This window comes from Somniosus microcephalus, chromosome 2 (genome assembly GCF_052327205.1).
Source record: "Somniosus microcephalus isolate GS21.2 chromosome 2, FLI_Smic_1.0, whole genome shotgun sequence".
Lineage (NCBI taxonomy): Eukaryota > Metazoa > Chordata > Chondrichthyes > Squaliformes > Somniosidae > Somniosus > Somniosus microcephalus.
In genome coordinates, this window is record NC_140988.1 from 109,261,792 (window position 1) to 109,405,970 (window position 144,179).

The 144,179-nt window shown below is 43.8% G+C and overlaps 3 protein-coding genes across 4 annotated transcripts; all 3 read right to left on the reverse strand.

Annotated features, from left to right (window-relative positions):
• Nucleotides 1–15,321: 15,321 nt before the first annotated feature.
• drd5a (dopamine receptor D5a) lies at nucleotides 15,322–20,262 on the reverse strand. The gene has a single exon (XM_085961696.1). The coding sequence runs from the start codon at nucleotides 19,647–19,649 to the stop codon at nucleotides 18,333–18,335; it is 1,317 nt and encodes a 438-aa protein (XP_085817822.1). The 5' UTR covers nucleotides 19,650–20,262; the 3' UTR covers nucleotides 15,322–18,332.
• Nucleotides 20,263–46,120: 25,858 nt separating this feature from the next.
• On the reverse strand, nucleotides 46,121–87,526 carry otop1 (otopetrin 1). The gene is made up of 6 exons (XM_085961711.1): nucleotides 86,971–87,526; nucleotides 86,159–86,295; nucleotides 86,012–86,070; nucleotides 82,214–82,344; nucleotides 51,662–52,632; nucleotides 46,121–47,098 (listed from the first exon to the last, which is right to left on the reverse strand). Exons 1-6 carry the CDS (start codon nucleotides 87,326–87,328, stop codon nucleotides 46,928–46,930), a joined length of 1,827 nt encoding a protein of 608 aa, XP_085817837.1. The 5' UTR covers nucleotides 87,329–87,526; the 3' UTR covers nucleotides 46,121–46,927.
• A 4,393-nt stretch (nucleotides 87,527–91,919) lies between these two features.
• Nucleotides 91,920–111,601, reverse strand: tmem128 (transmembrane protein 128). Of its 2 annotated transcripts, none has more exons than XM_085961734.1 (5): nucleotides 111,448–111,601; nucleotides 107,454–107,598; nucleotides 101,445–101,606; nucleotides 94,778–94,887; nucleotides 91,920–93,283 (listed from the first exon to the last, which is right to left on the reverse strand). In XM_085961734.1, exons 1-4 carry the CDS (start codon nucleotides 111,545–111,547, stop codon nucleotides 94,788–94,790), a joined length of 507 nt encoding a protein of 168 aa, XP_085817860.1. In that variant the 5' UTR covers nucleotides 111,548–111,601; the 3' UTR covers nucleotides 91,920–93,283; nucleotides 94,778–94,787. The 2 variants fall into 2 exon arrangements, with proteins under 2 accessions (XP_085817860.1, XP_085817851.1); XM_085961725.1 differs by having other exon boundaries at nucleotides 91,920–93,625.
• Nucleotides 111,602–144,179: the final 32,578 nt, after the last annotated feature.

Consider the following 144,179-nt stretch of genomic DNA (forward strand, 5'->3'; position numbering starts at 1 on the left):
CCCTGAATCATCCTCACACACACACACACCCTGAATCATCCTCACACACACACACACCCTGAATCATCCTCACACACACACACCCTGAATCATCTCACACACACACACCCTGAATCATCCTCACACACACACACACACCCTGAATCATCCTCACACACACACACACCCTGAATCATCCTCACACACACACACACCCTGAATCATCCTCACACACACACACACACACCCTGAATCATCCTCACACACACACACCCTGAATCATCCTCACACACACACACACCCTGAATCTTCCTCCCACACACACACCCTGAATCATCCTCACACACACACACACCCTGAATCACCTCACACACACACACACACCCTGAATCATCCTCACACACACACACACCCTGAATCTTCCTCACACACACACACACCCTGAATCATCCTCATACACACACACACCCTGAATCATCCTCACACACACACACACCCTGAATCTTCCTCACACACACACACACCCTGAATCTTCCTCACACACACACACCCTGAATCATCCTCATACACACACACACCCTGAATCACCCTCACACACACACACCCTGAATCATCCTCACACACACACACACCCTGAATCTTCCTCACACACACACACACCCTGAATCATCCTCATACACACACACACCCTGAATCATCCTCACACACACACACACCCTGAATCATCCTCACACACACACACACCCTGAATCTTCCTCACACACACACACACCCTGAATCATCCTCATACACACACACACCCTGAATCATCCTCATACACACACACACCCTGAATCTTCCTCACACACACACACACCCTGAATCATCCTCACACACACACACACCCTGAATCTTCCTCACACACACACACACCCTGAATCATCCTCACACACACACACCCTGAATCATCCTCATACACACACACCCTGAATCGTCCTCACACACACACACCCTGAATCATCCTCACACACACACACCCTGAATCATCCTCACACACACACACACCCTGAATCATCCTCACACACACACACACCCTGAATCATCCTCACACACACACACACCCTGAATCATCCTCACACACACACACCCTGAATCATCCTCACACACACACACACCCTGAATCATCCTCACACACACACACACACCCTGAATCGTCCTCACACACACACACACACCCTGAATCATCCTCACACACACACACACCCTGAATCATCCCCACACACACACACACCCTGAATCATCCTCACACACACACACACCCCTGAATCGTCCTCACACACACACACACCCTGAATCATCCTCACACACACACACACCCTGAATCATCCCCACACACACACACACCCTGAATCATCCCCACACACACACACACCCTGAATCATCCTCACACACACACACACCCTGAATCCTCCTCACACACACACACCCTGAATCATCCTCACACACACACACACCCTGAATCATCCTCACACACACACACACCCTGAATCATCCTCACACACACACACACCCTGAATCATCCTCACACACACACACACTCCCTGAATCATCCTCACACACACACACCCTGAATCATCCTCACACACACACGCACCCTGAATCATCCCCACACACACACACACACCTGAATCATCCTCGCACACACACACACCCTGAATCATCCTCACACACACACACCCTGAATCATCCTCACACACACACCCTGAATCATCCTCACACACACACACACCCTGAATCATCCCCACACACACACACACACCCTGAATCATCCTCACACACACACACACCCTGAATCATCCTCACACACACACACACACCCTGAATCATCCTCACACACACACACCCTGAATCATCCTCACACACACACACACACCCTGAATCATCCTCACACACACACACCCTGAATCATCCTCACACACACACACACCCTGAATCATCCTCACACACACACACACACCCTGAATCATCCTCACACACACACACATACCCTGAATCATCCACACACACACACACACCCTGAATCATCCTCACACACACACACACTCTGAATCATCCTCACACACACACACACCCTGAATCATCCTCACACACACACACACCCTGAATCATCCTCACACACACACACACCCTGAATCATCCTCACATACACACACCCTGAATCATCCTCACACACACACACACACCCTGAATCATCCTCACACACACACACACCCTGAATCATCCTCACACACACACACACCCTGAATCATCCTCACACACACACACACCCTGAATCATCCTCACACACACACACACACCCTGAATCATCCTCACACACACACCCTGAATCATCCTCACACACACACACCCTGAATCATCCTCACACACACACACACCCTGAATCATCCTCACACACACACACACCCTGAATCATCCTCACACACACACCTGAATCATCCTCACACACACACACACACCCTGAATCATCCTCACACACACACACCCTGAATCATCCTCACACACACACACCCTGAATCATCCTCACACACACACACACCCTGAATCATCCTCACTCACACACACCCTGAATCATCCTCACACACACACACACCCTGAATCATCCTCACACACACACACACACCCTGAATCATCCTCACACACACACACACCCTGAATCATCCTCACACACACACACACCCTGAATCATCCTCACACACACACACACCTGAATCATCCTCACACACACACACACCCTGAATCATCCTCACACACACACACACACACCCTGAATCATCCTCACACACACACACACACACCCTGAATCATCCTCACACACACACACACCCTGAATCATCCTCACACACACACACCCTGAATCATCCTCACACACACACACACCCTGAATCATCCTCACACACACACACACCCTGAATCACCCTCACACACACACACACACCCTGAATCACCCTCACACACACACACACACCCTGAATCATCCTCACACACACACACACCCTGAATCATCCCCACACACACACACACCCTGAATCATCCTCACACACACACACACCCTGAATCATCCTCACACACACACACACCCTGAATCATCCTCACACACACACACACCCTGAATCATCCCACACACACACACACAGCCTGAATCATCCTCACACACACACACACACCCTGAATCATCCCCACACACACACACACCCTGAATCATCCACACACACACACACACACACCCTGAATCATCCCCCCACACACACACACCCTGAATCATCCACACACACACACACACCCTGAATCATCCCCACACACACACACACCCTGAATCATCCTCACACACATACACACACCCTGAATCATCCTCACACACACACACACACCCTGAATCATCCTCACACACACACACACCCTGAATCATCCTCACACACACACACACCCTGAATCATCCTCACACACACACACACACCCTGTATCATTCTCACATACACACACACCCTGAATCATCCCCACACACACACACACCCTGAATCATCCTCACATACACACACACACCCTGAATCATCCTCACACACACACACAACCTGAATCATCCCCACACACACACACACCCTGAATCATCCTCACACACACACACACCCTGAATCATCCCCCCACACACACACACAGCCTGAATCATCCTCACACACACACACACACCCTGAATCATCCCCACACACACACACACAGCCTGAATCATCCACACACACACACACACACCCTGAATCATCCCCACACACACACACACCCTGAATCATCCACACACACACACACACCCTGAATCATCCCCACACACACACACACCCTGAATCATCCTCACATACACACACACACCCTGAATCATCCTCACACACACACACCCTGAATCATCCTCACACACACACACACCCTGTATCATTCTCACATACACACACACCCTGAATCATCCTCACACACACACACACACACACACACACACACACACACACACACACACACACACACCCTGAATCATCCTCTCACACACACCCACACACACACCCTGAATCATCCTCACACACACACACCCACACACATACCCTGAATCATCCTCACACACACACACCCACACACACACCCTGAATCATCCTCACACACACACACCCTGAATCATCCTCACACACACACACCCACACACATACCCTGAATCATCCTCACACACACACACACCCTGAATCATCCTCACACACACACACCCTGAATCATCCTCACACACACACACATCCTGAATCATCCTCTCACACACACACACCCTGAATCATCCTCACACACACACATACCCTGAATCATCCTCACACACACACATACCCTGAATCATCCTCACACACACACACACCCTGAATCATCCTCACACACACACACACCCTGAATCATCCTCACACACACACGCACCCTGAATCATCCTCACACACACACATACCCTGAATCATCCCCACACACACACACACCCTGAATCATCCTCACACACACACACACCCTGAATCATCCTCACACACACACACACCCTGAATCATCCTCACACACACACACACCCTGAATCATCCTCACACACACACACACCCTGAATCATCCTCACACACACACACACCCTGAATCATCCTCACACACACACACACCCTGAATCATCCTCACACACACACACACCCTGAATCATCCTCACACACACACACACCCTGAATCATCCTCACACACACACACACCCTGAATCATCCTCTCACACACACACACCGAATCATCCTCACACACACACACACCCTGAATCATCCTCACACACACACACACCCACACACATACCCTGAATCATCCTCACACACACACACACCCACACACATACCCTGAATCATCCTCACACACACACACACCCTGAATCATCCTCACACACACACACACCCTGAATCATCCTCTCACACACACACACCGAATCATCCACCTTGGACACCGTATATCCAATGGGCATAACCCAGCTGATGAACAAGAAGAACTAAAGGAAAGAGCAACAAAAAACATTGGGAAAACTCAGCAGGCCAGGCAACATCCGTGGAGAGAAACAGAGTTATTGGCCCAGTAATTCCTCTCTGAACGTGTGAGTACGGCCGGGGTACTCACGCGTCTGGCCAGAGGAAATGCCGGCGTTCAGCATGCACAGCGCATGCGGAGAAAACCGGCATTTCCAGTCCTCTGAACGAAGGGGTTCAGAGGCACAGCGCGTGCGACTACACAGGCAGCGCGTGCGCAGTGAACTTCATCGATTTCATTCATGGATTCAGTGAGGGTAAGTCCTTACAAGTTACACTTGAAAAAAGCATGTGTAAAGTTGCTCCAAGGCTGCGGAGGAAGATATATTTTATCGTGGAGCTTCTGAAAGGCAATATTTTTGTTTGGGAAAGGGAGGAAAGTTATTTTAAGAAATGCTGAGGTAAGTTTTAAAGTTTAAATTTTTTTTTTAAACGGATTTTCAGTACGGTAGGTAGAAGGAGCAATTGTGGCTGTGTGAATTGAATGTGAAAATGAGTGTTCTAAAATGAGTAATGTAACATTTCCAACACTTTTAAGAAAGAAACTTTTCATCAGTAATAAGTAATATGTATGTATGTCCGCATATATTCCTTTACGTATATGTATGTATGTTTTATATTCCTTTACTTATGTGTATGAATGTATGTTTTTAATTATGATTTTCCAATAAGTTACTTTCTCTGAAAGTCATAATTAAATACATACATTCATACACATAAGTAAAGGAATATATACATACACGCAAAGGAATATATACAGACATACATACATAATTACTTAAAAGAATATATTACTGATGAAAAGTTTCTTTCTTAAAAATGTTGGGGTCATTTTTACATTTAATAAACACAGCAAATTCAATTCACATAGCCACAATTGATCCTTCTACCTACAGTACTGAAAACCCGTTTTAAAAAACAAAAATAAACTTTAAAACTTACCTCAGCATTTCTTAAAATAACTTTCCTCCCTTTCCCAAACAAAAATATTGCCTTTCAGAAGCTCCACGATAAGAAATATCTTCCTCCGCAGCCTCTGGAGCAACTGTACTCATGCTTTTTTCATGTGTAAGTTGTAAGGACTTGACCTCACTGAAAGCATGAATGAAAGCGGCGAATTTTACTACGCACGCGCTGCCTGTACAGTCGCACACGTTCTGCCTCTGAACCCCTTCGTTCAGAGGACAGGAAATGCCGGTTTTCCCCGCATGCGCTGTGCATGCTGAAAACCGGCATTTCCTCCGGCCAGACGCGTAAGTACCCCGACCGTACTCGCTCGTTTGGAAGGGAATTACTGGGCCAACATTTTACAGGTCAATAAAATGAAAAATTTAACAATTGCACGATTTGCCCCCTCGCATTTGCGACTGAGGGTCCAAGGAGGTGCATTGCGCAAGAGGTCATCGTCGTACGTATCCTCACACTGTTCCCTTTCGGGAACTGTATGAAGTGGTGGAAGGATTTCTGGCCACGTTAACACTCCTTCCATGACCATAACCATCTTCATACCAGCCATTAGGGTGGTTAGTCCTATGGCGTGAGGGTTTTACGGGCTCCCACAAGCCATCTGAGGTGGGGGGGCCACCCACACCCGCGGACGCAAGTATCCCGCTGGATGTCCACCCAGAATTTATAGTTGGAGCTCCGACTCCACTTGCCGGGACTGTCTGGAGCGGGGTTCGAAACCCTACTCCTTCTGGCCCAGCGGCGGGGATGCTTACCGCTACGCAAAAGGCCCACTCTGCGCAAAAGGTGACACCCATACATTTCCTGCGCCTTTTCCCTCCCCGTGACTGGAGCCCTATGCTGCCACTTGAAAGACCAAGCTATCATCTGTCCTTTTTGCGGCGCCTTTGACTTCTCATTACCAATGATGAGCAGGCGCTGCGCCTCCACCTCGTTGAGGAGATTGCTGAGGTCATCATCAGTTCAATTGTGAGTTCTTTTAATGCCGTGAATTGTGCTCATTCCAGCCATTTCACGTTGCTAATCGGATTGGGCCTTTGGCGTAGCGGTAGGATCCCCGCCGCTGGGCCAGACGGGGTAGGGTTTCGAACCCCACTCCAGACATTCCCGGCAAGTGGAGTCGGAGCTCCGGCTCTAAATTCTGGGTTGACATCCAGTGGGATATTTGCGTCCGTGGGTGTGGGTGGCCCCCCCTCCTTGTATAGCTTGTGGGAGCCCGTAAAACCCTCCCGCCATAGGACTAACCACCCTAATGGCTGGTTCAAAGATGGTTACGGTCACGGATTGAGCGTTAATCACGGCCATAAATCCTTCCACCACTTCATACAGTTCCCCAAAGGGAACAGTGTGAAGACACGTATGACGACGACATTGCTAAATAAATAAATGGAATTTAAAAAATTCTTTTAGGGCTTTTAAAAGTCTTTAAATTGCTTTAATTCTGTTTAAAACTACTTCAGATTCTTCAAAATAATGTAAACGTTTTTAAAAGTTTATAAAAGTTACCAAAAGCTTCATAAAAGTACCAAAAACCTATTTAAAATGCTGCTTTGCATGTAAAAATGCTTAGCAGCTTGTGAGAAACATTGGGGGCGTGTCCTATTAAACTGAGACCTCAAGGGGCGTGTCTCAGTTGCACAGCGCGCTACAGGCTTCGCGCTGGCTTCACTCCTGGGTGTCGTGACGTCAAACGCTGCCCAGGATTCTTCAGTTTAAAAAAGGAATTCCAGGCGTCCCTGGAGGTGAACGGCAGGCGCGTCGGGTAAGTGCAGATCGGCGGCTTGCACGCGCGGCAAGCCACCGACCTGAATTACTGCCCCAATGTTTCAGGTTGAAGACCCTTCGTCAGAACTGAGAAAAAAACAGGAAATTAAACAGATTAAAAGCAAGTTTGGGGGCTGGGAAATGGGGGAGGGGATGAAAGAACAAAAGGGAAGGCCTGTGGGGGATGAAGAGACATTAAGAGATATTCAAGGCGAGACGAGATGGTAATAGGACAGGTAAAGACACAAAAGATGGCTCTAGATGAAGTGTGAAATACGCTGGCAGAATGAAAGACAGCTGCCATGTGGGAGAGAAAAAAAGGGAAAAGGCACAAACCAAAAGTGTGGATAAAAAATATATAAAAATATGATAGGGGCCGAGGTTATGATCTGAAACTGTTGAACTCGATATTGAGTCCGGAAGGCTGTAAAGTGCCTAATCGGCAGATGAGGTGCTGTTCCTCGAGCTTACGCTGAGCTTCCATGGAACAATGCAAAAGGCCGAGGACGGTGAGGTCTGAGTGGGAGTGGATCAGTGAATTAAAGTGACAGGCGACTGGAAGCTCGGGGTCACCCTTACGGACTGAACGGAGGTGTTCCGCAAAGCAGTTACCCAATCTGCGTTTGGTCTCCCCAATGTAGAGGAGACCACATCGTGAGCAGTGAATACAGTATACTAGATTGCAAGAAGTACAAGTAAATCGCTGTTTCACCTGGAAGGGGTGTTTGGGGCCCTGGACAGTGGGAAGGGGGGAGGTATAAGGGCAGGTGTTGCATCTCCTGCACTTGCACAGGAAGGTGCCTGGCAAAGGGGAAAGGGTGCTGGGGGTGATAGAGGAGTGGACTAGGGTCTCTCGGAGGTAGCGGTCCCTACGGAATGCTGAAAGGGGAGGGGAAGATGTGTTTGGTGGTGGGATCACGTTGGAGGTGGCGGAAATGGCGGAGGATGATCCATTGAATGTGGAGGCTGGTGGGGTGAAAGGTGAGGACAAGGGGAACCCTATCATGGTTCCGGGAATGAGGGGCAGGGGTGAGGGCAGAAGTGTGGGAGATAGAATGGACACAGTCAAGGGCAGTGTCAACCATGGTAGAGGGGAATCCTCGGTTGAGGAAAAAGGAAGACATGTCGGAAGCACTGGTGTGGAAGGTGGCATCGTCGGAGCAGATGTGGCGGAGATGGAGAAACTGGGAGAATGGAATAGAGTCCTTACAGGAGGCGGGGTGGGAGGAAGTGTAGTCCAGGTAGCTGTGAGAGTCAGTGGGCTTGGAGTGAATGTTGGTCAATAACCTATCCCCAGAGATGGAGACGGAGAAGTCGAGGAAGGGAAGGGAAGAGTCAGAGATGGACCATGTGAAGGCGAGAGAGGGGTGGAAATTGGAGTCAAAATTAATGAAATTGTCTAGTTCAGGGTTAGAGCAGGAAACGGCACCGATACAGTCATCAATGTACCGGAAAAAGAGGTAAGGGAGGGGACCCGAGTAGGACTGGAACAGAGAGTGTTCCACATAGCCCACGAAAAGGCAGGCATAGCTAGGGCCCATGCGGGTACCCATAGCAACACCTTTAATTTGGAGGAAATGAGTGGAGTTAAAGGAGAAGTTGTTCAATGTGAGAAAAAGTTCAGCCAGGCGGAGGAGGGTGGTGGTGGATGGGGACTGGTTGGGCCTCTGTTCAAGGAAGAAGCGGAGCGCCCTCAGGCCATCCTGGTGGGGGATGGAGGTGTAGAGGGATTGTACGTCCATGGTGAAAAGGAGGCGGTTGGGGCCAGGAAACTGGAAACTGTTAAAGTGGCGGAGGGTGTCGGAAGAGTCGCAGATGTAGGTGGGAAGAGACTGGGGGAGAAAAGATAGAGTCGAGATAGGAAGAGATAAGTTCGGTGGGGCAAGAACAGGCTGAAACGATGGGTCTACCAGGGCAGTCCTGTTTGTGGATCTTGGGAAGGAGGTAGAAGCGGGCTGTGCTGGGTTGGGGAACTATGAGGTTGGCGACCGAGGGGGGAAGATCTCCAGAGGAGATGAGGTCAGTGACAGTCTTGGAAATGGTGGTTTGATGTTCGGTACTGGGGTCATGCTCCAGGCGGAGGTAGGAGGAAGTGTCGGAGAGTTGGCATTCAGCTTCCGCTAGGTAGAGGTCAGTTCGCCAAACAACAACAGCACCACCCTTGTCAGCAGGCTTAATGACAAAATGTCATGGACATACAATCCCTCTACACCTCCATCCCCCACCAGGATGGCCTGAGGGTGCTCCGCTTCTTCCTTGAATAGAGGCCCAACCAGTCCCTATCCACCACCACCCTCCTCCACCTGGCTGAACTTGTTCTCATATTGAACAACTTCTCCTTTGATTCCACTCATTTCCTCCAAATTAAAGGTGTTGCTATGGGTACCCGCTTGGGTCCTAGCTATGCCTGCCTTTTTGTGAGATATGTGGAACACTCTCTGTTCCAGTCCTACTCAGGTCCCCTTCCTCACCTCTTTTTCCGGTACATTGATGACTGTATCGGTGGCGTTTCCTGCTCTCACCCTGAACTAGACAATTGCATTCATTTTGCCTCCAATTTTCACCCTTCCCTCACCTTCACATAGTCCATCTCCGACTCTTCCCTTCCCTTCCTCGACTTCTCCGTCTCCATCTCTGGGGATAGGTTATTGACCAACATTCACTACAAGCCCACTGACTCCCACAGCTACCTGGACAACACTTCCTCCCACCTCGCCTCCTGTAAGGACTCTATTCCATTCTCCCAGTTTCTCTGTCTCTGCCACATCTGCTCCGATGATGCCACCTTCCACATCAGTGCTTCTGACATGTCTTCCTTTTTCCTCAACCGAGAATTCCCCTCTACCGTGGTTGACACAGCCCTCGACCGTGTCCATTCTATCTCCCGCACTTCTGCCCTCACCCCTGCCCCTCCCTCCCAGAACCACGATAGGGTTCCCCTTGTCCTCACCTTTCACCCCACCAGCCTCCACATTCAATGGATCATCCTCCGCCATTTCCGCCACCTCCAACGTGATCCCACCACCAAACGCATCTTCCCCTCCCCTCCCCTTTCAGCATTCCGTAGGGACCGCTCCCTCCGAGATACCCTAGTCCACTCCTCTATCACCCCCCAGAACCCCTTCCCCTTCGTCCGGCACCTTCCCGTGCAAGCGCAGGAGATGCAACACCTGCCCTTATACCTCCCCCCTTCCCAATATCTAGGGCCCCAAACACCCCTTCCAGGCGAAACAGCGATTTACTTGTACTTCTTGCAATCTAGTATACTGTATTCGCTGCTCACGATGTTGTCTCCTCTACATTGGGGAGACCAAACGCAGATTGGGTGACCGCTTTGCAGAACACCTCCGTTCAGTCCGTAAGGGTGACCCCGAGCTTCCGGTCGCCTGTCATTTTAATTCACCGCCCCATTCCCACTCAGACCTCACCGTCCTCGGCCTCTTGCATTGTTCCACGGAAGCTCAGCGTAAACTCGAAGAACAGCACCTCATCTTCTGATTAGGCACTTTACAGCCTTCCGGACTCAATATTGAGTTCAACAATTTCAGATCATAACCTCGGCCCCTATCATTTTTATATATTTTTTATCCACACTTTTGGTTTGTGCCTTTTCCTTTTTTTCTCTCCCACATGGCAGCTGTCTTTCACTCTGCCAGCGTATTTCACACTTCATCTAGAGCCATCCTTTGTCTCTTTACCTGTCCTATTACCATCTCGTCTTGCCTTGAATATCTCTTAATGTCTCTTCACCTCCCACAGACCTTCCCTTTTGTTCTTTCATCCCCTCCCCCATTTCCCAGCCCCCAAACTTGCTTTTTAATCTGTTTCATTTCCTGCTTTTTTCTCAGTTCTGACGAAGGGTCTTCGACCTGAAACGTTAACTTTGTTTCTCTCCACGGATGTTGCCTGGCCTGCTGAATTTTTGCAGCGTTTTCTGTTGTTATTTTGGATTTCCAGCATCCGCAGTATTTTGCTATCGTAAAGGGAAGAGCACTTCTGCAACTGATAGGTTTGCAAACTGGGATTCCCAGACATTAGGGAATCCACAAGGAGATTGTGGTGGGTCCCAGAGATCAATAAATATCTAAACTTTTCTATATTTGTTGACTTACTAGCATGTTGCAGTGGCAGAAGGGTCAGTAACCAGAGGACACAGATTTAAGGTGATTGGCAAAAGAACCAGAGGCAACATAAGGAAACATATTTTTACACAGAGAGTTGTTGCAATCTGGAATGCACAGCCTGAAACGGCAGTGGAAGCAGATTCAATAGTAACATTTAAAAGAGAATTGGATAAATATTTGAAGGGAAAAAATTTACAGGGCTATGGGAAAAGAGCAGGGGAGTAACTGGATGGCTCTTTCAAAGAGCCGGCATGGGCACGGTGGGCCGAATGGCCTCCTTCTGTGCTGTATCATTCTATGATAGGGAAGAAAGAAGGGAGGGTGGGCTAGCTGTGCTAATTAGAGATAACATAATGGCAGTAGAAAAAAAGGACGTAACTAACTTTGCAGTGACACCAAAGTGAAGCGTATAGTTAATACAGAGGAGGACTGCGACAAAATACAGGAAGATATTAATAAACTTGTAGAATGGGTGTGTAATTGACAAATGGATTTCAATATAGTTAAGTGCGAGTTGGTGCATTTTGGTAGGAGGAATAAGGAGGCCACATACTCCTTGTAAATAAGAGTCATTAAAAAAAGCCATAAAAAAAAGCGAACCAAACACTGGGGTTCATTTCCAGAGGGATAGAATTGAAAAACTGATAAGCTCTGTTAAACTTAAATAGAACCTTGATTAGACCACACTTAGAGTGCTGCACATAGTTCTGGTCTCCATATTACAAAAAGGATATAGAAGCTCTGGAGAAAATGCAAAAAGATATACCAGGATGATACCAGAACTGAGCGATACAAATATCGGGAAAGATTGAACAACTCTAGAAAAAAGGCTGAGAGGTGGCCTCATAGAGGTCTTTAAAATTATGAAGGGGTTCGATAGGGTAGAAGTAGCAAAGATGCTTCCAGTTGTGGGGGAGTCCAAAACTAGGGGCCATAAATACAAGATAGTCACTAATAAATCCAATAAGGAATTCAGGAGAAACATCTTTATTCAGAGTGGTGATAATCTGGAACATGCTACCACATGGAGTGGTTGAGGCAAATTGCATAATGCATTTAAGGGGGTGCTCGATAAGTACATGAGGGAGAAAGGAATAGAAGGATATATTAATAGAGTGAGATGTAGGCTTGTGTGGAGGATAATCACCAGCATAGACCTGTTGAGCCGAATGGCCTGTTCCTGTACTGTAAAATTCTATATAATTCCACGTAGCCTTGGTCAGACCCCGTCTGGAGTACTGTGTTCAGTTTTAGGCACTGAGCTCAAGAAAGATATAATGGGCTTAGAGGTTGTGCAGCGCAGATTCACCAGAATGATACCGGGACTTAAAGGGTTAAATTATGAGGACAGGTTATATAAACGTAGCTTGTATTTCCTTGAGTTGAGAGGGTTGAGAGATCATCTAATCGAGGTGTTTAAAATGATAAAAAGATTCGATAGGGTAGATACAAAATAACTCTTTCCTCTGGTGGAGGAATACAGACCCAGAGGGCATGATCTTAAGATTAAAGCTGGGCCATTTAGGAGTGAAATCAGGAAACACTTTTTCACACAAAGAGTAGTGGAACTCTGGAAATCGCTCCCCCAAAAGGCTGTGGATGCTGGATCAATTGAAATTTGTCAAGACTGAGATCCATAGAATTTTGTTCAGTACGTTTATGAAGGAAGATGGAACAAAGGCAGGTAAATGGAGTTGAGGTACAGATCAGCCATGATCTCAATGAGCTGAATGGCCTACTTCTGTTCCTATGTTCCTATGTTTTCATGTTATGTTCCGAGGATTATGAACTGGAACTAAGTGACGAATATGAACTATTTTAGTGTATTATGATTTTTATACATTACTGTAATGTATTCATTTGAAATGGGCTTGACACTATTTAAAATATTTTCACTTAAGACTTTTAACTATCTAAGAAAGGAAGTGGATTCAGATGCATGTCCAAGCACATAAATAATAGTGTTCAAAATCCACAGTGTGACAGATCTTTTATTATTCTTTATACACCAAGAAAATGTAAGTGCTGAATTGTATTAATGGACACATACAATAATGCTAAATGATACTATCAGTTACACCATTATTTTTGCAACAATTTTCATCTTATCATGTTCAAATTGATATTTACAATACCTAGACTATTACACGTTAATGCCCAGAAATTATATTGAGTGATATTTGTGTACAAACACTTAACGTGTTTATATGAAATTACTTTGTCGGCGAGGTGCTAGCCTGTAAAAGAAATGGATTAATGCTTCTGTTAAAATAGCAAAGTCATTTTATATGAATGAATTAAGCATTTTTATGCTAGTAATGTTCAGCATAATTTCTAGGCTTAACAGCCATATTTCCCAATTAGACAAAGGGTAAGGGAGAAATCACAAACTGATAATGACAGGCGTTGTAAACATTGCAACTGCCGTTAAATTTCAATTTAGTTTGCTGCACATGAATGTGGTAAGCTCTGTGTTTGAAAAGGTTCCAAGTAAGATAGAGCTTATTACTTTTGAAATGCTATTTCTGCTTTGTGGGTATTTAAGAATGTTGTTACCTATTTATTTATTATTGATGTGGAGGACACTTTAGGTGTTCCATTTCCCGCACTTCTGCTCTCACCCTTTCCCTCCCTCCCGGAACCACGATAGGGTTCCCCTTGTCCTCACCTTTCACCCCACCAGCCTCCACATTCAACGGATCATCCTCCACCATTTCTGCCACCACCTGCGTGATCCCACCACCAAGTGCATCTACCCCTCGCTTCCACTTTCAGCATTCCGAAGGGACAGGTCCCTCCACAACACCGTGGTCCACTCCTCAATCACCCCCAACAACCCCTCCCCTCCCCACGGCACCTTCCCGTACAAGCGCAGGAGATGAAACATCTGCCCTTTTACCTTCTCCCTTCCCACTGTCCAGGGCCCCAAACACCCCTTCCAGGTGAAACAGCGATTTACTTGTCTTGCAATTTATTATACTGTATTCACTGCTTACAATGCGGTCTCCTCTACATTGGGCAGATTGGGTGACCGCTTTGTGGAACACCTCCAGTAAGTCCGTAAGGGTGACCCCGAGCTTCCGGTCGCCTGTCACTTTAATTCTCCGCTCCACTCCCACTCTGGCCTCTCAGTCCTCGGCCTATTACACTGTTCCAATGAAGCTCAACGTAAGCTCGAGGAACAGCACCTCATCTTTCGATTAGGCACTTTACAGCCTTCTGGACTCAACATTGAGTTTAACAATTTCAGACTATAACCCCCCCCATTTTTTCAGGCAGCAGCTGTTTATGATTCTGCCATCCCCATTTGCAACATTTAACCACTCCTGCCTTGCATTTTAGCACAGACTGTCCCTTCAGTTCCTTCCGCCCCTGCTCACCCCACCCCCCCTTCCCTGTCTCTGCACCTGCTTAAAATCTGTTACATTTCCAACTTTTTTCAGTTCTGACGAAGGGTCACAGACCTGAAACGTTAACTCTGTTTCTCTCTCCATGGATGCTGCCTGGCCTGCTGAGTGTTTCCACAGTATTTTGCTATTGTATTAGGTGTTTCAATAGTTTGTTTGAGACACTAAAAGTACACCAGAAACAGAAATACCCTCATGTGGGTTTAGTGAATATTACTAAAACACTCAAAAAAGAACTATTTTATTCAAATACCAAAGTGAAGGGCAATGACCATAGTATGAGACAGCATCAAATTTGAAGAGGGTAAAAGAGAAGTTGGAGTAATCGGGAATTAGCAATTAGGTGACAAGTTTGCATTTCAAAAGCCTGTGGATTGTAGGTGGAAGGGAAGGCTGAAGAAAGTTAGGAGTTCCACAGTTTTGAAGTCCTGAGAAAATATTTGTTGGAGTAGGAAACTGCAATGAGTTTTAATTTCAACATAATGAGGATACTGGGAACAGGAAAAACATATACGGTAGTGTATCTGCAGCTTGGAAGAAACAAGAGGGGAATGTTTTTAGAAAAACACTAACAATAGTATTAATAACACAAAGAGAGACAAGAAAGATTGAAGTGAACAGAGAGAGGTTGGAGGCTAGAAGTAAGAGAGGGATCCCCTATCAAAGGAGAAGCCTTTACTTATATCCTGTCCAAAATTTGAGAGGTGCTTGAAGAGCCTCACATCCCCACCCAGTAAGGGAACAGCATTTATGTTTTTGATGGACTGGGGTGTGTTGGAAAGTTAAGGATTATTGAAGAGGAAAATGTTTGGCACTATTATAACTGATCATAAGAAAGAAGTATGATAAGAAGATAAGACATTTGTGAATGAATTCAATAGTTCTGTAAATTTCTGGAATGTCAAAATAATTTTTTTAAAGAAAAATGGAACTACTGACTTATATGCAAGTCAAGTGTTATTTTAAGCACATAATTTTTTTTAATTGCTGTCATTTTACTTTACAAGCTAAGAAATTACCATACTCCTTAACTTCTATTTCAAAAGAATATTTATAATTTAAAATAAATATTGTGGAGTGCCTTACAATGGCTTTGGTCATTAAGGCCAAAACCCTGACTTCTCCTTTCTCGGTCTTTGGGAGAAGACTTCAAGGGAACTCTGCACCTTTCTGGACAGAATAGTACAATAATTTGTTTGAAGAAGTGACTGAGTTGCTAACCAACATTTATGTTCTCTGTTTATATAAATAATATATTTATTATATTATAAAGAATTGTGCTTTTTTTCTCTTGATTGAGAAGTGAGCAAGCCATCTATCTTGTACAGGAGATCGATGGATGTTGAATGAGGAGTCTCGCCTCCTGTGCTGCAATTGTTTCACTAACAGACGAGAAAACCTTACTCTAATGGGGAAAGAGCAGGGGAGTGGGACTAATTGGATAGCTCTGCCAAAGAGCCAGCACAGGCACGATGGGCCGAATGGCCTCTTTCTGTGCTGTATGATTCTATGATTCGATGAACAGAGATTCTTTCTTGATGTAGCACACAATGGCAGATAAGGGGAAATGTGATGGTATTACTAACCATACTGAACTGTTGTTTTAAAAATGAAATCAATATTATTCCCAGCAAGTATGCAAAACAGTGTTCCAAACCTTAGAAAACACAGAGTAAAAATTCCCACTCCTGTCCCAGTGTCGCACACTCCCAGCCCACAGATTTCTGCCCATTAATTTTAAAGGGCACAAAATCATGAGCTGGGAATGTACAATGTTGTACTATGCACTCTTGGCATGCACCAGGAGTGGGTGCAGTGCATATCTGGAGCATGTAATTCCAAAATATTAGTTATTACCCCCCTGTGTACGGCTCCCTGGATGGTCCTGTTCATAAACTGTGCCTTAGGCAGTATGTAACTGTGCTAGACAGAACATGAGGTCTAAGATTCAATTCCTGATCTGTGCTGAGTTAGAGTGGCAGAAGAGATGATAGTCTCAGCACCCTAGACCTTTTTGCTCCCTCTCCTGGTTGATATTCAGTGACTCTTGATGGAAAGTGTGCATGTGGGAACATGGGGTGAGGATGGGATTAGGCTCCGACCTCCTCCTCCCCGTTGAATAGCCTGTGAACATTCACTGAATGGGCTCACACATGAAGAATGGTCACTTGGACAAGGTATTGATATGCATCAAACCATATCGACGGTCAAAGCCTTGAGGAGGAGGAGAAAAAAATACAAAAAGAAGCGTGTGTAGAAGATCATAAATCAAATTACATCTGATTTGGTCTAATGGATACTTTATTGGAATAAATTTGTGAACTGATGTTAAATCATTCAAAAATATTATTGTTACAAACTGGATCGCCATCTTGCTAGTGTCCAAAGGTATCTGCGATCACTAAGACATAAAAAATTAAATCCATGGGACATCATTCGGACCTGGAAGTGACGTTGATGTTTAATTAACAACTGAGTGGCACAAGTTTGAAGTTTTCCTTTATCTTGAGCAGCGGGTTTGGGTGCGGAGTGGGTCGGGATTGTTATGGGCAGTGTGCCGCTAGTAGAGGGAATCCTGTACTGGTGAAAGCTTTTGATGCGTCAAGCTCTGTGTAAAGAAATGGCCATGAGTGAAATGTAGGGAGCAACGAAAAGACAATAGACAATAAAAATCAATCACCCACGAGTCAGCTAACCCAAATTAATTGGTTGAAACGATTTGGTGAAAAACAATTTACTTTTTTTCTCGCAGTATTAAAAACTTCTCGCTTGTTTAGGGTTCGCAGTGATTTTTATATTTCCTTACAAATTGCAATCTGGCTGTCACTTGAATCTAGGGAATCTGTTCATTAAAGAGTCCACAGTCGAAGTTAACACAGTGATTTATTTTGTTGTGAGGCTGTTTGTTTTCCAATCCAATCTATAGATCGCAATTTATTTTGGGAGGGGTGGGGTGGGCATGGAGTCGTCTACACGGACTCGGTTTTCTCTTGTTATTAATACAAACCATTTGGGGTAAAGGGTGTGATTTTATCTAAAGACACGTCTGCGTCGCACTCCATCTCATAAACCGAATCTGTGGCTAGTTCATTGCTGGCCGAGATCTGGGACATTCTGTCGAAGATCTGGTTGTCCTCAATGCAGACCACCACGTTGGGAATCATGTTGACATAAGCGGTCACGATCTCCTTGTGGAAGACCGTGTCCTGGTTGTAGGACACCAGCTCGTTGCTTATGTTGACGGTCTCCACTTGGTTGCTGGAGCAAAAGTTGCGGCAGCCCAGCAGGCTGGAGAAAGCTTTGCGAAACTCCGCGTTGAAAGCGTAGACGACCGGGTTGAGGGTGGAGTTTGCCCAACCGAACCAGACAAAAATATCAAAGGTGGTCTTGCTGACACAGGGCAACCTGGAGACGGAGGCCTGGGAGCTCCGGTCGCAGAAAGGGACCATGCAGTTCAGGATGAAGAAGGGCAGCCAGCAGCATACGAAAACCCCCATGATGATGGAGAGGGTCTTTAGCACCTTGGTCTCCTTCTTGAAGGAGCTCTTCAAGGTGCTGTGGTGCTGAAGCTGTTGCCGAGAGTCCCGTTTCCTCCTGTGGCAGCTCTGTGCGTGCTCGGCGGCTCTCTCCAGGGAAGCGATCCGCCGGATCTGGACCTGAGCGATCCTGTAGATCCGGGTGTAAGTGACCAGCATGATGGCCACGGGGATGTAGAAACTGACCAGGGAGGACGAGATGGCGTAAGTCCTGTTCAGGCTGGAGTCGCAGTTCTGTGGCGGGGCGGCGGCGGTGCTGTTCGGCGGAGCAACCGCTTCGGGGTCGGCCGTGTGCCAGTTGAGTTGTACCGGTATGAAGGATATGAGGACGGACAGTGCCCAGGTCACCCCGATCATCACCAAAGCCAGCCGGCGGGTCATCTTGCGCTCGTAGCGGAAAGGGCTGGAGATTGCCCAGTACCTGTCCACGCTGATCACACACAGGTTCAGGATGGACGCCGTCGAGCACATAATATCGAAAGCCACCCAAACGTTGCAGAACGCCCCGAAAGGCCAGTAACCCGCCACCTCTGCCACCGCTTTCCACGGCATCACCAGGACGGCCACCAAGAGATCCGAGACCGCCAAGGAGACGATGAAAATATTGGTGACTTTAGTTCGAAGGTGGCGAAACCTGACGACGGCGGCACAGACCAGAGCATTCCCGAACAACGTGAAAAGGATTAATAAGGCAAGTAGGGACCCAGTAAGGACGCGAGTCACCAGCTCCTTCTTGGCACTTGTTGGCTCCTCATTGAGCGTCCTGTTCGGCATCATTCCTTCCAGGGAAGTGGCGTGGAGTTTACTCCTCGGCTGTTAAATCCGACCATCCATGCCTGACTCATGGTCCCCGCACAATCCAAAGAGCATCCTTTAAGGAAAGCCGTTTAAAGCCAGGAGTTTGACTGCACGCTGCCCACATCCTCAATCCGTGCCCTTGCTGACACATCACCCACAGACCGACGTATCAGACCAGATCCCACTGCTGGTTTTTTCTTCCTTTACAAAGCGCCACGTGAAATCTGCAATTCGAGCGTGCTTGAACATCGAAGGGAGCGAGGGAGCCAATATATTCAGTAAAATCTGGTGTACAGACGTGATGATTTTAGGGCTAGGTTCCCGAAGAGAATCTACCGCGGCGCAAACACAGATGCTTGCAATCTGCCTGACAGCGTAGCTCACCGGGAATATACGTAGCATTATCGTAGAGGCGAATAAAACATAAGGAGATCACTCATTTTCCATATCTCTCAGTCGATGCTCCATTTGGTCCTTGTAAATGGGAAAGGGGGAGAGCGGGAAAGCACCACCGTGGCAGCTTTTGGAACTAATTCACTTGATTGAAGTGTCTCTGAAAATATATTTACTAACAAATATAACACACGCAGAGTTAAAATCCAAAATCGTGCCAGAAATTACTCGCTGTTTAATTCAAATTCCTTCAAGGAAAACTGCTCCCCCCCCGCCACCCCGTCAACAGAAGAAGTGCCAATTTGTCTTTTTTAACAAAATTAAACCGATCGCATTCCCAATCCTAGACTCTCCTTGTGCGTCCGATTCCTTATCAGTGATTTCTGGACGCGCTCAGACAGGGCAAGGTCACGGTTCACATAAGGATCCAGTCAAATCTGTCAGAATTAAACAACACGCATCTAGCGCCCGAGCCAGTCGCGCCTGGTGCGGTATTTACCACAGCTTGCTATAAGGTTCTCTGCGGCGGGCATCTCTGCTCAACTACAGAGCGCCACGAGGAAGCTCAGGGCTGACATGCAGATAACCAAACAGCAGCACTGAAGAGTTGTCACACGTCCTGAATGGTTGAATATATTATGATGCCGTACATGATTCCCCCGCCCCCTCTCATTACTATGTTTTGTTTTCGGATCCGGTAAGGAAGGGGGGAAATGAGAACATGTAGCGGAATTGAGGTAATGCACAGCAACAGTGAGGTGTTACTATTGTAAATCCGAATCTAAGGACGCCGGCAGGAATTCTCTCGCCTGAGCTGTTGTCGCGAGTTTAATGAGAGAGCTGAAGCACTAATGAAAGGAAGGGATGGTTCCGCTCTTTAATGGCCCCATAAGTCTCGGGCACTTTAAACGATATTTCCAGTAAAACGAATTAAGGGCGAAAAATCGTCCTCGAAGTTACTATTTCGATGTTTGCAGCCTCTCAAAGCCGCGGTAGCTGTGATCAGTGCGCCGAGCTCTGGTATGTACAGTACTACACACTCCCATCGCACCCCAACATACAGAGAGGGAACCCTGCCTATCTTTGTTCCTGCTCACGTCCATCTCCTGGTAATGTCCCCATCTCAGTCTGGAAAGCATTGGTGACCGATATGTCACCGTGTACTGAGCCCGCTCTTTAGTGGGTTTCGCTGACATACAATAGACCCTATTTATTGTCACTTGTAATCTATCAGTATTTGATATAAATGACGATGGACATGAAAACAGGACTTCAGTCTGGCTGCACTTTTCCAATGTGAATTAGTCAAGATAACCCTCGTTGTAATAAAGGCTGACATTGAGTAAGTCGCTTTATGTAGTGACGACTCCTGCCAGTTTGTGGGGATTTAGACATTGCCGTTTTAGAAGCCTGAAGAAATGAATACTTACACAATGACAACTGAGCAGCTAAATATATAGAAACTTATATATAAATAGGTGCAAAGGAATAGGGAGACTATGATGTTGTATGGAATAGCTGAATTGTTTCAGTTTACGCTCTGAATGTCGTTGCTTTTCATCGCATTCCCTCAGGAGCTGTGTAGCTCTCAACACAATCAGTGACAAAATACAGATGGAGGTTATCTTAAAATGATAAGATTTGTCTTTTATATCGAATATAATCAGAACGTCTCACGTATATTCCATAGTATCACATGGTATTTACAGCACAGAAACAGACCATTCGACCCAAGAGGTCTATGCGGTGTTTATGCTCCACACGAGCCTCCTCCCATCCTTCTTCGTCTAACCCCATCGCCATATCCCTCGATTCCTCCTGTGTTTATCTAGCTCCCCCTTAAATGCATCTATGCTAAACGCCTCAACTATTACTTGTGATAGCGAGTTCCACATTCTAACCACTCGCTGGGTAAAGAAGTTTCTCCTGAATTCCCTATTGAATTTATTAGTGACTATCTTATATTTATAGCCCTTAGTTCAGGCATCCCCCACAAGTGGAAACATCTCAATGTCTACTCTATCAAACCCTTTCATCATCTTATGGACGTCTATCAGTTCACACCTCAGACTTCTCTTTTCTAGAGGAAAGAGCCTCAGCCTGACTTGTGCTTATTCTGGGAAATGAGGAAACGATAACAGTTTGTGGCTTTGTGGGTCGAAGTAACCTTGTCAGATTCTAAATTAAAGGGATCTCTTAGCAAAAATAACTATGTTAGGAGGAGTGATAATGGATGCTAAGGTGGTTTTCATAATATACTGTCTGTAGGCTCTTGCATAAGTAGCTCTGAACTGACCAGTGGGAGATAAGTGAGTGCTCTAGGTATGACTTCCACTGGCATTCCCTTGCACATTTTGGGAAGCCCCAAGTCTTTGGTGGCTGCATCCCTGAAATTATTTTTGAGGCCTGCAACTCAGGCTGGTGGAATATCATGGGTGCAAACCCACATCCCAATAGTCTGTGGTGTTCTGTGTTCGTTCCTGAAGTGTCAGGGTGGGAGGTTGATCAGTTTGAATGGTGTGAAGCTGCTTGACAGTTTACATAGGATTACTTAGGATATATGGCACAGAAACAGGCTATTTGGCCCAACCAGTCTATGCCGGCATTTATGCTCCACTGGAGCCTCCTCTGTCTTTCCTCATCTAACTCTATCAGCATAACCCTCTGCTCTCTTCTCCCTCATATGCTTATCTAGCCTCCCCTTAAATGCATCTATGCTATTTGCTTCAACCCCTCCCTGTGGTAGCGAGTTCCACATTCTCCCCACTCTCTGGGTAATAAAGTTTCTTCTGAATTCCCAATTTGATTTCTTGGTGACTATCTTATATTGATGGCTTATAGTTTTGCTCTTCCCCACAAATGGAAACACTTTCTGTATCTAATCTATCAAAATCTTTCATAATTTTAAAGACCTCTATTAGGTCACCCTTCAGCTTTCTCTTTTCAAGAGAAAAGAGACCCAGCCTGTTCATCCTTTCCAGATAGGTATAACCTCGCATTTCTGGTATCATCCTTGCAAATCTTTTCTGCACCCTCTCCAGTGCCTCTATATCCTTTTTTATAATATGGTGACCAGAATTGTACGCAGTACGCTAAGTGTGGTCTAACCAAGGTTCAATACAAGTTTAGCATAACATCTCTGCTTTTCAATTCTATCCCTCTAGAAATAAACCCTAGTGCTTGGTTTGATTTTTATGGCCTTATTAACCTGTGTTGCTACTTTTAATGATTTTTGTATTTGTACTCCAAGATCCCTTTGCTTTTCTATCCCATTTAGATTCTTATTTTCCAAGTAATATGTGACCTCTTCATTTTTCTTATCAAAATGTAATACCTCACATTTATCTGTGTTGAAATTCATTTGCCAATTATATGCCCTTTCTGCAAATTTATTAATGTCTTCTGTAATTTGGTGCAGTTCTCAATATTGACTATTCCCCACCAAATTTGATGTCATCCACAAATATAGAAATTGTGTTTTTGATTCCAAAGTCTAAATCATTAATATACATTGTGAACAACATTGGTCCCAGCACTGATTCTTGTGGGACCACACTTCCTACCTTCTGCCACTCTGAATAGCTACCCTTTACCCCTATTCTGCTTTCTGTCTTGAAGCCAGCTAGCTATCCATTCTACTACCTGTCCCCTGACTCCGCATTCTCTGACCTGTAATCGCGGCTGCACCATCCAGGCAAGTGGTAAATATTCCATAACACTCTTGCCTTGAGCCTTGTACATGGCGGAGAGGCGTTGATGCGGTCAGGAAGCGAGCCACTCATCATAGAGTACCCAGCCTCTACCCTGCTCTTGTAGCCACATTGTTGATATGGCTGATCCAGTTAAAATTCTGGTCAATAGTGACTTTTAGGAAATTGATGATGTGATACTCAGCTTCTTCATTCTCAGAGGAGTTCTGAGTGAAGTTGTATAGAATCAGCTAAAAGCCTCATTCCTGACTTTATGATGAAGGGAAGGTCCATTGATAAAGAAATTGAAGATGATTGGGCTGAGGATACTGCCCTCCAAAACTGCTGGAGTACCTGGGGCTGAATGATTAGCCTACAACAATCACAATCACAGATATGATACCAGCCACTGGAGGATTTCCCCCTTGACTGCCATTGACCTAGGGCTAGGGCTCCTTGGTTCCATACTCAGTCAGATGCTACTTAAAATGTCAAGAACCATTACTCTTCCCCTTCCCTGTGGCATTCAGCTCTTGCGGCCATGGCTGGATCAGGGCTAGGACAACATATGGAGGCGATAAGTGCTTCTGGTGGAACTTGAACTGAGCAACAACAAGCAGGCTATTGGTGAATAGGTGCCATTTGATGCCATTCGTTTGTTCATGATTGGGCCGACGCGGATATGACTGTAATTGGTCCGGTTAGGTTTGTCTAGCTTTTTGTGGATAGGACATACCTGGGTTTTTAATATTGTCAGGCAGAAGCCAGTTTCAGAGCTGCACCAGAACAGCTTGACACGGGGGAGCTAGCTTTGGTGTGTAAGTTTTCAGCAGTATTGCCAGGACCCATGGCCATTGCTATGTCAAGTACACACAACTACAAGAGGGAGTAACCTATTTGATCTAGTACTCAACAATTTACCTGTCACAGAAAAATATGTTCATGTTAGCATTGGTAGGAGTTACCACCGCACAGTCTTTGTGAAAACAAAGCCTTGTCTTCACAGTGAGGATATTATCCATCATGTAGTGTGACACTACCACCATAAGTAGGATAGACCTAACAGCCCAAAACTACTCAACAGCAGCAGCAGAATTGTACACAACCACATAAGAACATATAAGAACATATAAAATAGGAGCAGGAGTAGGCCATTTGGCCCCTCGAGCCTGCTCTGCCATTCAATAAGATCATGGCTGATCTGATCTTGGCCTCAACTCCACTTTCCTGCCCACTCCCCATAACCCTTGACTCCCCTATAGTTCAAAAATCTGTCTCTCTCCACCTTAAATATATTCAATGACCCAGCCTCCACAGCTCTCTGGGGTAGAGAATTCCAAAGATTCACAACCAGCTGAGAAGAAATTCCTCATCATCTCAGTTTTAAATGGACGACCCCTTATTCTGAAACCATGACCCGTAGTTCTAGATTCCCCCACGAGGGGAAACATCCTCTCTGCATTTACCTTGTCAAGCCCCCTCAGAATCTTATATGTTTCAATAAGATCCCCTCTCATTCTTCTAAACTCCAATGAGTATCGGCCCAACCTGCTCAACTTTTCTTCATAAGACAACCCTTCCATCCCAAGAATCAACCTGGTGAACCTTCTCCGAACTGCCTCCAATGCAAGTATATCCCTCCTTAATTAAGGAGGCCAAGACTGTACGCAGTACTCCAGGTGTTGTCTCACCAATGCCCTGTACAGTTGTAACAGGATTTCCTTACTTTTATACTCGATCCCCCTTTGCAATAAAGGTCAACATTCCATTTGCCTTCCTAATTACTTGCTGTACCTGCATGCTAACTTTGTGTTTCATGTACAAGGACCCCCAGATCCCTCTGTACCGCAGCATTTTGTAGTCTCTCTCCATTTAAATAAAATCGTTTTTTTATTCTTCCTACCAAAGTGGATAACCTCACATTTTCCCACATTATACTCCATCTGCCAATTTTTTGCCCACCCACTTAACCTATCTATATGCCTTTGCAGATTCTTTGTGTCCTCCTCACAACTTGCTTTCCCACCTATCTTTGTATCATCAGCAAATTTGTTACATTAACACTCAGTCCCTTCATCCAAGTCATTAATATAGATTGTAAATGTCTTGCTCATCATAAAGATGGGATACAAACCCTGGTTCAATGAGGAGCCTAAAATGTCATGCCAGGAACAGCACCAAACATACTGGCCCATTAATTCGGGTCCCAACGCGTGAGTACGGACGGGGTACTCACGCGTGGGCCCGTTGGAAGTGCCTGATTTCAGCATGCACAGCGCATGCGCGGAAAACCGTCATTTCCTCTCCTCTGAACCAAGGGGTTAAGAGGCGGTTCCCGTGCGACGTTTCAGGCAGCGCATACGCGTTGATCTTCATTTTTTTTTGACAGGTTTGTCCGTGCATGAAGGCCTCCACTTTTTACGAATGAAAAAAGCAGACGTAAGGACTTAGTTTTAAAAGGTAAGTGGTCTAATAATTAAAGTTAGAATTTTTTTTCCACAGGTTTATTATTTTTTAAGAATTTACAGTAAGGTAAGTGTATTTTTGGACCCGATTTCTTGAAAAAAAAATTTTTGCAGAAATTTGAATAATTGTTTAAAATAGTTTTTTTACAGTTATTAATAGTTCATTTAATATTAGTGGGATGTTTTTTTAACTTTTATTTGAAGTTTAAGTACTGTTTTGGGCACCCGGAGTTTTCATGAGTTTGACAGTTCTTATGTCTAACTCATGAATGGACTTTTGCAAACTCCCATTGGTTGCCCAGTGCTCACATGATCCCAGCTGGCTCATCGCACTAAGTACGCCACTGGATCAGCTGAACCGGGCCACAGACCGGAAATCCACGCAGGCCCAGTCTTCAAATGTCAGCGCGATATGTAAGTGTAGGTCGGGGGCTTGCACCCGCAGGAAGCCCCCGACCCGAATTTCTGGGCCACTATTGGGCCAAAAATTGTGATCGGCTGCATACCTCCGGAGTACACCGCCGACCTGCAAAAAGAATGGGCTGGATTTTGCGACCCCTACACGTGCGTACGAGGTGTGTATGCACCCGTAGGAGCCGCGCAAGTGCCGGTTTCAGGCATGCGTAGCGCATGCGCTGAAAACCGGCACTTGCGATCTGTCAAGAATTCTCTCGACAGATCATCCGCATGCCCAAGAAAAGTGCCTCTGCGGGTGGAGAGTTGCGCTTTTTGCACAACTTCCGCCCACTGAATGACTGTCAAATTCTTATGCCTGGTTAAAGCAGGCATAAGGCCTGCTTTTACCAGCTTAAGAGTTTTAAAAAATAGAAAAAAGAAATGTGATAACTCGTTTATAATTTAAAAATACTCTTCAAAAAGGTACGTTTATTTTTAGACCCGTAAAAACATTTAGGCCTAGAAATTCGGTGGGCTGCGCCACCAGTTAGCGCCCAAAGAGGGCACTTAATGGGTTTAGCACCACTGGCCACGCCTCCCATGAAATTTAGCAGGGCGCTAATGGCGGCGTTAGCCTGTAGCACTGCGCCGCCACCGATGTCTTCATCGGTGTGCGCAGCGCCCCGCTACCGCCCCGATCGCGAAATTTGGTAGCGCCCCCCACTGTAACGCCGGTCGCAATTTGCGACCGGTTCAGGGGGGCCTCCCTGCGGCGGTAGAGGCGCTAATTAAAGGAGGTGCGGGGTGGCCATTTTTTTTGCTGTCCGCCTGCCGGCACCTCTTTGCGCTGCAGTCCCCGGCCTCCTGAGCCCCCACCCCCCCGCGTTGTGCCGACAGTGTCCCAAGAGCCCGGCACTTCTCCTCGGTGCTGGGCTCTTTTGCCGGCACTCGTGATCTCCGATCGCGCTGCAGCAGGCCCCTCCCCTTTAAGAAGGGGAGGAAGGCCTGCAGTACCACAGCACGCCGTGCCGCAGCGTGTGGCGCTGCGGCACGTTGTGCTGCGATTTTCAGTTGCAGCGCCCCAAGAGGGATGCGGGGCACCTCGAGCAGCGCCCCGCTTCCGTTTGGGGCGCTGAAACTGAATTTCCGGCTGGCGCTCGCGGCTCCTTCTGGGGCGGTACTTTTGGCGCCCAGGGGCGCCACCGAATTTCTAGGCCTTAATCTTTTTTCAAAAAATTAAATTTTTGTTTAAAGTATTTAATTAAATGTCATTTTAATTAATTTTAAATATGTGATTTAAAAAAATGTATTTAATGTTTGTGTGTTTTTAAATGTGATCCCCATTCATACTTTTGACAGTTGTGTGTGTACAGAACTGCCAAAAATATGAAGAGAGATTCCCTTCTTTTATTGGTTTGCCTGGCCCACGTGATCCCAGGGGCGCTTGCGAACGACATGCGCCCCTGGGATACATGGGCCTCTGCGCATTTCAAAGAGGAGAGGCCCAGGATCACAAGCCTTGGGATCTACGGAACCAGCAGGTAAATTCGTAGATTTTTTCCGATTAGAGGCATCCGCCCACAGGAAGCTTCCGATCGGAAATTCAGGGCCAATATCTGATGGCGGCCCTCCTGCAAAATCTTGCGGTCTGATGCTATGAGTAGGGCCGCGTAATGGCCCAGGGATCCCAGGGACGCAGCCTGTGCAGAAGTATACCTGGAACCACGTGGGCCTGGTCCTTCAATCAGAAAACAGAATTAGATTTGACATCATTTCAGAAGAGAATCCCGTAATCAGATTTAATGGAATCCCATAATCAGGTTTAATTACAATTTGCAGGATTGGAATTTAATTCCTAATTTGCTTCATTCCACCAACTTAACTAAAAATTTAATGTTGCTGATAATTATCGACATCATAAAACTCTAATATTTGCAGAAACAAGAAAAACTGATTGATACAGTTAAACTCCATGATTTCTGAGATGAAAATGTTTAAAACATGCCTGAGCTATCCCCTTACACTAATGCAAACATGCCCTGCAACTGTTTGCATCAACCATAACATTTCTATATGCAATTGCTGGGCAGTTGGTGGGAAAATAGCCCAACTCTGTGCCAGCAGTTGGTTTTTCTTGGGCCATGCAGATGGCCTGCCAACACGTATGTTGACAGACCACAAGTTCGGGATGAATTTCAATGGAGGTATGATGGTGTACTCTGAGAGTGCGCCACCAGACCCACCACAAAATCTGGGACGATAATTCATCTCTCCCAGAGGACTTTGACTGAATGATTTGTGCATAGCCGTTGGATCATTGGGTTCTGCACTGTGAGCTCATTGCTTAGAAGGTGTTGTTAATGGCGAGGAAATAGCTTCAATCACTTGAGTCGTCAGTCAATCAAAATACTGCACTCTCCACAGGTATTATTGGCCCGGAATTTGCAGACAGCGGCAAAGCAAAGGCTTTTTAAAAATGTTAGAGAGAGCAAAACAAAGATTGGGGCTCTCACATGGGGAAAGGGCAAATCTGAAAAAGATTTTTAAAAATTAACTTTTTTTGCAAGTTTGTACAAGTTTCTCAGAAATTTGAATTTTAATTAAAAATGGATAAATTTGACACTGCACAAAATTAAAATTCGTTTTTCAGGGCCATAACCTTTGTTTAGCAGTCACTGCGCTGTTAAAACCCCAGATACACCCAATCCCTTTGGGTCTAACTTTTAGTGGGGAATTTAACAGCGTAATTACTGTGGAAGAGCCGAAGTTTTCATCAGTTTCTGTGATTTGAGAGATTACGCAGACTGCCGGCTCTGTGGTGGGGCGGGGGGGGGATAGCGCAGCCAGTTTCGGAGCAGTGAATGACAGACCGCAACTTCAGGATTTCCGCATGCGCCTGCACCAAATCCCAAAGTTGCGGTCAGTTTCAAATGTGGAATGACGGTGAACGCTGCCATCATCCGGGCCATTGACTAGATATTCATGATCTTTTAGCAAGAACTAACAAAAAATCAGCATAACTGAACAGCCTTGGGATGGGCTACTTAGAAATTTCCAGGCTACTAGAGCAAAGTCTGCTGCCTCAGTTGTACTGTGTGGGCATTTACATGGCAGCTTAAACATACTGCACAAAATGATCAATTTTACAGGAATTGATATTTTGCCATTGGCATCAGCAACAGTCATCTGAAAAAGGGCAGGTTTGAACTGCTATCTGCACATCACTACAGTGCAATTTTAACATTAAAAAATAGGAATCTCAGGGGTTCCGCTGTACCATGTTTTCTCTATCACTGTACATTTTAGTCGATGACGAAGTCCAATACCGCCTTCAGTATGCCAGTGCAGCCTTCGGTCACCTGAGGAAGAGAGTGTTGAAGACCAGGACCTCAAATCCAGCACTAAGCTCATGGTCTACAGAGCAGCAGTGATACCCACCCTGCTGTATGCCTCAGACATGGACCATGTACAGCAGGCACCTCAAAGCATTGGAGAGGTACCACAAACACTGCTTCCGTAAGATCCTGCAAATCCATTGGCAGGATAGGCGCACCAACGTCGGTGTCCTTGCTCAGGCCAACATCCCCAGCATCAAGCTTTGACCACGCTCGATCAGCTCCGATGGACAAGTCATATCGTCCGCATGCCCGATACGAGACTCCCAAAACAAGTGCTCTACTCGGAGCTCCGACGCGGCAAGAGCTAGTGGGCAGAGGAAACGCTTCAAGGACACCCTCAAAGCCTCCTTGAAAAAGTGCAACATCCCCACTGACACCTGAGAATCCCTGGCCCAAGACCGCACAAAGTGGAGGAGAAGCATCCGGGAAGGTGCCGAACACCTCAAGTCTCTTCGCCGGGAGCAAGCGGAAGCCAAGCGCAAGCAGCATAAGGAGCGCACGTAAACCCAAGCACCCCACCCACCCGCCCCTTCAACCACCGTCTGCCCCACCTGTGACAGAGAGTGAAGGTCCCACATTGAACTCATCAGTCACCTGAGAACTAATTTTTAGTGTGGAAGCAAGTCATCCTCAGTTCCAAGAGACTACCTAAGAAGGAAGAAGAGAAGACATCTCAGTGGCGGTCAGAGGCCGGTAAAAGTAAGCAACAACAAGAACCTCTGTTTATTTCTCTTTCTGTCGCTAATTTGAGCCTAATATACCCTATTTCCTTCTCCGTCATTCGCTCTGTTTCTTTCTCTATCCTTTCTTTCATTGTTTAAGGAGATAGATCATTGGGCACGACAGTCATGAGGTCCCAGATGCGACACAGAGTGCAGCTCGGAACAGAGTGTTAAGCTGCGAGTTTGGTGAGTGAGGGAGTGAATCTTAAAGGTTAATCACTTAAAAAAAAAAAATCTAGTCTTGTGTGCTTGCAATTAGCATTTAACTTAAATTTACTGTTTCAAGTTTTAAGTTTCTTCCAGGCTTGGGCAGAGCAAGCTCTGTGCTGGAGAGCAGGTGAGAGTAATTAATTAATTAACTGGTCTAATCCGGTTCTGTAACTGCCAGAGAGCTCACTGATTTAAATCTCAGCAGTATAAATAAGGGAGCAGTATTAAAAGCCAGCAAAGAATAACTAAAAGATTAATTAAGAAAGGGAAGATAGATTATGAAAGTAAACTAGCAAAAAATATAAAAACAGATAGCAAGAGTTTCTACAGTTATATAAAAAGAAAAAGGGTGGCTAAAGTGAATGTTGGTCCCTTAGAGGACAAGACCGGGAAATTAGTGGTGGGGAACATGGAGATGGCAGAAACGTTGAACAAATATTTTGTATCAGTCTTTATAGTAGAGGACACTAAAAATATCCCAACACTGGACAAACAGGGGGCTATGGGGGGGGGGGAGGAGCTAAACATGATTAAAATCACTAAAGAGGTGGTAGTCGGTAAGATAATGGGACTAAAGGCGGATAAATCCCCTGGACCTGATGGCTTACATCCTAGGGTCTTGAGAGAAGTAGCGGTAGGGATTTTGGATGCATTGGTGGTAATTTTCCAAAACTCCCTGGATTCAGGAATGATCCCAGCAGATTGGAAAACTGCTAATGTAACACCCTTATTTAAAAAGGGAGGCAGACAAAAGGCTGGAAACTATAGACCAGTTAGCCTAACATCTGTGGTTGGTAAAATGTTGGAGTCCATTGTTAAGGAAGCAGTAACAGGACATTTGGATAAGCATAATTTAATCGGACAGAGTCAGCATGGTTTTACGAAGGGGAGATCATGTTTAACAAATTTGCTCAAATTCTTTGAGGACATAACAAACAGGGTAGATAAAGGGGAACCAGTGGATGTGGTGTATTTGGACTTCCAAAAGGCATTTGACAAGGTGCCACACAAAAGATTACTGCACAAGATAAAAAAAATCACGGGATTGGGGGCAATATACTGGCATGGGTGGAAGATTGGCTATCTAACAGAAAACAGAGAGTTGGGATAAATGGTTCATTCTCGGGTTGGCAATCAGTGACTAGTGGTGTTCCGCAGGGGTCAGTGCTGAGACCCCAACTCTTTACAATCTATATTAACGATTTGGAGGAAGGGACCGAGTGCAACGTATCCAAGTTTGCCGATGATACAAAGATGGGAGGGAAAGCAGTGAGTGAGGAGGACATAAAGAACCTGCAAAAGGACATAGACAGGCTAAGTGAGTGGGCAAAAATTTGGCAGGTGGAATATCATGTTGGAAAGTGTGAGGTTATGCACTTTGGCAGAAAAAAATCAAAGAGCAAGTTATTATCTAAATGGAGAGAAACGGCAAAGTGTTACAGTACAAAGGGATCTGGGGGTCCTGGTGCATGAAACACAGAATGTTAGCATGCAGGTGATCAGGAAGGCCAATGGAATCTTGGCTTTTATTGCAAGGGGGATGGAGTATAAAAGCAGGGAAGTCTTGCTGCAGTTATACAGGGTATTGGTGAGGCCACACCTGGAATACTGCGTACAGTTTTGGTTTCCATATTTAGGAAAAGATATACTTGCTCTCGAGGCAGTTCAGAGAAGGTTCACTCGGTTGATTCCGGAGATGAGGGGGTTGACTTATGAGGAAAGGTTGAGTAGATTGGGCCTCTACTCATTGGCATTCAGAAGAATGAGAGGCGATCTTATCAAAACATAAGATTGTGAGGGGGCTTGATCGGGTGGATGCTGTGAGGATGTTTCCACTGATGGGTGAGACTAGAACTAGGGGGCATAATCTTAGAATAAGGGGCTGCCCTTTCAAAACTGAGATGAGGAGAAACTTCTTCACTCAGAGGGTAGTAAATCTATGGAATTTGCCACCTCAGAGTTGTGGAAGCTGCGACATTAAATAAATTTAAAACAGAGATAGACAGTTTCCTAGCTGATAAGGGAATTAAGGGTTATGGGGAGCGGGCAGGGAAGTGGACGTGAGTCTAAGTTCGGATCAGCCATGATCCTATTGAATGGCGGAGCAGGCCCGAGGGGCCGTATGGCCTACTCCTGCTCCTACTTTTTATGTTCTTATGTATGGAAGGCTAGAGTGCAGCTTGGAACAGAGTATAAAGCTGTGAGTTTTGTGAGTGAGTGGAGTGAGTTTGGGGAGGGAGGTGTTCCTTTCTTTTTCTATCTTTGTCAGCTTCCAGGAGAGCAGGAGTTAAAAATCTGCACAAGAGGGGACAGCGAACCAACGGGATTTCGGCTCTGTGACACCCCCCAACCGCATTTGGAGAAAAATAAAAGGTGACATCACAGGGAAAAGGGTAAGTGATTGGTTGGTGAGTACTTTGCTCACTTCCCTTATCTTTTAAAGCCCAAGAAATTTATTAGTAATTGTAAGGTTTCATTAGTAATAGTTTACTAGCAGTAATAAATCTTATTAGGTGTAGTAGATAATAAATTAATTAAGACTCAATAAAAATGGCAGGGCAGGTGATGTGTTGTGACTGCAGGATGTGGGAGCTCCTGGATGCCAATGTGATCCAGGACGAACATGTCTGCGGTAAGTGTCTGCGGCTCGAGGAGCTTCGGCTCAGAGTTGATGAGCTGGAGACCGAGCTGCGGACACTGTGATGCATCAGGGAGGGGGAAAGTTACCTAGACACTTTATTCCAGGAGGCAGTCACAACCCTTAGGGATAGGGTCTTCTGATTTGGTCAGTGGTCAGGGACAGGAGGATGTGACTGTGAGTGAGGCAGGTATGGGGACCCAGGAGGTGGAGGAGCCTCAGCCTTTGCAATTGTTCAACAGGTTTGAGGTTCTTTCTTGTGGCCTGTATGGATGAAAGTGGTGGCTGCAGGGTGGATGAGCAAACTGACCATGGCACCGAGGTACAAGAAGCCATTCAAGTGGGGGAGAGTTAATAGGAATGTAGTGGTAATTGGGGACAGTATAGTCAGGGGGATAGATACAGTTCTCTGTGGCCAAGAGCGAGAGTCCAGATGGCTGTGTTGCCTGCCCGGTGCCAGGGTTCGGGACATCTGCTCTGGGCTGGAGAGGAACTTGCAGTGGGAGGGGGAGGAGCCAGTGGTCGTGGTCCATGTAGGTACCAACGACATAGCAGAACCTCTTTCCTAGTTCTACCTGAGAGAGTATGAGCAGCTAGGGGCTAAATTAAAAAGCAGAACCTCAAGGGTAATAATGTCTGCATTATTAACTGAGCCACAAGCAAATTGGCATAGGGTAAATAAAATTAGAGAGATGAATGCGTGGCTCAAAGACTGGTGTGGGAGAAATGGGTTTCAATTCCTGGGGCACTGGCACCAGTACTGGGGAAGGTGGGATCTGTATCGTTGGGATGGTCTTCACCTGAACCATGCTGGGACCAGTGTTCTGGTGAGTCATATAACTAGAGCGGTAAAGAGGGCTTTAAACTAAATATTGGGGGCATGGGATCAAATTTGGGAAGATGTGGTAATTCAAAGATTAGAGACAAGGCAATAGAGAAAGGTATTAATATGGGAAATAATAAACAGACCGTGACAGGAAGGGATAGAGAGTACAAATCTAAGAGTAAATCAACAGATAAGGCTAGAAGTTACAAAAATAATAAAAGGACAAAACTAAAGGCTCTGCATCTGAATGCACATAGCATTTGAAACAAAACAGATGAACTGATAGCGCAAATAGAAATAAATAAATATGATCTGATAGCCATTACAGAAACATGGCTGCAGGATGACATAGATTGGGACCTGAATATTGAAGGGTACATGACATTTAGGAAGGTGGGAAAAGGTGGAGGGGTGGCTCTGTTAATTAATGATGGTATTAGCACAATAGAGAGGGATGACCTAAGTTCAGGAAACCAGGATGTAGAAGCGGTTTGGGTAGAGATGAGAAATAATAAAGGCAAGAAGTCACTTGTGGGAGTGGTGTACAGGCCCCCTAACAGTAACCACATGGTAGGATGGAGTATAAAGGAAGAAATAATGGGAGCTTGTCAGAAGGGTACGGCAATAATCATGGGGGATTTTAATCTGCATATAGATTGGAAAAACCAGAAGGGCAAAGATAGCATAGATGAGGAGTTCATGGAATGTTTTCGGGATAGTTTCTTACAACAGCACATTCTGGAGCCAACCAGAGAGCAGGCTATACTAGACCTGGTATTGTGCAACGAGATAGGATTAATTAATGACCTCAAGGCACCCCTAGGTAGCAGTGATCATAATATGATTGAATTTTACATTCCGTTTGAGAGGGAGAAGAGTGGGTCCAAGACTAGTATTTTAAACTTTAATAAGGGCAATTATGAGGGCATGAAAGCAGAGCTAGCTAAAGTGAACTGGCAAATTAGATTAAGGGTCAATAGAGTTGCAGTGGCAGACATTTAAGGGGATATTTCAAAATACACAGAATATATACATTCCAACAAGAAAGAAAAATTCCAAGGGGAGAACCCACCATCCGTGGTTAACTAAAAAAAGTTAAAGATAGTATTAAGCTTAAAGAAAAAGCATATAATTGCGCAAAGATGGGTGGCAGGTCAGAAGATTGGACAGAATATTAAAAACAGCAAAGAATGACTAAAAGATTAATAAGGAGAGAAAAATTAGAGTACGAGAGAAAGCTAGCTAGAAATATAAAAACAGATAGTAAGAGTTTCTATAGATATTTTAAAAAGAAGTTAACAAAGTGAGCGTTGGTCCTATAAAAAGTGAGTCTGGGGAATTAATAATGGAAAATAAGGAGATGGCAGTTGAATTGAACAGGTATTTTGCATCGGTCTTCACTATAGAGGATATAAGTAACATCCCAGGAATAGCTGTAAATCAGGAAATGGAAGGGAGGGAGGAACTCAAGAAAGTTATAATCACCAGGGACGTGGTACTGAGCAAATTGTTGGAGTTGCGGGCTGACAAGTCCCTGGGTCCTAATGGAATTCATCCTAGGGTCTTAAAAGAAGTGGCTAGTGAGATAGCTGATGCGTTAGTTTTAATTTTCCAAAATTCCCTAGATTCAGGGAAGGTTCCATTAGATTGGAAAATAGCAAATGTAACTCCTTTATTCAAAAAGGGAGTGAGACAGAAAGCAGGAAACTACAGGCTAGTTAGCTTAACATCTGTCTTTGGGAAGATGTTAGAAGCTATTATTAAAGACGTTATAGCAGGGCACTTAGAAAAGTTCATGGTAATCAGGCAGAGTCAACATGGTTTTGTGCAAGGGAAATCATGTTTAACCAATTTATTGGAGTTCTTTGAGGAAGTAACATGTGCTGTGGATAAAGGGGAACCGGTGGATGTACTGTACTTAGGTTTCCAGAAGGCATTTGATAAGGTGCCACATCAAAGGTTATTGCGTAAAATAAAAGCTCATGGTGTAGGGGGTAACATATTGGCATGGATAGAAGATTGGCTAGCTAACAGGAAACAGAGAGTAGGCATAAATGGGTCATTTTCTGATTGGCAAGATGTAACGAGTGGTGTGCCACAGGGATCAGTGCTGGGGCCTCAACTTTTTACAATTTATATAAATGACTTGGATGAAGGGACTGAAGGTATGGTTGCTAAATTTGCTGATGACACAAAGATAGGTAGGAAAGTAAATTATGAAGAGGACATAAGGAGGCTACAAAGGGATATAGATAGGTTAAGTGAGTGGGCAAAGATCTGGCAAATGGAGTATAATGTGGGAAAATGTGAAGTTGTCCATTTTGGCAGGAAGAATAAAAAAGCATATTATCTAAATGGTGAGAGATTGCAGAACTCTGAGATGCAGAGGGATCTGGGTGTCCTAGTGCATGAATCGCAAAAGGTTATTATGCAGGTACAGCAAGTAATTAGGAAAGCTAATAGAATGTTATTGTTTATTGCTAGGGGAATTGAATACAAAAGTAGGGAGGTTATACAGGGCATTGGTGAGACCACATCTGGAGTACTGAGTACAGTAATGGTCTCCTTATTTAAGGAAGGATGTAAATGCGTTGGAAGCAGTTCAGAGATGGTTTACTAGACTTATACCTGGATTAGGCGGGTTGTCTTATGAGGAAAGGTTGAACAGGCTAGGCTTGTATCCACTGGAGTTTAGAAGAGTAAGAGGTGACTTGATTGAGACATATAAGGTCCTGTGGGGTCTGGACAGGGTGGATGTGGAGAGGATGTTTCCTCTTGTGGGATCATCTAGAACTAGGGGTCACTGTTTAAAAATAAGGGGTCGCCCATTTAAGACAGAGATGAGGAGAAATGTTTTCTCAGAGGGTCATGAGTCTTTGGAACTTTCTTCCTCAGAGGGCGGTGGAAGCAGAGTCTTTGAATATTTTTAAGGCAGAGGTAGATAGATTCTTGGTAAGCAAGGGGGTGAAAGGTTATTGGGGGTAGGCGGGAATGTGGAGTAATCGGATCAGCCATGATCTTATTGAATGGTGGAGCAGGCTCGAAGGGCTGAGTGGCCTACTCCTGCTCCTAATTCGTATGTTCGTATGTACATATGTTCGTATGACTGACATCGCTGAGCCATCATTGTTTTGACATTCTAGCGATTTGCATTGCAAATATAGTGCGATGTGAGCGGTGAGGTAAAAAGTCCAATTAACAACAACAACTTGCACTTATATAGCGCCTTTAATGTAGTAAAACATCCCAAGGCACTACACTGGAGTGTTATCAAATAAAATTTGACACCGAGTCACATAAGGAGATATTGGAGCAGATAGGTTCTAAGGAGCGTCTTAAAGGAGGAAAAAGAGGTAGAGAAGCAGAGAGGTTTAGGGAGGGAATCCCAGAGCTTAGGGCCTTGGCAGCTGAAAGCACGGCCACCAATGGTGGAGCGATTAAAATTGAGGATGTTTAAAGAGGCCAGAATTGGAGGAGCGCAGATATCGCAGAGGGTTGTAGGGCTGGAGGAGATTACAGAGATAGGGAGGGGCAAGGGAAAACAAGGATGAGAATTTTAAAATTGAGGTGTTGCTTAACCAGGAGCCAATGTAGGTCAGCGAGCACAGGGGTGATGGGTGAACAGGACTTGGTGCGAGTTAGGACACGAGCAGCATAGTTTTGGATGACCTCAAGTTTATGGTGTTTGATAGATTCACACATGTTGTTTTAACAATAGCTCTGCGTTATTGACTGTGTTACTACTTGCTTTGTTAAGATGCACACGTAATCGCAAGGCATGATGAGAAGGCTGGGCTAAATAGGCCAAGGTATAGTTGCGCTAGTCTAACTTAGAGTTGATAATATAGTATGCTGTAAGCACCTGCATTAGTGAATAAGGTTCTGCTGAAGTGTGGTGAAGTGGAATCGGCATGACTGATGCTGAGAAACATGTTTTTCCCAACTATAACATTTGTGTAAGAACAATGGTAGAGATAATAGGATACATCTGTATTTGTTTGAGAATTGAAGGTCAGAGTAGGTGGTTGTGAAACTGTAGAGGTGCAAGACTAGAGGAAGTATGAACTTTGAGTCTCTTGCAAAAGCAGACAATAGGAATCACCTGTATGAGGTGTACATGCTGAGACATCAGGAGGCCATGGACGAACAGAATGTGACCGTAATCCAATCATTTCAGCCAAAACGATCCATGATCTAATATGGTGAGGCACTGCACCCTGAGGGGGATAAAAGAGAGAGGCTACAGAAGATCGAAGGCACACCTATTCACTAATGCAGGTACATACAGCATACTATATTATCAACTCTAAGTTAGACTAGCACAACTATACCTTGGCCTATTTAGCCCAGCCTTCTCATCATGCCTTGCGATTACGTGTGCATCTTAACAAAGCAAGTAGTACCACAGTCAGTAACGCAGAGCTATTGTTAAAACATGTGTGAATCTATCAAACACCATAAACTTGAGGTCATCCAAAACTATGCTGCTTGTGTCCTAACTCGCACCAAGTCCTGTTCACCCATCACCCCTGTGCTCGCTGACCTACATTGGCTCCTGGTTAAGCAACACCTCGATTTTAAAATTCTCACGTAGAGGAAGAAGATTGACTACGGTCAACAGAACACAGCAAGAAAGGAACAGAAGATCGTGCCCCAGAGAGCTTGGAGGCAGGAACCGTCGGAGCCAAGTCTCGCTGTATACCTATTGCCTTTGTTAGGTATTAACTTTGTTTATCAATAAATCCTCTGACTTGATTAAAGAATGTGAGTCCATACCTTGCAGGTCAAAATTGGTCAAGAATCCTAGGTGAGACGGGTTGGGTGTCCTCTGTCCCATATTGAGGGTTCTCCCTTAATGATAACTTAAAGGGTAGAACATGGGAGGCCGGCCAGAAGTGCGTTGGAATAGTCAAGTCTAGAGATAACAAAGGCATGGATGAGGGTTTCAGCAGCAGGTGAGCTGAGGCAGGAGCAGAGTCGGGCTAGTTAAAGAGGTGGAAATAGGCTGGCGCAGATATGTAGTAGAAAGCTCATATTGGGGTCAAATATGACACCAAGGTTGCAAACAGTCTGGTTCAGCCTTAGACAGTTGCCAGGGAGAGGGATGGAGTCAGTGGCTAGGGAATAGTGTTTGTACTGGGGACCAAAGGCAATGGCTTTGGTCTTCCCAATATTTAGTTGGCAACATTTCTGCTCATCCAATACTGGATGTTGAACAAGCAGTCTGACAATTTAGAGCAGCAGTTGGTGTATAAATGTGTGCTTGTTTAGGCAGAGTTCTGACTTATCCCACTCAAAGTGCCTATTATAACACAGTTCGCTTTTGCACCACTTTTAAAACACATCCAATTTTTGAATATACAGTTTGATGCCATGCAGGTGGACATTAAATAGCCGTATGTTATGCTGATTTAGTCTGGAGACAGCCTGCCAAGAAAGACAATCTCTATCACAAATACTTGCCAAGAGAGACAGTCTTTATCAGAACTACCAAACATTCAGTCAACAGTATCAAAGATTATACCGTATATCTGTTAATAGCAATTCGTATTGGCCTGTAACTATTGTGTTTAAATGTTATTAATAAATTGAAGATTTTGTTAAGTTTCCTGCCACAGCTAAATATTGGGTCAGTATTTGCAGTCAGGATGACTGGCAGTGTTCGCCGTCATTCTGCCTTTGAAACTAACCGCAACTTCGGGATTTAGCACATGCACAGGCGCATGTACCGACATGGAAATCCTGAAGTTGCAGTCTGTCATTGACAGCTCCGAAACAGGCTGCGCTGTACCTGTTCCCCCCCACCCCCCTCTGCCTCCCCACGCCACCCTAAACCTCTGCCTCACCACTCTCCTCCTTTAAGATGCTCCTTAAAATCCATCTTTCACTAAGATTTTGGTCACCTGTCCTAATATCTCCTTATGTGACTCGGTATCAAATTGTGTTTGATAACGCTCCTTAATCTAAATGTACACTCTCTGGAGCCGCAAGCCTATATTTCGTTGTACTGCACTTGTGCACTAACAATGACAATAAAGTTGATTATGATTATGATTATTTTTATGATGATGTGCCTTAGAACGTTTTACTATGTTAAAGGCACTCTATAAGTGCAAGTTGTTGTTACTGTTTCCACTCTCCAATAGAAACATTAAAATTATGTTGTGATAATAATTTGGTAACACGAAAACAGCTTGATAATTGGCACAACTTTGAAACAAAAGTCTATAATAATGAAACAAATAAGGGTCTTTTTGGTGGATTCAAAAGGAGCATATGGAAATATGGAATAAGAGACTAATTCAGCCCATCAAGCCTCTTACCTTTATAGAGCATATACAGTTAACTTGTTCCTATCATGGACTCTAGGAAATCCTCCTGAAAAAGACAATTAACTCACAGGCAAAGCTCTAGGACTATAAAGCTTTGATTTTTTTTTTTAACCAGACATCTACAGTTAATCACGCAAAGCTTGCTGTAATCCATTCTTTCGAACCGTACAACTCACATGTACAGCAGGATGCTGATGTCGTGCTGTCAGATGCAGCTCACCTAATGAGTGTGGTTGAAATGGATGTTGAAAATGTTTTACCATCCAACTCGACTGAACTAAAGGAATCTACTAACAAGCATTTATCCAACTACAGGGGTTGGTTCTGTGCCAGCTGCCCTTCTCCCACACTCTTACCGACTGAATGAAAACAGCGTGGAAGCAAGCGATCGCCACCTAGCGCACTCTGACTAGAAAAATAGTTACACGCTGCTTCATTTTATTCGGATAACTGGGCCACACCCGGAAAAATAATACTTCGGCTAATAGGTTTAATGTCCAACTTTAAGCAAGGGTTGATGGAAGTTCAAACTATTTGACGATCATTTGTTTTCGTTAAATCATTTGTACCTATTGAATGTTCTAATATTTAGGTTTTGAAAATAGCATTGCCATTTTCTCTGGATAATTTTGGAAGAACTGCCTTTAGTCCTTTATTTCCAATCATCAATATTTTCTAAATGTGTTTGGAAAGGGTCGGTTGCAACGAAGCCAAGAGTAAAGATTTTTAAATTGGTAATGAGAGGAAATATGACTGCATTTGCTTAATGAAAGACTGCTGTTATATTGTCATATGAATTAATGGGAAGATCACAGAGGTAAATAGTTGGGATCCGTTGCAACACCTTAAGGAGTTTTAGATTTAGACCGACCTGGGAATACCGATAGATGGATCTATAAAGGTGGCAGTGCAGGTAGAAAGGCCATTTAAAAAGTTAAATGAAATGGCTTTAATGCATAGGAGCATTGAACATAAAAACATGCAAGTTATGTCGAATTTATATTGGCTCAGAAATTCGGGTCGGGGGCTTCCCGCGGGTGCAAGCCCCCGACCTGCACTTACCTTGCGCACCGGCCATTGAGCTGTGGGCCCCTGTGGAATTCAGGTCCGGGGCCTGCTCCAGCTGCCGCCGCGCAGTGCTTGTGTATCCCAGGGGCGCAGTTAGTTCGATGCGTCCCCTGGGATCACGTGGGCCATGGGGAGCCAATCGGAGCAGGGAATGCTCCATTCATAAGTCTGACAGGAAGACCTGTCAAAACTTAGAAATACTACGGGCCACATAACATCACTAAATCTTCAAATAAATTTTTTAAAAACATCACATTTTTTAAATAAAATATAAATTACATGAAATAATAATTTTAAACAATAATTTAAATTTTTGAAAAAAATAATTTTATTTTCTAACGGGGCTAAAAATAAACTTACTTTTCTTTCACAGAATCACAGAAACCCCACAGTGCAGATAGAGGCCATTTCGGCCCATCGAGCCTGCACCGACACATAACCCACCCGATCCCCGTAACCCCTACACCAACATATATCCCACCCTATCCCCGTAACCCCACGTATTTAATCCCCCTAACACTAAGGGTCAATTTTATCATAGCCAATCAACCTAACCCGCACATCTTTGGACTATTTAAAGTATTTAAAAATAATAAACTTGTGGAAAAAATGTTTTAATTTTAATTAATTCACCACTTACCTTGTAAAAAGCAAGCCTTATGCCTGCTATTTATGTCTAACTTCTGGAGACTTACCCTCCCGGGAAAACCTGTTTAAAAAAAAACGAAGTTCGATGCGCACACGCAGCCTCTCCCGCGCACGCGTTCGACTTCTGAACCCCTGCTTTCAGGGGAACGGAAGTGCCGGTTTCCCGCGCATGCGCAGTGCATGCAGGAAACCAGCACTTCCATTGGGCCTACGGGTGAGTACCCCATGTGTACTCACCCGTGGAGACCCGAATTTCTGGGCCATTAAGACATTGGTTAGGTCACCAGTCCTGGGCATCCCATCATGGGAAGCATATTAAAAGGCATGGGAAGGGTAGAGCAGAAACTGACTGGAATGATGACAGAAAGAAATGGTTATAATTATGATGAAAAACTAAAAAAACTGATACATAAGAGGTGAAGGGGGACCAACTAGAGATTTTCAAAATTATGAAATTATTTTGAGTTGTCAGATTGTTTGTGATGCGCAACAAGGGGCACAAATTGAGGATTATCCAGAGAAGAATGGGGGGGATTAGAATCCCCTCCACTCCCCCATACACACACACACACGTCATTAGGACATGTAATGCTTTACCACAAGTGTCTATTGGGGCAGAGACTATTGAGTACAATTTTATGAACGTTCTCTCCAAATGTTGAGTTTTGCCAACTGGGACCTGGTCAAGAAATCAAGGGTACATTCCCCATAATTTTTATTCCCCACTAATTTTAATGGATGAAAAGCATGTGGAGCATGTTTCAGTTTCCCAATATGAACTCCTAGCAGGAGAGGATCTGCACCAAGAGCATGAATTCATAGCACTTACCCTCCTAACACCATTTAAAATTAAATTGGGTAGGTATTTGGAAAGGAACTATATATAATGATGATACAGGGGAAAGGGTGTGAAAATGGAGTGACAGTAAGTAGCTCCAGTTGAAGAGTTAGCATCAGCACAGGTGCAATAAGCTCTAAGACCTTTTATGCTGTAATTTCCATGATTCTATATGTTTCTGTGTCTTGTTTATTAAATGGCATTGTGTAACACTTTTGCGTGTTGAGCTCATAGGCCAGAGAGTAGAGGTTTTGGTGTCAAAAAACCTAAAAGAATGATAGGAGATTAAAATTAAAGACCCTAAATCTCATTTCCTAGCAGAGTCTGAGAACTGATGAAATAACCGATGATATGGATCTAAACCTTCAGTGATATAAGGGGATGGATTTTCCATTGAATTGCCAACTGTTTTCAGTGGTTTCGGAGTGTTAAGCTGAGTAAAATGAGGTGCTAAGGCATCCCACTGCAAACCACTGCTAAAATAAAACAATACACAGCTGAATTGTTCTTTCAAAAAATTGCCATTCCCTTTAATGACCACCTAGAGTCCACCCCACCTCACTTAATGGGGTTAGGTGGGCATGGTTATGGCCAACAGTTCCACTCAATTTCCTCTCATTTCCATCACAAACCTAACCTAAATTAAAGCCACCACTATAAAAGTAGCTGTAGAAGTAGCACAGCAGTATCTCTGAAGTAGATGGTGCGTTACAGAGGCCATGGTTCTCTGGATGTTCTGTCAGGGCACTTGTCACTATTTTTTGACAACTCTGCAAATAGAACAGTTTTGGATTGGGGATATGAAATTTCCATTGGGAATGCCTCCATTCCTTTGTTAAAAAAAGATGGAGAATGCGCATACAAAAGAGTTCAAATTAGAAGTAATTAGGCATCACAGAAAACATTTTTCTATGGCCCGGTTTTTTCTCTCAGTGGCGAAGGATATCTCACAGTTGCCCAAGACTTTTTGTGTACTTGTCAGCAGATTTCTACTAATCCCGTGACTGATCCAGTGAGGCGCCCTCTACAGGGCCTCTGTGGCATCTGTGAGCAGGTCAAGCAGTGGGGAGGCTCTTCAACCAATCAGATTGAATCCTCACTGAAACATGCAGACTGCAAACCAGGAAGTAAAAACAGGAAATATAAATTACATTAAAATAATTGTACAGGAAGTGAGTAAAGATTGGGACATACAGATGGGATTAAGGTAGAGAGGTAAAAAAGAAAAAACAGAAAAACTAAACAAAAGTATTTGAATTTTTTTCTTAAATGTGTAACATTAATTTTCTTCTGAGGGAATGGGACTCCACACTTATAAAATTAATTTTGCAGTGCCAGAGAGGTTGTTCAGCAGTAATTATCACTTATTAGGCTGTTAAAATCTCACTCTTGAATGAACTAGCCATAATATGTGCTTCATTGGAGTATTCACCACGGGAAAAATCCAGATGGTACATCTCAATACTGATCAAACTAAGTGATGTGTTTCTAAACAGAACATTGTGCGCGAGGTGGGGTAAAACAAAAACTGGATGATCGAGTGGAGAGGGGCATGATGAATTGAAGTCAATTATGACTAACCTTCCAGGGCCCTGCAAAAACTAAGGTTGGACCCAATCCTGAGTTCTGAGAGCAGACAGGAGTGCACATAGCACCATGCATTGACGCATTCACTAACACTACATCTGTAGTGTCCAGCTACCAGACAAGCCTATTGGTGCTATAGATGTATGAAAAATGACTCGGTACCAATTAAAGGTTGCTCTAATTCCCTTACCATTGTTAACCAAATATTACTCATTACTATAATAATTTGCCTTTCAAATTATTTCTGTAAAGATCTCTAGAAAATGAATAATAAACTTTAGTATAGTGGCAAGTAACAATTGTGCCACACAAGTGCCAGGTAATGACCATTTCCAACAAGAGAGAGCCTAACCACCTCCCCTTCATATTCAATGGCATTACCATTGACGAATTCCCCACCATCAATATCCTGGGGGTTACCATTAACCAAAAACTCAAATGGACCAACTACATAAATTCTGTGGTTACTAGAGCAGGTCAGAGGTCAGGTATTCTGCAGCCAGTGGCTCATCTCCAGACTCCCAAAAGCCTCTTCACCACCTACAAGACACAAGTCTGGAGTATGAGGGAATACTCTCCACTTGCCTGGATAGGTGCAGCTGTAGCAACAGTCAAGAAGTTCAACACGGTCCAGGACAAAGCAGACCGATCAGCATCCCATCCATCACCTTAAACATCCAATCCCTCCACTACCAGCCCATTGTGGCTGCAGTGTGTACTATCTGCAGGATGCACTGCAGCAACTCGCCAAGGTTTCTTCGACTGCACCTCCCAAACCCACAACCTCCACCACCCAGGACAAAGGCAGCAGGCGCATGGGAATGCCACCGCCTCCAAGTTCCCCTTCAAGTCACATACTATCCTGATTTGGACATGTATCATCATTCCTTCATCATCACTGGGTCAAAATCCTGGAACTTCCTACCTAACAGCATTTTGGGCGTATCTTTACCACGTGGGCTGCAGCGGTTCAAAGAACTAAGGATGGGAAATAAATACCAGCTTCGCCAGCAACATTCATATCCCAAGAATGAATAATAAAGAAAATGCTAAAGAATTAATGTAGGATTCTTAGTGATGCAATATACCTAAACAGATAGGAATATCTCATTCTTTTGCTTACAAGAGTCTCTGCAGACAAAGGACAGCTGATCCTTCTTATAACCTATCTGTTACACTCTGTAATCAAGTGTAGCTTTTCCATTTAAACTGTATCACTCATCTTAGTGTAATGAATGTCTTCATCCTGTTCAGTTTTATTTACTGAAAGCACACTTATATATAAAATAAACTACAATAAAAAGACACAAAGAATGTTATAAATGCTACATTATCATTACATTATATTGACATAATCTTTCACATATATTGTATATAAGCTAAAATAACTTAAAAACAGCAGCTAACTTTACCCAGTGTATATGGAATTAAATACATTTTTGGAAGGTATTTTGACGCTAGCATTATCCAAAGTATTTTTTTTCTGAGGACAATGTAATCCAAAGCTGTGAACATTAATAATAACTATGAAGTTTTTTTTAAAGGGACCAACTGTTATTAGTGCGTGTCACAGCATTTACTAATATTTATCAATTTGTAACATGTCAACAGTGTCAGTTTTCATTTTCAATATGATATGGGGATTTGTATGAACTTCATAAAGACCTAGATATACAATGCAAATATGAACTGTGGTTAAAGCTTAGACACAAATCCAGTTATGCATGTGAGAAGGATTACTACTGTGTGTTGGTGACATTTAACTAAAGCAAATTTGTGTAGCATCATAAAATTACTACAATATAGAGGGCTATACAAATTCTGCAAGAATGCATCATCTTATTTCTAACAGATAATCAGAACAGTGTCATAAGCTTAGAGTTCAATACATGCCTGTAAATGCATCACAGTAGAAAGTTAAAATATGGACTTTCAGACAATGCCTATTCCACATTCAGGTACAAGAAAATCAAATGCACTAATGTAGCTTATCTTATGCATCAGCTCACAAATATGTCCATTTTATTAAAACTAGCTAAAACATTAATTAAGCTGCACAGAACACCTCAAAAAGTGATGCAGATGCATGCATGCGGTAGAAAATAGCAAAAGGCATTGCAAGATTTACAATTAGAATCCACGTTTCAAAGCCATAAACTTTTTCTTCCAAACCATTGTCAAACTGGGGCCGAGCTCCAAAAGCTGGAAGTATCCAAAACTTTAAAAAGAAAAGAAAGAATTTAGAGTCAGGTGGATTACTAATTGCCATTAAAAGCTAGCTATTTACTCACAAATAGAATCTTTAGAGTAATGCCAACATGCAACATACCAAAATGATCAACTTTGTTTTTATAGCACAAGTCATTTTTGGCCTCCAATGGACTTCGTATCGATAGTATTGTATTTTACATCTTCTCTATGTAGCTGAATTCTTGATTACCTCATACCAGCTTTATACCTCAGCATTTGGCTCAGGATGTTATTGATAACCTCCACTTATGTTATAGAACTACTGGTCATAACATTGGTAAATATTAGCAAATATATGCTTTGCAATAACATACTTAATGGTGGGGGGGATTAATTACCTCAATGGTGGTGGGGAGTAACATCAGTAAAACCTTTCCTTTACCAATATAACTCAACAAGTTTATTAATGGTTTGTTATTTCTAAAGATGATTACCATGACAATTCAAAAGTTTTAATAGCTCTTAGTTTACATTTTTACTTGGACTTTTTCTGTCTTAAATGATTAATTTTAATACTCATTAATTTATTCAAAAGGATCTACTAAATTGCCCATAGTATTGCCCATGGTATTTCCCAGTCAGTTGATGAATATGAAATTTTCTAATATAAAGGATGGTGACAGATTTGGGAAAGAGACTTCAGAATTTCACTTCACAAGGTCACCTGGTGGCCAGAGTCTGTAACTGCATTATGACAGTTGACATGGCAAGATTGAATGGGAGATGCTGACATAGCAATTTACAATGGTAAATGTTGACATAAAAGACCGATCAAGAATCATGACAACAGGAAGAAAGGTTTGTGAACAGAAGTGCATGCCCTACAATTTTTTAAAATAATATATAAAAAGTATCCAGCTTCAGATTTACCATTTCTTTAATCTTTTGAGCCCAGTTACTCTTTAAATTGCTACATTGTTTATGACATATTCTAAGTGCTCATAATGTTGAAAAGTTAAGAAAATAAAAAAACTTAACAGCATAAGGAAAGTCAGGGATAAGAAACAGCCATTTGGCCCATCAAAGAGAGACTTGGGGGTATATGTGCACAAATTGTTGAAGGTGGCAGGGCAGGATGAGAAAGTGGTTAAATACATACAGGATCGTGGGCTTCATAAACAGTGGCATAGAGTACAAAAGCAAGGAAGTTATGATGAACCTTTGTAAAACACTGGCTCGGCCTCAACTGGAGTATTGTGTCCAATTCTGGGCACCACACTTTAGGAAGGATGTGAAGGGTGCAGAAAAGATTTACAAGAATGGTTCCAGGGATGAGGGACTTCAGTTACAAGGATAGACTGGAGAAGCTGGGGTTGTTCTCCTTGGAGCAGGGAAGGTTGAGAGGAGATTTGATAAAGGTGTTCAAAATCATGAGGGGTCTAGACAGAGTAGATAGAGAGAAACTGTTCCCATTGGCAGAAGGGTCGAGAACCAGAGGACACAGATTTAAGGTGATTGGCAGAAGAACCAAAGGCGACATGAGGAAAAACTTTTTTACTCAGCGAGTGGTTAGGATCTGGAATGCACTGCCTGAAAGGGTGGTGGAGGCAAATTCAATCGTGGCTTTCAAAAGGGAATTGGATAAGTACCTGAAGGAAAAAATTTGCAGGGCTACAAGGAAAGGGCGGGGGAGTGGGACTAGCTGAATGATTTTGCAGAGAGTCGGCACGGGCTCTATGGGCCAAATGGCCCCTTTCTGTGCTGTAACCATTCTATGATTCTAGGATCAACGTTTATCCCTCCAGCAGATTTGTTCTCCCATCATGGCAACCAATATGTTGCCTCTATTCCCTTGCTTTCTTGCTAGATTGTGCAAAGTATTTATCACTCGAAGCAAAGAGGTTTCCTGGTAATTGTTTCAAATTTGTGTTCACAAACTTCAGTTATATAACTTAGTTCCAATTTCTTGGTAAACCTGTATATGATGATTTGTATTTACCTTATCCATACCATTTAATATTTATACACTTCAATAAGAGCTCTCTCAACTTCCTTCTTTCTAGGATATAAAGTTTCAGCTTCCCTAATTTTTTCTTCTAGCTCAATCTCATTTATACCAGGGATTTCTTTTATTGTTTTTCTGTATTTATTCTAATGTAAGAATATATTTCTTGTGGCCAAGTGAACAAAATTGAAACCAAATTTCTAAGTGTGGTTTAGTTAGTGCATTGTAAAACCTTAGCATAACTGTAGATTTATATTCTATCATTGAGGCTATATATCCTAGCATTTTGTCAGCTTTTTTGATACTATTGCTCTATTTTCTGCACATTGAATGTGATGTGTCTACTACTACCCTCAAGTCCTTTTCTAAATCTCAATCTGCTAATTCAATTCCATTTATTTCATACTTATGTTCAACTCGTTTTGATCTTTATGTAATACTTTGTATTTATCACAGTTAGATATTACTGTTTGTCCAAGTATATACCAATCCAACACCTTTTGTAAGACTTTTGTTGCACCCTTTGTCTCAACTTGCCTCCTTATTTTTGTGTTCTAAACATATTAAGAAAGAAGTTGCAGTTGTAAAGTGCCTTTCATGATCTCAGGACATCCCAAAGCACTTTACAGCCAATGATGCACTTTTGCAGTGTAGTCAATTTGCAAAGTCTTATGAACAGCATGAGATAATGACTAAATTATCTGTTTTTGTGATGTTGGTGAGGGATAAATATTGGCCAGGACATTGGGAAAAACTCCCCTGCTCTTCTTCAAATAGTACCTCGAGATCTTTTACATCCACCTGAGGGGGCAGACAGGGCCTCAGTTTAGCGGATCATCTGAAAGACAGCACCTCCGACAGTGCAGCACACCCTGAGTACTGCACTGAAGTGTCAGCCTAGATTTTGTGTTCAAGTCTCTGCATTGGGACTTGTACCCTCAACCTTCTGACTCAGAGATGAGAGTGCTCAACTGAGCCAAGGGTGATATCTTGATAATTGATAAGCTTATAGTTGCTTTCCATATCCAGGTCATTCATGAAGATTAGAAGCTACAAGGGTCCAGACACAAACCCTTGTGGGATTCCACTGAACATCACATCCAGCCTAACACTGCACCTCTCACCAATACTCTGTTCCCTGTTTTTTTTTAAAAATCAGAGTACTTATCCATTCACATTAATTTTATTAGATTAATGCTGTTTTTGATTCAATCACCTTTCATGTGAAATATTGTCAAACATTTGGTCACAGTAAAAACTATGTGGGAGGTTTTTTTTAACCTAATTTATCTGTAACATCTTCAAAACAGTTAAGGAGATTTGTTAAACAGGACCTTCCACTTGTAGACCTACACTGGTTGTTTCTTATTAAGAGGAGGAGTGAAGCGAGGGCAAGGGGGATGGAGGAGGGAAGCAGAAAGAGGTAGGGGATCAGGGAAGGGGAGAAGGGAAAAACCTCAATGGTGGCAAGGAGTAACAAAAGTACCTCAGTGGGGTGGGGAGAGGGGCGGTGGAAAATACCTCCGTAAGGTGGTCTGAAATGTACCTCATCAGGGGGCTGGGGGGAAACTACCTCTGTGGGATGATTGGAAAAGTACCAATTTTCAATGAATGAAAAGGTCTTAATTTTTCTAACATTGAAGAGATCCTGATATTTCAAAGCCTTCTTATGTCACAGTTTCACTATTTTTAATAAATTAAAACATAATTGGCACAGTTTTTGAAACAGTGCAGAGGTTCCAATATTTAGTTTGAAGAGGCCCACATTTTTTTCCCCAAGATTCCTTCATTTCTGAATAGGCACTGATTTCTCCTGGTTTATTCTTGTTATGATGAATAAAGTTATCAAACCAGAAAGAGGTGGGAGGAATGACCTGGATATGGACACTAACTATAAGCTTAGCAATTATCAGGATGTCACCCGTATCAAAGTTTTACATTGAGACCCGTTGTCACAGTGCCACCTACAGGCCTAACAGATATTGCAGGTGAATGTGGACACTTTTTGGGGATTATCCAGAGGGCCAGGTTGGCATAGAAGTTTTCAGTGTTTTTTGAAATGGAATGTTGTGACCCACCTACCATTTAATATTTCAACTGTTAAATTTCTTTAACTTCACTACCACTTTTATCTTTGACAGTTCTTCGAACCTCGCCTCTAATTGCTTCCTCATTATTACGATACTGGAAGAACTTTTTAATATTATCCTTAGCATATTTAGCTACATTCATCTCAAATGATCCTTTTTGCACTTCTACTATTTCTCTTAACCCATTTGGTAGTTTCCTATTTTCCTCCTTTTCCCCTGAAGGTATTGTGTAAAAAAAAAAGTCCCATTTATTCCTATTCAATTGATCTAATGGTCGACTTGGATGATTAACTTCCACTTATTCTTCTTAAATGTATTATTATCTTGAATATTTGATTTGTTTTAAAAATCTCCCACTCTTTTCCTCAACTGAAATACAGTTTGGCAATATTTCCTAGTGAACGCTGCTTTAAAAAATGAATGCTTTATTTTATGAGTGAAGACTGAAAGATTTGTTTTAACTGGTTCTTAAAATATGTTTCTAAATCTGTCTTACCGAAATATTGCACAGGAACAGAAACGCGGCGACGTTCTTCAGTATTAGTCTCTTTCTGTCCGGTTTTTCCCTTTCCCTGAACCTCGACATGGGAAAGGAAGCAGCTTGTTGGGACAGAGTGGGCTGAGCGCTGCACCCGCTGCATCCGCTGCTGCACCCACTGCATTTGCTGCACCCGCTGCTGTCGCCCGGAGCGCGAGCTATGCGCCGGGCAGCCGCGCCGCAAAACTGTTGATCCGGATTCTCCGAGGACTTGTCGACAGTGCCACAACACGAGGCTGTCACAGGGAGGTCATTGCAACCCGATACGGCAAAGATCCCCTGGATCCTTCCCAAATCCTCTTCACCTTTATCGCGCTTACGGTGAAGGGATTCGATGATGAACATGTTTTGGATGTATTTCTCGATGATGACTAACGCGGAAAACGGTAAGCTCAGCCACGTGGAATATGGGCGAGCTTCTGCAGAAATCGCCGCCACCATGGAGCACCAGGACAGGAGCCAGGAGGCACACGCTGTGCTGACCAGAAGGTAGCCATCCAGCTTTCTCGTGGGATTTTTGGAATAATCCGCCGATCTTTTGTCCATTCGATAAACGACCAGGCCGGTTGTAGCTGCTGCAGACATTAGACTCAGTACTGTAATACTGTACAAATAAAACATAGCCACAGCGGACTTTCGGTGGTCTTTTGAATGCCCCACCTGTATGCTGTACACAATGAGAATTCCTATCGTTGTTACGAATACAGCAGCTCCCAGAACTGGACCTGGCAATATGCTGTAGTGTGTCTTAAACACGAGTTTGTGAGGTCTGTGGTCTTCCAGTTTGCGTCCGACATTCTTCCACATGATATAAAGCATGGCAGATGCAAACACGTGGTATTCAATGTTGAAAGGGTACATGTAATAGAACCCTTTGTAGAAAACAGCGCATGCATTTGTAGTACAGTTGCAATTTGGTCCAGTCTTTTCTGCAAAGAAATGGAGTAAAGCATTACACAAATTATCTTTAAACAATATTTGCAAAATATCTTGGCTGGTATGTGTAGTGTATGTACCTTTAAGAGAGAACTACTTTTACAGCTCCTGTATACTGTAGTACCGGCAGTGGCCACACCTGTATGTAAGCCTTGAGCATGCCTCTGTACTATTAGTCTTTAGACTACCCTCCTCCAGTAAACACCTGTTGATTGTTAAGTTACAGCCTCCGTCTAGTTATTGGAAAACATCATACTTTAAGAATCACGGATTCAACAGTGGCGACGAGGTCGATTCGAATCTACCTGCAACTCTGCATTTCCTTTCAAGGATTCGCTCCGGGAGGACGGTGGAAGAAAGTCGAGTCCAGAAGCACGGGCGTCGACCACGAGCAACCGCCCAGTCATCCGGCAGAGAGTGAACATCGCAGGGGAGGTTGTTGAGAGCTGGGCTTGGTTCTCCAGCCACGACGATCCAGCAACAAACTGGCAACAGGTACAGCGCAGACCCTTCCCGGACAGCGGCGGCTGGAGCCGACCGACGGCACAGAAAAGGCCGAGCAGCGTCGACGGGATAAGAGAAAGGGTGAAGCGCACAGGGCGCAGCCGGGGGTTGAAAACCGAGCGGCGTCAACGGAAAACAAAAAGAGAGAGAGGGTAAAGCAGCAGCCGGGTTCAGGACTGAGCGGCAGCAACGAGAGAGGCGCACGGGAGAACGCGCAGAGCACAGCCAGGGCTCAAGGGCTGAACAGCGTCCGCGGGGGAAAGAAAGGAAGCGCGGGAGACGCCATTGAGCCATGGAGAAGAAGGGAGAGCGCGGGAGACGCCATTTTAGAAGCCGCAGCGGAGAAGAAGGGCGAGCGCGGGAAGAAAGGAAAGCGCGGGAGACGCCATTTTGTGCCAGCGGAGAAGAAGGGAGAGCGCGGGAGACGCCATTTTAGACAGTTTAATCACAGCCAGGGATGCCGAAGAGTAGCAGTATCACTGCGTTCGACAATGAAGTCGAAGATTGGGCGACATATGTAGAACGCATTGAGGTGTACTGCAAGGCGAATGAAGTGCCAGATGCTAGGAAAGCACTGGTTTTGTTAAATTCCATGGGTGCAAAAACTTATGGCTTACTGCGAAACCTAATAACCCCAGAGAAGCCAGTGGATAAGAATTTCGAAAGCATAGTGGAAATCCTACAGGACCACTTAAACCCCACACCGCTGCCGATAGCAGAAAGATTCAAGTTCCACAAAAGGAACCAGCATAAAGACGAAAGTAATGCTGTGTACTTAATGGAACTGCGCAAGCTATCGAAACACTGCCAGTTTGGATTGGGACTAGCAGATATGTTAAGGGACAAGTTTGTGTGTGGGCTTCAAAGTGAAGGAACCCAGAAATGGCTTCTATCAGAAAAGGATCTTACGCTGGACAAGGCTTTCAGCATGGCAGTATCACACGAAGCAGCCGCATGGGGCGCTGCAGAGATACAACGGAGACCGCAAGAATATGGCACCAATGAAATGTCATATGGAGCAGGGAAGTGTTATCGCTGCGGCAGAACAACACACGACCAGAAGGATTGTTGGTTCAAGGACCAAGTGTGCAGACAGTGTGGAAAAGCAGGACACATAGCAAGAGTCTGCAGGTCAGGGAAGAAAACCAGCAGCAAGAAATCTCCACAGGAGAAGTACAAAAAGGTACATAAGGTGATGGACAGTAGTTCAGACAAACAGAAAAGTGATACAGACTCCGGAAGCAAGGAGCTGGGTTGTCTGAAACTACATAAGGTAATCAAAATGGAGGATCACCAGACTATCTGGGTCACGCTCAAGATAGACGGAGTCCAAGTAAAAATGGAATTGGACACAGGATCAGCCCTAACAGTCATAAACCAAAGGGACTACAAGCGGCTATTTTCACATATACCCTTGAAAGCTACAGAGATTGTCTTGAAGACGTACACGGGGCAAAAAGTCTACCCCAAAGGAAAAATAAGGGTGAACGTGATATACAAAGGCCAGGAAATACCCAAAATGGTCCTATATGTATTGCCAGATGGAGGACCACCACTACTAGGACGTGAATGGATCCGGAAGATACAATTAGATTGGCATTCCATACAGGCACTGAAGGTTGAGGCCAAAAAGGATGACGACGTCACACCTGGACGACTGTCAAAAATGCTAACTGACACACAAGAAGTGTTCCAGGAGGGACTCGGAACACTAAAAGGCATAACGGCGACAATTAAAATAGAGGAAAATGCAAGCCTAACGTTTTTTAAGGCCAGACCGGTGCCTTATGCGATCCGACCAGCCGTCGAAGCACAGCTGGAAGGGTTGGAACGTTCAGGAGTACTGTCCAAAGTAGACTGGAGCGAGTGGGCTACACCCATCGTTCCTGTAATGAAGAGGTCGTTGAGTAATACGCCTGGGGAACCAAAGAAGGTCCGCATCTGAGGGGATTTTAAGGTGACAGTGAACCCAGTCCTTCACATGGTACAATATCCACTTCCACGGATTGAGGATATTTTCGCCTCGCTATCTGGAGGTAAACGCTTCACCAAAATTGATCTGGCCCAGGCGTACCTGCAAATGGAGGTAGAAGAAGCCTCGAAACAATACCTCACGATCAACACTCAAAGGTCTCTACCAATACAACTGGCTGGTGTTCGGGGTAGCATCGGCTCCGGCTATTTGGCAAAGGGCAATGGATCAAGTCCTGCAAGGGATTCCAAGGACCCAGTGTTATTTGGACGACATCCTGGTCACGGGCGAAAATGACAGTGATCACCTCGCCAACCTGGAGAAGGTGCTCACTAGATTAAAGGAATATGGGCTACGAGCTAATCGCCACAAGTGCGAGTTTTTCCAGAAGCAGATGTCGTATTGTGGCCACGTTATTGATGAAGAGGGGTTACATAAGTCCCCTGAAAAGATTGAGGCAGTAGTCAAGGCTCCAGCACCGGAAAATGTGTCACAACTGAGGTCGTTCCTCGGGCTGGTGAACTACTACCATAAGTTCTTACCAAATTTGTCTACAGTATTACACCCACTGAACACCCTACTGCAAACGGGGGTACCATGGAAGTGGAATGATGAATGTAAACGAGCTTTCCAGAAGTGCAAAGAATTGATCACATCAAAAGAGGTGTTGGCCCATTTCAACCCAGCACTACCAATTCGGTTGGCATGTGATGCATCACCCTATGGTATTGGAGCGGTGCTGTCGCACAAATTCCCAGACGGGTTGGAGAGGCCAGTAGCCTTTGCGTCTCGGTCACTAACCTTAGTCGAGTGCAACTACGCCCAGATCGACAGGGAGGCCCTCAGCCTAGTATGGGGAGTAAAAAAATTCAACCACTATCTGCATGGGCAGAAGTTCACCTTGCTGACTGACCACCAACCACTTGTCTCCATCTTTAATCCAAAGAAGGGCATTCCGGTGATGACTGCACAACGGCTACAAAGATGGTCCCTTTTTCTAGGGGCGAACCAATATGAAATAGAGTATAAGGGCACGAAACAGCATGGAAACGCTGATGGGCTATCACGCCTGCCACTGCCTACTGTGGAGGAAGTACCAGCAGTGGACCCTATCGAAATATTTTATTCGTCGATAATTGAACGATTGCCAGTAACCAACGTAGATATAGAGAAGGAGACCCGCAATGATCCGACACTGTCTCGGGTATATGATTTGACAGTGAAGGGATGGCTAACACATGGTGACTCACTGTTGCCAGCATTCTCATCCAGAAGAGAACAACTGTCAGTATGCCAGGGGACAGTGGTGTGGAGATCCCGAGTGGTAATTCCACCCAAGTTAAGGGAGAGAGTGCTCAATGAGCTTCACGAAGGCCATCTGGGAGGGGTGAAAATGAAAAGCCTTGCTAGGGCTTATGTGTGGTGGCCGGGGATCGATCAACAAATCGAGGACCTAACAAAGAGCTGTTCAGGATGCCAGAAGGTCCAAAATGCACCACCGCATGCCCCTCTACACCCATGGGAGTGGCCCTCCTCTCCATGGCAACGGTGCATATTGATTTTGCTGGTCCATTCATGGACTCAATGTTCTTAATAGCAGTGGATGCGCACTCGAAATGGCCTGAGGTGATCAAAATGTCCTCAACCACTACAGAGAAAACGATTGCAGTCCTACGGACCATATTTGCCAGGAACGGCTTGCCAGAGCAGATTTGCTCTGATAACGGACCACAGTTTGTGTCCGAAGAGTTTCGGAAATTTATGAGAAGGAATGGGGTAAGGCATTACACATCCGCCCCGTATCATCCAGCCACAAATGGATTGGCTGAGAGGCTCGTACAAACCTTTAAAAAGGCGATAAGGGCCATGTGCGATGATGAAATTCCACTACAGCATAAGGTGGACAATTTCCTGTTAGCCTACAGAAATGCGACACATGCAGTTACCAACCAGACCCCGGCCATGATGTTCTTTAACTGAAGGTTGAGATCTCGTCTGGATTTGCTCAGACCAAATGTGCGAAGAGATGTTGAGGATAAGCAATTCCAGCACATCAATGAGAAGCCGACAAGGAGCTTCAATGTAGGACAACCAGTCTTGGCCCGCGACTACCAAACAGAGAAATGGCAACCCGGAACAATATGCACACGGCAGGGGCCATTAATGTACACAGTGGATGTCGGGGAGAACATTGTGAGACGCCACGTCGACCAGATCCTAGCGTCACATGAACGAGTCAACCCCATGTCTCGCGTACCTGGGGATGAACCCGACATACCAGTAGCATCTACCTCAGAAACAGTAGCAGCGGAAACTGATGAACTAACCGACGAAAGGGGGCCAGAATCGCCTCCGCACCAAGAACAAGAACCTCAGGAAAGGCGCTATCTAGAAAGGATCAGGAAGCCGCCCCAAAGACTGAATCTATAAATGGACTATTTCAGTTTAATGTGCATGTTAAAGTGTTAACTGTTATTTGAATGTTATGGGTACTGTTAATCTAAAAGTGGAGGAATTGTAGTGTATGTACCTTTAAGAGAGAACTACTTTTACAGCTCCTGTATACTGTAGTACCGGCAGTGGCCACACCTGTATATAAGCCTTGAGCATGCCTCTGTACTGTTAGTCTTTAGACTACCCTCCTCCAGTAAACACCTGTTGATTGTTAAGTTACAGCCTCCGTCTAGTTATTGGAAAACATCATACTTTAAGAATCACGGATTCAACAGTATGCATACCGGTTGTGTGTTCATAGTCTGTTGTTAGTATGCATCTGACTTTAAGAACATAAGAAATAAGAGCAGGAGTAGGCCATACGGCCCCTCAAGCCTACTCCGCCATTCAATAAGATCATGGCTGATAATCAACCTCAACTCCACTTACCTGCCCAACCTCCATATCCCTTGATTCCCCTAGAGTCCAAAAATCTATCCATCTCAGCCTTGAAAATACTCAAAAGACTCAGCATTCACAGCCCTCTGGGGCAGAGAATTCCAAAGATTCACAACCCTCTGAGTGAAGAAATTTCTCCTCATCTCAGTCTTAAATGTCCGACTCCTTATCCTGAGACTATGCCCCCTAGTTCTAGACTCTCCAGCCAGGGGAAACAACCGCTCAGCATCTACCCTGTCAATCCCCTTCAGAATCTTGTATGTTTCAATGAGTTAAACTCTCATTCTTCTAAACTCCAGAGAGTATAGGCCCATTCTACACAATCTCTCATCATAGGTCAGCCCTCTCATCCCAGACTTCACAATTACCAAATCTGGGCCTCCCAATAACCTAATACACCTGAAACTTCCTCCAGTCTAGTATGCTACATCGCAGTAAGGAAATACTGAACCACACATTGCATCGTAAAAATAATTTAATGGAAAAATTCACATTAAACATAGTGTAAAATATCATTTCAATCACTTTAATCTTTAAAACACCAACAGCAAATCCTGTGTTTTCAAGTAATCTATTGTTTACATATTTTGCCAGAAATTGCTGCTGATGACACCCAGCTCTACCTCACCACCACTTCTGTATATTGGCCCAGTAATTCCGGGCACAACGCGTGAGTACGGACGGGGCACTCACGCGTGTGCCCGGAGGAATTGCCGGTTTTCAGCATGCACAGCGCATGCGCTGAAAACCGGCATTTCCTGTCCTCTGACCCAAGGGGTTAAGAGGCAGAATGCGCGCGCCTGCACAGGCAGCGCGTGCGCAGTGAAATTCCTTTTTTTTTCCCCCAGAGTTGTGCATGTGTAAAGGCCTCCGGTCTTTACGCATTGAAAAACCACACGTAAGTACTTCGTTTTTCAGGTAAGTGGGCTTTTAGTACAATTGAGAAAAAATTTTTCCACAGGTTTGTTATTTTTAAAGAATTTACAGTAAGGTAAGTTTAGTTTTAGCCCCGATTTTTTATATAATTTTTTTTTTCAAATTTTAAAATTATTGTTTAAAATCGTTTTTCAGAGTTCTTTATTGTTCATTTAAGTAGTGCAATGTTGTTTTTAATTTTCTTTCAGGTTTAAGTAGTGTTTTGGGGCCAGGAGTTTTCATGAGTTTGACAGCTCTTACTGTCAAACTCATGAATGAGTTTCCCCTCCCCTGATTGGCTGCACAGTGCTCATCTGATCCCAGCCGGCACATCGCACTAACTACGCCACTGGATCAGGTAAGCACATCGCGCCGACAGCTGAACCGGGCCAGTGACAGGAAATGCAAGCAGGCCCGGGCTTCAGATGTCGGTGCGCAGGGTGAGAGCACATCGGGGGCTTGCACGCGCGGCAAGCCCCCGATCCTAATTTCAGGGCCATTGTCAGGCTGTTTGTCCGACATGAGCAGAAATTTCCTCCAACTAAATATTGTGAAAACCGAAGCCATTGTCTTCGGTCCCTGCCACAAACTCTGTTCCCTAGTCACAAACTTCATCCCTCTCCCTGGCAACTGTCTGAGGCTGAACCAGTCTGTTCGCAACCTTGGTGTCATATTTGACCCTGAAATGAGCTTCCGACCACATATCCGCACCATAACTAAGACCGCCTATTTTCACCTCCGTAATATTGCTGAACTCTGCCCTGCCTCAGCTCATCTGCTGTTTGAACCCACATCCATGCCTTTGTTACCTCCAGACTTGACTATTCCAACATTCTTGGCTGGCCTCCCACATTCTACTCTCTGTAAACTTGAGGTCATCCAAAACTCGGCTGCCCGTGTCCTAACTTGCACCAAGTCCCGTTCACGCATCACCCCTGTGCTCACTGACCTACATTGGCTCCCAGTTAAGCAACGCCTCAATTTTAGAATTCTCATCCTTGTTTTCAAATCCCTCCATGGCCTCGCCCCTCCCTATCTCTGTAATCTCCTTCAGCTCCACCACCCACACCCGCCCCCCACCCCGAGATCTCTGCTCCTCTAATTCTGGCCTCTTGAGCATCCCTGTTTATAATCGCTCCACCATTTGTGGCCGTGCCTTCTGTTACCTTGACTCTAAGCTCTGGAATTCCCTGCCTAAACCTCTCCGCCTCGCTACCTCTCTTTCCTCCTTTAAGACGCTCCTTAAAACCTACCTCTTTCACCAAGCTTCTGCCCTAATTTCTCCTTATGTGGCTTGGTGTCAAATTTTGTTTTATGACACTCCTGTGAAGCGCCTTGAGATGTTTTACTATGTTAAAGGTGCTATATAAATGCAAGTTCTTGTTGTTAATTGGACTTTTTACCTCACCGTTCACATCGCACTATATTTGCGATGCAAATCACTAGAATGTCAAAACAATGATGGCTCAGCGATGTCAATGTCGCATCTGGGACCTCGTGACTGTCGAGCCCAGTGGTCTATCTCCTTAAACAATGAAAGAAAGGATAGATAAAGAAACAGAGCGAACAACGGAGAAGGAAATAGGGTATATTAGACTAAAATTAGCAACAGAAAGAAATAAACAGAGGGAAAGAAAAAGAGTGGATTGAGAGAGAAAAAAGAAACAGGAACTTAGAAGAAAGGAGCAGTAGGCCATTCGGCCCCTCGAGCCTGCTCCGCCATTCAATGAGATCATGGCTGATCATCCAAACACAGTACCCTGTCCCTGCCTTCTCTCCATATCCCTTGATCCCTTTAGCCTTAAGAAATATATCCAACTCCTTCTTGAATATATTTAACGAACTGGCCTCCACCGCCCTCTGTGGTAGAGAATTCCACAGGTTCACCACTCTCTGGGTGAAGAAATTCCTCCTCATTTCAGTCCTAAATGGCTTACCCCTTATCCTTAGACTATGACCCCTGGTTCTGGACTCCCCGGCCATCAGAAACATCCTTCTTGCATCTAGTCTGTCCAGGCCTGACAGAATTTTATAGGTTTCGATGAGATCCCCTCTCAATCTTCTAAACTCCAGCGAGTATAAGCCCAATCGACACAATCTCTCCTCATACGTCATTCCTGCCATCCCAGGTATCAGCCTGGTGAATCTTCGCTGCACTCCTTCCATGGCAAGAACGTCCTTCCTCAGGTAAGGCGACCAAAACTGCACACAATACTCAAGGTGCGGTCTCACCAAGGCCCTGTACAACTGTAGCAAGACATCCTTGTTCCTGTACTCGAACCCTCTTGCTACGAAGGCCAACATACCATTTGCCTTCTTAACCGCCTGCTGCACCTGCATGCTTACCTTCAGCGACTGGTGCACAAGAACACCCAGGTCTCTTTGCACTTCCCCTTCTCCCAATCTATTGCCATTCAAATAATAATCTGCCTTCCTGTTTTTGCCACCAAAGTGGATAACCTCACATTTATCCACATTATAGTGCATTTGCCATGTTTCTGCCCAATCACCCAACCTGTCCAAATCGTACTGGAGTTTCACGACATCCTCCTCACAGCATACCCTCCCACCCAGCTTTGTCGTCTGCAAATTTGGAGATATTACATCCAATTCCCTCGTCCAGATCATTAATATATATTGTGAACAACTGGGGTCCTAGGACCGATCCTTGCGGTACCCCACTAGTCACTGCCTGCCACTCGGAAAACGACCCGTTTATTCCAACTCTTTGCTTTCTGTCCGCCAACCAGTTCTCTATCCAAGTCAATACCTTGCCCCCAATCCCATGTGCCTTAATTTTGCACGCTAATCTCTTATGCGGGACCTTATCGAAAGCCTTCTGAAAGTCCAAATACACCACATCCACTGGTTCTCCCTTATCTATTTTACCAGTTACATCCTCAAAAAAATTCCAGTAGATTAGTCAAGCACGATTTATCTTTTGTAAATCCATGTTGACTTTGTCCGATCCTGTCACTGCTTTCCAAGTGCTCTGCTATTACATCTTTTATAATGGACTCTAACATTTTCCCCACTACCGATGTCAGGCTTACTGGTCTATAATTCCCCGCTTTTTCTCTACCACCTTTTTTGAATAGTGGGGTAACATTAGCTACCCTCCAATCCATGGGTACTGTTCCAGAGTCTATCGAGTTCTGGAAGATGACCAGCAATGCATCTACTATCTCCAGGGCCACTTCCTTAAGTACCCTAGGATGTAGATTATCAGGCCCTGGGGATTTATCGGCCTTCAATCCCGTCAACTTCCCCAACACCATTTCCCTACAAATACTGATTTCTTTCAGTTCCTCCCTCTCATTAGTCCCTATGTTCCCCAACATCTCTGGGGGGTTATTTGTGTCCTCCTTTGTGAAGACAGAACCAAAATATGTATTTAATTGGTCTGCCATTTCTTTGTTCCCCATTATAAATTCCCCTGATTCTGACTGTAAGGGACCTACACTTGACTTCACCAATCTTTTTCTCTTCACATATCTATAAAAGCCTTTACAGTCAGTTTTTATGTTCCCTGTAAGCTTACTTTCATAATCTATTTCCCCCCTCTTAATTAATCCCTTTATCCTCCTTTGCTGAATCCCAAACTGCTCCCAACCCTCAGGTTTGCTGCTTTTTTTGGCCAATTTATATGTCCTCTCTTTGGATCTTATGTTATCCCTAATTTCCCTTGTTAGCCACAGTTGAGTCACCTTTTTTGATTTATTTTTGTGCCAAACTGGGATAAACAAATTCTGCAGTTCATGCGATCTTTGAATGTTTGCCATTGCCTATCCACCGTCAACCCTTTGAGTGACATTACCCAATCAATCCTACCCAACTTGCGTCTCATACCATCATAGTTCCCTTTATTTAAATTCAGGACCTTAGTCTCTGAGTCAACTACTTCACTCTCCATCTTAATGAAGAATTCTATCATATTATGATCACTCCGACCCAAGGAAAAGTAAGAAACAAATTCAAAAGAAGAAGCAGAAGTAGAGGACATTGTAACCCAGTTGAGTTTGAGAATTGTTAATGAGTGAATGGCAGTGTAGGTGTGCAAAATATACAAATATTCTTGACCCATGAAGTATAGAATCCATTATGATGATGAACAGTAGACCACCCAGTGGCTATGTCATTTCACTGCTTTGATATGAACATAGGAATGCCTAGACAAAAAAAGACCAACATCCATCTAGATGGCCTTCTAACATCCAAGTAGTCGCATGGTACATGATAAGAGTTGTTAACTAAGCATAGCAATCAATCACTATCAAATTAGTTTACAACAGACCCAGAACTGAAACGAGGAAAACCCCAGTGATGGAGAGCTTTGAGAAGCATAGGTACAAAGTCACCATTTTCCTTCCAAGAATGCTACACTTACCACATCATGTTTCAAATTATTCATATACTGTAACCCAAAATGTTATTTTCTGAAATAAATTTATCTAATTGTATCGAAACAGCTTTGCATCCTGAAAATGATTGCCTTCCGACACTAATAGGAGTGTAGATAGCAAGACTGGCACAAAAATACTGTCAAGACAGCTAAAAAGATTTTTAAAGCCTCTAGTTCAATTCACTACCTGCTGGAGTGACACTTTGTGGTAAACCACTGTTATTGTTGTTGTTGTTGTTGTTGCACACTGTTGTACCTATGCATGCCTCAGCATGTCTCTGCTGGCTCCGCCCCTGGCTCCACCCACAGGCCCAGGTATAAAGGTGACCGCTCGGCAGCCCCCTGCCTTCTTGGAACCCAGTCAACCACGAGAGACATGCTCTGTTCTTTGCTAGTAAAAGCCTTTAGTTACTCTCCTAACTCTCCGGCCTAGAAATTCATTGACGCCACTTTTGGGGCACTAAAGTGGGGCGTCCGCTAAAGTTTGCGGCCGCCGCCAAATCTATGCCACTTCTCCGATATTCATTAGCTTCGCCCTACTAGTTCGGGTGAGCGCTAAAACTGCTGCTGGACGCCTCTCTTTGGGCGCTAAGCCGGAGGTGGTGATCGATAGCGCCGAGGCCGGGCGCAGCGCAGGTGCGGCCATCTCGTGATTGACAGCAGACACCCTGGCGCCGGCCAGCTCTTAAGGGGGAAGGGTCGACTGTGTCTGCTGCCACGCCCTGGATAGTGGAGCCCTCCAGCTAGGCCTGAACACTGCTGCTGGACCCAAATAGCGCCTGAAGACATGGAGAAGGCCCGTGAACGTGCGCAGCGCTTCTCAGAGCATGATCTGAGTGTGCTGCTTGCTGCTGTGGAGAAGAGGCGCCATGTTTTGTACCCGGACAATGGCAAGAAGGCGACGGTCCGCGTCTACAGGAGAGCCTGGAGGCATGTCGCCAGCAAGCTGTCAGCCAACAGCGACGTCCCCAGGACCGGTGCCCAATGCCGCAAAAAGTTAAATGACCTCACACGCATTGTCAGGGTGAGTACCCTTTCCAATGACCTCCTCATCCTTGCATGTGCACCTCACATTATGGGCAAAGGGACCTGAAAGCTCTAATGGCCAGCCTTCATCCAGCAGCTATGGGACAGGCATGAGCATCAATTGCACATTCTGCACTTAACACACTGGCCAAGCTATTCCACCATGGGAGGCATTGCACACCAGATCATGGCGACACACTGGCCAGGCTATTCCACCATAGGAGGCAGTGCACACCAGATCATGGCGACACACTGGCCAGGCTATTCCACCATGGGAGGCATTGCACACCAGATCATGGCGACACACTGGCCAGGCTATTCCACCATGGGAGGCAGTGCACACCAGATCATGGCGACACACTGGCCAGGCTATTCCACCATGGGAGGCAGTGCACACCAGATCATGGCGACACACTGGCCAGGCTATTCCACCATGGGAGGCAGTGCACACCAGATCATGGCGACACACTGGCCAGGCTATTCCACCATGGGAGGCAGTGCACACAAGATCACGGCGACACACTGTACTTAGAGGCCATCCTTTCTCTTGCAGGCCAAGCTGGCGAATAATCACAAGAGCCGGACTGCGACCGGGGGAGGCCGACCCCATATCCAGCCACTCACCGACCTGCAACATCGCGTGGAGCGCCTCATGGGTGGCCAGGTGATTGGGCCCGTTGCATGTGGAGATGCCGACCCTGTTCTGGGCAGCAATGGTAAGGACATCACCTTTTGCACCTCTCTCGTCCCACTTGCGCATCAGATCTACATCCTTTGCCACTGTCCGACCAATGCGCTGAATGCCACCACTCATGCATCCCGCACTGACGCCCTCTCCTCACTCTAAAGCTACTCTTGTGCCTTCCTGCTTTCAGATGGTCAAGAGGAGGTCCCTCAACTTGCCAGTGACAGACCCTCCGAGGAGGAGCAGGAGGAGGAGCAAGAGGAAGGCAGCCCATCAGGGGAACCCTCAGCCGCGGCCACCCAGGCCAATGTAGGGGACACGTCTTCCCTGGAGGGCAGCGTGGCGGAAGTGTTGAAGGGGAGGGGAGCTCCTGGGACCTGCGTGCTGCAGAAAGGCGGGAGGGGGGTGGAAGCTCGGCGGCCTTCTCCCCAGAGGGGGGATGCGTCGGAGGGGAGTCCAATTGCTGGGCCCAGCGGCCTCCAGCAACGCAGGAAGGGTCGGCCAGCTCGCTCGGCGGCCTTCTCCCCAGAGGGAGAGTCCGGCCTCCAGTCAGGAGATGCTCTTCGCCGAGGAGATGGAACGCCTCGAAGACTTGTCCGTGGACTCGGAGCGCCGGCACACGGAGCTCATGGCGGCAGTGGCACGGTTGCCTGAGTCCATCGATTCCCTCTCTCGGAGTGTGGCCGAGTTCGGGCCCTTAGAGGCCACCGGTCGGGCGGAATACCGGGCAGATCTGTCAGCGACTGGCCAGGTGATCAGTGGTGCCGTCCAGTCACTCTGCTGCGGTCAGTGAACAGGTCAACACGGGCACTCACTGCTGCCACACTCACTGTGTCAGCCAGGCATCGCCAGGGCACCCGGCGCACTGCAGCAGCACAGCGGTCTGTCCCTCGGCAGATTGGTGCGCATGCTGCAGTGCTGGCCCGGGCGAGTGCCAGTGTCTCAGGCGACCAGCGAGCGCCTGGCCATCCGCCAGCTTGCCGCCATTCCTCCAGCCGCCACTGCCACTCCCCCAGTGGAGCTGCCAGGAGCTGCTGCAGCGACTGATGCTGGCCAGCCACAGCTGCAGCAATCAACAGCCGCCCGCTCGACGGCCAGACCTCGACTAGGCCGACCCCCAAGGGCATCTGCCGTCACGACATGTGCGCCTCAGGAGCCTGCCCCCAGCCTTGCAGCAGCCAATGGCCTTACTTTGAGGCGGAGCAGCAGGGCGGGCAGGGGCCACCCAAAGATGGCCAAGGCATCACCCTAGCGGGCCAAATAGTCGAATGTGTGGCCATTTGTGTTTGTTTCTTGAGGCCGAGAATTGGATGTTTGTTTTCTGAAGGCCGATGATGTGATGTTTGTTTTTGACGAAGGCTGAGAATGACGGCCATTTTAGTTGCCCTATTTTGTTAATCCTCTCCAGGTTGTGGGAGCGAGTAATGTGTTTGAGTGTTTTTTGGGGGTTTCGTCTGTTTTTGGTTTTCATGTGGGAAGGGCCCAGAGTTTGTACAATAAAGCATTTTATTTATTCACATTGTCCATGTTTGATCTTTGAAGTGTTTGTTGCCTTAACCGGCTGAGGGCTTGCGGAGCGGCTGCAATCATGTTCTATCATTGGCACAAGCCTGACAGGGGGCCTAGAAGTGACGTTCAATAAGCCGCCGACGGGCGGCCCTTGGACCTTGTGCGTCCCTCCTGGGCTGGTACTCCTCGTCCTCGTCGTCCTCATGCTCCTCCTGCTCCTCCTCCTGAGGTGGTGGTCCAACGTGAGGTGGCAGTGCCTGAGTCCTGCGGATAGCCAGGTTGTGCAGCATGCAGCAAACGACGACGAATTGGGAGACTCGATCCTGCGAATACTGGAGGGCTCCCCCGGAGCGATCGAGACAGCGGAACCGTTGCTTGAGCACGCCGATTGTTTGTTCTATGAGGTTCCTCGTCGCTTGATGGCTCTCGTTGTATGCCTCTTCAGCAGGGGTCGTGGGCGCGCGGAGCGGGGTCATGAGCCAGGTACACAAAGGATAGCCTTTGTCCCCGATAAGCCATCCTCTTGGGGGAGGCTGTGCCTGGAACATGTCAGCCACAGTTGTCTGTCGCAGGATAAAGGCATCGTGGCTGCTGCCTGGAAAGCGGGCATTGACAGCTAGGATGCGCTGCCTGTGGTCACACACCAGCTGTACATTGAGGGAATGGTAGCCCTTCCGGTTGCGGTACTCCTCGGCATGCTCAAGAGGTGCCCGCAAAGCCACATGCGTGCAGTCAATGGCGCCCTGCACCATGGGGAAGCCCGCTATTCTTGCAAATCCCACTGCACGCTGCTTGTCCAGGGTCATGGGGAAGGAGATGAATTGATGTCTCCTTCTGAAAAGGGCTTCGGTCACCTGGCGGATGCAGCAATGCACGGCGAACTGGGAGATGTTAGCGATGTCCCCAGTAGCGGATTGGAAGGAGCCGGAGGCATAGAATTTGAGAGCCACCGTCACCTTCACTGCCACCGACAGAGACGTCCTGCGCATCAGCTGTGGCTGCAGATCTCTCTGAAGCAGCCGGCAGATGTCTGCAACCACCTCCCTTCTGAATCGCAGCCTCCTAACACACATCGCGGCAGACATGGTCAGATAGGAGGTCTGCTGGCGGTATACCCTGCGTGGGTAAGGCCTCAGTTGGCGACGCCTGTTGCCGCCTCTGCGTCTAGCCAGGGCTGCCACTCTCTCACGGCGTCTGTAAGCCCTTCTGGCATAAGGCTGAAAGTCAGCGTTGGCACCCAATGCAGCCCCCATTATATGCTGGCAAACACTGAGCTCTGAATGAAGGCAAAGATAATTGGTAAGCTCTGGCCTGAGCCAAAAATACCTGTCCAAGTGATGGTCCAAACCAGTAAACTCTCCTCCTTGGTCTCTGTCCAAAAAACCGTTGCACAAGAGTGAATGCTGCAAAATTGCTGGCCTTTATACTGCTGGGTAAGTGCCCTTTAATTTGCGCTCCCCGCGGCCCGGCTGGCCTGTGTACCGTTCCACTTCACAGTCGCTCGGGCCGCCCAGCGCACAATGGGCCGGCGCGAGTGAAGTTCCGGTTTGGGGCGCACAAAGGGCGTCGCACTATTAAATGACGTCATGATCTGCGCGCGCTAAGACTTTGCGCCGGCGCTAAATGTGTCCTGAAGTTGGGGAGAGGCGCAGATCGCGCTGCGCCCGGGCGATAAGCGCCTAGCGCTCGAGATCTACTCCTCCTAAGGCGCTAATGGCTGGCGCGCCCAACTGAATTTCTAGACCTCCGTCTTTTATGAGTAATTGATAGCGCATCACACTTCACAGCTTCAATGTTCCCCTTCTGGGCCTCCAACATTGAGCGACATGTCAAGACCATAAAACACATCAACATGGTCCATATGACATGCATTACCAGCCCTAAATGGCTGCAGCGAGATTAATTCACATTAATGTAAATCCAGCAATTTCATGACACGCAATGAATTTCATTGGGGAGGCTCGCAGCTAGAAGGTAATTTTTTTGGTTTCGTCAAGGCTAACGGCGGAGCGGCACAATTGTCCAGCAATTAGTGGAGAATCGAAACTCACGGCGTATCTATTCTTCGCCACAAATTGCCGGATTGTTTACAAACTAATAATGGTGAGTGCCATTAATGCGTCATTACTTTCCCAGCAATTTCTGGTTCAGTATTTGTTGCCAATTTGTGGACAATTCATCTTCCGGACCTGCATCCACCGAGAGCTACATCAGACTGCCCCATATTTATTACATAACAACATAAGAATTAGGAGCAGGAGTAAGCCATTGGCCCCTCGAGCCTGCTCTGCCATTCAATAAGATCATGGCTGATTTTCTACCTCAACTCCACTTTCCTGCACTACCCCCATATCCCTCGATTCCCTTACAATTCAAAAATCTATCGATCTCTGTCTTGAATATAGTCAACGACTGAGCCTTCACAGACAGCCCTCTAGGGTAGAGAATTCCAAAGATTCACCACCCTCTGAGTGAAGAAATTTCTCCTAATCTCAGTCCTAAATGGCCGACCCCTTATTCTGAGACTGTGAGCCCTGGTTCTAGACTCCCCAGCCAGGGGAAAGATCCTCCCTGCAGCTACCCTGTCAAGCCCTGTAAAAATGTTGTATGTTTCAATGAGATCACCTCTGATTCTTCTAAACTCTAGAGAATATAGCCTAATCTACTCAATCTCTCCTCATAGGACAATCCCCCTATCCCAGGAATCAGTCTGGTGAACCTTCATTGCACTCCCTCTATGGCCAAGTATATCCTTCCTTAGGTAAGTAGACCAAAACTGTACACAGTACTCCAGGTGTGATCTCAACAGGGCCCTATATAATTGCAGTAAGACATCTTTACTCTTATACTCAAATCCTCTTGTAATAAAGGCCAACATATCATTTGCTTTCCTATTTGCTTGCTGTACCTGCATTTTAACTTTCAGTGATGTGTGTACAAGGACACCTAGGTCCCTCTGAACACCAACATTTCCCAATCTCTCACCATTAAAAAATACTCTGCTTTTCTATTTTTCATACCAAAGTGGATAACTTCACATTTCTCCACATATATTCCATTTGCCATGTTCTTGCCCGCTCACTTAGCTTGTCTATATCCCCTTGAAGCCTCCTTGCATCCTCCTCACAACTTACATTCCCACCCAGCTTTGTATCATCAGCAAACTTGGACATATTACATTTAGTCCCCTCATCCAAATCATTGATATATACTGTGAATAGCTGAGGCCCAAGCACTGATCCTTGCGGTACCCCACTAGTTACAGCCTGCCAACCCGAAAATGACCCATTTATTCCTACTCTCTGTTTTTTGTCTGTTAACAAATCCTCAATCCATGCTAGTATATTACCCACAATCCCATGAGCCTTAATTTTGTTTAATAACCTCTTGTGTGGCACCTTATCGAATGCCTTCTGAAAATCCAAATACACCACATCCACTGGTTCCCCCTTATCTATTCTGCTAGTTACAACCTCAAAAAGCTCAAACAGATTTGTCAAACACAATTTCCCTTTCGTAAATCCGTGTTGACTCTGCCCAATCCTATTATTATTTTCTAAGTGCCCTGTTACCACATCCTTAATAATAGATTCTAGCATTTTCCCTACTACTGATGTCAGGCTAACTGGTCTGTAGTTCCCATTTTCCCTCTCCCTCCTTTCTTAAATAGTGGGGTTACAGTTACTACCTTCCAATACGCAGGAACCGTTCTAGAATCTATGGAATTTTGGAAAATGACAACCAATGCATCCACTATCTCTATAGCCACCTCTTTCAAAACCCTAGGATGTCGGCCATCAGGTCCAGGGAATTTATCGGCTTTCAGTCCCATTAATTTCTCCAGTACTATTTTTTTACTAATACTAATTTCTTTCAGTTCCTTATTCTCACTAGACCCTTGGTTCTCCACTATTTCCGGGAAGTATTTTGCATCTCCTTCCATGAAGACAGACACAAAGTATTTGTTTAATTTCAATGCCATTTCCTTATTCCCCATTATAATTTCTCCTGTTGAAGGGATTATTACTAGTCCTAGCCCCTTCTATTCTTACAGTCAGTCAGTTCAGCTGGTAGCATTAAGAATTATGTCTCTACTCTTAGGTGTTCAAAGCTTATCATAAAAAATGGTGTGGAGCAGGTGCATCTATTTGATGTCAAGGTCTTTGTGTCTTTTTACGACGTGTGAATTAAAAACACCTCAACCGGGTGCACCATTGTCTTCTTAGTTAACTCAACTGGTTGCAACACAGACTCGTGTCTCCTAGGTGTTCCAAGTTCAACACAAAAACAATGTGATGGCTGGTGCCTCCCCCACTTGATGCCATTCCCATGAAGGCATATGTTTCTTCATTTTCTGTGTTTCCGAAGTGTAATTATCACACCTTAACAGAGTATACCATTGTGTTCTTTCCAAGGCTTCAGACTTTCAGGAACCTCCAACCTCCTGTTTCAATAAGGCTATTGATTCAGTGTCAACAACTTATCTTATCTCAATAGCCTGTATGCTGTTTACAGCTTTTTCATTGTTAGGCTTTTAGATTTTCAAACCCAGTATGTCATGTTTTAATAAAGTCAGAATTCTTTTATAGAATGGTGTATTTTTCTGAATAGGTATATTTCTTATTCCTTCACACTGTCTCAGCCTCTAAGGCCACATTTACTTTCGCTAATCTTTTCCTTTTTACATACCTATACAAGCTTTTACAGTCTGTAAGCTGCTATTGTGTGGAGATTGAAACTGTGAACAAAGTGTGAGATGATAACGGATGGATCCAAAATGGTGGAGGTCGGTATGTAACCCTTTGTCTGTAAGGCCACGTGGGCAGGGTGAAACAGGGAGTGAGGAGGAAGTCCCGCCCCCCCACACACATCACAGGAACATGAGTGTATCAGGAAAAGTCAGAGGTGAAACTGACCTACCAGAAGGGGACAACTGAAGGAAGCACAAGGCACCCATTCAGGAAAAATCCTGTGAAGAGACATTGTTGCAGAGGAACAGTGTGAAGAGGAGAGGAACAAAGGGAGGTGTTCAACTGGCCAGTCGACTCTCGGAGCCTACGACCAACTCGAACTGATCACCCGGGAAGGAGTGTATGTATGAAAGTCAGACATACAGCATATATATTGCTAGGGTACTTGTATGTATGCATGAATTAGTAAACTGCAGCATGAATAAAGACCATTTTATTGGAAACAAACTGATCTGTCATTGTTATGCTTATTTGTAATTCTTGGGGTCTGAACAGCAGTACGAGAAAGAACTACAGATTTTGGCGACCACAAAGGGACCCCAAGTGGGAAAAAAGCGTTTTATAACAATGGCGGTTAAGAAAGGGAAAAATATGGAAGGTTTAGTAGCAAAATATATTAACAGAAAAATTGATACAGACAAACCATGGGTAGACACATCTAAGAGCACTGGATATTCCCTGCATGAGTTGGTAACGAGAAGACTGATGTGGACCCCGACCCATTTGTTAGTCCCAACACTGACGCAGAGTCAGGAGAAGGAAGTGACGAGATAAATTTGTCTACGTCCGATGGGAGGCGCTGAAGGCCATGAACCTCAATACAGCTCATCATATGGGAAAACAGCATGTGAAGAATAAGATGAATGTGGGACCCAGTAAACCTGAAAATTGGGACATAGGGGACCAGGCGATGGTCAGGAATTATGCCCGAGTAGGGGTTTTTGAACCATTGTACAAGGGACCATATAACATTGTAGAGAAAGTAAGTCCCCTGGTATTTACAGTACAATTGTCAAAGAGGATCAAATGGTTCCACATTAAACAGATGAAGCGCCACCGAAGAGGGGAATTGGGAAGGAAAAAGGATGATGGAAAGGTTTTGAGCCTCAGGATCCCGAGTGAAGGGTTCGACGTGAGTGTGATGTGATAGGATGATGATCCAGGTATGCCAGGGCAACCGGGTCCTGCTATTAGAGTAACAGGAACACAGCAACCTGCAGCAGTATCTATGCCTTTGTGGGGTCAGGGACCACAATCCACTCTAAGGCGGAGTGTTCACCAGTCGAAACCCAACCCAACATGGACCCCACTGGGAACAACATCAGCACCCTCAGGAGGAGGTGGGAGTAAACCTAAAAGACAAATGATATTGAATGTGTAAATAGGAGTATGTGAATATTAACTGTGTTATGTATTACAGAAGCTCCAGGATGGGGAAACTCCTGTGCGCATTGAGCGTTTTGATACTCGTGGTGGATGGGATTGAACTATATCAGGAATCACAGCAGCTTGGAAACAGCACCAATAGAACCATACCCTCACTGGATACAGGGTTTTCTTTGTAAATGAGCTGAATGTAATAATCAAAAATCAAATTGTAGCATCTTATAATTGGACAGTGAGAGTAACGGAGCAGAGGGTGCATGAGGGGCAAAGGATTTGTTAAAAATGCTCAAATAAGACCACCCCAAACAGTCTTGGAACTTCGGTTTGCACCAGGTGAGACAACAAATAACCTGAAATTGAGGAAGGCAAGAGGAGTTGTGGCTACCCCATTAACTGATGGGACAAGTTACTGTTGGACAAATTTCTGGTCAGGAAATCACATGAGAGTGTACATGTGTAAACAGAAATTTCTCCCATGATAATCCTCAAATTGAAAATCACTATAATAATATTCAATGTTCCAATCAGTCAAAAGAAGCCATTCAATTAAAGGCGAAAGAGAAACCAGTGCCACCCGACGAAGGGAGCGAAGAGTGTCCCACCCCATCCCCTGCTCCAATTAATGGATTGGTGTTGGTTCCGAGTGAGTTGTCAATGTTACGTGATGTTGTATTAGATGCACGGGAGATTATCATCAACATGTCTAGTCTTGCCTTGCCAACATGGTGTAGTGAACCCACTAGGAACTGACTAAGATAGGAAGACGCAGTTAATAAAAATCTTTTGGAAGGAAAATAGCGATCAAGTGACTGCAGGGGAGGAGCCTTAAGCCCCGAAATCCTCGGCCTGGAGGAGGAAGTGCAGTTTGCTTAATAATATAGCAACAATATATTACCAGAGGGGGACAACTGAAGGAAGCACGAGGGAGCCATTCGGGAAAAATCCTGTGAAGAGACACTGTTGCAGAGGAACAGCACAAAGAGGAGAGGAACAAAGGGAGGTGTTTGACCGGCCAGTCAACTCTCGGAGCCTATGACCAACTCAGACTGATCACCCGGGAAGGAGTGTATGTGTGAAAGTCAGACATAGAGTATATATATTGCTAGGGTACTTGTATGTACGCATGAATTAGTAAACTGTAGCATGAATAAAGACCATTTTATTGCAAACAAACTGATCTGTCATTGTTACGCTTATTTGTAATTCTCGGGGTCTGAACGGCAGTACGAGAAAGACCTACAAGTCTGTTTTTATGTCTCTCGCTTGTTTATTCTCGTATTCTATTTTCCCTTTCTTTATCAATTTCTTGGTCCTCCTTTGCTGAGTTCTAAAATCCTCCCAATCTTCAGGCTTACTACTCTTTTTGGCAACATTATAAGCCTCTTCCTTTGATCTAATACTATGTTTAATTTCACTATTTAGCCACGGTTGGACCACTTTTCCTGTGGGGTTTTTGTGCCTTAAAGGAATGTATATTTGTTGTAAATTATGTATTCTTTAAATGCTAGCCATTGCTTCTCTACCATCATACCTTTTAATATAGTTTCCCAATCTACCTTAGCCAACTCACCCCTCATACCTACATATTTTGCTTTGTTTAAATTTAAGGCCTCGTTTCAGATTTAACTAAATCACTTTCAAACTCAATATAAAATTCTATCATATTACAGTCACTCTTCCCTAAAGGCCCCTTTACTACAAGGTTATTAATTAACCCTTTCTCATTGCACAATACTAGATCTAAAATAGCATGTTCTCTAGTTGGTTCCTCAACATACTGATCAAGAGAACTATCTTGCATATATTCCATGAATTCGTCCTCCACACTATTACTGCAAATTTGGTTTGCCCAGTCTATATGTAGATTAAAGTCCCCCATGCTTACTGCATTACCCTTGTTACATGCGCCTCTAATTTCCTGATTTATACTCTGCCCTACATTACAACTACTGTTTGGGGACCTATAAACAACTCCCACCAATGTTTTATGCCCCTTGCTTTTACACCAGGACCCTTACAACTGCACAGAGAGAGAACTCTAATTGCATCACGCTGGGTTAGATTCCTGTAGTGAAAGTCTAGTGTGCTTTCCTTCCATCTCTGCGGCACTACACAATCCCTTCAGGTTGCATCACTTAAAAATCTCCCAAAAAACATGAGTGACCATGGCACGGACATCTGAGGCATACGATCAGACTGTTCTGGTTGGTTGCAACAAAATTCATCGTGGGTCAATCCATTTGTCATGTATCATTTGGACGTCTTTAGGTAACACTGCAATTAAAAATGACTCAGGGGCTTGCAGTTAAATTCAATTTTAAGTGTCAAATTGACTCATTGGTAGCACACTTTCTTTTGAGTCAGAAAGTTGTAGGTTTAAGTGCCATTCCAAGACTTGAGCACATAATCTAAGCTGATACTTCAATGCTACGCTGAGCAAGAGCTGCATTGTCAGAGGTGCCATCATTCAGATGAAACTTTAAACAGAGCCCCTTTAAAAGTCTCAAAGCCTTTCATAGAGAAGTAATTTTAAAATGGTTACGAAGCCAAAGAAGCAGATATTAGAAGGGGTTTCTGTAAAGTCTGTGGGCTGTACAGTTAATAACGACACAGACTTCAGGAGTAACAAACAAACAGGTCTTTACTATTCAGAGGTCAGGGCGAATCTGCCCCAGTTATCCTGCCACAACACTTATATACTGGTGTGGTCACTGTCGGTATTACAGTATACAGAAGCCAAACAAATAGTGCCACACCTAAAGTAGTTCTCTTAAAGGTGAACGGTTACATTCAATAGTTCCCTTAAAGGTAGACGGGTACATACACTACAATCCTCCCTTTTTAGCTTATTACTTACAGAGTCCCCGTTAAACATACATATCTTCAACTTCATATAAAACAATTTACAGATATAATCTCGGTGGGAACAGTTCATAGATTCAGTCTCTGATCTTGACTCGTTCCGAACAGCATCTCTTTGGTGTAGCCGGTTCACATGGCTAGCGTGACTCCTCCATAGCCTTTTTCTTGACGTAACAGCTTGAACTTTCGTCCTGTTGAACCAGCAGTGTGGACTTTTACAACCAACTGGCTGTCTTGATAATTTCCGGTTTTTCAACTAATTTAACTCCTTTCGTAGTGTCCCGCCTGAGATGGTAGAAGTGATAATATTTTAGACGGTTATTATCTTCTGCTTCTTCTTTTTCTTTTCTGCCTTTTTGAAACTCTCGGAGCTCCTTTCTCGGCTGCCAGCTGTAGCGCCACCAACTCTCTATGTTCCTTAGACCTTAAGTGCTTCATCCGGATTTCAGCACTTTGGGAGTTTTCATCACAAACTGAGCAGACCAGATCCTCGTAATATTCAGTGTCACTCAACAGGTCATGGTAATATTCGGGGTCGTCCTGAGTTAGGCCAGTGAGAGGCCCTTCTACTTCCTTCTTATCCATCTGGACGTTAGCCGACGGTGGTTCCTTCCCTAACCATCTTTCTTGAAAAGACTTCTTCAAACATTCATATTCATCCCGCTCTTCCTGGGTTGTCTGCCATTCCTTCACTACTGACCTCATTTGTGAGTTCAATACCTTCCCTTCCATCGGGGATTGCGTTATCAGGCTATTTAATCCTTCTACTGAAGCAGCTGTTTCAACATTCTTCTGTTCACATTGACGTGATTCAACGAACTCTTCATAGAGTAAACTGTAACACAAAATCTGTGTTGCCACCTCAGTTATTTCCGTAACTTTTGGAAGCTCCGAATTCCTTCCCTTTGAAGATTGAAGCTCGTGTTCCCATTGTGGAGTCTTGTCTCTCAGCATGTGAAGGAGTTGGCTGACCGTTAACTCTTCCACGGGGACTCTGTGGATCAGAGTCTTCTCCATTTCATCCACCTTTCCCTCCAATGCTTTCACCTTCCTTTCCTCTTGTACTTTGGTTTCAAGCGCTCGACGAAGTTGCGCCTTGATGCTCCCTAGCTCATGTTCAGGGCCCATTCTTACAGTCTCTGTGTTTCTTACAGTTTCCTTTCCTTCCACTGAAAGGATTCCCAGTTGAATTTGTTCTTCAAGTCGTTGAACCTCGGTCATTGCCGCCTCATATTTGACTTGGGTTTCCTTCAATATTTTTATGAGTTCTTGGACATCTTGTCTTTCATGTTCTGCCATGTCTTTCACCTCTAAATTCTCATCTATGGATGGAACTTCTACCGATGAGTCTGTCTTGGCCTTGAGCTCATCAAGAATTTCCTGCAGCCTTTGGACTTCTTGCTCATGTTCAACCTTTAGTTGTTCATATGCTTCTACTGAAACTAGCTTTTCGGAGGTTGCCGAGTTAATCCCCTCCAGAATTGTAGCCTGGGCCTGTTCATACTGTTCTTTCAACTTCTCACACTCTGCTTGTAAGGAGTCGTAGAGAAGAACTGGAATAAAATCCTGGCTTCCTGAAGATTCCTCTTCATTTGCTTCTTTCGCAATTTCCTGTTGGAGTTCAGCCAAGGCTGCTATGCTATCTGCCTCTTGAAGTCTCACTGCCATCAAATCTTCTTTATTCTTGCAGTCTATCTCAGCCATTTTCCGTTTACTTTCATTTAACTGAGTGAGTAGACCCTTATTCTGGGCTGAGAGATATTGCACCTTCTCATGTAGACCATAGCACTCCTTCTCTGCTCGACATAGCTGGTTACTGCTGATTTGGTTCTGTGTTTCAAGTTCCAACATCCTTTGCTTAGCTTCTTTCAGTTTCGCCCCTATAAGCTCCTCTTGCAACATGGCCACATTATTCACATCAGGTAAAGAAGCGTTTCTCTTTTCCATGTCCAAGATTTTTTTCTGCATCTCTTTAAGTGCACACTGCGATTCAGCTTCTCTTAACCTTGCCTGCACTAGCTCCGTCTCCAATTGCAGAACAAAATCCTCAGTGTAGCGTGGTTTGCCTTTATGCTGTATCTCTAGATCATGCAAATATTCTAACTCCTGAACATCATAAGGGAGATGTGATCGGTAATTGGTCATGATGGTTCTATGGTCGCTCTCTGCTTGAGCCAGCAGGTTCTGTTGTCTTTCCAGACTCTCCCATTCGGTGTCATAGAACTTTTTCATTGTTTTCATCTCTTGTACGAGATGGTAACTTAATTGTTCTAATTGTTGTCGTACTTTGAAATAACGTTGAGTTCGAGCCCGGTGTTCCTCCGTAATGCATATGTCTGTAACTTGAACAGACTCAGAATTCTCTGTCTTTATGCACGCCATCGTTTTTCCAACCTTAGTCAGTGAGTTCATGTTAACCTTGTTTTTCATACGTGGGCTGGACTTATCGTCTTCCGGCTCAGAGTCTGAGCTGCTTGTCTGCACCGAGTCCTCACTCGTCATTGCTTGTAGGTAGTGCCATTCCATGTCTATTTTCTTGATCCACTCCCGTCCTAGAAGTGGTGGTCCTCCCTCAGGTAGTATGTACAAGTTCATTCTTGGGTGTACTTTACCCCTATCTCTCACCTTGACTCTTATTTTTCCCATGGGGTATACTTTATGCCCCGTGTATGTCTGCAATACGAACTTGGTATCTCTTAAGGGTATGTGTGGGAATAGCCGGTGGTAATCCCTTCGATTTATGACTGATACAGCTGATCCAGTGTCCAACTCCATTTTCACTTGGACTCCAGCTATTTTTAGCATGACCCAGATAGTTTGTAGGTCAGCTTCCTTACTCACATGGTGGATACTCAGACTACCCAGCTCCTGGCCGTTTGGATCTGAGTCTGGATTCTGTTCGTCTGAACTCTTCTCAGCCCCCTTGTATACCTTGTTGTACTTTTCTTGTGATGGCTTCCTTTGGTTGTTGGTCTTCTTCCCTGACCGGCATACCTTAGCGATGTGACCCAGTTTGCCACATTTCCTACATTCTTGGTTCTTAAACCAGCATTGATTCTGGCCGTGTGTTGTCTTCCCACAACGATAGCATTTTGTTGTACTCGAGGTAATTTGGTCCACCCAGAGTGCCGCCGCCTTTAGTTGCATTTCCGCCGTTCCTTTCGCTGCGGCTTCGTGTGATGCGGCTATAAGGACAGCCCTGTCAAGTGTAAGGTCGTTCTCTTCTAGTAGGCGCTTTTGCGTCCCTTCCTTGGACAATCCGCCTATGAACTTGTCTCGCAGTGCCTCTGTCAGATTCCCTCCGAACTGGCAGTATTTCGCTAGCCTACGCAGTTCGACCAAGTATTCTGCGTTGCTTTCGTCTTTCCGTTGCGTTCTTGCATAGAATTTGAATCGTTCAGCCAACATCAACGGTGTGGGGTTCAAGTGGTCCTTCAGAACAGCCACAATCTCTTCGAAAGACTGATCCACCGGTTTAGCTGGTGCTAGTAAATCCTTCAAGAGCCCGTATGTCTTTGCGCCCATCGAGTTTAACAATGTTATCGCCTTGTCATCTTCCTCTATTTTGTTGGCTTCACAATAGATCTCGATGCGTTCCACGTACGTGGCCCAGTCTTCTATCTCAGAATTAAAATCGTTAATATTCCCTCGCTTAGGCATCTTCCTTTCCTTGGAGCAGCACAGTATTTCTTTAAGTATTATTTATTATCTGTTTATTTCTAAAATGGCGGTTTTCCCTCGAAAATGGCGGTTTCCCGCTCTTCCCTTCTCTCTCTCTCTCTCTGCCCACTTCAATGGCAGTTAAGATGGTGGTTTTTCCCGCGAAAATGGCGGTTTCCCGCTCTTCCTTTCTCTCCCCGCCCACTTCAATGGCGGTTTCCCGCCTCTGTCGTCTTCTCCGCCTAATGGCGGCTTTCCGCGTTTCTTCCTGGTGGAAGGGGTACACTTTCCCCACAGCGGACAGGTTCAGCCGCTGGGCTGGCTCTCGCACAGCTCCCCTTACTCGGCTCTGTCTTTTCCTCCCGCCCGCACGGCTCTACCGGCGCTGGGTACACCCCGTTAACGGAGGACAGTTCAGCCGCTGGACTGGCTCTTGCGCAGTCTCTCTCTCCGTACCCGGCTCTGTCGCTCTCTCCCCCGCACGTTCGGTTCTACCGGCTCTGGGTACCCCGTTGGTGGAGAACAGTTCAGCCGCTGGACTGGCTCTCGCGCAGTCTCTCTCCCCTTGTTCGGCTGTGTCTCTCTCCCACTCCCGCACGTTCGGTTCTACCGGCTCTGGGTACCCCGTTGGTGGAGAACAGTTCAGCCGCTGGGCTGGCTCTCGCGCAGCCTCCTTTGCTCGGCTCTGCCTCTCCCACACGCTCGGTTTCAGCGCTCCGCGGCTTCGTCGCCGCCCGGATCTTTCCCGCCGATCGCGGTCCGGCTGTCACCCGACGCCGTTGGACCCGACTTCTGACCGGCTCAGCTCCCCCTCGACCGAGGTCGAGTGCTCTGCCCTTATCCTCTGGATACTTCTACACCTTCCCCTACTCACAGTCTCTTCGGCCGCCTTGTTCCCTGCTGATCGGCTCACTCCGTACCGTGGTAGAAGGGTAGTCAGTGCCTGTTGCAGACGGAAGCTTTTGTTGCTAAAGTCTTCCACCTTTCTCCTGCTGCAGCCTCGTGTTTTCTCCCAGCAGAACGACGAGGGCGGTTGCCTCTCTTCGACGCTCTTCTTGCTTTGGTAGTCTTGCCGCAGGGGACGATCGGACTCGTCGCCACTGTAAAGTCTGTGGGCTGTACAGTTAATAACGACACAGACTTCAGGAGTAACAAACAAACAGGTCTTTACTATTCAGAGGTCAGGGCGAATCTGCCCCAGTTATCCTGCCACAACACTTATATACTGGTGTGGTCACTGTCGGTATTACAGTATACAGAAGCCAAACAAATAGTGCCACACCTAAAGTAGTTCTCTTAAAGGTGAACGGTTACATTCAATAGTTCCCTTAAAGGTAGACGGGTACATACACTACAGTTTCTACATTTTTTGTCAAAAAGTTGAGTTTTATATGGGTCTTGATGGAGAAGCAAAGCAGTTTAGAAAGGAAATTCCAGTGTGTGGAGCCAAGGCAGCTGAAAGCAGTGCAACCAGTGCTGGACAAAGGGAGCAGGACTGCACAAGAGGGTGGAGTCAGAGGAGTGGAGAGTTTGGGCGGATTGTAGCACGACAGGAGTTTACACAGATAAGAAGGGATGAGGCCATGCAGAGATTTGAACACGAGGATGAGAATTTTAATGTTGAGCTGTTGGGGACTGGAAGCAATTTAGGTTAGTGAGGACAGGAGTGACAGGAGAGTGGAACTTGGTGCAGAACAGGATATGGGCAGCAGAGTTTTAGATGAGCTGAAATTTATGGAGGGTGAAGGATGGGAGGCCGGTCTGGTGGTGGCAAAAGCATGGTTGAGGGTTTCAGCGGCAGGCGGGATGAGGTTGGGCAGAGACAGGCATAGGTAGAAGTAGGTGGTCTTTGTAACAGAGAATACGTGGTCAGAAGCCCAGCTCAAGGTCAACACCATCAAGAACAGATTAAGTAGTCACTTATGCCAATGCTACTTATAGGACCTTGTGTGCCAATTGGCTGCTATATTTGACATATTACTTCAAAAATTAATTCATTGGTAGTGAATCGCTTTGGGACATTACTTAGGATGTGTTAAGCACTATATAACTGCAAGTTACTTATTTAACCAAAATCTGTTTTATGGCATATTTACTATTATATTAGGACAGACAAAAATCAAACAAGCTGCATTACAGAAATATGGGATATCCTTGATAAAGCAGCCTAGAGTTACTATATAACCAGTTAAGATTCATTGCACTGTATAATGAGAGCTGCTACTTCTGGTATTCACTGCAAGATCTTTGGGTTAGATTATTGCCTTCACCATCTGGGGGGTAACCTGGCAGAGTGGATTGCTTGCCCTTTAGAGAATCGGTCCAATTTTTATTCCATTGAAAATCTAACCCAGAGTGTTCTCAAACCTTTAATTCTATCAGTGCTTTGCTTAGTGAGTGCATTGTGTCTCATGTTGATTTATATGTATTTGCAGTATACTAACTGGTCAGCACACTACAACATTTTATTTCTCCTTTTACTCTCACAATCTGACTTTTGCATCCAATAGTGAATGCACAATGTAATTACCTGACTGATGGAATTATTTTCTATTTCAGCGATTTTCTAATGATTCAGGATTCCATAATCCGTCAAATGCAAACATAGGGGTAGAATTTTGTTTTCACTGTCTGGGTGGTAATCTGACTGTGTGGATCACCCACCCATTATAGAACCCACCTGATTTTATGTTCAAGCCTAATTGATGTGATTTACAGTTAATTTAGAACACTACGTATTATCTTGCTGGTTACAGAATTAAGAGAATACCATCAACATTTTAGGACTTGTAGAATTTGGGCAACTGAGAAAATTGACAGATTTTTAAATATGTGAAATGGGGCTTTAGCACATATATATATATTGAGATAATCAGTTTAGATCATATACTTCACTCTAGATTGTGTATTCATTAAATTGAAATACAAGCCGCTTTATAACTGGTCAAGAAATATCCTCTAATTTTCTATTTCTCCTGTTCAAGATTTTGAATTGACTATAATTTCTTACCCACAGTTATGTTGGTAAAGCCAAGTGCTGCCAGTCGCTTTTTGTGGTCACTCAACTGATGTTTTGACTCTGCGACTACACCGTTCACCCACAACAACAGGTTTGTAAAGACAGCATGAATCATTCCAAATCTAAAAAGCAATAATAATCTTGTAATGCACACAAAAATTACTAAATAAATTCAGACATCAAACCACATTATGAATTTTACCATGGAAAACAGTCTCCTAGAAACCACAAGAGTTTAAAACTTGCAAAATTAAAATAAAATAACTTATATACTATTTTAAGTAAACATTAGTTCTGCCAAATTAGTTTCAGGAGACAATTATCTCTCGTTACAAAGATAGTTTTTTTATAACAGTTTATACACATTTAACATGGTTTATTGTTAAAACAAGGAAACATTGTTAAAATAAAGCAGACATAACAGGTAATAAGACAGCACATGCAAGTTATTATTTATGACTCCATCACCACTGCACCAAAATCTCTGTTTACCATTTTTATGGCTAACTGCAAAATCCAATGGCAATTTCCCACAAGATACTGCAATGATGATCTTATATATCAGGAGATAAATTTCACCACAGACAAAACAAAATTACAAAATAAGATTCTGTGATCAGATGCCAAATTATGTGAAATGATATGTTACTTTTAGAAATGTTTATTTTGGGATGCCACATACAAGAAGATGGAGAATGTGGCAACAACAAAAATTCCAGCTCACTGTCTATAAAACAGAAGAGACTTGGGAGGTGGGGGGGGGGGGCAGTTTAACCTAACAGACCGAGCAGGAAACCCACCGGATCGGGTGGAACGCCAGTTTCACACAAAAAATATCCATTGACTTTATGAAATAGTGGAGTACTGAAAAGTCATGCAACTGTAATTTGGCTTTTTTTTGGCAGCAATGGAACCATTTGGTATCGAAGTAAAAGTGGTAGCATAATGGCACTGAAAGAGTGAAATCAGTTCAGCAATATCAGTTACACCAGATTTTCATTGATGCAATGCGACAAACCAGTTTGCATTTATAAAAAACCATATCAAATATAACTGGGCTATTATACTCTCATATTGCCCAGAGATACTGGATTTACATAGAGGAGCAAATTTGAAGGCAAATTACAGAAAGATGCAAGAACTACAGAGTTGTGATAATGGAGGACTTCAATTATCCTAATATAGACTGGGATAGTAATAGTGAAAAGGGCAAAGAGGGTAAGGAGTTCCTGAAATGTGTACAAGAAAACTTTCTTGATCAGTGTGTTTCTAGCCCAACGAGGATGGAAGCAGTGCTGGATCTAGTTCTGGGAAATGGGGCAAGTGAAGCATGTTTCAGTGGGAGACCATTTGGGGAACTGTGATCATAATATCAGCTTTAGAATAGTTATGGAAAAGGACAAGGTACATTCAAGCATAAAAATACTAAACTGGAGGAGGCTAACTTCAACGAGTTTAAAGGAGATCTTGTCCAGGTGGATTGGAGTCAAAAATTGGTAAGCAAAACAGTAATTGAACAATGGGAGGCCTTCAAAGAGGAGATGGCTCGGGTACAGAGTAGACACATTCCCATGAGGGGGAAAGGAAAGGCATACGAAGCTAGAGCTCCCTGGACGACTAAAGATATAGAGGTTAAAATGAGACATAAAAAGGATGCTTATGACAATTGTATAGTTCATAATACAGTAGAGAACCAAACTGAATATAGAAAGTACAGAGGCAGTTTAATAAAGGGAATAAGAGGGGCAAAGAGAGTGTATGTGAGTGGATTAGTAGCTACCATAAAAGGGAATGCAAAAGTCTTTTATAAACACAAATAGTAAAGGGGTGGGGCTGATTAGGATGAAAAAGAAGATCTTGTGGAGGCAGAGGGCATGGCTGAAGTACTAAATGAGTACTTTGAATCTGTCTTCACTAGAGAAGAGGATGCTGCCAATGTAGCAGTAAAGGAGGAGACAGTAGCGATATAGGATAGGATAAAAATAGATAAAGAGGATGTACTTAAAAGGTTGGCAGTCCTCAAAGCAGAAAACTACCCGGTCCGGATGGGATGAGGGAAGTAAGTGTGGAAATTGCAGAGGCTCTGGCCACAATCTTCCAATCCTCCCTAGATATGGAGGTGGTGCCAGAGGACTGGGGGATTGCAAATTGTTACACCCCTGATTAAAAAAGGGGAGGAGGACAAACCTGCCAACTACAGGCCAGTCAGCCTAACCTTGGTGGTTGGGAAACTTTCAGAGACAATAATCCGGGACAAAATTAATTGGTATTTGGAAAAGTATGGGCTAATAAATGAAAGCCAGCACGGATTTGTTAAAGGCAAATTATTTTTGACTAACTTGATTGAGTTCTTTGATGACGTAATGGAGAGGGTTGATGAGGGTAGTGCGGTTGCTGCTTTTAAAAAAAAAAAAATATTCATTTTATGGGATCAGGGCGTCGCTGGCAATGCCAGCATTTATTGCCCATCCCTAGTTGCCCTTGAGAAGGTGGTGGCGAGCTGCCTTCTTGAACTGCTGCAGTCCGTGTGGTGATGGTACTCCCACAGTGCTGTTAGGTAGGGAGTTCCAGGATTTTGATCCAGCGACGATGAAGGATCGGCGATATACTTCCAAGTCAGGATGGTGTGTGACTTGGAGGGGAACGTGTTCCCATGCGCCTGCTGCCCTTGTCCTTCTAGGTGGAAGAGGTTGTGTATACATTGGTGTTCCCCAGGGGTCGGTATTAGGGCCACTGCTCTTTTGATATATATTAATGACCTGGACTTGGGTATACAGGGCAGAATTTCAAAGTTTGCAGATAACATGAAACTCGGAAGTGTAGTAAACAATGAGGAGGCTAGTAACAGACTTCAGGAGGACATAGACTGGTAAAATGGGCAGACACATGGCAGATGAAATTTAACACAGTGAAGTGTGAAGTGATACATTTTGGTAGGAAGAATGAGGAGAGGCAATATAAACTAAATGGTACAGTTTTAAAGGGGGTGCAGGAACAGAGAGACCTGGGGGTGTATGTACACAAACCTTTGAAGGTGGCAGGACAAGTTGAGAAGGTTGTTAAAGGAGCATAAGGGATCCTTGGTTTTATTAATAGAGGAATAGAGTAAAAAAAGCAAGGAAGTTATGCTAAACTTTTATAAAACACTGGTTAGGCCTCAGCTGGATTATTGTGTTCAATTCTGGGCACTACACTTTAGGAAGGATGTCTAGGCCTTAGAGAGGGTGCAAAAGAGATTTACTAGAATGGTACCAGGGATGAGGGACTTCAGTTATGTGGAGAGACTGGAAAAGCTGGGGTTGTTCTCCTTAGAGCAGAGAGAGGTGTTCAAAATCATGAAGGGTTTTGATCGAGTAAATAAGGAGAAACTTTCCAGTGGCAGAAGGGTCGATAACCAGAGGACACAGATTTAAGGTGATTGGCAAAAGAACTGGAGGTGACATGAGGAAACATTATTTTACACAGCAGTGGTCTGGAATGCACTGCCTGAAAGGGTGGTCAAAGCTGATTCAATAGTAACTTTCAAAGGGGAATTGAATAAATACTCAAAGGGGAAAATTTTTTACAGGGTTATGGGGAAAGAGCAGGGAAGTGGGATTAATTGGATAACTCTACCAAAGAGCCGGCACAGACACCATGGGCCGAATGACCTCCTTCTGTGCTGTATCATTCTATGATTCTAATTCTCGAGTTTTCTGAAATGAGGTATTTAAATATGTACACAATCATTTAATACACAGTCTAACTGAAGAAATGTAATGCAAATTTAGAATTTGGCACAAGTTTTACCTTTCAATAATTTGAAAAGTTTGAATGACATCCTTTGCATGAAACCAAAGGAAATACACCTGAAAATAAATTATATTTTCATAAAACATATAAAATGTACTGGCACCACTAATAATAACAAACCAAAGGTCAGATACATATACATGCCTGGGAGAGTGTGTGCACTGCATGGACCGCAGGAAAGACACCTTTGGCAGCTGTGAGGCAACTTGAATATCCAATGTAGTATCCAATTTTAAACATATCCAGAACTAAACTCAAGATGGCAAACAAGGTTAAAGCACCTAGTAATGAAATGCACCAAACTTTAAGCTCGAGGGAAACACAAGCTGATCTTAAAGCACCAATCACATTCATCCCACGTGACTTTAATTGTCAAATTGGCATTTTAAGGGTGTCTTTATCCACATACAATGAGCGCTGGAAATTTGTTCCCCGTTCTTTAAATTCATATCTGACGTGCTGTAAATCGTTTGTAGTTCATTACTTTCACAAAGGCTGTGTTAACATGCTATGCGCCGACCGCCCCCCCCCCATACTAGATGAGTTTATTGAAGCGTATAATGCTAAAGCCCAATTCTTATTCGTGTGAAGATACAAATAAACACTTCAGTGGCGAAATTGAAACCATACATGCTGCAGTCGGATTTGTCACAAACTGTAACCTGGCACGCTGTTCGAGATATTAGAAATATTCCACTTGATCCAAATTGCATATTAAAATACAGCCACACAGGACAACTACACTGCCATTACCAAGGTAGTATTTGTTACTGAGAACCATAAACCTAATATTTAAACATTTTTACAGACAATTCCTAGTAAAAATCGTATTATGGCGCCTTTAACAAAGCATCGCAATTTGAGAATATATCCAAATAAATGTCACAATCTACGTCAGAAATAACAATTGATGTTCTCTAAAATGTGGTCTAGCATCGCATACTTGCATACTGTACCTCTCAGCCACCTGGGTCCAGCGTGGTCATCTTTACCCATGACCAGCCCTCTCTTTCCGTGCCTTAAGAAGTAGCAGAGCATCCATGCCAGCTGCATCACCACGAGGGTGCTGAGGTAGGCTAAGATGTGCTCCTGTGCCACTTCGGCTTTCTGAAATGCCGCTGCCACCGTCAGCACCAGGCCCAGCACAAACACGTTGATGCCGTACTGAGCGCTCAGGGTGACGGCATTCTTCAGGGGCTCGGTGTCTGGTAAGGAGCTGGTGAACCTTCCTAAGCTTTGATCTTCCACTGCTGGGCTCTTGCTGGAGCGCCGCTTGCTGTGACACAGAACCTCTAATCTGCATCCTTCATCCATCACCAGCTATCGACTGGATATGTGGGCACAGCCTGATCTGAAAAAGAAAACAACCTTTAAATGAAACTCATTTACAATCCCCTCCCGTTATAAATACATTCCAGACAGATAAAAATAGTCGACTTTCACTATTAATGGTATCTTCAATTAACATAGATAAGCCAGAGATAGGTAGGTACAGATAGACAACTTTATTTTGATAAATACTGAAACTTCAGTGAATTCAGAAACTTTCATATCGTTATATTTAATTCTACTTGGCACAGTTCTGCGTTAGACATTTGACACAAAAGCATTACTTTCCTGATGCTAGCTTGTAATTTATAGCGGATATTCATAGGTGAAACTTCGATTCTCACTGCATCAGACAGTATTCGCATGTTGTGTTTATATTGCCAAGGTGTTCCGACATGTTTAACCAAAAACTTTACCTAAAATCTCACTTTGTATAGTTTCCGAAAAGCTTGGAGGTATCAAGGAGCAGGGTTCCACTATTCTCTGTCTGCAAATGATTCACTGACACGATCCGTGCCTTTATGTGGTGAAGGCGTCATTGTGAGTCTGCAAAGTGTACAGGAGTCGGACTAACGTCCAATCCCATTCTATTTCACTTTACAGGTCCTGTTTCGTGGGAACTGACCCAATTGACCCAACCCGTCCTTCCACTGCTTTGTTCCATTTTAGTTGGTAACCATTCACGAAGTTATGTGCTCACCATCGCGGGGGTTTATGCCAAGCTTATCTATATTATTTAACTTTTGGTCAATTTGTTATCTAAGCGACCCTAATGCTTACTACAAGGGTCGTGTTTAACAATAAATTTAATTTATGTGATTTTGGTTTAATATAATTTTCGTTTACACTTTGTAGAAAATACTTTCAGTGTTGGTGTCAGGACGTGTTAAGATAGTTGTTAGTTCCTATTTATCTACTGTGCGCGCATTTTAAGCAGGGCCAACTTGGCAAAATAAATCAGAGCCCGAAGCAACCCTGTCTCGCTGTCTTGCCTTTTTATATTACAAGGTAGCAGGAGACAGGGGGACTCGCCTAAGCGGTAATGCCGAGAGACAAGAAGCCTCTGATTTATCTCTTCTATCCTACTAAATTGTTAATTGCCCATTGATCAGCTCTCCAGGGACCTAGGCAGGTACTGAATCACATTATTCAGCGCACTGTTGGGCTGTTCAGAGGGTTGGGACAATTTTAATTAAACCAAATCTTCTTAATTTCTTCTTCTTAGGCAGTCCCTCGGAACCAAGGATGACTTGCTTCCACACTAAAAATGAGTTCTCAGGTGACTGATGAGTCCAGTGTGGGACCTACAGTCTCAGTGGGGCAGACGGTGGTCGAAGGGGCAGGTGCTTGGGTTGACGTGCGCTCCTTCTACTGTTTGCGCTTGGCTTCCGCTTGCTCCTGGCGAAGAGACTCGAGGTGTTTGGCACCTTCCCGGATGCTTCTCCTCCACTTTGTGCAGTCTTGGGCCAGGGATTCCCAGGTGTCGGTGGGGAAGTTACACTTTTTCAAGGAGGCTTTGAGTGTGTCCTTGAAGCATTTCCTCTGCCCATCTGGGGCTCTCTTGCGGTGTCAGAGCTCCGAGTAGAGCACTTGTTTTGGGAATCTCGTATGGGGCATGCGGATGATGTGACCCGTCCATCGGAGCTGATTGAGCACGGTCAAAGCTTCGATGCTGGGGATGTTGGCCTGGGTAACCCCCGCAAGGGTGAGCACATAACTTTGTGAATGGTTACCAACTAAAATAAGGTGCCACTGTGTAACCCAGTATCAATGGGACAGAAAACAGCACTACAAGTGTCCTCTCAATCTGAGGCAGGCATCACTACTAAAACACTCTTGCAGGTCGTCCAAATAAAAAGAAAAGGATATAAAAACTAGATCACAATCAATGATGCACTTTAACGTCCTGCGGTGCCCACTGGTCACGGAGGTTCGGAGTTGTGGAGCGGGAGAGGCAGAGCAGTTCTACAGCAATGTCAGGGGCTCGGGGGAGAGAGCAGCGAGATTGTCTTACACAGAAAGGTTACTAACAGGGTGGACAGTTGGGAGATCTCCGGAGAGAACGGCAGCAGTGAGATGACTGGAGAGAAAGAGAAAAGGTTAGAGATCAAAGAGGGAACGGAAGGCAGCAAAAGCAGCCAGAGAGTAACTTAGCGAGAAGAGATAAAGGGAAGATTAACAGAGACTTGGAGAAAGAGTGTAATAAGAGAAAAACACAAAGAAAGGAAGAGCAACAAAGACACAAGGAGAGAGAACAATAAGACACAGGAGGGGTTACTGAATCTCCTGTCTCATACTATTTTTTCTAATATGTATGTCTATTTTTTTGCTCACATTTTTAGAACATAAATTTCAGCTCCGAGGTGAGAAACAGAGAAAGAGTAACAGTGGCACAGTATGTAGAGTATGAAGATCAATCTTTTGATCAGAGAAACATAAGCTTGATGTAATGTGCCATTCGGACCTCTGTAAGATCAACAAGTGAGTTAAGTGGCACTTTTTGAATACAATTAGTAACCTTGACCTCTGTTTCAGGAACAAAAACAAATCATGAATAGTGAAATACACAAAAATTCCTACTTTACGTGCAAATTTGTGTTTTTTTGCACGCCTAGAAACCCTAGAATAAAAACACACTCCTTTGTTACTTGACCTCGTCAGTCCAAAGTGCCATTGGAAGGGGATGGGATGGGGAAGAGGAAAGTAACCCCACATTTCTTGGAACTAGCTGATTTAATGATATAGGATGCAGTTATACTGCCACTGTCATATCGGCACAAAAGTAGTCGTGTAACATGGGAACGAGGTCCGATCTGATTCCCAAGTACACTGCAGCAAACTGGTGTGAGACCCTCTCACAGCAGTTTGAGCTTGCACTGGTTATAGGTAACTCCAACCGCAAAGCCATATTTTAGAATGCATTGGATCAGCTATCACTTACTTGAACAACTCCAAGGCACCATCAGTTTTCTGGTATCTCACCCATATTTAGTTATAGTGTCAGTTTGGGCACTGCACATCAGGCTAACCAACAAGAGGGTCATCACAGCCAAGCTTGATCTTATTCCGACCCTATATATTTCCATGCAGACTTCCAGCAGCGTCCAGTAGATAAGATCAGGAGCTCTGACCGCGTCTGATTTCATCCCTCACCCCCAAGCTCAGGGGCACCAATGACGATTGCAGAGTTGCCACTACTGGCATAACTTGAGCTTTTTTTAAATATAGCGGTTAATACCACACTTGTAACTTTGCAATAAAGGGAAAAAGTAAGTCAAATGAATAATAATTTACATCGTATCTACATGGATATTGATAATTGAGATAATGGAGCGATTGAGCAGACTGGGCTCTTTGGGGGGCGGGGGGATGACGAGGAAGAGGAGACAGGATTGATGTCTTTAAAATTATGAAGATGTTCAATAGGGAGAAATGAGAATGTGGAACTCACTGCGGAATGGAGCAACTGAATCAGATAGCACTGATGCATGAGCAAGAAGCAAATGTAGGGATATGTGGGCAGAATGGGAAGAGATATTGGCCTGTATTTTCTGATCGCAGGCCTCCCTCGTTTAACTGCGCATGAGCGGACGCCAGAAGTTGCGGTCAATTTTACCCTGTAATAACGGTGAACGCCGACAGCCTCGCCGTTATTAGTACAGCAAAATCCATGCCATTATTTAAGCATCCAAAATTTAGGCCTGGTTGCTGTTTATGTCATACATCACAAGTGATTATAGACCCTGCGTATATGCTCATGTTTTTGCAATAATTTAAAGATCAATGTTTATGTGCATTGCTTTCTTTCAACATATACATTTTAACGTTGGTTCTTAATTATTTTCTGCAATTTCCCTACCATTAACTTATCACAAGATTTTTCCCACCATAAATATATGAAAGCTCTCGGCCATGATTACATGGGATGTTTGAGTAAAACTAATTGGTAACTAAGGGGTTAATCTCATGAACAGAAAAGTCAGAGTTAACCTGAAAACTGAAGCACGTAACAGAAATGACACTGCAATCGTATTACTGTATTCTTCTGCAAATAAACTATTTTAGGATTTCATAAGTTAAATACCACGTATAAATTTATTCAGCCATTTAAAAAATAATGGTATCCAATCATTTCAAAGACAGTAAAGAATGCTTACATTTCTGGAACTTCAGTGTCATAAGTCACCCAGCAATTGTCAGAATTTAAAATGCACTTATGTTCTTAGTTTGAAAATTAAATCACCTTGTATGCAAATTAACAAACTGTCCGTTGAACACTTTATACTACAGAATACTCTTATTTGGTAGTTAGCTACTGCCAGCACAAGAAGTCTATTTAATTAATGATGTTGCAAAATAAAATGCCTGAAAAGAATTAGCACTGATCTCATCAGGCAGGTTTTGAAACATAATATTGCTTAGACAGAGATTATTGCAAGCACAAGGGGTCGGGATAAGATTTGTGGGTAAGCACAGTTATTTCACTTCAAGAACATCTATCGCTGCTGTCACATCTCCCATAATGGAGCAACAGAATTCATATACTCGGATGCTGGATTCATGATTTTAGCAATGAGCACATACAGCATTAATTTTATTTATTACATCAGTACATTTATTTTTTTCCCCATATTTTGCCAAAAGACCATACAAAAACAAAACAATCAGATGAACATTATATACTGTAAAGTAGCTAGTTGAGGCAGGCATTTTGGTCTTTAGGTATTTCAGTTTTTATTCAAACTTGAGGAATATATTGGCAACATACTCATTTTAAACAAGAGACAAAAAGCACATAATTTCATTTAGTTTGTACACAAATGTTCCAATGGTTTTAATATATTGTAGAAATGCTATGTAAATTTAAAGGCATATTACAACTGGATTACAAAAGTACTTGTCAAACATATGCATGTTGTATGCTTAAGAGTCCGCAATCTATTTTCAAGGAGTTAGGCCAGAAGAAACAGCAATCTCTTCATCCATTTAAAGCACATTCACATTTTTGTTAAATTAGATACCACACACACATACACACAAATAAAATTCAAGCATTTCTTCAATCCCTAAGATTTTGTTTTGTAGGTCTTTCTGCATCACCTGCAATCTCTGGCAGAGAAAACAAGCAGACTACGTGCTTGCAAGTCTCTGCCATTCTATAATAGCCACTGGGTGCTGTGCAAGAGCTGTCTCCTTCCAAGTTGGTACTGCATTTCTAAAGGGACCACTTTTCTAAATTGCTATTTATTTTAAAATTAATCTACAGGGAACAGTCATGGGGCTCACTAAAACAAAGCGCTGACCAGGTACTGCCCCGCAGGAAAGGAGAGCGGAAAAAAGTACCAACTGCTGGTTCAGAAGAGCACTTGCAGAGGGATGGAATCAGGTTACCTTCCTGCAGGTTTAGGAGTGGAACCAATGGAGAACAATTTAGAAGGTAAGCACTTATTTGGATGCTCTGTTTTATACCAGTCAATGGCTTACAAAGTTGTATATAAAAGGGGCAATTTTCCTTGGCTGTGTATGTTATCAGAAAGCCTCACCCACTGGCAACATGGACACACAAAACTACCCCTTAAATATCTTATCCCTGCTCTAATTTTAGGCAGTTCTAAAGTTGTGTTCGAAGATCACTTTTAAATTTGTTCATGATTTTACAAATATATTTTATTGAATTCTTTAATGACACGGTTGTGTAGACTTATTCACAGAATCACACACAATTGTGATTTTCTTTACCTTGTATAAAAGCAATCTAGTACTGCAAACCTAATTAGATCATGGATAAATTATGCTCAAGTACTTATTTTTTTTTTTTAAATACTCGTGTGAAATTCATTGAACTAAAGCTTTCCATTTCATTTACTTGAATATTTTGTGTGACAATTGCAGGCTGTTGAAAGACAAGTTCTTTATTTACAGGAAACATCAAGCTGAGCTCTGAAATGAGAGAAAAATAAAAAATGTCTTAATAAAATAATTATGACCTACAAAGCTCTTACATACATTTAAAATACTGACCTACGAGTTCACGGACACAACTGGACAACTCTAGCAACTACGCTATAATTAAGTTCATTTTATCTACTCCTACCTAAAATGAAGTAATGTGAAAATGTTTACTGAAGGACTATTTTTGAAAGGTTACCCTGCATATTAATATCGTGAAAAGTTAATGATGGTGATGTACATATAACTCCAATCAGAAGCAGAGCTGGTGGACTCTTAAGTGATATGCTGCGGACTGGTAAAATGTCTTGTTCTCACGATCAATTCTTCACACTTCCAGTTCCCGATGTCGTGATGAGAAAGGCAGCGAGTGAAGGTCAGGGAGGAAAGGCAGAGATTTACAAACAGAACATGGAGCAAGAGACAGGTGGCCTGCTGTTGTGTACCTCCAAGCAGCTGATTATATAAAAACATTGACAATGAGAGCCGCTGGTCTGCCTGCCTGCTCTTTACTCTATTACAATAATTGACCCAGGGACACAACCAAGGGAGAGGTGGGGAGGAAAACACATTGGCAAATACACCTTTTTATTTTAAATAATTGAAAATTAAGTTTAAAACATACACATGGCACTGTGAAATTCAGGACTTTTATCCTTTGTACTATTTGATTGCCACGTGAATGGCAGCAAAGATGCACTTATGCTCTGTTCACTTTGTGAAATCAAAAGGTTTAGTTTCAAGTTTTTTTGACACAGATTAAATATTTGTATACTTTGCATTCCTTTAGGCTACTTAATTTAACAAAGTTCGACTACAAACTAGAAGAGTAACAAAGTCACCAATGGCATATGGACACTCAATTTACTTTCAGCCAGAGATCAGGATCAGAATTTAGATATACATTTGTAAAAGATTTAAGCTAACCACTCAATATTTTACTGCTACATAGCAAAAAAAAAAAGAGCAGTAATTAAATTAGCTTAAGAAAATTAAATTTTCCACTGGTCTAAGTTTACAAAGTTTTTTTTGCATTCCAAAACTATGCTTTAACTGATCCAAACTGACAAGTCTTTTTTTACCCATTTTTTTCTGCTCTTTACTAGGATGTGGCTCTATGGGTGCTTTGAAGTAGCCACTTACCATGTGACTCTGGTCAGTAAGTGTAACGCAAGCTATTCAACTATGTGGGGCCTCACAATCGTCTCCACACCCAACATCCACATATACACTTTCCAGCAGTGATTACTGGATAGCAGTCGGGAACAAGACGCCTGGATCTACCAAGAACAGGAGTGCCGAGAACAATTGTAGCACCCCAACTGAGATCAATTAACAATGCAAATTGGGGACTGGACCTGGCAGCTGCTTGTCGATATTGCTCAGCACCACTAACTGCAGTAATTCCCACATTAATACAAGAAAAAAAATATATATATATTTAGCTAAAGAAAAAAGTTAGAACTAGTAATATTAGAAACTTACCTGCAGATCATCATCCCAGCAGTGATACAAACATTACGACACCCATAAATTGAGTGAAAAGGACAAATGGAGTAAAGAAAGACCACACAGGCCACAGTGCAATGTTAAAGCTGTAAAAAGAAAGTTTAAATTCAGTAGATTGTTTACAGACATACTGGATGCTCCACCATTTCAAATGTAAAAACACCAGTCTTGTTTCAGTCCTTGCAATATCTGTACAGTATACACACGCTTTGGTACATACTGACAGGTAGAGTTAATTACAATGTTGTAAATCAGAACTAAGTCAAATTCAATGACAGATCCTATATCTATATAACAATCCATGTATTTCTAGAATGGAGATGTGTAAAAAGTGGTCATAACTAAAACTTGCAATGAGTGAACTACAAAAGTGGTTACACAATGGAGGAGTTCAAATGATATCTGGTTACTTTATGACATCTTTAGAATTTGACTGTTACTGCTATAACTCAATAGTTTATTTATGTAATTACTGTATATACATAAAAAAGAGATTTGAATTTTAATTGTTCAGTGACAATACCACCCAAGCCTTCCCATTTAGGTTCAAATCACGTTAGAAAAGCCAGTGCAACAAGTGCTCCCAGAATCACAAGTACAGAGAAATTGATGTGATCCATTACAAGGACCATCACCAAATAATATATAAATTAAATTAAAACTGGACTAATAATCCAGAGGCCTGGACTAATGATCCGGAGACAGGAGTTCAAATCCCACTGTGGCAGCTGAGGCATTTAAATTCAGTTAATTAAATAAATCTGGAATTTTAAAAAATTTGCATCAGTAATGGTGACCACGAAACTACCGATTGTCATAAAAAAAACATCTAGTTCACCGATGTCCTTTAGGGAAGGAAATCTGCCGTCCTTACCCAGTCTGGCCTATATGTGACTCCAGACCCACAGCAATGTGGTTAACTCTTAACTGTCCTCTGAAATGCCACTTATTCAAGAAGGCGGCTCACCACCACCTTCGAGGGAAATTAGGGATGGGCAATAAATGCTGGCGACGCCCACATTGTGTATGAATTTTAAAAAGTTGAAAAAATCATTTTAAATGTTTGAATAGTTTTCACTTCACCCAAGCCTAAGAGCATATTGTCAATGATGCAAACCTCTAACAAAGTACGGCTCTTTTTAAGGAAGTAGGAACCCATATGCTTGGGATCCAAGGTAGAGGACTGGCAAACATTGTAACCATAATCAGTTAACAAAAGTATACAGACTGCTCTGCATGGTTTCCTTGCAAATGCTTTTTAATGCATGATGGAAAAAATTGCTCACATAGAATTAACTTAATTCTTGCCAAGGATATGTACCCACCAGCTGGTAGCAATGCAGTCTGCCAACCAATCAGCCACATGGCATGATGCCATATTTAGGAAAGTTTTATTGCCTCAGTGCGCACACACACATTTGAATGAATTTTCTGACTCTTAATTTGGCCGACCTCTCTTTACTGCCACAACATACAACTTTGGCTTTAGACTTACCAACCAGGTAAATAGGCCTACATTGAGATTTGATTTTTCGGACTGGAGGGAAGTATACAGTGGTGTGCCCCAGGATTCAGTACTAAGACCACTGCTGTTTTGATATACATTAATGACTTGGACTTGTGGGTACTTTAGGGCACAATTTTGAAATTTGCAGAGGACACGAAACTTGGAAACAGTGAGGAAGATAGTAATAGACTTCAAGAGGACTAGACAGGCTGGTGGAACGGGTGGACACGTGGCCGATGAAGTTCAACGCAGAAAGTATGAGGGGATACATTTTGGTAGAAAGAATGAGGAGAGACAATATAAGCTAAATGGTACAATTTTAAATGGGGTGCAAGAACAGAGAGACCTGGGGGTGTTTGTGCACAAATCTTTGAAGGTGGCAGAACAGGTTAACAAAGCAGTTAATAAAGGATCCTGGGCTTCATAAATAGAGGCATAGAGTACAAAAGCCAGGAAATTATGCTAAACCTATATAAAACACTAGTTCGGCCCCAGCTGGAGTATTGTGTCCAATTCTGGGCACCACACTTTAGGAAGGACGTGAAGGCTTTGCGAGGGTACAGAAGGGATTTACTAGAATGGTTCCAGGGATGAGGGATTACAGTTACTTGGATAGATTGGAGAAGCTGGGGTTGTTCTCCTTAGAGCAGAGAAGGTTGAGAGAAGATTTGATAGAGGTGTTTAATATCATGAGGGGTCCAGACAGAGTAAATAAAGAGAAACTGTTTCCAATGGCTGAAGGGGCAATAGCCAGGGGCACAGATTTAAGGTGATTGGCAAAAGAACCAGAAGCGACATGAGGAAAAAGTTTTTTTATGCTACGACTGGTTAGGATTTGGAATGCACTGCCCGATAGGGTAGTGGAAAGATTCCACCTTAGCTTTCAAAAGGGAATTGGATACATTTTTGGAGGAGAAAAAATTGCAGGGATATGGGGAAAGAGCGGGTAAGTCGGACTAACTGGATTGCTCTTCGAAAGAGCCCACACAGACTCAATGGGCCGAATGGCCTCCTTCTGTGCTGTATTATTCTATGATATACTGAACTCTGTTGTGCTATTCTAACTGTGGGTAGGTCCAAGTACTAGATGGCCCTAGCTGCAAATCAAGAAAGGTGGGATTTGACTCATGCTCTATCTCATCTGTGTAAGTGCTGTACAGTTATAATGTACCCTCATCTTTTGAATGGTCATTCTGCTAGCAAATTCACAAGTTTAATGTCTGAGACAATAAAGATTTTGAACTTGGGAAGTCAGTGGCTGGAGCCAAGTTAATAGGTACATTTGTGAATTTTTGCATGCATGTTAAGTAATAAATTTTACTTTTAGGGCTCTATAGTGGTAAAAGTCATGAAATTTTTGATAGAATGGGATTTGCTAGTTTTTTGGGGTGGAATGTGCTTGGGTGTAAACTGCAACTGGGGAGCTAGATTTTGCACAATAGAATTGCTGAATAACAAGTGAAAAAAATACTAACTAAAAAAAAGACTTAACTAATGAAGATGCAGCAAATTATCAGAAGGACACTATGTATCTGACAAACACAAGAAATGTTATTGTAAAGGTTGAAACCATAGATGCTGATTTCTACACGTGATAATAAAATACCTATTCACTGATCTACAATATACTAGCTGAAATTAAGATGTGTTTGAACCAAGGTAATCTGGTTTCTTTTAGAAGTTTTAACCGATAAAATTCAACAACAAATATCTATTACGGAAATGTGCTGAATTATAGTCAGACTGAACAGGAAATGGTTTAGTATTTTAAAATTCTATGTTACCAAGTGAATTAAAGACAATAACCAATCTAAACTGTACAGGTAAAATATTTATGAAACAAATAAAGAATATGCCAACTTTCACAAATATCCAAGGTGCATCCAGGTAGCAAAAACTAGGATATATTCAAGAAGTATCATAATATACATCTATCTATCTATCTATATATATAAATCGGTACATCTGTCTGTCATCGCCTGTGCGTCTGTCGGGCTATGCGCTCGAAAGTTACGTGAGCATCACAATTAAACTTCTGTCTGCACAAGAACTTTATTATATAAACGTTTGATTCTTTGGAAGGTCCTTTAGACCCCATTCAGCGACACAAAATCTTCAGATTATTGATACTGATGTAGACAGTACACTGATTATTAGATAACAAAATAAGAATCATATATGGAAAATCTCTTAAGATACATAGAAGAGCTATAATGGCCCAGAAATTCTGGTCGGGGGCTTCCCGCGGGTGCAAGCCCCCGACCTGCACTTACCTTGCGCGCCAACTGTTGAGCTGTGGGCCCCCGTGGAATTCTGATCCTGGGCCTGCTCCAGCTGCCGGCACGCAGTGCTTGCATATCCCAGGGGCGCAGTTAGTTTGATGCGTCCCCTGGGATCATGTGGGCCATGGAGAGCCAATCGGAGCAGGGAATGCTCCATTCATAAGTCTGACAGGAAGTGCTGTCAAACTTAGAAATACTACGGGCCTCAAAACATCACTAAATCTTCAAATAAATTTTTTAAAACATCACATTTAAAAAATAAACTATAAATGACATGAAATAACGATTTTAAACAATTTACATTTTTGAAAAAAATAAATTTTATTTTCTAACGGGGCTAAAAATAAACTTACCTTTCTTTAAAGTATTTTAAAATAATAAAGCTGTGGAAAAAATGTTTTAATTTTAATTAATTCACCACTTACCTTGTAAAAAGCAGGCCTTGCGACTGCTTTTTACATGTCTAACTTCTGGAGACTTACCTTCCCGGGAAAACCTGCAAAAAAAAACAAAGTTCGATGCGCACGCGCAGCCTCTCCTGCGCACGCATTCGAACTCTGAACCCCTTCTTTCAGGGGAATGGAAGTGCCGGTTTCCCGCGCATGCGCAGTGCATGCAGGAAACCGGCACTTCCATTGGGCTTACGGGTGAGTACCCCGTGCGTACTCACCCATGGAGACCCGAATATCTGGTGAGATCACAGGAGAGATAAGGAACAGACAAGGAAACCATTAAAAATATTGGTATGATGATTAGATCTCCAAAGAAAAAAGAAACACCTGCCCTTCAACCCCTTTCTTTCTCTCCTCCCTTTGACAAAGAAGTTTAAGTACTTTGATGAAAAAAGGTTTAAAAATCTACTTGATAGATATTGCTAGTTTTTCTCCATTTTCTTCTAATGGGGATAATGGTTTAGGTCTCTGAAGGCAGCTTCAAGAGCATCAGCAGAAAGCTCCATTGGGAATCCCAATAGGACAGTGTCTAAATATACTGTCCACACTGAATCTTCCCAGCTCAGTTGCCTCTGAATTAGCATCCAGCATAGAAAAAGATGCTGATCTGCCAGATTCTCTCAGGGTTCTCTCTGAGGATGTAACTGGTAGAATAGATAAGGGAGAACCAGTGGATGTGGTGTATTTGGACTTTCAGAAGGCTTTCGATAAGGTCCCGCATAAAAGATTAGCGTGTAAAGTTAAAGCACATGGGATTGGGGGCAAGGTATTGACTTGGATAGAGAACTGGTTGGCAGACAGGAAGCAAATATTTGGAATAAACGGCTCTTTTTCCAAGTGGCAGGCAGTGACTAGTGGGGTACCGCAGGGATCGGTCCTAGGACCCCAGCTATTCACAATATATATTAATGATCTAGACGAGGGAACTAGATGTAATATCTCCAAGTTTGCAGACGACACAAAGCTGGGTGGGCGTGTGTGCTGTGAGGAGGATGCCAAGAAACTCCAGTATGATTTGGACAGGTTGGGTGATTGGGCAGATGCAGTATAATGTGGATAAATGCGAGGTTATCCACTTTGGTGGCAAAAACATGAAGGCAGATTATTATCTGAACGGCAATAGATTGGGAGAAGGGGAAGTGCAATGAGACCTGGGTGTCCTTGTGCACCAGTCGCTGAACGTAAGCATGCATGTGCAGCAGGCGGTTAAGAAGGCAAATGGTATGTTGGCCTTCGTAGCGAGAGGGTTCGAGTACAGGAACAAGAATGTCTTGCTGCAGTTGTACAGGGCCTTGGTGAGACCACACCTTGAGTATTGTGTGCAGTTTTGGTCGCCTTATCTGAGGAAGGATGTTCTTGCCATGGAGGGAGTGCAGCAAAGATTCACCAGACTGATACCTGGGATGGCAGGAATGACGTATAAGGAGAGATTGGGTCGATTGGGCTTATACTTACTGGAGTTTAGAAGAATGAGAGGGGATCTCATTGAAATTTATAAAATTCTAACAGAATTAGACAGACTAGATGCAGGAAGGATGTTCCCGATGGCGGGGGAGTCCAGAACCAGGGGTCACAGTCTAAAGATAAGGAGTAAGCCATTTAGGGCAGAGATGAGGAGGAATTTCTTCACCCAGAGAGTGGTGAACCTGTGGGATTCTCTACCACAGAAGGCAGTTGAGGCCAATTCATTAAATATATTCAAGAAGGAGTTAGATATATTTCTTAAGGCTAAAGGGATCAAGGGATATGGGGAGAAGGCAGGGACAGGGTACTGAATTTGGATGATCAGCCATGATCTCACTGAATGGTGGAGCAGGCTCGAGGGGCCGAATGGCCTACTCCTGCTCCTATCTTCTATGTTTCTATGTTTTAGTGTCACTGCTGAGGGGGGGGGGGGGGATATTAGGTAGGACAATTGGAGAACTCGCTGTTCATCAAATTCTGGCATAGGATCTTTTACTTCTACCCAAAGGAGCCTCAGTTTAATATTGCATCTGAATGACATCAGCAACACAGCACTTCCTCGGTACTGCACTGGAGTGTCTGCCTCGATTAAGTGTTTCAGTTCTGCAATGGGGTTTCAACTTGACTTGAAGGCAAGTGCTACCACTGAGCCAAGATGACACTTTTGTGACAGAGAGAATATTAATCAAACAGTATAGATAAGGTTATTGTACTGTCTTTAATCAGCAGTAATTCATTCAATCATCCCAGGCCATTAAGATTAAAACACCAAAATCTCATTGCATTAATTCCCCATATAAACCAGAACCAAACATCATGTTTAAGATTTGCATTTAGTGCCAAACTCGTTTAGTTACACAGAAGTTTATTTATTGCAAGTAGAAGCCTCATTTTAAAAGCAGCAGACTGATCTTGGGATATTGACTGTAAAAACTTACCATACTGCCGCAGCAATGAACGAAGCTGTAGCTGAAGGAACCAGGGTAGGGTTATACTGTTCATATTCTCTGATCCCTTTGTACCATTCCAGGTAGAATATGCAGTAGATGGCAATCAGCAAGCTAATTATCAGCAGTGAGGTGCCTAAAAGGAACCACCGACTGATTTAGAGAGAAAAAAAATAGGATTACTGCCAAGAAACAGCTGTGAGTAGAATAAATGCAATTTCAATATTATTGGACAGCTACATCATGGAAAGAGACATAGCAATACAAAGAACACCACATGATAAATATTTATGTCGCAAGTGGGATATGAAATTTAGTATTTCTATTCAGGAAAACCTCCTGGTCTCTCCCCGCCCCATGTCCAGAACTACTTTTCCACAAATTACTGCCAGTTGGGAGTAAAAAAACTGTATGTTTACTCTAACATCACCAAGTAGCAGCTATGCCATAATCCCTCTCCATCTCCACAAGTATCAGACATGTACATCCAACTCAAGATACTGATCCATTGGATTACCTGGGTTGAGGTAATGGATTTGCTTTATTTATTTCTGTCCTCACTACAGCCGTTTGCGCTTTGCACAGAAAAATATATGGAAATACAGAATGCTTCCCGAATCCCATGTAATAACAATAGAATTTGGTCCAGTTACTGCCAACCAGTGGCTTTGCCCATCATGAATCCACTGAACTAAACGCAAACCTGCCCTAGTAAAAAAAACCAGTTTTCACATATACTCTTTGATTTCATTGTGCATCACAGCCATCCACCAACTGATAACATGACCAGTAGAAGAATGATTTCTAATAATCAAAACAAAAGATTAGCATAATGGGTCTAAATACGATAATTACTAATATATGTGGGGCATACCTTTCATGAAAACTCGTAAGTACCTGCAGTACATGTTACTGTAAGGTGGTGCTGATGATTTCAGTCTCAAAGATGCCACACAATTGCTATAATTTTATAGCTAGAGTAATATTACTGAGGTTGCAATAAAAAAAATCACAAAATGCTTTAAGATTTATTCAGCTGCCATTTTTTTCATAGTAACTGAAATTTCCAAGATAAAGATTTAAACAAAATTTAAAAAATACATTACACAGTGACAGTTACATTTATCCATTAAATTCTCTTGCATCTTTAATACCTTCAAAGTTTTTACTTGAAGCCCCTCCCTCCACTTGTCTTAATAGCCGGGCTTCAACTATATATTGTTACCCCACAACAGAGAGTTTTCAATCACATCTCTGCATTCTGAGCAAGTGCACTTTGTAGAATTTCCCAGGCTACAACCTGTGCATCAACAGGAGTTGAAAAATTAGAGTTTGCACTTTTGGAAAAGACGTTGAAAAACACTTGAATTCTTAAAGTTTTTATTTCACACAATTGATAAATTTATATAAAGATATTATAATTGTGAAGTGGGAACACATGGGTGGTGGAGGCCTGATAGTATGGGAGAGGCCCACAGTAGCCTGGGTCCCATCCCCACAAAGGTGTTCGACCCTGCTCAAACCAATAGTGCTAGACTGTAGCAATGTCTAATGCTCCAACCCCCTCCCCCTGCCTCCAGCATCAAAACTTAAGAACACCCTCACCAATAACGCTGGGTTCCAGGATCTCTCTCCCAGCAATCCCAAGAACAGCTCTAATCTTCCCAGAACCTCTCCAACCCCAGCAACCAGCCGTCCCCACAAATATTCCCAGATACGGGGAGCCCACCTCAAAGTATTGCAAGACCTCAGGGCCACTGCAAATGCTAAAATGTCAGTGTCCCTGGTAACACTGCTTTGTATAACACTCCTGCTCTTATAAAAGTTTTGACATTTTGTGAGCAACATCACAGGATTTCTACCAACGTTTTTCTGTCACCATTTACCATTGTAAATTGTTGTGCCAACATATCCCAGTCCACAGTTCCTATTCAAGTTTTTTATGCCAACTGTCACAATGGGCCAGTAATTCCGGTTCCAACGTGTGAGTACGGACGGGGTAGTCACGCGTGGGCCCGTTGGAAGTGCCGGATTTCAGCATGCACAGTGCATGCGCGGGAAACCGGCATTTCCTCCAAGGGGTTCAGAGGTCCAACGCGTGCGCGCAGGACTCTGTGTGTAACTTCCTTCTTTTTGACAGGTTTGCCCGTGTGTAAGGGCCTGAACTTTTTAGAAATGTAAAAAGGAGACGTAAGGACTTGATTCTTTAAGGTAAGTGGTCTATTATTTAAAATTATAACATTTTTTCCACAGCTTTATTGTTTTTAAGGACTTTACAGTAAGGTAAGATTATTTTTAGACCCGATTTCTTAAAAAATTATTTTTTCAAAAATTTGATTAATTGTTTAAAATAGTTTTTTTTAAGTTATTTATAGTTTATTTAATTAGTGGGATGTTTTTAAAAATTTTATTTAAAGTTTAAGTAGTGTTTTGGGCGCCCGTAGTTTTCATGAGTTTGACAGTTCTTACTATCAAACTCATGAATGAAGTTTCCCCTCCTGATTGGCTGCCCAGTGCTCACCTGATCCCAGCCGGCACATCGCACTAACTACGCCGCTGGATCAGGCAAGCACAGCGCGCCGACAGCTGAACCGGGCCAGTGACAGGAATTCCAAGCAGTCCCAGGCTTCAGCTGTCGGCGCGCCGGGTAAGTGCACATCGGGGGCTTGCACGCGCGGCAAGCCCCCGATCCTAATTTCTGGGCCAATGTAGTTAGCTGCAGTGTCCGGGCCAATATTTATCCCTCTACCAGCACAATAAACACAGATTATCTGGTCATTATTGCATTGCTGTTGTGGGACCTTGCTGTCCACAAATTAGCTGCCACATTTCTTACATTACAACGGTGAATACATTTCAAAAGTACTTCATTAGTTGTAAATATATACAGGACCAATCCCTGCGGTACCCCACTAGTCACTGCCTGCCACTCGAAGACCCGTTTATTCCAACTCTTTGCTTTCTGTCTGCCAACCAGTTCTCTATCCATGTTAATACCTTGCCCCCAATCCCATGTGCCTTAACTTTACACGCTAATCTCTTATGCGGGACCTTATCGAAAGCCTTCTGAAAATCCAAATAAACCACATCCACTGGTTCTCCCTTATCTATTTTACCAGTTACATCCTCAAAAAATTCCAGTAGATTGGTCAAGCACGATTTACCTTTTGTAAATCCATGTTGACTTTGTCCAATCCTATCACTGTTTTCCAAGTGCTCTGCTATTGCATCTTTTATAATGAACTCTAGCATTTTCCCCGCTACCGATGTCAGGCTTACCGGTCTATAATTCCCCGTTTTCTACCACCTTTTTTGAATAGTGGGGTAACATTAGCTACCCTCCAATCCATGGGTACTGTTCCAGAGTCTATCGAATTCTGGAAGATGACCAGCAATGCATCTACTATTTCTAGGGCCACTTCCTTAATTACCCTAGGATGTAGATTATCAGGCCCTGGGGTTTATCGGCCTTCAATCCTGTCAATTTCCCTAACACCATTTCCTTACAAATACTGATTTCTTTCAGTTCCTCCCTCTCATTAGACCCTATGGTCCCCGACATCTCTGGGAGGTTATTTGTGTCCTCCTTTCTGAAGACAGAACCAATGTATGTATTTAATTGGTCTGCCATTTCTTTTATCCCCATTATAAATTCCCCTGATTCTGTCTGCAAGGGACCTACGCTTGACTTCACCAATCTTTTTCTCTTCACATATCTATAAAAGCTTTTACAGTCAGTTTTTATGATCCCTGAAAGCTTACTCTCATACTCTATTTTCCCCCTCTTAATGAATCCCTTTGTCCTCCTTTGCAGAATCCTGAACTGCTCCCAATCCTCAGGTTTACTGCTTTTTCTGGCCAATTTATATGTCCTCTCCTTGGATCTTATGCTATCCCTAATTTCCCTTGTCACCCACGGTTGAGTCACCTTTTTTGTTTTATTTTTATGCCAAACTGGGATGAACAAATTCTGTAGTTCATCCATGCGATCTTTGAATGTTTGCCATTGCCTATCCACCATCAACCCTTTGAGTGACATTCCCCAATCAATCCTACCCAACTCGCGCCTCAAACCATCGTAGTTTCCTTTATTTAAATTCAGGACCTTAGTCTCTGAGTCAATTTCTTCACTCTCCATCTTAATGAAGAATTCTATCATATTATGATCGCTCCAACCCAAGGGGTCTCTCACAACAAGATTGCTAATTAATCCTCTCATATTACATAATACCCACTCTAAGATGGCCTGATCTCTAGTTGGTTCCTCGACATATTGGTCCAGGAAGCCATCCCATATACACTCCAGGAATTCCTCCTCCACAGTATTGTTACTAATTTGGTTAGCCCAATCTATATGTAGATTAAAGTCACCCATGATAACTGCTGTGCCCTTATTGCACGCTTCTCTAATTTCCCTTTTAATGCCATCCCCAACCTCCGCATTACTGTTTGGGGGTCTATATACCACTCCCACTAATGTTTTCTGCCCCTTGGTATTTCTCAGTTCTACACATACAGATTCCACATCATCAGAGCTAATATCCTTCCTTACAATTGTGTTAATCCCCTCTTTAACCAGCAATGCTACCCCACCTCCCTTTCCTTTTTGCCGATCTTTCCTGAATATTGAATACCCCTGGATGTTGAGTTCCCAGCCTTGGTCACCCTGGAGCCATGTTTCCGTAATCCCAATCATATCATATTCGTTTACCTCTGGTTGCGCAGCTAATTCATCAACCTTATTGTGAATGCTCCTCGCATTAAAAAAACAAGTCTGAAGGCTTTGGCCTAGAAATTCAGTTGCTTGCGCCACCAGTTTGCGCCCAAAGAGGCCACTCAGAGGCTTTAGCGCCACTGGCCACAACCACCGCGATATTTAGCGGGGCGCTAATGGCGGCGTTAGCCTGTAGCGCTGCGCCGCCACCGATGACGTCATCGGTGTGCGCAGCGCCCCGCTACCACCCCGAACGCCATATTAGGTCGCGCCCGCCTCTTCCGCGCCGGCCGCAAATAGCGGCCAGTACACAGGGGCCAACCTGTGGCGGTAGTGGAGCGAGTTAAGGTGGAGGTGCGGCCGGCCGCTTTTTAGGCGGCCGCCTGCCCGCACCTCCGTCCCCGGCCTCCTACACCCCCCCCCCCCCCCCCCCCCCCCGCGGCATTGCCGGCTGTTTCCTGAGAGCCCGGCACTTCTCCTTGGTGCCGGGCTCATTTGCCGGCACTCGCGAGCGGGGATCGCGCTGTTGCAGCCACCTCCCCCTGAACAGTGGGAGGAAGGCCTGCAGTACCGCTGCAGCACTTTGCGCGCCGATATTCAGTTTCAGCGCCCAAAGCGGGGCGCGGGAAGCCTCGTTTAGCGGCCGGCTTCCATTTGGGGCGCAGAAACTGAATATCCCGATGGCGCAAGTGGCTCCGCGCGCAGCGGTAATTCCGGCGCCCAGGCGAGCTTGGCGCCCCAAACTGAATTTTTAGCCCTTTGTGTCTTAATGCTCTTAAGACCTTTTAGAATTATTATTTACTATGGCCGTGTTTGATTTAAACCCTTGATTTCTCTGACTGCCACCTTTGTTTTTCTCCTTCCTGTCTTTTGCTTCTATCCTTGTTTCCCTTTCCTCTGTCTCCCTTCTCAGGTTCCCAACCCCCTGCACTCCTGGGCAAGGGAGCAAAAAACATACCAGCCAGGGTTCATGCTCTTGATCACTACCAGATGACTCCTGCTGGAAAGTGGATATTTGTGGACATCAGATAAAGACAGGATCAAACTCAGCTGTTAAGACTCTGCTAACTCTCTTGTCTCGGCTCATGTGTGAAGGTTAGCTACTTGGTCAAGGAACTACTGAACAAGGGCTACTGACATCCATTTATTACACCCCAATAACAGTCAGCAGTTTCGGGCCATGATAGGAGGAAAGCGGGAGAAAGTTAGAAAGAACAAAACAATGCTACATTTTGAAACTTAAAAATACAGAAATATCAAAAGTAAAACATATTTAGATTATTTACCCTTCTATTCGGTAATCTGTTTTAATTGTGGAAAAAAATTCAACATAATACGTCACTGCGATAGAAGATAAAATCCAGAATACAGAGTGCATATTAAGTCGAGGAAGTGGTTTTTCCATCTTCTTCTTTTCCTCATCTTCTAAATCTGCTTATAAACAAAGAATGTTGTTAAAGCTGCTCGATACTGGTCGAACAGGACTCACTTTCATAATGTCCAGAAGATACGCGAGCAGCTTAAAGACAGCACAGCCTGAAGTCAAATGCAGCTTCTGTGTACTGCACTGGCAATAATACAGCATAACCGTTAATCTTATAGTTTACCCTTTTATCTCCACCCCCACTCAAAAAAAACAGGTTCCAGGATACAAAATGTAAATACCCGTGTTTCTCACTCATTCAGTCTTTCCTCCAAACAACATGGAACATACCATTCTTACTCTTGCGTTATCCACTATGACACAAACCCTACTGCACAAGGTCTGCTCATTTGTTAGTTGTGTGAACATGCTGTGCAATAGAATCACAGAATGGTTACAGCACAGGAGGCCATTCAGCCCGTCGAGCCCGTGCCGGCTCTCTGCAAGAGCACTTCAGCTAGTCCCACTCACCCGCTCTTTCCCTGTAGCCCTGCAAATTATTTTCCTTCAGGTACTTATCCAATTCCCTTTTGAAAGCCATGATCGAGTCTGCCTCCACCACCCTCTCAGGCAGTACATTCCAGATCCTAACCACTATTGAGTAAAAAAGATTTTTCCTCATGTCGCCTTTGGTTCTTTTGCCAATCACCCTAAATCTGTGTCCTCTGGATCTTGACCCTTCTGCCAGTGGGAACAGTCTCTCTCTATCTACTCTATCTAGACCCGTCATGATTTTGAACACCTCTATCAAATCTCTTCAACGTTCTCTGCTCTAAGGAGAACAACCCCAGCTTCTCCAGTCTATCCACGTAACTGAAATCCTTCATCCCTGGAATCATTCTTGTAAATCTTTTCTGCACCCTCTCTAAGGCCTCCACATCCTTCCTAAAGTGCGGTGCCCAGAATTGGACACAATACTCCAGTTGAGGTCAGACCAGTGTTTTATAAAGGTTCATCATAACTTCCCTGCTTTTGTACTCTATGCCTCTATTTATGAAGCCCAGGATCCCGTAAGCTTTTTTAACCATTTTCTCAATCTGCCCTGCCACCTTAAATGATTTGTGTGCATATCACAGAATCACAGAAACCCCACAGTGCAGATAGAGGCCATTTCGGCCCATCGAGACCCCCATGTCTCTCTGTCATGCACCCACTTTAGAATTATACCCTTTAGTTTATATTGCCTCGCCTCGTTCTTCCTACCAAAATGTATCACTTCACACTTCTCTGCATTAAATTTCATCTGCTATGTGTCTGCCCATTCCACCAGCCTGTCTATGTCCTCCTGGAGTCTATCACTATCCTCCTCACTGCTCACTATACTTCCAAGTTGTGAGTTATCTGAAAAATTTGAAATTGTGCCCTGTACACCCAAGTCCAAGTAGAGAGAGAGAGAGAAAAGCAGTGGTCCTAGTACCAACTCCTGGGGAACACCTTCTTCCAGTCTGAAAAACAATCGTTCACCACTGCTCTCTGTTTCCTGTCACTTAGCCAATTTCATATCATGCTGTCATGTCCCTTTTATTCCATGGGCTTCAACTTTGCTGGCAAGCCTATTATGTGGCACTTTATCAAATGCCTTTTGCAAGTCCATGTACACCACATCAACCGCAATGCCCTCCTCAAACCTCTCTGTTACCTCATCACAAAACTCAATCAAGTTAGTTAAATACAATTTGCCTTTAACAAATCCCTGCTGGCTTTCCTTAATTAATCCATACTTGTCCAAGTGACTGTTAATTTTGTCCCGAATTATCGTTTCTAAAAGCTTCTCCACTACCGAGGTAGCCTGTAGTTGCTGGGTTTATCCTTAGAAAAAGGGTGCAACATTTGCAATTCTCCAGTCCACTGGCACCACTCCCGTATCGAAGGAGGATTGGAAGATTATGGCCAGTACCTCCGCAATTTCCACCTTTACTTCCCTCAGCATCCTATCCGGTCCTGGTGATTTATCTACTTTAAGTACAGCTAGCCTTTCTAGTACCTCCTCTATCAATTTTTATCTCATCCAGTATCTCAACTACCTCCTTTTTCACTATGTCTTTGGCAGCATCTTCTTCCTTGGTAAAGACAGATGCATAGTACTCATTTAGTACCTCAGCCGCCATGTGTAGGTCTCCTTTTTGGTCCCTAATTGGACCCACCCCTCTTACTACCCATTTACTATTTCTATGCCTATAGAAGACTTTTGGATTCCCTTTTATGTTAGCTGGCAATCTATTCTTATATACTCTCTCTTTGCCCCTCTTATTTCCTTTCTCACTACCCTCTGAACTTTCTATAGTCAGCCTGGTTCTCACGTGTATTCTCCACCTGACACGTGTCATACACCCTCTTTTTCTGTTTCATCTTACTCTATCTCCTTTGTCATCCAGGGAACTCGGACTTTGGTTGCCCTACCTTTTCCCCCTAGTGGGAATGTACCTCGACTGTATCCAAACCATCTCCTCTTTAAAGGCAGCCCATTGTTCGATTACAGTTTTGCCGGCCAATCTTTGACTGAAATTTACCTGGGCCAGATCCATTCTCAACACACTGAAATTGGCCATCCTCCAATAAGTATTTTTACTCTAGAATTCTCCCTGTCCTTTTCCATAGCTAATCTAAACCTTATTATGCTATGATCACTGTTGTCTAAATGGTCCACTACTGACACTTAACCCACCTCATTCTCCAGAATCAGATCCAGCAATGCCTCCTTCCTTGTTCGGCCAGAAACGTACTGATCAAGAAAGGTCTCATGAACACACTTCAGAAATTCTTCCCCCTCTCTGCCCTATACATTATTACTATCCCAGTCTATATTAGGATAATTGAAGTCCCCCATTATCACTACTCTATAGTTCTTGCACCTCTCTGTAATTTCCTTGCAAATTTGCTCCTCTACATCCTTCCCACTAGTTGGTGGCCTATAGAAAACACCTAATTATGTAATGGCACCTCTACTGTTTCTTAACTCTAACCAAATAGATTCTGTCCTTGACCCTACCAGGACATCCTCGCTCTCCAGCACTGTAATATTCTCCTTAATCAATAGTGCCACCCCACCTGCTTTCTTTCATTCCCTATCTTTCCTGAATACCTTACATCCAGGAATATTTAGTACCCAATCCTGCCCTTTTGTGAGCCAGGTCTCCATTTTCACCACGACATCATATTCCCATGTGTCTATTTACACCTGCAGCTCACCAACCTTATTTACCATGCTTCGTGTGTTTACACACATGCACTGTAAACCTATCTTAGACCTTCTTGTATTCTTAGTCTGACTCCACCTAATACCAAATAACAACAGAAAATGCTGGAAAAACTCAGCAGGCCAGGCAACATCCGTGGAGAGAAATTAGAGTCAACGTTTCGGGTCGAAACCCTTCTTCAAGGGTTTTGACCAGAAACGTCAACTCTAATTTCTCTCCACGGATGTTGCCTGGCCTGCTGAGTTTTTCCAGCATTTTCTGTTGTTATTTCGGATTTCCAGCATCTGCAATATTTTGCTATCCACCTAATACCATACTATTTCTTACTCTAGTGCTATCTGTCTCTTTGTGCACCTTGATTCTCCTTCCTAATGCTACATCCTGGTGCCCATCCCCCAGCCAAATTAATTTAAACCCTCCCCAACTGCAGAGGGAGGAGGAAGAGCGGAGGGGAGGGAGGAGGAAGAGCGGAGGGGAGGAGGAAGAGCGGAAGGGAGGGGGGGAGGAAGAGCTGGTCCTCCGGGACCTGTTGTGCTCAGAGCTACGCCTACTCCCGGGCTGAGACCCGCCCATTGCCCTGCCCCGCCCCGCTGACAACCCCGGGCCCCACACGACCCCAGTAAAAATCCATCCATTTCCTGTCCCGTGCCCGTCACTCACCTCCTGCCGCGGGCCGCACGGCCTGTCCTGGGGCCGCGGCCGGCACTTCTTGCCGAAAGCGGCTCCTCATCCGCAGCAGCCGCTCCGCGTCCTCTGCCATCTTAGTGCAGAGCCACACACGTCATCGCGCAACCACGCGCTGACGTCACCGTCGACGGAGTCTTCGCGCGGAAACAGCGCCAACTACCGCGCGCAGGGTTACTGCAGTCTGGTCTGCGCCTGTGTAACTCACTGCAGCCAATGCCAACAGTCCCAACCGTAATAACAACAGAAAATGCTGGAAAAACTCAGCATGTCAGGCAACATCCGTGGACAGAAATTTGAGTTGACGTTTCGGGTCGAACCCTTCTTCAAAACTGGAAAGAAAAGATAGATCGGAGGCAGGGCTGCGACCGGACAAAAGAATAAAAGAAACAAAAGAAGTAAAAAAGAGACAATAAAAGGTGTTCGAAGCTAGACGAGATGGTAATAGGCTGAGATTGGGTGTAAAGTGTACTGGCAGGGCAAGAGATAGCTGCCAGGTGTGAGAGAGAAACAAAAGGAAAGGGGGGGGGGGAAAAGGAGTGGAAAAATTACAAGAAAAAATGAAATAGGGGCCGAGGTTATGATCTGAAATTGTTGAACTCGATATTGAGTCCGGAAGGCTGCAGAGTGCCTAATCGGAAGATGAGGTGCTGTTCCTCGAGTTTACGTTGAGCTTCCGTGGAACAATATAAGAGGCCAAGGACGGTGAGGTCCAAGTGGGAATGGAGTGTTGAATTAAAATGACAGGCGACCGGAAGCTCGGGGTCACCCTTACGGACTGAACGGAGGTGTTCTGCAAAGCGGTCACCCAATCTGCGTTTGATCTCCCCAATGTAGAGGAGACCGCATCGTGAGCAGCGAATACAGTATACTAGATTGCGAGAAGTACAAGTAAATCGCTGTTTCACCTGGAAGGGGTGTTTGGGGCCCTGGACAGTGGGAAGGGGGGAGGTATAGGGGCAGGTGTTACATCTCCTCCGCTTGCACGGGAAGGTGCCCAACCGTACCATGTGCAACTATCACTGTAGCCAATGTCCAACCGAATACTGGCCTATGTTAATAAAACCAATGTCCAACATATACAGGGTGCTACTAAACCAGTAAACTTTTGTTGTTAGCCAGGACACAGCAGTCTGTCTCTGCCACTGAACTCTAAAACCATCCCATCCACCATTACTGCTTTGTGGTGGCAGTATGTATTGCTGTAGCTACAGGATGCACTGTAGCAATTCACCAAGTGTATTCCTAACCCTAGGACCACTAACACCAAGGAGGACAACAGTACACCGAGGGGCTGAAACCAGTAGAAAATCCCCCCTCGGGCCGTATGATGTACAAGTGTGTTAATTGTAAAGCACTTGTAACCTGTTGATGTAAATAGAGTACCATGTACTGCATTCATGTGTATTATGCCATATGTAATATGATTGGTGGATTGTAATGTAATGTATTTTGACAAGTGTTGGAATGTATCTTGGCCCCCTCGGGCTGTATGAATTATAAAATGTGTAATGGAAATGCACCTGTTTGTGTACTGCTTTCATCTGTAATATGATTTGTGGAGTGCATTGTAATGTATTGCAACAAGCTTTGATATACGTAATGATAAATGTAATGTAATTTGTAAATTGAGTGCCATGTACTGAAGTTAATTTGTATTGTACCAGATGTGGACTGTATTGTCATGTACAAAGATTTTTATGAATAAAGTATATATTTTTGGGAAAAAAAGAACAAGAGTAGTGTCTCGTTTTGCACACTTTGTACAAAAATAATAAATTGCAGGACAACGGAGTATTACAGTTTAACTCTTTTATTAAGTATTAGGTCTGTGATCTTAATCATATCAGTACAGTGGAGAAAAAGCATGGCATTAGGACCCCTAGCCTGGGTCTTCAAAACAATAGTAGTCCTTACAGATGCCTGCAGGCCAATGACAACTCAGCATGTGATGACATGTGAATATAATAGGTATTCCTTACAGATGCCTGCGGGCCAATGATAATTCAATATGCAAATATTACATCCCCTTTTAAAAGAAAAATGTTATGCATTACTTTTAAACCTTTCTTCTACATAATGTTCTCAGTAGCATAAACACATAAGTAAACTCAGCATTTAACTAGCACTGAAAACATCTCAACGTTTCAATAACGATGTACAGTTTTTTTTAGGGCAGCGATCCGCCTACACCCTTTGACAGTTCACAAGTCAAGGATAACTCTAGGCTTGACCTCTCGTCACGACCTTGTGTGGTATGGAACTGAGCATGCTCCTGAATCGGTCATCAATTCAGGTTCAGGTTTAGGTTCCTCACCTAGACAGGAGGGACACTTACGTCAGACTGTTGTTCATTGACTACAGCTCTGCATTTAATACTATTATTCCCTCCAAGCTGGTTCTGAAATTGAGGGACCTAGGCCTGGGCACCCCCATCTGCAATTGGATTCTGGATTTCCTGACTGGCAGGCCTCAAGTGGTGAAAATAGGGAACAACACCTCATCCACTCTGGTCCTCAACACCGGAGCGCCACAAGGCTGCTGCCTCAGTCCTTGGCTGTACTCTCTGTTTACACATGACTGTACAGCCATACACAGCAACAACCGGATTATCAAGTTTGCTGATGACACCACAGTAATTGGCCTGATAAGCAACGATGACGAGACGGAGTACAGAGATGAGATAGTCCAGCTGATGAGATGGTGCAATGACAACAACCTTGCCCTGAACGTTGGCAAGACTAAGGAGCTCATCGTGGACTTCAGAAGCCACCGAGGGAACCACCACCCCATCAGCATAGACGGGACACCAGTGGAAGTCGTCAGTTGCTTCCGATTCCTGGGACTGCAGATCTCCGATGATCTGGCCTGGAACCACAATACTGAGGCCATGCTGAAGAAGGCACACCAGCGCCTCTACCCTCTACGGTGCCTGAGGAAATGCAGCATAAGCACACAGTGGCTTGTGAACTTTTACTGCGGCACCATAGAGAGTGTCCTGATGAGTGGTGTCAATGTGTGGTATGGTAACACCACTGCACAGAACAAGAAAGCCATCCAGAGAGTTGTGAATACGGCAGAAAAGATCATTGGGTGTGCACTTCCGTCCATCGAGGAGATCTTCCAGACCAGGTGCCGGAACAAGGCCCACTCCATCATCCAGGACCCCAATCACCCTGGGCACGAACTGTTCTCCCTCCTGCGGTCCGGCCGTCGGTACCGTAGCATCCGAACCAGGACCAGCAGGTTCAAGAACAGTTTCTATCCACAGGCAGTGCGCCTACTGAACTGCTAACCGCACTGCCTCACATATTATAGTCATATTTTCCCCCCACTCTGGAACTGAATATCAAATGAACTGTGAGTGCACAAGAACATTCTTGATCACTGGACTGTGTGCACATAGGACTCTGTACCCCAACCTTAACTTATAAATTATAACTCATTTGTACATTGCACGCTGCATTTTAATTTATATTTATTTGTTTATATATAAATATATATATTATACTTATACTACCATATACTTATCATATTACATTACTATTACTTCCAGTGGTAATAGAGGCTTTTTTGCACTATTCATCATATCCTGCAACTTGGACTGTCATTGCTATACTTTCTGCTTATTTGCCTATTGTTTCTATATTTATACTTGTTTTTACTTTTTGCTTTTTATATTTATATACTTATATTGTGGGAGTGAGTGGGGAGTAAGCATTCCATTGTACCAGTTACATATGGCAATAAAATGATCTTGAATCTTGAGGTAAGTATGATGTGTTTTATGTATTGCTCTGTTCAACTGATCCGCTCGTCGGAATGATGGTGTTGTTCCTTGGTCTTCAGGAGGTGCCTGTGATTGCGGCGGTACACCTGTCCTTCTGGGGTGCGGACGTGATACGATCGCTCAGTGTCAGCTGGCTGGATGATGACTGCTGGCTTCCAGTAGTCATGCTCCTGGATTCTGACGGATTCTCCATTGTGCAGCGGTGGCAGTAATCTAGCTGACCTGTCATAGTATCTCTTTTGGTGTTGCTGTCTCTGTACACATTTTGCATGCACTCGCTTGCAGCTGACGACCTCTGGCTGCAGCTGCTGGTTGGTGCTTGGAAGGATTGAGCGAAGTCTGCGGCTCATCAACAGCTGTGCTGGTGACTTGAAGTTGTCAACCGGAGTGTTGCGGTACTCAAGGAGACTGATGTAGGGGTCTCTTTTGTCCGCTTTGGCTTTGTCCATGAGTGTTTTTGCAATCTGGACAGTTTTTTCAGCAAGACCATTACTTTGAGGGTAATGTGGGCTTGATGTGACATGTGTGAAATCTCATGCCTTGGCAAACGACTCGAACTCTTTTGATTTGTATTGGGGGACATTGTCGGAGACTAAAGTCTCTACAATGCCATGCCTGGCAAAGGCTGCCTTTAGCTTGTGGATCACAGCTGCAGATGTGGTGCTGTGAAGCTTGTCCAATTCAAAAAATCTGCTGTAGTAATCAACAGTCACTATGTAGTCCTCGTTGTTCCATGTGAACAGATCCGTTGCCGCGACCTGCCAGGGCCTGTCTGGGATACGGTGATGTATCATGGGCTCTTTGACATTTGATGGGCGGCGTTCTAGACAAATGGAACATTTTCCGACAATGTCCTCAATGTGTTTGCACATTCCGGGCCAAAACATAATGTCACGTGCTCTTTATTTGCATTTTCCCATGCCCATATGTCCAGCATGAATTTTTGTCAACATCTCTTCTCTGAGACTGGTAGGAATGATGATTTTCTCCCCTTTGAAGACAATTCAGTTGATTTGTGACAGTTCGTCTCTGTGGTTCCAGAATTCAGATATGCTCTGAGGGCATTTCCTCCTTTCCTCAGGCCATCCTTCACGTATGACTTTGCTCAGCAGTGTGAGCTGTGCATCTTTCTCTGTTCCTGCTCGGATCTCCTTCAGTTTTGAGTCACTCACAGGTAAGCTGTTGTACACCATGTGCACCTACACATCCATGCCTTCACTGAGGCTGCTGTCCTGGTAGCGAAGAGACTTTCTGGAGAGCGTGTCTGCGACAGGAATGTCTTTGCCTGGACGGTGAATGATTGTGAAGTCGTACTTCTGTAGCTGCAGCTAGTGGTTTCCTCATGATTGACTCGAGGGGCTTGTGGTCGGATTCCACAATGACTTGTTGGCCATAGACGTACTGGTGGAAACGCTTACATCCAAACAGAATTGCATATAGCTCTTTCTCAATTTGAGCATAGTTGATTTCACTGTCTGAGAGAGATCTGGAAGCGTAGCCGATGGGCTTTCCTTCTTGCAGTAATACTGCGCCTAGTCCGTACTTTGATGTGTCCACTTGTAGTCTGAGCTATTTGTTGGGGCCGAAGTAGGCAAGAACTGGTCCTGGTTCTCTGGTGATTAGGTCTTTATTTCTGAAATGCTGTGTTATGTTGTTTGTCCCACAGGAACTCATTGGATTGTTTGACCAACTGACGCATGGGTGCGTTGATTTCGGAGCGGCTCGGGGCAAACTTGGCTAAGTAGTTTACCATGTCTAGTACTGTCTCTAGCTCTGCGCGGTTCTTCGGCAGCTCCATCTTCTTGATGGTGGAGATTTCCTCTGGATCCAGCTTAATGCCATCAGTTGAGAGGCAATGCCCGAAATAACTGATCTCGGTGGATCCGATTATGCTTTTCTCGGGGTTGAGCCGAATACCTTTCTCCCGTGATCTTTGTAGCATCGCACGGAGGTTCCTGTCATGTTCCTCCCTATTCCGGCCATAGATGAGGATGTCGTCTACGATTGCAACCACTCCGTCGAGGCCTCCATAGGTTTTGTCGATCTCCTGCTGGAATTCAGCCCGAGCTGAGAGAAGACCAAATGGTAAACGCAGAAATCGGTAGCGTCCAAATGGTGTGTTGAACGTTGTTAGCTTAGATGACTCTTCCGTGAGCTTGATAGTCCAGTATCCTGATCGTGCGTCCATTACACTGAAGTAACGTGCTCCCACTAGCTTGGGTGTGATGTCATCTAGTGTTGGTAGAGGGTAGTGAGGGCGTTTGATAGCCTTGTTCAAATCTCTGGGGTCGAGACAGACTCTGAGCTTGCCTGTACGTGGTTTCTCAACCACTACCAACGCGTTGACCCACTCTGTCGGTTCTGTTTCCCGGACGATGATTTCTGTATTCTCCATGCTCTGCAGCTCCTCCTTCAGGCGACTACATAGAGCAAGGGGTATCCTTCTCGGTGGGCAAACCACAGGGGTTGCTGCTGGGTCAAGGTGAATAGTGCATTCACCTGGGAATAGTCCGATTCCTTTGAAAATGTCAGCAAACTCCTCCATGACTGTCTGCTTCTCAACTGGTGCTGTCAATGATAGCACTAGCTTGACGAGGTCCATGTCTAAACATGCCTTTAGACCTAGCACTGGAGGTGCTTGAGTGTCAACAATGTAAAAGTCCATCATGTCGCTTTCTTTGTACTTGCATTTCATCACGCATGTGCCTTTTACAATGAGCTGCTCACCCCCATAGCTGGTCAGTCTGCATGAGGTGGGCTGCAGCACACACTCATCCTTCAAGCTGTGATACTCACTCAGAGGAATTACATTAACCTGAACTCCAGTGTCTAGTTTAAAAGTCTAAGCTCTGTGCCCTGTTTTCCTATCTCAATATCTGCAAAGGCTTGCTCAGTCTCTGAAATCTGTTTTTTCTGTGACACAGAATCAATAAACAGTTCCTCTGCATTTGGCTCTCTATCTGGCATTTGGCTGTCACTCACTGTGTGTGTACTGTTTTTCAAAAAACAGTCCTGCAAACTTTACCAAAGTGGTTCCGTTTACCACATTTAGCACATTGCCTTCCTTTGGCAGGGCATTGCTCCTTTTCTCCATGCATCTTGTTTCCACAATATCCACAGTTTTTGAAGCATTTTATGTCTGTGTCGCTCATTTTTAGAACTCTCTCTGTTCTTTCTGTTCTGAAACACGCTCTCTGGGCGGTGTTCTTTGGTGTGTGTCTATTAACTGCATGCACTGTCTGTTCACGCGAGCTGCTCGTGGCGCCGGTTATGGTTTTCAACTGTGCTTGGGCTATCTCGTGCGATCTAGCTATGTCCATAGCTTTGTCCAGCGTTAGCCCGGACCCAACATTCAAAAGTTTCTCTCTCACTTTAGCTGAATGTATGCCAAACACGATGCGGTCTCTGACCATCTCATCTTTATCTGCATATTCACAGTCTTTTACCAGCAGTTTTAACTCAGTCGCGAACTGTTCAAACGACTCATTAGCTCCTTGTACTTTCTCCTGAAACCTTGTACCTAGCGAATATCATATTTGTCTTGGGCATCACATATGATTCAAAACGGTCAAAATAACTTTTCAGTACCTTTGCTTCATCCGCGGTGAGAGACCATGTGTTAAAAATGTCTCTCCCTTTTTCTCCGATCCACAGGAGTAGGTAGCTGCATCTTTCTTCCTCCCCTTTGCTTTTCAACGGACCCGAGAACATCAACTCCACGTGTTGCTTAAACTTGCGCCATTCTCTATGTAAGTTCAAAGATTCCCAATTCATTCGAGGCAAGGGAGCTCCAACGATGTCCATTTGAAATTCCTGTTCTGACACCATGTCTTGTTTTGCACACTTTGTACAAAAATAATAAATTGCAGGACAACGGAGTATTACAGTTTAACTCTTTTATTAAGCATTAGGTCTGTGATCTTAATCATATCAGTACAGTGGAGAAAAAGCATGGCATTAGGACCCCTAGCCTGGGTCTTCAAAACAATAGTAGTCCTTACAGATGCCTGCAGGCCAATGACAACTCAGCATGTGATCACATGTGAATCTAATAGGTATTACTTACAGATGCCTGCGGGCCAATGATAATTCAATATGCAAATATTACAAGTAGCAACTTCTTGGGAACACTGTCACCTCTAAGTCACACACCATCCTGACTTGGACATATGCCATTGTTCCTTCACTGTATCTGGCCAAAAATCCTGGAATTCCCTATCTAACACCACCGTGAAAGCACCATCAGCACAAATACTGCAATGGTTCAAGGAGAAGGCCCATTAACATCTCAAGGAAACTAGGGATGGGCAGTAAGTGTGGCTATGCTGGCATTACTCATCCCAAGAACAATTATGTTTGTACCATATGTAAACTATTACTGCAGCCAGTATCAACTGTGGGTAATTCAGGAAAGTAGAACCTGAAGATATATTTAAAACCATTATTGAAAATAAATTATTTACTCAAAGGATGAAGACAATACCCACCATTTGCAAAGTGTAATTCTAGCCAGTACTCATCTCATGTACAATGTTACAGCTGTTATGTCCATCATGTGTAAAGCACTAATGTTTATATTGTATTAATCAGCTTTACCGCTGTGATTCTGAAATAAGTTCAGACTACAATTTTAACACAAATACATTACCAGTCAAAAAGTTGTTTGTCACGGTTTCCTTCAGTAATTTTTTTTTCTGGGTTCCTCAATCCCACACATTCTTCAGGCAGTTATCCTTAATCCATCTATCGTAATAGTAATAATACTAATAATTTGCCCACACTTCACCCCCAACATTCACCTGCAAACTCCTGCAGGATTGGTGCTGCAATGCATCATGATCTGAGCCTAATCACAGGATCGTAACCCATGGAATGTCAGGGCCATATTCTTTTAAGAGCTGAGTGACAGGCTTTGTTCCTGGGAAACACTTTTGCAACACTTAAACAAACTCTAACATAACATTTCTCAGAAAAATGCAGAATCTTATAGAACTCAATAAGAACAAAAAAAAAGGCACATTGAACAGAACTATTCAAAATACAATCTGAGAAAATAAATAATTCAATCTACAACCAGCTGAATAAGGCATTTCTGAACTGAGCCAGATAAACACTAAGTGAAAGAAAATGAACAATTACTGTTAATTATCTCAATTACTAATTGTAACACTCATGATCTAAATTTAAAAGTACTTGTAAAGTGTTGAAATGTATTTTGGAAGCATGGGATCAAATTCCACCCTTGACTGCCATTCATGTACAGATATGGGTGAGTTTTGCCAGTCAGAGCTGGAGCCACTGGACAGTATACCTTTACAATAGCACTAACTTAGAAAGGGGCAGGAAAGATCATCAGGGAAAACTATTCTGCTGCAGTTATTGTGCTCATCAATTTCTTTAATGAACTGTTGACAGCAGTCATGGCCAAGCTGAAGGAGGAGGGCAACAGAAAGAAAAACACTGGAAAGAGACCACCGATTATCTGTCCACAAAACTATGAAACCCTTCAGTGTTTGATTTGTTTTCCTAAATGGAAACAATCGTTGGAACAAGATTTTGCATCCTCAGGATGTTCCAAAGCACTTCACAGCCAATAAGTTACTTTTCGAATGTAGTAATTGTTGTCTTTGTAGGCAAATATGGCAGCTATTTTGTTCACATCAAGGTCCAACAAACAACAAATGAGATAAACAACCAGTTAATCAATTTCAGTGGTATTTATTGAGGAATGACTGTTGGACATGACACTGGGAGAACTCCCTGCTAGCTGATAAGAAAAAATGTCATGGGATTTTTTTCCATCCACATGAACAAGCAGACAGGATTAATGTCTCATCTGAAAGATGGTTCCTCAGTATTGCACTAAATTGTCAGCTGAGATTATGTGCTCAATGTGGGGCTTGAACCCTCAAACTTCTGACTCAAAGGCTACCACTGAGCCAAACTGATATTAAATAGAAATACACGAGATCACATTAATTGAATGATTTGAACTCATAAATTGTGAGGAGACATATGGACAGTTGTCTCCACCTATATTAAAAATCTTACATCTACACACAATTCCGGTCATCATTTTCCATAATAAATTCCCATAGCGATATTTGTAATGGAGTCTGACTATGTAAACTTTTTATGCTGTCACAGTACACCATGTCCCTTACCCTATTAATTAGAGAAAGCCTTTACTTCTCTTCAAGTCCCTTTGTTTTATTTTTTTAATTCTGTACTCTGCTCCCTGTGCCACTGCCCGGTTATGCTGCTAACGCCCCACCATTCTCATCCTGAACTCCTAACTGTGCTCTGCTGTCCAGCTCTCTGCTGAGTTCCACTCAAACAGAACCCCCCTGCCCCTGCAAGTCATTGGCTTGCAATGGGACCACCTTAAACATCACAACTGCAATCCAAGCCCTGGACTACCCATGACCAACACTGTGGGGATCAGCAGGATGTTTTAAAATAAACTCCCATTTAGATGAAATTAGTACAAAAGGCTACTAAAAATAATAACTTTTGCTATGGTGCTGTAATTAAATTTGATGATTAGTTCTTTGTTTAGTATTATTTTTCTTTTGAATTGTCAAATTGTTGTATCAGTGCACATTTTATAATCTCACTTATTTCTGTTTTGCTAATTACTGTGATCTTTATTTGTTTTGTTCAGCAATCCTTCTTCATCATGGGCTCAATTGTTGTCTGTTGGGAAAAAGATGAAGGTGAGTTGGAAACGTCAAGCAATCTGAGACACTCAAAGAGCCATTGTTTAGAAAAATATCACCCATTTCCTGCCCATGCAATTCCATATTTCATCAGTGTGTGTAATTTGTTGCAGTCATGATCCGAGGTTGATTTTCTCAGAAAAATTGAGTCAGTTTCAGTGAAATGTGAGACGGATAATCTACACCAAAATTGGGATTGCTGCAACGTGCACCTGGATTATTGTCCTGGCTAACCCACAAATCTCTGCACTTGATATAGTCAGCTCACATCAATCCTTTGTGGTAAATCACTAACCATGACTAATTCAAAAGCACTAATGAAAACTTCAATTATGTGACTGAGTGGTTGAAATGAAGATACGAGTGTTTATGTGTACTAAAAAAAAATGGAACTGAACTGGAAATGTAATGAGTAAACTAACTTTATTTCAGTGTTTTCAACAAACTCAAGGTGATTGAGGTTTGAAAAGTAATTACTAAAGAAAACACAATTTTTAAAATGAGCAATGCCACCAGGATTTCCCATTACAAATCAGTTACAAAGAATCTTAATTGACTTTAACAATATTTTGTCTATTTACTTTTTATTTCTGTCTCTTCAGTCAGGTTTTGGGTGCCCAACCTAATTGTTTCTGTCTTCACCTTTTTCACTCCTGTTTAACATCCATTGTTTCCCACTTCCCTGTAAACTGCATTGAGATATACTTCTGTACATCAGTGTTATTTAAATGTAAGTAGCTCTGTTTAGAATATTCTTGCCTCAATAATAAATGCTAATTACATCTTTGTTACCTGACTTGGAAGAGTCACTAAGCTCAAGAGTTTCAGTGAGTTAAATTAATTTACAACGTTGAAGTTACAAAACCACCAAAGCACCATATGTTAATGACTATATCTGTGTGGGAGTTAAATTAATTCCACAATGCTTTTGGTTCAGTAACTTTTTCAAGCCAGAGCTACATGTCAGCAAACACAAAATGTCACTGAAAGTAATCAGAGTTCTTTCCAACTATTTGATTTTTAAATGGGATGTATAATGATTATCTCAATCTATAATATATTAAAAATCTTATGTTTGCCCGCACTTCTTGTCTGTGCCATTTGACTTCCTGTTGTCAAGTTTTTGTAACACTTTATGGGTCAACTTTTTCCATTATAAATTCCAATGTCCATATATATTATGAAAAACGCCTATGTAAGTACGTCACTCTGACTGCACAATCTGGCTCTGGACTCCCACAATGCTTTATAAAATATGTGTCCATCAACTATTTTGTCCTCAGCAACTGAAACTTCTAATACCCAAAATTAGGGTTTGGCCAAAATAAAAAAGAGCGTATTTCACACTAACATGATTAAATTTATCCATTGAATTGTCTTTTGTATCTTTGAATGCCTTCAGTCTCGCCGAAATCAGTGACGCTGTGAGCTGAAATTGGATTGTGCAGCCTAATTGTGTGCAGTTTATTAAATTTGCATGATGCATCAGTATTGTTCAGTCAACTGTATTGAGGAATATTTTTCTTCAGCTTCTAGCAGTTTAAGGTGCAAAGTTTTGTCTTCAAAAGTTCATACTGATTCTTTTTTCATGAGAGAGACTGTGGGATCAATTTTAGCTCTCACTATTTGGCAGGAACGGGGTGTTATCTCTCTGAAAATGATGGGGTTACACTTAATGCCACCATTTTCCTGAGGACCTGTACATAGGTAGCCCAGGCACCTGCCTGTGACAGGCAGGAGCCTTATTCTCATATGCAATTCAGGGTCCTACAACCTACATATTTTTTCCCAGAGCTGTGATGCTGTACACACAGTCTGATCATATGCAGTGTACCTAATTTCACAGGATGCATCATCACCGTTCAGTCAGCTGTACTGATGAGATAATTTTTCTTTAGCTTCTAGCAGTTTCTGCTGACTGGTTTTTCAAAATTATTTTAAGAAAAGCTAGAGGATAAACTTCAAAACATTACTAAGGTAAAATTCATAGAGTTTTAAAAAACAGATTATGTGTGTGTGACATTGTTATGATTATACACCTTTGTTTTCTGTTCCATAAACTTTAGAAAGTTGAAAGAGAGAGAAACTAGGGTTAGAGAGAGGGGGCATGAGAGAGAGAGGGGCTGAAATGGATAAAGTGTGGCGGAACCACCAGAGGATTACGGACAATTGTATATAATTCCTTTTACAGCAATGTAGTACAGCTGGGGGCTGCACCTTTAATGTATCTGTTAACTGTACTAGGGCTTCTTTCCTGTACTCCGCGTGATGACGTCATGCCGTCCGTCACGTGATCTCTCAACGGCGGGAAGAACGTGATGACGTCATGATGTCAGAGCTCGGCACCTTCTAGCAGTAGAGCTCGGATCCTGCTAGCAGTTGAGCTCGGAACCTGCTAGCAGTTGAGCTCGGAACCTTCTAGCAGTTTTCCAGAGAGGCTTTCAAGCAGACCAGACCTATTTGCATTGTATCCTACAGTTTCCTGTACAGCTTCGTTTGTTCATTAAATTTTATTGTTTTTGATTTTCTGAGTCGATCTCAATTCTTCGGCTAGGAACCCCAGTTCCTACAAAAGAATGTATAGCCTTCTTCATGAAATGTTACTTCAATTTAAATAAAACAGTTGAATTGCAAAGCCAGCTAATTACCTCTCCTGTGATTTGTTGACAGTTACAAAAGATCAATACTAATGGATAACACTTGTGAGACAGAGATTCTAATTTCTAACATTTACAAGCCAGAGGGAGAGAGGGAGAGAGACAGAGAATGAGACAAATAGCAAGAAAGGTAAATTTGCAGCTTATTTCCTCATTCCAATTTGATTTATTTTTCTAAAAGAAAGTTGAATTTTGAGACAAACAAAATCTCTTTGAGGGAAACAGAATAGTAGGATGGGAGGGGAAGAGCAGGATGGAAACTGGTTGAGGGATAGGGCACCTCTGGCCATTCACAACCTGCATTTGGACAACTGAGTGGGAATGGGGGAATGAATGGCAGGTTTAGGTGAAGTGAGTGCCAATGGAACAAGGAGAAGGCGAATTTAATGGGGATGAGGGATTGTTCAAAGGGGAAGAGGTAGGGATGATGATGGGTGTCAGGGTGTGGTAGAAAGGTGAAGGAGGAAGGGCCATGATTGGAGAGAAGGGGTGGTGGAAACATAGGTAATTGGGGGAGGGAATGGAAAGTGAGCTGCTGAGGGTCACATTTTCCCCACAGTTCTGAACATAAAATATGCTGAATGATATTAAACATTTTTAATTGCATACACATTTAATAATAAAAGCCTAAATTTGGACTAGAAACTATCTTGTAATTGATAAGTACACATTGATTTGAAAAGGTAAATGTAATTCCATTTTGTAGTTAAATTCTTGCTCTACAGGTAAATATTTTTATCCCTAATAAGTTGCTCTTTCACATTACAAAGTTTATTATGGTACTACCAAAGAAAATTATGAATAAATTGAAAAAAATCAGCAATATTTGCATATATTTAATGATGCAGTCCTGATCTGATAAGTAACCAGCTAATTTGCAACAGCCATTAATTATATAATTCTCTTCTAGAAAATAAAATGCACTGTTATATAACATTGAAGCCAACAATTTTACACTCTCATTATAGTCCCACAAATCAAATTAAATTTTCAATAATTTTTGTGAAAAACAAATAAATTTGGCTTATCATCTAACTTTTGTAGTGTACAATATCTAAGAAGAAATATTTTCCATCTTATTTTCGTTGTGAATACAAGATCTGCTGGGTCTTCAGACATAAGTGACAGTAAAAAAAAACTCATTCAAATTTTAGTTCAGTATTTTAGGAACATAGGAACAGTAGTTGGCATCGCTCTAAATGTGAAATTATGCCCTCTTGTTCTTGATTCCTCCAGTGGAGGGAATAGCTTCTTTGTATCTACCCTATTGAATCCCTGTATCATTTTAAATACTTCGATCAGATCACCCCTCAACCTTCTAAACTCAAGGGAATACAGGCCAAAGTTATGTTACTTGCCCTAACAATTTAACCCTTTAAGCCCTGGTAAATCTGTGCTATAGTCCCTCTAAGGCCTATATATCTTTCCCGAGGTTCAGTGCATAACCCATGTTTAGAACAGTCTATCAAGACTGTAAATATGCACTGCTCGAGTGAACTGAACTTTCTTTAAAAACTATAAACTGTGTTCAAAATGCTCAAACCAAAGTGTGGGCATCCTTCTCATGAGCTATTGTACCAGGTGAAATGGGATTAAGGTAATCCATTCCATGGTGAGTTTGACTTTAGGATCAATACTGGTTATTTTAAGAATTTAATTTAATTCACAATTTTTGGGTTAGTTCTAATTTTTAAGATAAAGTATGCCTAATTTAATGCAGTGTGACATTCACAGAATGATAATAAAGCATTCGTGAGAATCTGAGTTGCTGTGGATTAGAATATTAGCAGTAATTTTACCAGCCCGTGATGGTAGTGAGGACATTTACCTGCTGGCAGTGCATTCTGGAAATTTAGACATATGCTGCCCATTAATTCCTACATAGAATATGCAGCACAGAAACAGGCCATTCGGCCTAATCTACTCTATGCTGGCATTTATGCTCCACTCGAGCCTCCTCCCATCCTTCCTCATTTAACTTTATTAGCATAACCCTCTATTCCCTTCAACCTCATATGCTTAACTAGCTTCCCCTTAAATGCATCTATACTATTCACCTCAACTACTTCCTGTGGTAGCAAGTTCCACAATCTCACCACTCACTGGGTAATGAAGTTTCTTCCGAATTCCTATTTGATTTCTTGGTGACTATCTTATATTGATGACCTCCAGTTTTGCTCTTCCCCACAAGTGGAAACATTCTCCCTGTATCTACAGACGAAACATTGGGCCTGAATTTGCGGTTGGAGGCTTTCCGCGGGTGAATGCCTCCGAAACGCAAGAAAAGTACGAACCTACCTGATGGTCCTGGAGGTTCGGACACTTGCGCTCCTGGGCCTCTATGTGTACGCCTACGTAAAGGCCCACGTATCCCAGGGGCGCACAGTTCGCAAACACCCCTGATTTCAAGTGGGCCGGCCCAACCAATCAAAAAGGGGGATCCCCATTATACTTATGGGGATACCATTTACGTACGGAATTCCCATAAGCATAATAGGAATCCACTAAAAAACACAATTACACACCAGTTAATTAAAAATAAATCATTACATGTTCAAAATTAATTAAACATTTAAAACAAAAATTTAATTTTTTGAAAAATAACTTTAAACGTTTTAAAAGGGACTAAAAATAACCTAAACCAATTTTAAAGTTTTTTTTATGTTTAAATAATTTTTAAAAATTTAATATTTATTTAAACTCTTATGCCAGTAAAATAAGGCCTTATGACTGCTTTTACCTGGTGTAAGAGTTTCACGGGCATTTGCTGGGCAGTAGTTGGGTAAATAGCCCAACTCTCCACCAGCGAATGTCCATTTCCCGGGGATGCGGTGGATCTGTCAAGCTGAAAATTGACAGATCGCAAGTTCCGGGTTTTTGCGCATGCGCATCGCACATGGAAACCTGGAACTTGCGGGGCACTTACGGCCGTGTACACAGGTCCCGGAAAAACTGGGCCAACGTTAACTCTGTTTCTCTCTCCACAGATGCTGCCTGACCTGCTGGGTATTTCCAACATTTTCTGTTTTTATATCATTTCTAATCTCATCTTCCAATGTCATGTCCATCTGATCCGTCTCCCTGGTAAATACTGAAGCAAAGTAATTATTTAACATTTTGGCCATTTTGTTATCGCTGTCTGTGATTTAATCCTGTCCATTCTAGTGGCCTTAATCCCATCCCAACTTCCCTTTTTTAATTTATGTGCCTGCAGAATATTTTACTATTTTGTGTTATGTTCCTTGATAATTTAATTTCATAGTTCCTCTTTGCCTTCCTAATTGTTTTTTTGACTTCTCTCCTAATGTTTGTGTTCTCCCTGATCATGCTGTCCACGTGTATGCCTCTTTCCTTACCCTCAATCATCCCCTCATTTCTGGCCATAATAAACTCATAAAATTATCCCAACTGTGTCTTTATCTGTGGCACCTGGGTCAAATCCAGTTCATACTGAAGAGAAGAAAGTTTCTTTATTGCTGACTGCAGTAGTGTTACATGAAAAAGTTTGGACAATCTCAATATACTTACTAATGGGTGAAATCCCACCCTGCAAAACTATCAAATATTCAACACAAATTAGCACTAAATTGACAGTTACACTTAGAGTCGGCAGCGGATGATAAAGTGTAAAACATTCCATTCCCCAGACACCTCTTACCTTGATGAGTTAGAAAAAGAACCATAAATATTTAAAAAGGGGAAAAAAAAAGTTTGAAATTTGTCACTGTAATTTTACAGAGAAATCAATGATAAATTCTTTACCCAATGTATATCATACAGTGTCAAATTCGAATATCAAATTAAGACACTAGTCCATGGATTACGTCTCAAATGGCTTTGTATTTGACTTCCAGTTGGAGGGTTGTGAATTTGAGTTTCAAAGCTGTCTTTCATTCAAGTTCAGTTGCCATGATTAGGCCACCCCAATTGAATCAGTTCTCGGTTGGGGCATCAGTATTAGTGCTCTTAAAGTAAAACAGAAAGGCAGTGTATTATTTAATTGGTGATAGATTGGGAAATGTTGATGTACAAAGGGACCTGGGTGTCCTTGTACACCAGTCACTGAAAGCAAACATGCAGGTGCAGCAAGCAGTTAGGAAGGCAAATGGTATGTTGGTCTTCATTGCAAGAGGATTTGAGTACAGGAGCAAGGATGTCTTACTACAGTTATACAGGGCCTTGGTGAGACCACACCTGGAGTACTGTGTGCAGTTTTGGTCTCCTTACCTAGGAAAGGATATACTTGCCATAGAGGGAGTGCAGCGAATGTTCACCAGGCTGATTCCTGGGATGGCAGGACTGTCGTATGAGGAGAGAGTGTGTTGACTAGGCCTGTATTCACTAGAGTTTAGAAGAATGAGAGGGGAGCTCATTGAAACGTATAAAATTCTGACAGGGCTAGACAGACTGGATGTGGGGAGGATGTTTCCCCTGGCTGGGGGGTCTAGAACGAGGGGTCACAGTCTCAGGATACGGGGTAGGACATTTAGGACTGAGATGAGGAGAAATTTCTTCACTCAGAGGGTGGTGAACCTGTGGAATTCTCTACCACAGAAGGCCGTGGAGCCAAGTCACTGAATATATTTAAGAAGGAGATAGATAGATTTCTAGACACAAAAGGCATCCAGGGGTATGGGGAGAGAGCGGGAATATGGTATTGAGATAGAGGATCAGCCATGATCATATTAAATGGTGGAGCAGGCTCGAAGGGCTGAATGGCCTACTCCTGCTCCTATTTTTCTATGTTTCTATGTACTGTACACCCATTTCTTTCTTGAGAGGGGAAAACCGCATGCCAAGTTACTTAAGTTGCACATCACTGCCTGCTGATCATGGTATTACACTTATTACCAAATAATGGAAGAGGACAGCTGCTGATGAAGAGTCTTTGGGAGGGATTGGTTGCCAAATGTGGAAGGATTTTTCTTCACGTAACCACAGTGCATTTTTTAATCTTCATCTCTGAATGCAGCTAGAGTCATTAGATATTCTGGTAAGTTTGTGTATAAGAGTTCTTCTTAATTAGTAAAATAATGAACTATACTGCAAAACAAATTCCGTATTAGATAAATTGCCAAGATATTTCCATCAGCATTAATAATATTCACTACTGCAAAATGACTGTTTTGGATAAGGATTTTAATCAATCATCAAAACGTTTATTTACTATTGCAAAGTACTTTTAAATTACTTTCTCTGGCCAATGTTTTACGCAAGAAAGAAATTTTAATAATTTCAAACTATTCTTTCATAATAGTCGCTATGTTTAGATTAATATGAGTGCAATTTTAATTAGTAGTAACGGAGATACCCTAATCTTTAAGTTTACTCAATATAATATGGCATTCTTGAAACTGATAGATGTCAGTTTACTTTTTATGATTTTCCCCCTAATTTTCTTCCCCTTTCTCGAAGGCACTGACTTTTGCTATGGTACTTTTTCCACAGGCACCAGTTGCCCTTTTGTACCTGGCCCAAGTGACCATTCGTCACGTGTGAGATTAGACAGAGTTGACAGGCTATTCTACTGTGCAAGACATCACACCAAGCCCAATCCTGTCCTCACCCAATAGTCACGTACACTTTCTAGCAAGGACTGTTGAATAATGGTCTCAAGTGAGAATAATGGCAGATTTTTATGTTCTCTATCTCTGGATCACTGAAGCCAATTATAGGACCCTAGCTAAGATCAGATTACTCAGCACTCACTGGGAATAAAGCCTGGGACCTTCTGGCCTGCATTGTTTAGTGCTATACTAGGTGGTGCTTTTGCCAACCAGACCATTGGGGAACTGAGTTCTGTTTCTAAAGAACATTATTTGAATTCTGTAGTATACACAGATGGTTAACTTATCAACAGCAACTTGCATTAATTAAGCTGAGGGGCCTTAGTGCTAGGCAATGGAACTCTTCCCATTTCAGGCATCCAGTGTCAGCATCAAGCACTCTCAGGTCAATATAGTGCAGCCAGGTGCAGAGCAAAGCTTTCTCTACTCTACTTAAGAACATCTCAACCTCAGAACACATCCTGCTGCACCAGTGTGACATTTTCCATACCAGCCATCTTGAGATTGTCAAATAGTGACAGTTTTGTGCTGTAAACCTATGCCCAATAGCAACAGGATACTGTCTAAACTCATTTTACACTGGACCTTTACTGACACAGGCTAATTGGAAAACACATAGAACGTAGAAAAATAGAAGCAGGAGTAGGCCTTTCGGCCCTTCGAGCCTGCTCTGCCATTCAATACGATCATGGCTGATCCTCTATCTCAATACCATATTCCCGCTCTCTCCCCATACCCTTTGATGCCTTGTGTCTAGAAATCTAGCTATCTCCTTCTTAAATATATTCAGTGACTTGGCCTCCACAGCCTTCTGTGGTAGAGAATTCCACAGGTTCACCACCCTCTGAGTGAAGAAATTTCTCCTCATCTCAGTCCTAAATGTCCTACCGCGTATCGTGAGACTGTGACCCCTCGTTCTAGACCCTCCAGCCAGGGGAAACATCCTCCCCGCATCCAGTCTGTCTAGCCCTGTCAGAATTTTATACGTTTCAATGAGCTCCCCTCTCATTCTTCTAAACTCTAGTGAATACAGGCCTAGTCAACACACTCTCTCCTCATACGACAGTCCTGCCATCCCAGGAATCAGTCTGGTGAACATTCGCTGCACTCCCTCTATGGCAAGTATATCCTTTCCTAGGTAAGGAGACCAAAACTGCACACAGTACTCCAGGTGTGGTCTCACCAAGGCCCTGTATAACTGTAGTAAGACATCCTTGCTCCTGTACTCAAATCCTCTTGCAATGAAGACCAACATACCATTTGCCTTCCTAACTGCTTGCTGCACCTGCATGTTTGCTTTCAGTGACTGGTGTACAAGGACACCCAGGTCCCTTTGTACATCAACATTTCCCAATCTATCACCATTTAAATAAAACTCTGCCTTTCTGTTTTTCCTACCGAAGTGGATAACTTCACATTAATCTCATCAGTCTGGGATGGATTTGAAATGAGGCCCCAGAGATGAAAGGCTGGTATATAGCCCACTGCACTACCAAGTTCCCCTCTATGAAATGCCTTCAATGTAGAAAATATGCAAGGTGTTTTACAGAAGAGAAAGAAAAATATAAATAAAATAGATAAAGGAACAGGCACTGAATATGGGAGAGATAGGAGGAAACTTGGTCTAATGGATGGATCTTGAGAGACTTTTTAAAAGATGAAGATAGAAGTAGAGGTAGAAGGAGGGAATTCTAGCAAATAGGGCCAGGGCAGCTGAAGGCTCTGTCAACAATGGTAAGGTGAAGAGGTCAGGATTGTACAAGAACCCAAAGTCAGAGGACTAGAGGATCCGAGCGGGGATATAAGCTCTAAAAGATTACAGAGACAGGGTAGGGTAGGGCCATGCAAGGGTTGAAGATAAGGACAAGGGTTTTAATTTCAAAGGATTGGGGCCAGGGTGTCACCGTATGTCAGCCAGGATGGAGGTAATGAGTTAGTGCGACATAGTGTAGGGCAAGATCCAGCTACCTGAGTTTTGAACAAGTTAGGAGTTTATGTACAATAGTCCATGTTGTAAGGATTAGTACCTGGGGAATGATAGGTATGGCATAGATTTCAACTTGCTCGTTACAGGTTGGCAGGGAGTATGGTGGTCTCTGGAGGTTGAGGGCTATAGGAATAGGACCCAGATAGCCCGATGTCTGCCCACCATCAAATACAATCCATACATTTCCTGTTTGGCAAATTTTGCTCATATGTTTATTATGGGGGGAGGCAGGTCAGCACCACAGTAAGAGGATGTACTTCTTGCTGTGAGTAGCCTGTGCACTGCAGAGGGCCTTGTGTCCCTGGGTCAGAGGTCAAGTAGCTATGGGCAGGCTCCCATCATATTCTTGCATAGCTCCCATCGCCCAGAGCCTTATATTCCCTCCCATACCCTCCAGAAGATTTGGAAGTATGTGCAGACCAGAATTTGTTTTATAAATGTGCCCTCAAAGATGCAGCCTCTCCAATATTCATTCAACAGAGGGAAGTGGAGCTGATGGAATATGTATGCAGAAGAATACATTTGGTGTATTTGTTGAAATATGCATTCTGCTGCATACAGAGATCGCCCCTGAAGCAGAGATTCTCACTCCAAAATCAGGTAGGGTCCCAACATTAGATTTACACTGCAGTTTCCTAGCATTGGTGTGCAGTAAAACTGCTTCACACCATTGTTGGAATTGTAGTGTAAATGCAGCTTTAATCTCAACCAAGACTGAGGCCCGGGAGTTGAAACATCAGGGAGACTGGTCATAAGGAAGCATAACACATTTTTTTTAATTTTTTTAAATGAGTCAGTATGGGTTTTGGAGCAGGAAAATCTGGATCCAGAGTCACATATATGCAAAATAAGAGGCACCCACAGCATGTGCAGGTATAGTGGTTCCAAAAGAGGGGTTGAGCACTGAGGTTGCATACATACAGAGCCCAGGAAATACTGGCAATGAAGATGGAGATGGAGATTGCTAGTTCCAGAAATGGAGCAGAGTTCAAGCAGCAGGCTCCAGGGAAAGGGGCAGACCTAGGAATGCCAACTTTGGTTGGATATATCCTGGAGGTTTGATCACACTATGTTTGATTATGTGATATCTGATCATGCTTGCTCACAAATGTTATTGCTTTTATCTTATAGAAAGGCTGGTTCCCCTGTAATCGAGTGTCTTTGCTCCCAGTTTTGCGTGAGAAGTTCCAAGAACCAGGAGGTGAAGGAAGTACTCCAGCACAAAACTGTGAGCAAAGACACTCAATTACATGCGGCCCAACCTTTGTAAGGTTGAAACATCAACCCATCTCCAAGGTTGTTAACAGCAGTGTCCAGGAAATTCATCTTCCATTCCTGGAGACTCCAGGACAATTTGTGAAGGTTGGCAACCCTAGCTGTAACTCATTCTGGGTAATACATTCACCTGCACCATTATTTTTCAGTCTAAGTGGCTGCAGCGAGAAAACTGGCATAAATCCACGGAATTTGCTACTGCAATTGATGTAGCTTGGGCGGGGGTGGGGGCAAATCTAAGATACAAATTTTGCACGGTTTCAGCAAGGATATTGGTGGAGCGGCACAAAAGTCCCCAAAAATTATGGCGCAGCGTAAATAATAGCATTACTCACTTATGCCAAAATTTCCTACGACCTTTACCTTACCGTAGATGCACCATTCCAATGGAGAAAAATCTCCAGGAAATTCTGGGATTACATTTAATTAACTAGACTATTGTGACTTTCTTGTAAACTAGTCAAGAATGGAAGGGCAATGACATTGCATTACATATTTACCATCTTTGGGCAAAACTCCTGATAAAAATAAATAAAGGGCAACTTGACAGAAACAGTCCTGCCTGAATGATTTATGCTCATGCAACATCAAAATGTTTATGACTCTTGCTGAATCTCAGGTTCTTGGAGTCCAAGTACAGCTCCTGATGAAAGATTTCTAATTTAAAGGTTGACTTGAATTTTTAGATGCCTCCACTTACCAGGCTCACATGTTGTGCAGTATTTCTGGAACCCTCTCACTTTCCCTTCTCTTCATTTTCAATTGCATAAATGTAGTTGATAGATCGGACACAATACAATGGACTCCACTGTCTCACAAGCATGTCACAATAACAAATTGTGGAAAATAACTTTTTTTCTTTTCCAATTTTCTTCCCCTTCCCCTCCTATTCTGAAGGAGCTTACTCATGCTGGTGTGCAACTCCAAAGGCACAAGTAATCCTCTGGCACCTCACTCAATTGGTCATTTCTTTTGTGCAAGTCTAAAAGCAAATTACTACAGGCTATTCAACAATTCAGAGCAATACATGCAAGGCTGATCCTGTCTTCACTTAACGTTTAGACATAGGTACTGCCAAGTAGGGTTACTAGATAAGTATCAATAGCAGGATCAGTTTTGAAGTTTGGAACGAGTAAATGTTCATCTGTCATTTCAAAACTGTAATTTATCCTCAGTGTTGCTTTTAATAACTATTACCAGATCTCCCATGGCATTGCTCGGTTAGTCAGAAGGCTCATTGTTTTATAATAGGGTATTTATGATATGTAAGGGCTACATCAAGGCCACGGATTTACAGTGACTGAAATAAGTCAAATACTCTACAGTTTTTACTGGTGCTTTGAGGGTTGAGTTCCATAACTCTGTCCATTATTCAGTGAAAACTGTAAATGCGTGATCTTTGTTTTATATACATGTATATACACATATATATAAAATTTACCTAGCTTTAATTTTTATCTCTTTCCATTTTTAAGTCTGAAAATGGTCTGCAAGGTGTACCAGTTGGAGTTAGATATCTGGGGGGAGAAATTGAACATAGATGTGCCCATTTTTTGGGGTGGAAAATCAACGTTTGAGGGCTAGATTTTGGGTTGCAATCTCCTGCGTCTGATCTCCCTGGAAGTGTAGCAGCTGCCAAATTGACTACTTCTAGGTGTGCAGGGTGCCCGTCTGAAACAGGCATTAAGTACATACAAATCGGGGTCCTAATGTGGGTTGCAGGACCACAATGCAAAATTGGTCATCAGATGGCGGAGCTTGCACTGCGCATGCTCTCCCCAGTTGTTCTAGATCTTCAGTGGCCTAACCAGTGGCCCTTAAAAGGGACCGTTGGAGGCTGACCACAAAAAGGTAAGAAAACCTTTTTATAATTTCTGTGGAACTAGAAGAAAAATGCTGTGTATTGCTTCCAGTTCGGGCTTGCTCTTCTGTGGTTTATCGCCCTCCCCCTCAGGAGCTATTTGCGAGGCAGCTTGGCATCTGAGCTATGCAAAACTCTTAAGACCCCAACAGGCAAACTGCATCAGGATGCCTGATTGGCCTCCGCAGCTTGCTGGTTTCATGCAGATGAGGCCCTGGGCCCAATTTACAGCTATGAAATGGTACTGATGCATGCTGGGAAATTGGGTACACAGCACATGGTTACACTGCACAAATGGAATTCAGTTCACTGCATCACAGCTCTGGGAAAAATACCCAAGACCAAGCTCAAGCTTTTGGAAGAGACTGAGGCCTTCAAGTAAAAACTTTACTGAAGGCATTAAAAGGCACAAAAGACAATTTAATGGATAAATTGAATCATGCTTTTAGAACTTAGATGAGGAGGAATTTCTTCTCTCAAGAGGCCCATAAATCTGTGGAATTCTCTGCCCCAGAGAGCCATGGAGGCTGGGTCATTAAATACATTTAAGGTGGAGATAGACAGATTTTTGCAAGGTAAGGGAGTGAAGAGTTATGGGGAGCGGGCAGGGAAGTGGCTTTGAGCCCAAGATCAGCCATGATCTTATTGAATGGCGGAGCAGGCTCGAGGGGCCAAGTGGCCTACTCCTGCTCCTATTTCTTATGTTCTAATGCTGTGAAATATTTACTATTTTGAATTTTAAAATTTTTATACACCCTTAGAGATTTCAATTAGTGAGTAAAAATGGCAGATAAAAAAATGGAATGAAGATTTTTCAGAAAGCATTTTGAACAATTATTTTTGGGAAAGCAACTGGGTCAGAAGATTGTGCAGTTGCTAGGTGATGGCACAGGCAACCCAATTATAAATGTGGACATATGAGTTTATAATGCTAAAAATGTGACATAAAAGGGTGACAAAACATGTCCCAAGACGTCAGGTTTTGTAGACCTGAAGTACCTGTACATGTATACACAATATCTTTAATAAGAAACAAGTCTATCTGCCTTGGCATTGTACGAGTGAGTGAAGACCAAGTGTAGTCTTCAGTTGAAAGAGGGGTAGTGGGGATAATTGAACTAGGCCATACAGACATAATTCAGTACTCATTTTAAAGTCATAGATTCCATCCTTATTTATTTATACTTTGACAAAACTTACCGCAATTTGGAAAGCAGTGAAGTAGAGTTGCTTGGAGCATAGAAGTTTTGTTTCAGTAGAGGCTGAAGAGCAGGGAGACAGAAAACAGAGGTGCTAAAGTGCCGCATAGGAACATCGTAACAGGAGTAGACCATTCATCCCTTCGAGCCTGTTCTGCCAGAAGAACTAAAAACTAGGAGCAGGAATAACCCATACAGCGCTTCGAGCCTGCTCCGCCATTCAATAAGATCATGGCTGAACTTCTTCATCAAGTCCACTTTCCCACCCTATCCCCATATCCATCGACTCACTCAGCGCCCAAAAATCCATCGATCTCAGCCTTGAATATACTCATCAACAGAGCATCCACAGCCCTCTGGGGTAGAGAATTCCAAAGGTTCACAACCCTGAGTGAAGAAATTTCTCATTTCAGTCCTAAATGGCTGACCCCTTATCCTGAGACTATGAGTATGACCCCTAGTTCTGGACTCTACAGCCAGAGGAAACAGCCTCTCAGCATCTACCCTGTCAAGCCATTTAAGAATTTTATGTGTTTCAATGAGATTACCTCTCATTCTTCTAAACTCCTGCGAATATAGGCCCATTCCACTCTGTAAAGTCCACGCCTCAATAATACACGGACTTCGGGAGAACAGTTTAACAGGTACTTTACTGAACAAGAGGCAGCTTGAAACTGAAACTACAGAAGCCTGCTAGGGCCTTTTATACAGGGGTGGTCACTGCCGGTACTGCAGTCTAAGACCAGTTCTTCTCTTAAAAGGTACATACACAACAATTCCTCCCCTTTTAGATAAACAGTACATAACATTCATTTAACAACTAAATAATAACTAATTACAATTACAATTTTCTCAGTAATATATACATCAACTGAAATAGTCATTTATAAGTTCAGTCTTTGAGGAGGCTTCCTGATCCGGACTGGATAGCGCCTTTCTCGAGTATCCTGTTCTGGCGGTGGAGTCAATTCTGGCTCATTGGCAGCTTCCAATACCCCTGCTTTTGAGGTAGACGCAATCTGTACTTCGGGCTCATTACCAGGTGCACATGCTTGTGGTACAGGTTTGGCTTGTTCCTGTGACTCTAGAATCTGGTCAGCATGGCGTCTCACGATGCTCTCTCCAATGTCCACTGTGTACATTAGTGGTCCCTGCTGTGTGCATATCGTGCCTGGCTGCCATTTTTCTGTTCGGTAGTCGCGGGCCAAGACTGGTTGCCCTATCTTGAAGCTCCTGGTTGGCTTCTCATTTATGTGCTGGAACTGCTTATCCTCAACATCTCGTCTTATGTTTGGTTTGAGCAAATCCAAGCGACATCTTAGTCTCCGGTTGAAAAACAGTACGGCTGGAGTTTGGTTGGTTACTGCATGTGTCGCATTCCGGTAAGCAAACAGGAAGTTATCCACCTTGTGTTGCAGTGGTATGTCGCCATTATACATTGCCTTTATGGCCTTTTTAAAGGTCTGAACAAACCTCTCAGCCAATCCATTTGTGGCTGGATGATATGGGGCAGACGTGTAATGTTTCACCCCATTATTCTTCAGGAACCTCCGGAAATCCTCAGACACCTCCGGAAATCCTCAGACACAAACTGTAGGCCATTGTCGGAACAGATCTGTTCTGGCAACCCATTCCTGGTGAAGATGGTCCTTAGGACTGCAATAGTTTTCTCCGTGGTGGTGGAGGACATTTTAATGACCTCTGGCCATTTCGAATGGGCGTCCACAGCGATTAGAAACATTGAGTCCATAAATGGACCAGCAAAATCAATGTGTACCCATTGCCATGGAGATGAGGGCCACTCCCATGGATGTAGCGGGGCCTGTGGTGGAGCGTTTTGGACCTTCTGGCATCCTGTGCATCTCTCGGTCATATCCTCAATTTCTTTATCGATTCCCGGACACCACACAAACGCCCTGGCTAGGCTCTTCATTTTTACCCCTCCCAGATGACCCTCGTGAAGCTCATTGAGTACTCTATCTCTCAACTTGGGTGGAATTACCACTCAGGATCCACACATCAAGGTTCCCCGGCACACTGACAGCTGTTCCCTCCTTGGCGTGAATGCTGGCAAGTGAGTCGCCATATGCTGGCCATCCCTTCACCGTCAAATCATAGACCCGAGAGTGTGTCGGGTCATTTCGGGTTTCCTTCTCAATACTTGCGTTTGTAACAGGCAAACATTCGACTATGGTCGCATGGAATACCTCCACAGGGTCCACTGCAGGTGCTTCTTCCGCCGTAGGCAACGGTAGGCGCGACAGCCCATCAGCGTTTCCATGTTGTTTCATACCTTTGTACTCTATGTCATACTGATGTGTCCCTAGAAAAAGTGACCATCTTTGCAGCCGTTGCGCCGTCATCACCGGAACGCCCTTCTTTGGGTTAAAAATTGAGACCAGGGGTTGATGATCAGTCAGTAGGGTGAATTTCTGCCCGTGCAGATGGTGATTGAACTTCTTCACCCCCCACACCAGGCTGAGGGCCTCCCTGTCAATCTGGGCGTAGTTACGCTCGGCTGAGGTTAGCGAGCGCGATGCAAAGGCTATTGGCCTCTCTGAACCGTCACAGAATTTGTGTGACAGCACCGCTCCAATGCCGTAGGTGACACATCACATGCCAACCGAATCGGTAGTGTTGGGTTGTAGTGGGCCAATACTTCTTTTGAAGTGATTTGGCATTTACATTCCTGAAAGGCACGCTTACCCTCATCACTCCATTTCCATGTTACACCAGTTTGAAGGAGGGCGTTCAGTGGGTGCAGAATTGTAGATAAATTCGGCAAGAACTTATGGTAGTAGTTCACCAACCCGAGGAATGACCTCAGTTGCGACACATTTTCTGGTGCTGGAGCCTTGACTGCAGCCTCAATCTTGTCCGGCAACTTATGCAACCCTTCCTCATCAATCATGTGGCCACAATACGAGATTTGTCTCCTGAAGAACTCGCATTTGGGACGGTTGGCTCGTAGCCCATATTCCTGCAATCTCGTGAGCACCTGTTCCAGGTTGGCAAGGTGTTCATTGTCATTTTTGCCCATAACCAGGATGTCGTCCAAATAACACTGGGTCCCCGGGATCCCTTGCAGGACTTGTTCCATTGCCGTCTGCCACATAGCCGGGGCCGATGCTACCCCAAATACCAGTCGATTGTACTGGTAAAGGCCTTTGTGAGTGTTTATCGTGAGGTATTTCCTAGATGCTTCTTCCACCTCCATTTGTAGATACGCTTGAGCCAGGTCAATCTTTGTAAAATGTTTCCCTCCAGATAGTGAGGCGAAAATATCTACTATCCGTGGAAGCGGATACTGTACTGTGTGCAGGACTGGGTTCACAGTCACCTTGAAGTCCCCACAGATGCGAACCTTCCTTGGCTCCCCAGGCGTGCTGCTCAATGCTTTCTTCATTACAGGAACGGTGGGTGTGGCCCACTCGCTCCAGTCCACCTTAGACAGCATCCCCGAGCACTCCAGACTCTCCAGTTCAGCTTCCACAGCTGGGCGTATCGCGTATGGCACCGGTCTGGCCTTGAAAAATTTTGGGGTTGCGTTATCCTCAATCTTTATGGTTGCCTTTACTCCTTTTAGAGTCCCAAGCCCTTGTTGGAACACATCTTCCGCGTCAGGTAGAATTTGTGACAGATGTCCAGGTGCGACGTCATCATCTTTTTTGTCAGTCACAGTTAGTGCCAGAATGGAATGCCAATCCAATTGTAGTCTTCGGATCCATTCACGTCCCAATAATGGTGGTCCTCCATCTCGTAGTATATACATGTATAGTTTCTGTGTTTCCTTTCCGTTATATTCAACTGGCACCCTTATTTTTCCTCTGGGGTAGACCTTTTGCCCCGTGTATGTCTTCAATACAATGGACGTGTCCTTTAAGGGTATGTGTGAGAATAGCCGCTCATAGTCTCGTCGATTCATGACAGTTAGGGCTGATCCTGTGTCCAATTCCATCTTCACTGGGGACCCTGCTATCATGAGGGTGACCCAAATGGTTCGGTGATCTTCTTTTGCGATCACGTTGTGTAACTTTAGACAACTTAGTCACCTGCTCCCGGAGTCCTTATCACTCTCCTGATCTTCTGAACTTCTATCTGTCAGTTTCTTTACTTTCCTGTACTGTTCCTTAGTAGTTCTTGTCGTGTTGGTCTTCTTTCCCGACCTGCAGACTCTTGCTATATGTCCCATCTTCCCGCATTGCCTGCATATTTTGTCTTTAAACCAGCAGTCCTTCTGCTCATGGGTTGTTCTGCTGCAGCGATAGCACTTTTCGGCTCCATACGCCATTTCGTTAGCGCTGTATTCTTGTGGTTTCTGTTGTATTTCCGCAGCTCCCCGTGCTGCTGCTTCGTAGGATACTGCCACGCTGAAAGCCTGTTCTAGCGTCAGGTCCTTTTTTGAAAGTAGTCGTTTCTGGGTTTCTTCACTCTGGAGCCCGCAGACAAACTTATCCCATAAGGTGTCTGCCAGTCCTGTTCCGAACTGGCAGTGCTTCGATAACTTGCGTAGTTCCGTAAGATAGTCAGCATTGCTCTCACCTTTGTGCTGGTTTCTTTTATGGAACTTGAATCTTTCTGCTATCAGCAGTGGTGTAGGACTTAAGTGTTCCTGTAAGATATGAACAATCTCCTCAAAACTTTTCTCCATTGGTTTAGCTGGGGTAATTAAATTCCGCAATAGGCCGTACGTATTCGCACCCATCAGATTTAATAATACCGACGCCCTCTTTCCATCGGCCACCTCATTTGCCTTGCAGTACACTTCGAATCTTTCTACATACGTGGTCCAGTCTTCTACCTCGTTGTCGAAAGCAGTGATACTGCCACTTTTCGGCATCTTGGGCGATTTAAAATGGCGCCTCCCGCGCTTTTGCTTCTTCCCCAATGGAATAAAATGGCGCCTCCCGCGCTTTTACTTCTTCCCCAACGGGATAAAATGGCGCCTCCCGCGCTTTTGCTTCTTCCCCTTACTGCCGCGCTGCTCCTAGCGTTCTACAGGGTAATGGCAGCGACCCGCAGCTTCGGTGCGTCTTGCTTTCCTTCCCCCCCATTTAGTTTCTCTCCGCTGTCCTGTTCTCGAGCACCGACCGCGCCCTGTGCACTCCACCCTCTCTCGTTTTCTTTTCCCGGCGACGCTGCGCGGCCCGATTTGTAGAGCCGCTCGATCGAGCTTGAGCCCGCCGCAGTCTGGAAGGGTCAGCGCGCTACCTGCTACCAGCATGATTCGCTGGAACCACAGTCTCTCCCGCAATTCTCCAAACACCGATGGATTCTTTGGGCGGTTGCCCTCGGTCGACGCCCGTTGCTCAGACTACGACCTTCCAGGACCTTCCTTTCAGGCGAGATCCCCGTGAGATGATGCCACACTGCAGGTGAGTTCGAACTTACTCGTCGCCACTGTAAAGTCCGCGCCTCAATAATACACTGACTTCGGGAGAACAGTTTAACAGGTACTTTTCTGAACAAGAGGTAGCTTGAAACTGAAACTACAGAAGCCTGCTCGGGCCTTTTATACAGGGGTGGTCACTGCCGGTACTGCAGTCTAAGACCAGCTATTCCCTTAAAGGTACATACACAACACACTCAATCTCTCCTCATAGGATAACCCTCTCATCCCAGGAATCAATCTAGTGAACTTTTGTCACACCCCCTCTGAGGCAACTTCCTTAGGCAAGGAGACCAAAACTGTACACAGTACTCCAGGTGCGGTCTCACCAAAGCAATTGCAGCAAGACTTCCTTACTCTTATACGCCAAGCCGCTGCAATAAAGGCTAACACACTATTTGCCTTCCTAATTGCTTGCTGTACCTGCATGTTAACTTTGTGATTTGTGTATAGGGGTACCCAAATGCCTCTGCATATCAACATTTACTAGTCTCTCACCTTTTAAAAAAAGATTCTGTTTTTCTATTCTTCCTACCAAAGTGTATAATTTCACACTTCCGGACATTATATTCTATCTGCCACCGTCTTGCCCAATCACTTAACAGGTCTATATCCCCCTGCAGCCTCTTTATATTCTCCTCACAGCTTACTTTCCCACCTAGCTTTGTAATGTCAGCCAATTTGGATATTGGCCCAGAAATTCGTGTCGGGGGCTTCCCGCGGGTGCAAGCCCCTGACCTACACTTACCTAGTGCGCCGGCAGTTGAGGCCTGGGCCTGCGTGCATTTCCTCTCTGTGGCCCGGTCCAGCTCCCGGCGCGCTGTGCTTGCGTGATCCAGCGGCGTACTTAGTGCAATGCGTCGGCTGGGATCACATGAGCACTGGGCAACCAATCGGGGCAGGGAAAAGTCCATTCATGAGTTTGACAGAAAGAACTGTCAAACTCATGAAAACTCCGGGCGCCCAAAACAGTACTTAACCTTAAAATAAATTTGAAAAAAACATCACACTATTTAAATCAACTATAAAACATTAAATAACTATTTTAAACAATAATTAAAATTTTTGAAAAAAATAATGTTATAAAAAAATCGGGGCTAAAAATACACTTACCTTACTGTGGCCAGAGAGGTCCTGAATATATGTGTTAGAGCCCCCGCAATCTCTTCCTTTGCCTCACCCAGCAGCCTGGGATACATTTCATCCGGGCCTGGGGATTTATCCATTTTTAGGCCAGCTAAAACCGCCAATACCTCCTCCCTCTCGATGTTAATATGCTCGAGCATATCACAGTCCCCCCGCCCTATTTCTATGTCTACATCGTCCTTCTCCATAGTGAAAACAGATGCAAAAAATTCATTTAGAACCCCTCCTACACCTTCCGGCTCCACACACAGATTGCCACTTTTGTCCCTAATGGGCCCTATTTTTTCCCTAGTTATCCTCTTACCCTTAATATACTTGTAAAACATCTTAGGATTTTCCTTTATTTTGCTCGCCAGTGTTATTTCATGGCCCCTCCTTGATCTCCTAATTTCTTTTTTAAGTATCCCCCTGCACTTTTTGTACTCCTCTAGGGCTTCCTCCGTCTTTAGCCTTTTGTATCTGCCAAAAGCCCTCCTTTTTTTCCTAATCCATTCTCGTATATCCCCTGACATCCAAGGTTCCCTGTGGTTTTTGGAACCACCCTTGACCTTTACGGGAACATGTTGCCATTGTATGATCTCAATCTCCCTTCTGAAAGCCTCCCATTGCTCCGATGCAGATTTTCCTACAAGTAGCTGATCCAGGTCCATTTTGGCCAGATCCTGCCTTATCCTATTAAAATCGGCCTTCCCCCAATTTAGAACCTTTATTTCCGGCCCATCCCTGTCCTTTTCCATGACCACCTTAAATCTCACCATATTATGGTCACTGTCACCAAAGTGCTCACCTACTAGCACTTTTTCCACTTGGCCGGCCACATTCCCTAGAATTAGGTCCAGTACCGCCCCCTCTCTTGTAGGACTTTCTACATGCTGGCTCAAAAAGCTCTCCTGGATGCACTTTCAGAATTCTGCACCCTCTGAGCCTTTCACACTTTGACTATCCCAGTTAATATTGGGGAAGTTGAAATCCCCCATTATTATTACCCTATTATTTGCACATTTCTCTGAGATTTGCCTACATATCTGTTCCTCTATCTCCCCCTGACTGTTTGGAGGCCCATAGTACACTCCCAGCAAAGTGCTTGCCCCCTTTTTGTTTTTAAGCTCCACCCATAT

What these genes read in the sequence shown, in the direction of transcription:
- drd5a (XM_085961696.1), bottom strand. Translation starts at nt 19,649, where the DNA reads ATGATGCCGAACAGGACGCTCAATGAGGAGCCAACAAGTGCCAAGAAG.
- otop1 (XM_085961711.1), bottom strand. Translation starts at nt 87,328, where the DNA reads ATGGATGAAGGATGCAGATTAGAGGTTCTGTGTCACAGCAAGCGGCGC. An exon ending in CAGTGCACACACTCTCCCAG is followed by an intron (nt 86,071 to 86,158) that starts GCATGTATATGT and finishes ATTTATTTTCAG; the next exon opens with GTGTATTTCCTTTGGTTTCA. An exon ending in TGTTCCTGTGCAATATTTCG is followed by an intron (nt 47,099 to 51,661) that starts GTAAGACAGATT and finishes TTCTTTTTAAAG; the next exon opens with TTTTGGATACTTCCAGCTTT.
- tmem128 (XM_085961734.1), bottom strand. Translation starts at nt 111,547, where the DNA reads ATGGCAGAGGACGCGGAGCGGCTGCTGCGGATGAGGAGCCGCTTTCGG. An exon ending in ACAGATTACCGAATAGAAGG is followed by an intron (nt 101,607 to 107,453) that starts GTAAATAATCTA and finishes TCTCTAAATCAG; the next exon opens with TCGGTGGTTCCTTTTAGGCA. An exon ending in TTCATTGCTGCGGCAGTATG is followed by an intron (nt 94,888 to 101,444) that starts GTAAGTTTTTAC and finishes TTCTTTTTACAG; the next exon opens with CTTTAACATTGCACTGTGGC.